Source organism: Clarias gariepinus, chromosome 16 (assembly GCF_024256425.1).
Source record: "Clarias gariepinus isolate MV-2021 ecotype Netherlands chromosome 16, CGAR_prim_01v2, whole genome shotgun sequence".
In the NCBI taxonomy this organism is placed as follows: domain Eukaryota; kingdom Metazoa; phylum Chordata; class Actinopteri; order Siluriformes; family Clariidae; genus Clarias; species Clarias gariepinus.
Genome location: NC_071115.1, coordinates 25,395,625 through 25,539,803, shown reverse-complemented (window position 1 = coordinate 25,539,803; position 144,179 = coordinate 25,395,625). Strand labels below are relative to the sequence as shown.

At 37.6% G+C, this 144,179-nt stretch overlaps 5 protein-coding genes and 1 long non-coding RNA gene across 10 annotated transcripts; 3 read left to right on the top strand and 3 right to left on the bottom strand.

Annotated features, from left to right (window-relative positions):
• Positions 1–10,691: 10,691 nt before the first annotated feature.
• Positions 10,692–12,920, bottom strand: LOC128544472 (uncharacterized). Its single transcript, XR_008365798.1, has 3 exons — positions 12,679–12,920; positions 11,893–12,006; positions 10,692–10,996 (listed from the first exon to the last, which is right to left on the bottom strand). It is a non-coding gene; the product is annotated as an uncharacterized LOC128544472 (long non-coding RNA).
• Positions 12,921–35,062: 22,142 nt separating this feature from the next.
• Positions 35,063–89,262, bottom strand: LOC128544471 (uncharacterized). 3 transcript variants are annotated; one of them, XR_008365796.1, is made up of 9 exons: positions 89,074–89,262; positions 70,815–71,150; positions 69,132–69,368; positions 56,474–56,536; positions 55,189–55,512; positions 54,334–54,570; positions 53,251–53,370; positions 52,723–52,800; positions 49,384–49,753 (listed from the first exon to the last, which is right to left on the bottom strand). XR_008365796.1 is itself a non-coding variant. In XM_053514605.1 (8 exons), the coding sequence occupies exons 1-8, from the start codon at positions 89,120–89,122 to the stop codon at positions 36,177–36,179; spliced, it is 1,410 nt and encodes a 469-aa protein (XP_053370580.1). In that variant the 5' UTR covers positions 89,123–89,262; the 3' UTR covers positions 35,063–36,176. The 3 variants fall into 3 exon arrangements, 1 of the variants encoding a protein (XP_053370580.1); XR_008365797.1 differs by having other exon boundaries at positions 52,723–52,789; XM_053514605.1 differs by lacking the exons at positions 49,384–49,753; positions 52,723–52,800; positions 53,251–53,370; positions 54,334–54,570 and adding exons at positions 35,063–36,379; positions 37,987–38,070; positions 41,781–41,894.
• A 5,061-nt stretch (positions 89,263–94,323) lies between these two features.
• On the top strand, positions 94,324–106,253 carry srp72 (signal recognition particle 72). The gene is made up of 18 exons (XM_053515389.1): positions 94,324–94,475; positions 97,183–97,303; positions 98,474–98,597; positions 98,788–98,931; positions 99,952–100,063; positions 100,484–100,515; positions 100,646–100,770; positions 101,059–101,116; positions 102,462–102,593; positions 102,868–102,996; positions 103,401–103,473; positions 103,563–103,627; positions 103,722–103,817; positions 104,064–104,245; positions 104,440–104,577; positions 104,663–104,700; positions 104,787–104,946; positions 105,405–106,253. The coding sequence occupies exons 1-18, from the start codon at positions 94,376–94,378 to the stop codon at positions 105,583–105,585; spliced, it is 2,010 nt and encodes a 669-aa protein (XP_053371364.1). The 5' UTR covers positions 94,324–94,375; the 3' UTR covers positions 105,586–106,253.
• A 1,014-nt stretch (positions 106,254–107,267) lies between these two features.
• arl9 (ADP-ribosylation factor-like 9) lies at positions 107,268–111,675 on the top strand. Of its 3 annotated transcripts, none has more exons than XM_053514216.1 (4): positions 107,268–107,597; positions 109,455–109,623; positions 110,146–110,321; positions 111,063–111,675. In XM_053514216.1, the coding sequence occupies exons 1-4, from the start codon at positions 107,385–107,387 to the stop codon at positions 111,231–111,233; spliced, it is 729 nt and encodes a 242-aa protein (XP_053370191.1). In that variant the 5' UTR covers positions 107,268–107,384; the 3' UTR covers positions 111,234–111,675. The 3 variants fall into 3 exon arrangements, with proteins under 3 accessions (XP_053370191.1, XP_053370190.1, XP_053370192.1); XM_053514215.1 differs by having other exon boundaries at positions 109,452–109,623; XM_053514217.1 differs by lacking the exon at positions 107,268–107,597 and adding an exon at positions 108,853–109,135 and having other exon boundaries at positions 109,452–109,623.
• Positions 111,676–112,662: 987 nt separating this feature from the next.
• On the top strand, positions 112,663–118,098 carry LOC128545109 (uncharacterized). Its single transcript, XM_053515473.1, has 8 exons — positions 112,663–112,673; positions 112,771–112,798; positions 112,883–112,939; positions 113,146–113,280; positions 115,220–115,348; positions 115,696–115,837; positions 115,951–116,085; positions 117,732–118,098. The coding sequence occupies exons 4-8, from the start codon at positions 113,273–113,275 to the stop codon at positions 117,810–117,812; spliced, it is 495 nt and encodes a 164-aa protein (XP_053371448.1). The 5' UTR covers positions 112,663–112,673; positions 112,771–112,798; positions 112,883–112,939; positions 113,146–113,272; the 3' UTR covers positions 117,813–118,098.
• An 8,346-nt stretch (positions 118,099–126,444) lies between these two features.
• On the bottom strand, positions 126,445–134,906 carry hopx (HOP homeobox). Its single transcript, XM_053515008.1, has 2 exons — positions 134,626–134,906; positions 126,445–126,761 (listed from the first exon to the last, which is right to left on the bottom strand). Exons 1-2 carry the CDS (start codon positions 134,785–134,787, stop codon positions 126,684–126,686), a joined length of 240 nt encoding a protein of 79 aa, XP_053370983.1. The 5' UTR covers positions 134,788–134,906; the 3' UTR covers positions 126,445–126,683.
• Between the last annotated feature and the right edge of the window lie 9,273 nt (positions 134,907–144,179).

The window sequence follows — 144,179 nt, the reverse complement described above, 5'->3', positions numbered from 1 at the left end:
CAGTTACCTACGGAAGAAATGGCAACGGGTGCATTTTGCGACCAACCAAAAATAGCTGACTTTGAAGTAGAGCCATGACATGCAATGCCAAAATTGTTCAGTTGTTCAACTTTGTGCACCACACAGTCTGTGTTTTTTCACCATGTTAAGACCTCCAAAAAGCCATCGCTGCCCAACTTGAGCACTGTTTACTTGGCTTATCTTTGTATGTTAAGAATAGTTTGATCTCAATTATTTAAGCCCCAGATGTGTGTGTGTGTGTGTTTGTGATGTATGAATGTGTTTGTGCATGCATGTGTATATGTGTGATCTATAAGTATCTATGAGTGTGTGTGCGCATGCGTGTCTGTGTATGTGTGTGCCAGGCGTGTCTGTGTATGTGTGTAATGACCTAAAAGAGATGTGTGGTTCACCCGGGTAGCAATGGTGCAGAGTGCTTGGGCCTGCTCATAGTTACTTGCAGCTATATTTACATTTTTTTTACGATTCTGGGCTCAATATCAACAGTACTCAATGTCATGTCACTGAACATGTGACTGAATATAATGTCACACAGAAACTTATTAAAGTTATTTAAGTTTGAGGCATCGTCACGACTGACCAGTCTGAGATATCAATAATCCCTCTACAATTTTGCATCCGCTATGTCTTTAGATCACACAGGCCTGGTTTGGTGGTGATCGTATAAATTCCCTAGGAGAAGTATATCAAAATCCATCGGCTGCGTTTTGCGAACAACCCAAAATAACTGGAGCCCAGGACATGCAGTACATGAAGTGTACCAGGTTTCGCATGCAAACGTGTAAGTGTGTATGAGCTTTGCAGCAAAATCCCATGTGAGGGCCCCTGACAGATTCTCAGACATCCTAATTGCAGCAGATTCCAACCTGTCTGCCACTTTTTATGAGTTTTTGAGCATGTTAAGACTATGAGCGGGCCCAAGCACTCTGCACCATTTCTACTCGGGGAGGACGTTATAGGACTGATCTCAGCTTGGGCTATCTCTATGATGACATATGCCCGATGTCATAGTGCTTGGGCCCTAACAATAATAGCACTTAATAATTTTAATAATTAAGTTATTACGTTTGAGGCATGACTGTCAAACCATTAAAACACACATGTAAAATAGAAGATGTGTAAAATAAGGTGTGGTTTCTCTAGTCAAGCTGAAAAAAGTTTAAAGTAAACACATGAGCATCTAATTTGCCAGAAGCTAAACCTTGTACCTTTATAACCTAGGATATAGTATGGGGTAAGGTAGCTGTCAAAAAAGATGTGAGTGAACTAATAAACATTCATACATATTGGTTTAAGGTTATGCATAAATGTGGTGTTGTAAACTCTCATATAAGTCAAATCATACATAATATATGTAATTTATGTTCTTTAAACTTACGATTAAATAATAATTATGTGAAGGGCGATATTATGCTTGGGGTTTCTCCATTATTAATACGAATAGATAACCGTGACTTTATTGTCAAAAAAACGTCACAAACTGCTCATATGTTTGTAATATAGTAAGAAATTTATATTACATAGAAGATATTATATATCCACAGAAGTGCCACTTACGCCAACCCCAGACTTAAACCCCTGTATCTGGAGGGGAGCCAATACTGCTAAACACTAAACTACTCTGCCACACTTATTCAGCCGCCTTGTCTCGTATTTAGCCAATGTTATATTATAACCATTTATACTACCAAACCAATGACAAATAGAAAATTGGCTTTTAAAAAGAGATAATAAGAGACACATTCACATGTTGAAATATTTACATTTTATGTATTTTCAGTGCTCAACTCTAGTATATTAAATGTATCAGAAACACAAACACAAATAAACTTAACAAAACCTATGACAGTGTAAGTAACAGATAACAATGTTTACTCAATTATGGCATTATGTGGAACAGACCAGTAAGAGTAAACAGTAAGTAATTAGCACTACTAGTACACCAGTAGGCGGCGCAGTAGCTCACTGCTTTCTGCCATCTTGTCAATTATGTCATCTTTATCAAGTTCCATAAGAATCTCCTTCTCAGTTGCCATCAAAAGGAATGCTTCAAGGTTATCTTGACTCAGGGAGGTTCTCAGACGGCTCTTCACTAACTTCAGGGTAGAGAAGGTCCTCTCACAGGCAACTTGAGTAATAGATAGTGTGAGGAGGAACTGGTAGCCCAAACCAATGATGTGATAAGCATCAGTAAGCAGATTGTACTGAGACAGGAGGAGATAGCAGCATATTGGACAGTTTTTGCATGTGGAAAAACTTCTGCTTACAAACTCCACACTTTCATTAGGAACCTCAGAGCCTTCCCCTGCTTCATCATTAGAGGCAGCACCCCTAATGTTGTAGTTCTCCATTAGTGATTGTTTCAATCTTTCCCAGTGCTGTGCAAGGCTGATTGCAGTAGGCATTTGCTGAGCTCCTTCATGGCTGTCCCTGGAAGGCCTTTTTCTCTGATTTCAGGGAAGTTCCTAGGATCCATGCAGGAGACATCTGAACACAGCACTGCATTTTCTGCATAACGGCTATGAAAGCTTTCAATAACAGTATCTAAGATCACATTGTGGATGTTGATTTTGTAGTCAGTGTCTGCATTAGCAATAGGCTCATTTTGTGCCAGCTCACCTGGTTGCCTCTTGTGTTTTCTAATTCTCTTCTCTGGAAGAGAAGTCTGAACTTCAGCCTCACTGTCCTCAAGCTTCTCCAGAATGCCATTGGCCCATTCAACAAAGTCATCTGCTGCCCTCATTACACCCTGAAAGTCCCGAGCACACTTTCTCAAGCTCTCCTCTGTTCCTGTCACCAAGTGCTGTGCTGAAGCAATATCCATGCCACTTGTTTGTAAATATTTAGAGAGAGGGGTTGTCTGCTCAAAAATCCTAAGGAAAATCTCAGCTGTCAGTATGGTTTCATACTTTAGGAGAGCAGCCTTGTACCCTTGGGCCTTGTTTCGGATGACAGGTTTCATGGTCACATCCCTTTCAATTTTTTCCATAGTGATGACCAGATCTGTGTAAAGTGCATTGTCAGGCTTTGCAAATCTTCCAAATACTTTCCGTAAGGCCTCATCTTTGGCCCACCAGCGCGTTTCACCAATTACACCAAGCCATCTGTGTCTCTTGTCCTCACTGTTTTCCTCCCATAGCTTCATGCGCTTGTAGGAATCACGAATGAACACTGCAATGTCATTCAGTAGTGAGAAAAGGGACTCACTTGCCACAACAACCCCTGTAGTGTCAGCTAGAACAAGGTTGAGGACATGTGAGTTACACCATATGTGTACTTGGTTAGGTGATGCTCCTGTGAGCAATGCAGAGAAACCTTTGTATTGTCCCTGCATGTTTGCAGCTCCGTCTGTTGCATTACCAATGCACTTTTTGATGTCTATGTCCATCTTCTCTAGGGTCTGTTTCACAACCTCCACAAAGTACTGTCCAGTTGATGACTCACAGTCAATGACTGCAATGAGTTTCTCGTGGACAACATCAGTAACATATCGCAGAACTACTGCACACTGGTCTTTGGATGTTAAATCCTGTGTTGTGTCAATTTGTATTGAGAACATCCCTGCCTTTTTCACTTCAACAGCAATTGTCTGTTGAATCATATTTTTTATTAATTCAACTACTTTATTTACTGTTGTTTTGGACATTAAAGTTACCATGGACCCTCTTCCTTTAGTTCTCACCTGCTTCTTTTTCTTCTCAATACAATCACTAACATGTTCCTGTAGGCAGACATCATACTTGCTCAGCAAAAGTATGAGCTCAAGAAAGTTACCATGATTGATAGCCGTGTTTTTAAGGTCATTTATAGCTTCATGACTGTGCCCTCTGTAGCTTAGCCCACATTTACCAATAACTTTCACTACATCAATCACACGTTCCAAGACCTGCCTTCTCTTTCTAACCTGGTCTCAATGGACGGTCATTTGCTTATCAGTCAGAAGGGTATGGATATCTGCTTTGTTGACTTTAAGAAAAAAGGCTTCAGCACTTTCTCTATGGATACTGCTTCTCTCATGTTCTTGTACTCTCTGATGGGCATGTTTCCAGGCCTGCATACCTCCTTTGACAAATGCACTGTCACTGCCTAAAGGTTTTGCAAATGCAAGACATACTGGTCAGAATAGGGAGTGATTACTTTCATTCTATGTCAGCCATTTTCTGTTTGTGCCATCTTTTGAATGGAATACATCAGGAATGGCTTTTTCAGATGTTTGAATTGGGTGATACTTAAAAAAAAATCTAAATCCTTAGACTGTGGACAGGCAAAATAATCAAAAGAGATATCAATGCTTTCACTGTCTCCTTCATCTTTCCCTGAATCCTTCTCTCTCTCACTCTGCACATGTAGTTGCTCTGCAATATGAAATAAGCGTGTTCAATAATCTGTATTTATAATTGTGCAGCCATCAGTTGTATGTCCCCAAAATCACAGTCCTACTACTGATCTTATAAATCATAAAAAGCACATGTTTATAAAAAGTATAGCCTGCTGCCTGCATGTTTAGTTTTGCTTATCTTTAACTTTACCTGAAGGTCCCTGCTCTGACTCAAACGCTGAACTGTCCACCACCTCTAGCTCAACAGCAGGAGCATTTACAGCACTAGTGCTACTGCTGCTGCTTCCTTCGTCACCTTTTCAAAATAAATAAATAAACAAACAAACATTGTAGGCTACATATTGTAGACTAGAAATGAAAAATTAAAATAACTAATACTGTATTCTTTTCCATACCATCCACTTGATTTATTTATAATTTAAAACAATTTGACCCACTAACACTATTCTGTCTACTTTTTATTCATTTTTATTTATTATATAAAAAATATGCTATACGACGAAACGAGACTTGACACAGCACAGCAGCACTTACATATTGTTGCTCGTTTGTTGGTTTAATTTTATCTATTGTGATTATCTAAGTGATTTGGATGAAAGTGTTCGTCTGCCAAATTATTATAAATATAATGTAGATGTAATCTTGACCGACCTGTTCCCTTACTGGCAAACATGGCTGGGATTTTGCAGCAGCTTGCTGCGTCTGCGGCCAGGGCTTTTTTCCTTTTTATACGCTCCCTTTCTGCTCCTCCTTTGCGTTTACGCTCCATTTTTTGAACAATTTAGTCAGATATACCCTGTCTCTGGATATAGCCAGATATTAGGCAGTGCGTCGGTGACGTTGGGTCATGTGATGTGGGAGTCCCTTTCCTTCCCTTTCCATTGCCTGATTCGTAGATTGAGAGATCCGTCAATTAATTCGTAGTTGCACACCAGCCTATCACATGCCAGGCTGATCGTCTGCACAGCGGCAGCCGGCAGGCCAGAACGACCGTCAGGCCACCGGGAAATGTCCCGGTGCTCCCGATGGCCAGTCCGCCCCTGGTATGGATGCCACATTTTGGAGATTGAATTTGTAGGTCTGACAGGTTGATGCAATGGCGCCATCTTGTGCATATATTACATATGTGACCTAATTATTTAAGTGTGGAACAATCTTCTTTCTTCTTTGTCTTTCAGCTAATCCCTTTCAGGGGTCGCCACAGCAAATCATCTGCCTCCACTTAACCCTGTCCTCTGCATCCTCTTCTCTCACCCCATCTAACTTCATGTCCTCTCTCACTGCATCCATAAATCTCCTCTTTGGTCTTCCTCTAGACCTCCTGTCTGGCAGTTCCAACCTCAGCATCCTTCTACCAATATGCTTACAATCTCTCCTCTGAACATGCCCAAACCACCTCAATCTGGCCTCTCTGACTTTATCTCCAAAACATCTAACATGGGTTGTCCCTCAGATGAACTCACTCTTGATCCTATCCATCCTTGTCACTCCCAAAGAGAACTTCAACATCTTCATTTCTGCTACCTCCAACTCTGGTACTGTCTTTTCTTCGGTGCCACTGTCTCTAAGCCGTAGAGCATCGCTCACACAAATGACAAGTTCTCAGTAAAGAGATGTTATACTGTCTTGAACACCTTTCCTTTCACTCTCACTAATACTCTTTTGTCACATAACACTCCTGACACTTTTCTGGCTCTCCCTTTTTAGTTATGCTGTCATAGTTAGTCTTGCCGGAGTCCCTGCTTGCACTCTGCACTAAATATACATTCACCTTATACATTGTTCGACTGTGACCATACCTAACTGCCATCTTTCCATCTCTTCTGCTCTCTCCACTCTCTCTCTCCATCTCTCCTTTCTTCTCTACCTATCTCTCTGTCGAGCTATACATGTCCAGACCTCCTCTGCCCTCTGGACCTGTCTAACTCATCCTGGAGTCCTGCTTCTGGTTGGAAATCTCATCACATGGATGTCCCGTGTGGTCTGCCTGGGATGCGTGTGGTGACTGGGGATGGCTCCACTTTTCCATGAGGGTGGTCCTGTCCATGACCGATGCAGACAGCTGTTCTCTGAGGACCTGTGACTTTAGTCGCTAAATAGTTCAGGACTGGAATTTCTTACAGTCTACCTGAGCCTCCAGGAACAAACTGGACTTTAATCTTACACATCTCCTCTTTTACTGAACTTTCAGTCTTGCATAATATTATGCACATCAATCCCTGCTATCTGTTTTCACCCAGATGAGGATGGGTTCCCTGTTGAGTCTGGTTCCTCTCAAGGTTTCTTCCTATTACCATCTCAGGGAGTTTTTCCTTGCCACTGTCGCCGTCGTCCTTGGCTTGCTCATCAGAAACAATCATATCATTTTGATTCATACACATTCACATTTCATATAAACTTAATTCTTTTGATTGTGTAAAGCTGCTTTGTGACAATGTAAATTGTTAAAGGCGCTATAAAAATAGAATTGAATTGAATTAAATTAAATTTTCTCCACCCTTTCCAACCTGCCTATACCCGCCTCTTTACCTCCCTTTCACATTCTCCATTACTCCCTGTATAGCCTTACTGTTCCACTTAGGTTCCTCTCATTTACACACATGTATTCTGTCTTGCTACGGCTAACTTTCATTCCTCTTTCCAGAGCGTACCTCCACCTCCACCGCAATATTGCACAATATTGCACAATATTCATTACTTTTTGCACAAATCTCAATTTTTGCTGCTATGTTTTACTACCTTAACCCCATATTTTATGTTCTGATATGTCGTTGTTGTCGCACTGTCACTTTGTTGTTGCTCGTTTGCACATTTGCACGTGCACTTTATGTTGACTGTTGTCTGTAAAACCTAGTCTTTAGTTAGTTTTTGTTAACTTATGTTGTAATTTATGTTAGGACTATCTGTCTTGTCTCTGCAAGCCAGCTAACTAGGCCTTTTAGTTAGCTAGTTTAGCTTCTCTGTTAATTTATGTTGTAAGTTTATGTTGCATGTAGCACCTTGGTCCTGGAGGAACCTTGTTTCGTTTCACTGTGTACTAACTGTATATGGTTGAAGTGACAATAAAGCCGACTTGAACTTGAACTTGAACCTCTCCAAATTTTCTTACACCTGTTCCCTGCTCTCACCACAAAGCATAATGTCATCTGCAAACATCATTGTCCATGAAACTCATGTCTTACCTCATCAGTCATCCTGTCCATCACCATAGCAAACAAGAAGGGACTCAGAGTCGATCCTTGAGGCAGACCCACCTTCACCTTGAACTCTTCTGTCACACCTACAGCACATCTGACCAATGTCTTACGGCTCTCATACATGACCTGCACCACTCTAACATACTTCTCTGCCATTGCAAAATTCCTCATACAATACCACAGCTCCTCTCTCGGCACCCTGTCATACGCTTTCTCAAAATCTACAAAGACAGAATGCAACTCACTGTTACCTTTTCTGTACAGTACTTCTCCATCAGCATCCTCAAAGCAAATACTGCATCCATTGTTCCCTTTCTAGGCATGAAACCATATTGCTGCTTATAAACGGTCAGCTCTGCCCTTAACCTAACTTTCACTACTCTTTCCCAAAGTTTCATTGTATGGCCCATCAACTTTATTCCTCAGTAGCTGCCACAGGAATACATTGTAAAGTTTGAAAAGTTGTTTAAAAATTTATTGATAATACACTTTATAGAAAATGCTACGTGAATAGTTAGCTACTCAAGTAACGCATCAGACCTGCATGGACATCCCTGCCCTCCTCCTCTACAGCCTGTGGCACTGCCACCACAGCCTCTGCTGCTGGGGGTAAACTCAAGCATTCTCATAGGCCTCACCATGACTCTCACAAAGGTTATGTGAGCAAAACATGTCAGCACCATGGACTTCACAAGGTTGACAGCACAGTCAATTTCTTTTCATAATGCATCGCCTTCTTCCTTTTAATCGACCAAAGGCATTTTCAACAACTACACGTGCTCTGCAGATTTTCATGTTGTAGACCTGCTGTTCTGCTGTCAGGTGTCCAGTGTCAATGAATGGTTTTAAGAGTCAGTTCTGCAAGGGATAGGCAGAGTCTCCTAGAATGTAGTAGCCAGCAGTCACCCCACCTATGTTTCTGGTGTTAGCTGGTACAGTATATGGTTTCCACGGCTTGCCAACTTCCACAGTGTTGACAGTCTCAAAACCCGAGCATCATGCAGGCTTCCACGCAGTCCTGTGAAAACATTCCAGAAAAGTCCCTTTCTATCCACAACACCTTGAAGGATGATGGAGTGCCAGCCTTTACAGTTGAAATAGTCACAGTGATATTCTTCTGGTGCTATGATGGGGATGTGTGATCCATCAATAGCACCAATACAGTGTGGGAGCCCCCACCTGGTCTCAATGTAGGCAGCCATTTTTTTAACCTTTTCCCTGATCTGGATAACAAATTAGCTCTGTCACCAAAAGGGTTTCTGCTGCTGCACAGAACTCCTGAACACACCGACACACAGTTGTTATGCTTACACCAAAAAGATGTCCTGTACTCGGTACTCAGCACCGGTTGCAAGCTTCCACAGTGCGATGGCTATTATTTTCTTTAAAGGTACACACACGCAGAAGTTTGTGTCCCGTCTCTCCATCGCTGGACACTTATGCACTTGTTGCATAAGTGGATAAATGTTTCTTCAGACATTCTAAAGTTCTTCAGCCACTGAGTGTTTGTAAAACCGGGAACAATCACATCCCACCACACTGTTAAATGTCCAAACAGATGGTCTGTTGCGGCGACTTTTTTGCAAAATGTGGAAGATCTGTAACATACAGAACCTGCATTTTAATGTTACACTGGCAGTTAAGTTCATTATATGCTTTGCAACAGTGATAAAAGTTAGCTAGTGATGTGCTTTTTTTTTTAGATGCTTACCCTTGCGCGTCGTCGAGCTAAAAAGTTGTCGTTGTTTGCGTGTTGTTGTAAAAGTTCCCAAACTCTCTTGTCTTTTTTAGCTGTGTTTTCTTTGGCTGCCATCAGCCTCTTTTGAAACAAACTCCTTCGTCTTGCTGTTAAAAACATCCACATGCCGAGAATGAAGAACACCATTCCGTCGATATGCTCCATTGTTGTGTGTTTGTTGTGGCGCGTTTAGATGATGTCACGGCAGTAGAGGCGGCGCAACTATAACGACACGTGAATAATCCCCGCCACTCTAAAGCGGTACTAAACTGCAGTGGAAACGCAAACCGAGTCGAACTGAGCCGTACGGTGCCGTGCCGTGCCGTGCCGAGCCGTGCCGGGCCGAGTCGTACCCCGCAGTGGAAAAGCGCCATTAGAGAACTGCATCAAAGAGTGGCACCTTGGGGTCACAAAGTCTCCATAACAACCATCAGCTGCTATCTTCATGCCAACAAGCTGTTTGGGAGACATACAAGAAAAAAGCCTTTTCTTATCTACAATCACAAAAATTAACATCTGGAGTTTGCTTGGCCTTCAACTGGGACTGTGTGCTGTAACATCCTTAGATATATGAGAAAAGCCTTGCGGTACATTGTCCTGGAGCACATCTGAATCTGGTGTTTGTGCTCTGATTTCATTCTGCTCAACTGTGAGATGAGGTGAAAGCCTTTTAAAAAATAACAAATTTCTCGTAATGCATCTTACTGGGTGACTTTCTGTCACCATCGAGCCTTTGACTTTGACCGCTTTGTACAGTTTTACTTTTTATAGTAATAGTCCCTAGTTTACTGTACATACATCCACCATTGCACAAAATATCCTTATAAACAAAGCTGACGTCAAATCAAGGAGACTAGCACACAGATAATTACATTATCGGCACAAGGTGACGTTACAACAAGCCAAAATATCTGTTTCCCCTGTCCACACAACACCACTGAAAACGGAGTTTTGGAAAATCTTCACTTTGGACAAAGTTTTCCAGAAATTTAATTTTCAATGACCAAAACTGCGAAAATCTGATGGCTATGCTTTGGTCATGCTTTGCTCAAAACTTGGGAGTTTAACCCTTATAAAATACATTTTTATACTGCAGCGTATTTCGAATTTAACATTTTGTTATAGGCAATATCGTGCCACAGAATAATAATTTGCTAAAATAAGTAAAAGCCAAAAAATGACTCAATTTATCACATTTCATTTTATTATCATCATACATCCATTTAGCACATTTTGCTCTCAAATTGTTCATTTATTATAAAAAAAAAGGCTAGAAAAAAAAATTCAAACAAATAAGCTGCATGTACACACTGCAGTATTATACAATATTAAATAGGCTTATCCAAAAAAGAAATATAACAAATCTGAAGGAATCGTGAAGCTTTGTTTAGTTTCTGAAAACTTGTTTTTCGAAACATTCATAGTTTTTGAAAAATTAATAAGGCGCTGAAAAATTAATAAGGCGCTGCAGCTTATTTTATCATTTGGGCCGACGTACTTTCGCCTTATAAAAGTGCCCTTTATGTGGCAGTGCTACAAACTAGATGTGGATTGACAAATAAAACTGGATTTCTCTGTAACCCATCAGTTATTGATGGTTATACATTATCTGGTGGTTAAGGGTCGTTTAGTTGCTGTATGAAGGAGATCAACCATGGACTGATTCTTCTGATCCTACTTCGGGTTTACAAAGTTCCTGATCTGTGGGAAGAAATTAAGCTCATCACTGCACTTCAAATCACAATGGATGCTTTATACATTACATTTTTAACTTAAATACAGCAAAACCTCGGATTTTAAATGTGCACGCATGTAAAGCAAAAGCAAGTGTCATTATAGAGGTTAAAGATCTATTTTCTCTTTCTCACTCTCTGTGAGCCTACACTGTGTGTGTGTGTGTGTGTGTGTGTGTGTGTGTGTGTGTGTGTGTGTGTGTGTGTGTGTGTCATTAGACCCTGTGCCCCTCCCCTCCTCTTCTCGGATGGATCTTCAACCTCTCTAACTCTCACACACACATACACAGCAGAATCACTGCTGTAAAGTACAAATAAAACAAATTAACCTGCACTTTACCTTTGAAAAGAATCGTGGCAGAGCCTTGTTTTCTTTAGTGTGTGTGTGTGTGTGTGTGTGTGTGTGTGTGTGAGAGAGAGAGTGAAGACGAGAGGAGGAGGAGAGGGGCACAGTGTCTAATGACATGCGCACACACACAAAAAAAAAACAGTGCAGGCTGAGCGAGAGAGAGAAAATGGATTTTTAACCTCTAATAGACACACATACACAGCACATGCGTGCACAAACACAAACTGAAACACTTATCTATCAGGATTTATTTGTACTTTTAGGTAAAGGTAAAATGCTGGTTAATTTGTTTTATTTTTACTTTATAATTTTGTATATATTTTTTTATATATTATTTTTTTGGGGTTGTGGAATGAATAATCTGAGTTTTCATTATTTCTTATGCGGAATTCACTTTAATTCACAAGTGTTTTTATGAACGAACCCGCTTCCGGAACAATTATGCTCATAATCCAAGGTTCCACTGTATTGCATAATATTTGCATTTTCCATGATATTAAGGATTAAACTCTTACTCTGTGTTACTGTCAGTTTCTTGTAGAGTCTAGTGTAGATATAAAATGCTCCCACAATTAGTGATAGAAGAATGATGACTTCAAAAAGCCACACAGACAAAAACACTGTGAAAGCTGAGAGAGAGAGAGAGAGAGAGAGAGAGAGAAGAATTGTAACAGTATTTACAGTAATGTGAAACAGTAAAAGTTCTGTTTCTAATGTCTGTTTAAGTTTTCTCATTTCATGTCAGCTGATACCATAAGTAGAATTGTTCTCTGGTTTTAATGTATCTAAATGCATGTTAGGAATTTGGGCCAAAATAACAAGCTTTGTATATACTATCTAATCTAGTATCCTACATTAAAGTACAGTAACCCTGACCAGACAGGTACCAGACAGGTAACAAGGAGGTAACAAGGAGTTGTGTTGTATGTGTGTTAAATGATCATGTTAATTCTGTAGCTATAGCTTCATATTGGACCACTCCCTACTTGCACACATCAAAGTAAAAAGCATCCCTCTGGACACCAGTCCTAATGTGTATATGCTGTCTCAAACAAATACCAGGTAAATATTTCTGAGAAGCTAACCAACCACACATCTTATTGGGTTCTGTTTTAAATAATCATTCAAATAATGTTGGATTGTTTGTGAATAAATCTTTTAGTCCAGGAGACTCAATATACATTATCTGCCATAACACCTTACTGCATTCTTTATGTGTGTATAATTTTTACAACTTTTTGTTTCTAACAGGATTTTTAGCCCATAAAAAAACATAGAGAGTTAAAAACATAGAGAGTTACCTGGACATGGGAGTAGCTCAATAGTGTTGCGTGCATAGCTGACATGGTTTTCTACATGGCAGGTAATGTTTCCATAAGGGTTTTTATCCATCAGTAAAGTCCTGTTCACATCCTCTAGCTGAGTACGTGAATTTAAATTAGTTTTCCAGATAAAAAGGAGGTTTTCTCCTTCAGCAGTACAGTATGCCTTTGTGACATCAAAAGACGAACAGCTGCACCACACTTTCACTGAGGACACCACAACTGCAGCTTGGAAATAAACATATCACAATAAACTACTGGTGTAAAACACATGAACAAATCAAAAACACAATGGCACATCAGAAACGGAAAACCAGAAACAGCAGGTTCAGGTCTCAGAAAACAAAGGTCTTATTAAGCATCACATGCTTATTGTTGATTAGACACGGTTTATTACTAGTACAGTTAAACATTGGATTGCGAGCATAATTTGTTCCAGAAGTGGGCTTATATAATCAAAGCACTTGTATATCAAAGTGTATTTTCCCATAAGAAATAATGGGAACTTTGATGGATCATTCCACAATCCGAAAATATTCATATAAAAATGATTAATACGAAATATAAAGTAAAAATAAAAAAATTTACCTGCACGTTATCTTTAACGTGAAAAGAATCGTAGCTGTAGTGATTGAGACCAAAGAGAGGAGAGGAGAGGGGTTACTGTGTAGGATGACTTTCATGCACACACACCCATACACACTAAAGGAATCACTGCTTTATGAGACAGAGTCAAAGACTCTGGAAACTGGAATCTTCATCAAGGAACCTCTCTAATGACACTTGTTTTTCCTCTTATTGGGGATTTCCCGGAAATGTGACATTGCATTGTCGTTAACCAGATTCATCTTTCACAGTGCTACAGCCTTTTTAACCTTTTTTTTTCACGGAGTCTATTGTTGCAGTACAGTTGCTAAATAACAGTCACTACACTTGGACACAAAATAATAACAAAAAATAAAAATGCCTTGCGTGCACACACATGTGATCACAATGTTATCATAAACAATACACATGCACACGGATGTTGACTATTTTTGTCATGCACGCAGACTAAGACTGCATGTGTGTGATCACGTGATGCTCAGTAGACAAAGTAGATACATACTACAGTACTCATATTTCAAGACCTTGCTCGTTTATCAAGTTAAACTTTATTAAAAAATTTTGCTGATCTGGCAAAACGCTCGCAGACCAAGTTCCTTGCAATCCATGGTTTCACTGTATTATGAAAGTGTATATGAAGAGTGTAAGGATTTCTTGAATTTTTGGTAAAACACCATTTGTCTACTCAATGCTCAGCCTGTATTCTGCTTTTCCTGCCTGGATCCAGGGAACCCCTCAATGAAACACACAAGTCAGTGCTCAGTGAGATGTTCAAAGTTTATTGTGGGAGACAGGAGTATATATAGGCGCACACACACAAAGAACCAAAAAGGTGGCTGCAGGAGTGTTTACATCTGTTCTGGAGTGTTTATAAAAGATAAGGTGAAGAAAAACAGAAACTAAAAGTAGTTCTGCATTTACGAGCGTTCAACAGTTTTACGACCCTTAACATATACTACTATAGAATGTGTTTATTGATAGTGCAGTGTGTAGAAGTAAAAGAAAGAAAACACTCTGTTTTCACGCACACAGAATATCATGAAACACACAAAAAATTAAATATTCCCTACAAGAAAATATATTACAGTTTTTCAGTCTGTCATCTAGTGGGCTCAGTAAAGATGATTTAATAAGAAGTTGTGTATGCTAAAGTGAGGAAAATTTTTTTAAAAAAATGAAAATCAGAGAATGTATTAAATAATATTGTATAAATGGCTTTGATAAAACCAATAAAGGCATTAGTAGATTTATTTAGGCTCATATTTTAGCTTCTTGAGACTTAAATGACCTGTATGAATAAATTTTCTCCAAACTACTTCACAGTATATCCTTCTAGATTCCTCATATGAAGGTCACTAAATATAATTATTTTGCCAAACGTCTTTCTGATTGAAAACATTGATGAGGTTCATAGTCATCTAGCACTAATGAAGAAGAACAAGAGGAATTGCAATGTACACATCAATAGAGTCTGGATCTCAGGCGGTTAGTGATAACATTCTTAAGCCATACACTACAGTTAAAATAAACAATTTTAGTCAGATAAGTTATTTTTAATAACTGCATCTATAACATCTTTTAAACTGCAGTATTAAAAATATAAAATATATTTGCTTTTTTTCAGCTAACAACCACAAAATTATCTGAAAATTTGCACCACAAACTCATCATATAGCCCTGATATGTGTTAAGGTATGTTTTTAAATGTGTTTATTTGCCCTATGTGCATGTGCAAATACAGTAATGTGCATGTAAAGTGATAAAGCTTAACTGTAATATTTAGGGTGTTTTGGTTTTGTGCTTTTGTTTGTTTGTTTGTTTGTTTGTTTGTTTATTCATAGTTTGTTATTTACCACTAGTTTGTTGTTTACCCCTAGCTTGATACCCTAGTTTGATTGCACCCCTTCGACACATTAAATTATGTTGAAACTCCACCCTAATAAAAAACGGTCTGCTCTTGCCTCTGCCTCCCCCCAAATGTGACAGGCCTTAACATAAATGTTTCAGTATACAAGTGAATATATGTTTAAACAAGGAAATTATTTGAATGTTGTAGTGTGCTGTGTGATGTGATTAGAGGGTGTGTGGTCCTACCTTCCATGTTCAGCTGGAGAGAATAACTTCCTGTATTAGTCCCGGTTGCATCAAAGGTCTCTAACCTGTATGTTCCAGAGTCGCTCCTCTCTGCACTGGTTAGTATCAGAGTTTTATTATAATTAACAAACTGCCATCCTGGGATATTTGGTGTTGGTGGGTTACTTTGGGTTTTTCTATATTTTAAAATGATACGGTCAGCAAATGTCTTGTCTGTGGTCTTTAGGTCAAACCCATCCACCAGGGGCATTTGCAGGTGCAGTTGTTGTCCCAGAGCTACATAACACTGATTACTCTCAGTAAATCTACAGACAACATGATTATGCAAACCTGCAAATAAACAAAAACAATATGTTGTCTTATTATACTACCTTATTAAAACAGAGTCTACAAAGGTTCAAAACAGTACTGTAAGTTAATTGTGCGAGCTGCAGAGCTTTTTCCACCAATTTTAGCAAACTAATCTAATAAAACATTATACGAAATGTCAATAGTTCACATTTGTTCATTAATTATACAATGATTAAACAATGAAATAAGACAAGACAAGACTGGTCACTATTATTTCTGTGAGATTAGTGTAACTCTCTACTGGTTGAACTTTTTGTGGATTGAAGCAATGAAATAAAACGAAAGTTTCTGTACAAAGTTCAGGAAGAACTAATCAATTTATTTTAAAAATGAGTATCAGTTTCATTAAAAAAAAGGTGTTGCTATAAAAATTTTTTATATTATATTATTTTTACTGATTATACTTGCTTAGTTGCTTCAAAGAACAAATTTTTGGTTGTCAAAATGTTCTTGGAATGTTAATTTGCCAACAGTATGAGCATTGGAAGTATGATAGGTTGGTTTTAAAAGTTGTTATTACTAAAAGGAAATTGGAAATAATTATGAAAAGCCTAAGCAGGACTCCGGTGATGAGAGCACAGAGCTTTTAGGTCTGTGTGCTTGATTCCCAATGGATTCTCATTTGGAAGTGAGAAGTAATATCTGAAAATGAGCTGGTTAGCAGCTTCACAGCTGCTCTTTAAAAATAAGGGGGAAAATGGGAAAAATGTAGGGTTGTAGGGCATTTCCTAGTCGCATTTGTAGCTGAGACCAATCAATTATGAACTGTGAACTGAGTGATGTAGCTGAGATCATTGTTCTTTTTATTTGTCTACTTACTAGGACATGGGTGGAGTTCAGTGGTAACGTGATCACGGCTGACATGATTTTCTAAATGGCAGGTGACGTTTCCATGATAGTTTTTATCCAGTATGAGAGTGCTGTTTCCATCCTCCAGTTGAGGGAGTGTGTTTAAATCAGAAGTCCAGTTGAAGCGGAGGTTGTCTCCATCAGCAGAACAGGACACTTTCATGACTTCAGGGGACGAGCAGCTATAAGACACTTTCACTGAGGACACCTGAGCTGTGGATTAGAGATAAATACCTCAGGATTAATTACTACTGAGACCCTTACCCTTAAAACCCAAGTTATTATTACTTTTATAAAGGGTCAATTTTACCACTACCAGAATATGGGAATGAAGTTGCAAAAATGTATAACTCACAATATAAGTATATTATTATTATTTTTGGGTCATAGAAACAACCAAAAACAACCATAGAAACATGTAGATAACTGATAATGGTTGTGGTTGTGTGTGTGTGTGTCACAATGACATGTATTTTATGTTATTTTAAAAACACTAGAAACTACATCATATAGATGAAACACATTAATCTACATCTTTAAAACTGTTTCAAGATCATCAAAATGGGCACATATCTGCCAAACATCTCAGCTTGCAGAGGATAGGCATTTATTCATAAATTTAGGCATTTAAGATAGGCATTTATTCATAAATTTCATATGTTCACTCCTTCCCATAATTAGAAAACAATATTGTAAAGGGTTTTCCCAAAATTTTCTTTTTCTTTATTCTTATGTTTACATAAGATTTTACATGGAAATATGACTTAATTTTATAAATAGAAAGTTATTGTTAATAAAAGTTTGTAGTGATATAATTTGGCAAGGTAATGAACATTGGGACACTGCTGGCATTAAGTTTAGGCTTAAATTACTTTGATCAAATGCCTACAGAACAACATTGACGACATGACATTGTGATAATGTTGAGCGAACAAACCCCAACACAATGTTGCAAACATAATTTCAAAGCAATATTAATTAACAGCTTTTTTTATTCCATCACTCATGTGTAATGCTCATCCTGCTAATATTAGAGTTTTTTTATGTCTGCATCATTACAAAAAGATAACCTGAGTAAATACAAAATGCAGTTGTTGTTTGTTTGTTTTTTTCATTTATTAAGGGGAAAAGGCTGTGTAGCTGCCATTAGATGCAACTCATTTATTTAATTCATAATGTTAAAAGGTTCAGTAGACTAATCATTAGAATAAATAAGTAATATATTTTATTTAATAATACATGTTAATTATTTTCATATTGTTCTACTAAATTTTTTATAAAGAGGTGGAAAGTTTTTTCTTTCTTTTTTTTGTTTCGCTTGGGAATTGTTTAATTATGACAATCAAGAGCTTCCGGGGCACTGCAGGCGATGTAGCCACACGAGGTGCTGCGTTAGTTAAAACATCATTAAGAGAGTTAAGTTAAAAGGTGTAAGAAGTAAGAAGAATTGAAGAAACTATATCCAAGTTTAAGTTTATTCCTCTTGAGTCAGAGAGGCCAATGAGGTATGTGTTAACGTGTTTGTTGTATGTATTTTTCATTTATTATGTGTACCTTTAGAAGGTTTATTTAAGTTATTTATTTCTTTCGTAGTTCTGACGGCATTGTTGGGACTTGAATGTAAAAGACGTTGTCCGAATAAATGTCAGTGAATCCAAGAACGACCTGAGCCTTTGTTTAAACCTCGAGGGGAGTAATAGGCTGTTCAAACCTCACAGGCCCTATGTAAAAAAGTAATTGCTCCTAAACCCAAACTGTTAAAAACAAAGCCACCTCAATGTAAAAGGTTTAGTAACAAGTTGCACAGCTTTTTTAAGTTTACTTAACTTTTTGAGAAATTTACTGGTCTATATCTAAATCTAACTAAATATTTCACATTGCTGTTTAGTTGACACAACATGTACCCAGTTCATAATCTTAAGTTGACTCCAATTCGAATATTTAAGTCAGCTTAAGTAGTATTGGTTGTGGGCTCAATTAATTATATTTCTTGACTTTCTTGACCAAATTTTCATCTACTCAAAAAGGTAAGTTGAAGTTGTTGAAAACAATACCCTAATAGATAAAACACACAAACATTACTTAAAAAAAAAAAAAACTGTATTCTTCCAAAACTAGTCAAAGTTAAAACAGTGATCTGCATTATTATTTTTTTTTTTTTTAAACTAGCAAAGATGATTTTTTTCCCCCCTATTGTGTGAGACACAAAAAGAGAGTCTATGGCAGCAAAAGTTTCTCAGCATGTGAATCATGTCTCTCCAAGTCCAATAGAAATCGTTATTAATCTGTTACCCTTAGGACTACAGTCCCCATTAACACCACAGCAACTTTATCAGCTTGTTCATCCTCCTTCAGTATATCCAAAAGGCCATCCATCACTTCATATCTAATTATAATTAAAATAAAATATTTATAAGTATTTATACCTCCAGAGAGAGTAAAACACTATTTCTGGAATTCTAATGATGGGTTAAAGCTAAAGGTATGAGCATTAACAACTCTGAAGCCAAACTAACATGGACATTTTTATATCCCTTAACTCACAAAGTACTAAAGCATCCAGATTTTTTATAGAACTCTAGTTAGCAGCTGTGTGTCCTGGGGAGGAGCAGGACGCTGTTGCTGTGCAAAAGTCAGGGCAAAGTCAGGAAAAAGATAGATATGGTTAGCTCACTGCTGTACAGTACAGTAATTGTGAGCCTAACGTTAACTAAGCCCACCTTAATGATAATTGTCTAAAATACCTCTAAGCTAACTGAAACGTAACTGAAACGTATAGAATAAAGAATAAAGATTTCAAACAACAGCTATCTTCACCTCTTTAGTGAAATTTAAAAGCGTCAGTCATGTGTTTGCGTCCTACGAAAGGTAAATTGCTGGCTCAACTTCAGTTTTTTTGTTTATTCAGTCTGTGTCTCCAAAGTTTTCAGGAAAACAATTTTACCTGTCGTCTCAACAAATACCACTGCAAGATGTTGGGCCAACAATACAATATTAATTCCTTCAACATTGATCTAAATGGACTTTTTACAATAACTAGTTTTTCCTACCCTTGGCAGCAACAACTGCAATAAAGAGTGATCAGGAATCTCTTTCTAGGTTTCTCATCATAATGTGGAGACTAAAGTTAATGTATTGTAGCATTTACTATACCTTTACATAAACACTTCAAACAGTGGTGATGAGTTTATCAAAAGAAAACTATCAAACATTAGTTTATCATTAAATTAGTAAATCAGTAAATTATCATTAAACAGAGTTTTTACCAAAATTCTTTTGGCCTGCACTCAGCAAAGAAAATGCAAAAAATACCGGAATTGGGTTAAGAAATGTCCAGTGTATTACTAAGGCCTGAAAAGCAACTGTCAACGTCAAAGAGACAAAGAGAATTAATTCTAAAAGTATAGTAAATATATATTATTTAGTGTGTAAATAAGAGCTTAACAAATGAAACATGGAGCTGAACCTAAACAAAGACAAGACAAACTAGGAACAAGGCAGACGAGAAACCAGAGACAAGACATACCAGGGATGAGACATACTAGGAACAAGACTAATGACTGATCAGGTCGGTGATGACTGATCAGGTAATAGTAGTTAGTTTGGGTTAGTAGTTAAACTGGTAATTGTCAGGATGGATGATGACCTAAATGGGTTAGTATCTATGCGGGTTAGTAACTGAACCTACAACGAGACTTACATACAAGAGGCTAAGCACACAAGAGGCTAATCCATACTAGAGGCTAAAGCCACTAGCGGCCAATCCTACTAGAGGCTAACCCTACTAGCGGCTAAGCACTCAAGGGGCTAAACATATCAATAACTAAACATAGGAGGAACTAAACATACAAGATACTACATATGCAAGTAACTAAACATACAAGGAACCAAACAAGAAGCAAACAAACACTGGAGACACACAGAGCAGTATTTACACATTACCTTGAAACAAACTAACCACACATACTTAAACAGAACAGCTCCACAAATTAAATGCATAATAAACATAAACATAACAAAACTAGAGCCTCCTTAAACAGATGTTACACCACATAACTCAAGCTAAATACAAAATAAAACAAAACAAATGCCCTAACTTTGTTGTAGTGTATTGTGATTGGAAGTTGTGTGATCTTACCTTCAGTGTTCAGCTGGAGATGATATCTGTGTTTATTAATCCCATTTACATCAAAGGTGTCGAAAGAGTATGTTCCAGAGTCACTCCTGTCTACGTTTAGTTTTATAGTTCCACTTTTATCAAACTGCCATCTTCGGAGGTATGGTGTTGTTTGGTTACATTGGGTTTTTCCATCTGTTAAAAGTAAATGAAGTGAAAACGTCTTGTCTATGAAGTTTAGGTTAAACCCATCCTCTAGAGGGATTTGCAGGTGCAGTTGTTGTCCCAGAGCTACATAACACTGATTACTCTCAGTAAATCTACAGACAACAGCATCCTGGAACAGTGAACCTGCAAAGGAATAAAATATAAGAAACATCCTTAATATTATTAAACACAGATTTTATACACACCTTTTAATTCTCTAATAAATAAGTCCATTATTACAGGAAAGCTGGATTTAGTACTGTGCTATAGCTTTCTCTTACAAAGGAGAAAAAAAAGTAGAAATGAGTGCACATATTTGGTAAAACCACTAGGCAGCAGTCTGTACTGCTTTGTGTGTGTGTGTGTGTGTGTGCGTGTGTGTGTGTGCAGAACTGCACTTTAGAATCAATGGGTGCACCAGTGGATCCAAGAGCTTAAGGACACCTGAGCTGGTTTATCTTCCAATTGAAAATGATAAGGACAAATTTAATGTTACATCAAATTAAGTTTTTTTATTATTATTTGCTCTGATATTTGCATTATAGTTCCTAATGGTTCTAAATAGTGTCTCCTCGTAGGCCAGATGTCTGTTATGCTTTCTGACAACCAGAGCTTAATTATTTAGTTACAGTATAATGCCCACTGTGGCTGATGTCTCTGTGTACTTCTCTGACAACCATTTTTATTTGTTAGTTTTTCTAGCTCTTTTTTAGATCACATATTTACATTTACATTTGGGCATTTGGCAGACGCTCTTATCCAGAGCGACTTACATTTTTTTCGGATCTTCCGAACCGTAGTCCAATGCCTTAACCACTGAGCTACCCCTGGCCCCATATAACAAAGAAACATTACTGAACAAGTTTGTGTTATTACCCTCAAGTTTTTGGGTGTGAATTTTCCATCTGCTGGGACTTTTGCAGGGGATCTGAGTTAACCACGCAGCTGAATAAAGCATCGATTAAGGACAGGTGGGCCACATGTTAGGCTAAAGGCTAGGGCATCTGTTAACATCTGTTTGTTAACATCTGATCTCTCAAAAATAAGAAGTATTAGAAATGTATTAGAAGATGGATGACCTCAGAACTAAGATTGTCTGAAGTTACCCGCCTGCACAGTGGTAACAAGGCATGATGGATCCATGTTCTCATTCTGTTTACGCCAAATTCTGACTCATGTCTCATGAATGTCTCAACAGAAATCGAGACTCATCAGACCAGGCAACATTTTTCCAGTCTTCAACTGTCCAATTTTGGTGAGCTCGTGCAAATTGTAGCCTCTTTTTCCTATTTGTAGTGGAGATGAGTAGTACCCGGTGGGGTCTTCTGCTGTTGTAGCCCATCTCCCTCAAGGTTGTGTGTGTTGTGGCTTCACAAATGCTTTGCTGCATACCTCGGTTGTAACGAGTGGTTATTTCAGTCAAAGTTACTCTTCTATCAGCTTGTATCAGTCGGCCCATTCTCCTCTGACCTCTAGCATCAACAAGGCATTTTCGCCCACAGGACTGCCGCATACTGGATGTTTTTCCCTTTTCACACCATTCTTTGTAAACCCTAGGAATGGTTGTGCGTGAAAATCCCAGTAACTGAGCAGATTGTGAGATACTCAGACCGGCCCGTCTGGCACCAACAACCATGCCACGCTTAAAATTGCTTAAATAACCTTTCTTTCCCATTCTGACATTCAGTTTGGAGTTCAGGAGATTGTCTTGACCAGGACCACACCCCTAAATGCATTGAAGCAACTGCCATGTGATTGGTTGATTAGATAATTGCATTAATGAGAAATTGAACAGGTGTTCCTAATAATCCTTTAGGTGAGTGTATGTATATACCAGTATGTATTGTGTATGATATTTCTCTCAATTCACCCACCTACCTAGAAAACTTTTGCTTTGGACACCTTGAAAGCTACATGTTTACAGTAATGATAGTAAAGTGACTATAAATTGAAAACCAGTAGGTCAGCTGTACAAAAACATGTAGTTTGAATTAATCCATTAGGTTTTATGCAAAAAACATTCGTATATTTTTTAAAACAATTGCAGGAATTGTTTATAAAAAAATATAAATTCACTAACATCTGATGTTTTTTTTTCTATAATATAATAAAATAAATTATCATGCATTCCAATAGAAGAAAAAACTATCCAAAGCAGTTTGTGTGAAAATCCACAGGATTTCAAAGATGACGTGTATTCTCTTTTTACTTGCTATAGATCCTGGTCACAAGTAACAAGAAACGAGATGAAGCCCCTTTTTACAGCACTAATAACAGCTTTACTGAGAAATAGCGGAAGTTTTATGGTTACTATCCCAGGAAGCTTAGGGCATGAGGCAGGGTACACCCTGGACAGGGTGCCAATCCATCGCAGGGCACACACACATACACACGCTCACACACTCATTCACACACTAAGGGCAATTTGAGAACGCCAATTAGCCTACCCTGCATGTCTTTGGACTGTGGGAGGAAACCGGAGTACCCAGAGGAAACCCACCAAGCACGGGGAGAACATGCACTCCATGCACACAGAGACGGGAATTGAGCCTGGCCTGGAATCGAACCCGAACCCTGGTGGTGCAAGGCAATTTTGCTTTTTGCTGCAGGCTCTCTCAATGATGCCTGTACATAAGAAGCTAATATGAGGGTTGGTTACCAATCAAGTACATAAATAACATTGAAAGAACTGTATATCCAACTCAGTGGATACTGCTGTTGGCCAAAATGTTGGTCCATCGATGTTGCCTTTGCTGCTTTTATTTTCCGTGATAAGCTACAACGCTTCTCTAAATTTGCTCTGTTGGCTGACCAATGCTGTGAGTGTGTGTGCGCATGTCAGGAAATATCACCACATTCCATGTTTGAAAAAAGTATACAAAGACAGACATTGCTTTTTTTGGCTAGTTATTTGTGAGTATAATTCTGTTTCCTAAACTGCGCCTATAGAACTATGAATATTTATTGATCAATGATGACTAAATAATTTGTATAGAGAATGAGACAGAGAAACAACAAATTGTCTATTGTCACTCATGCATGCTAGTATGTGCTGAACACAAACACTTTGTATGCTGCCAAAAGACACTCTAGAACGTCACACAGAATTTTTTTCTTATGTATTCTAAATGATAAACGTTAATTCATTGTGCTTTGCGCTTAACTGTGAACACTGTCTAACAGGTCACTAGATGGCGCTTATCGCTGGAGGAACCTAAAACCCCACTGAGACTAGGTCTTGTTGATTATGTCTTAAAGCCAATGCTAAGCTAAAGTTTTGTGTCTCTTTGCTCCTAAGTACAGGTGCGTTAATATTTCTCCAAATGACAAGTAAATACCCTTGAGTAGGATATAAGAGTGTTGAGGATCCGTGGTGGAAACATGAAACCATGAATGCAATTAATAGTTTTGCTGTAATGTGGTGAGAAAGATGTTTAGCACTATAATGCTAGGCTAATCGACCTCTTGCCAGTGAATACAGTACAGGTAGCATACAGAGCCATAGTGAGGGTAGAACCATAGTGATTGTTGCCATATAAGTGCCAGAAATGTTACATTTGTTTTCCTATTATTGGCAATGATGAAAAGAATTTAAGTTTGCCATTATCTACATAACCAATGTTGGGCCAACCTTGTGATTATCCACTGAACAAACATTGCACCGAGCTTGTGATTATCTACTGAACCAACGTTGTGCCGATATTTGCCCACCTTGCCATTATCTACTGAACCAACATTTGGCTAATGTTGGGCCAACCTATGTTTGGGCTTGGCAATGAGCCAACATTGGGACAATGGACAAAAGGACATTGGGCCAACCACTGATGCCAACACTGTATGCACTTCCCAATGTATACACTGCTGTTGTACACTGGACCTTTAGCAGTGTGTTATCTGGGTCTCCCTGCATTTTGGCCTGTGAGAGAAAGACAAAAAGAAAGTCCATCAAGCACAGGGAGAACATGCAAACTCCACACACACAGAGCCAAGAACGGACTCAAACCCCTGTATCTGGAGGTGCATGCCATTACTGCCAAACACTAGACCACTGTGCCTCCTATTCAGCCACTGTCTCCTATTTAGCCAATTTATTGTTACACAAAAAAATTCTCATTTTTCAAACTCTCATATTAACTTACAAAATATACATGTGAATATCAGTTAAGTAACAGAGTATGAATGCCGCATTTCGGAGATTGAATTTGTAGTTCTGACAGGTGGATGCAATGGCACTATCTTTTGCATATATTATATGTAATCTAATTGGGGTATGTAGTACAGTAATCTCCCTAGCAGACATGCACTTTTTTCCGATATTCTTATGGCAATTTAACATGTTAGTCGCTCCAGCAGGTTTTTAAGGTCAGACTTCACATTTACATAATTTATATTAACATTGATATAACCTTAATGGATCATTTTCAACATGGAACAAGTGTTATACCATTTATGGTCAGGCATACACAAGATTACAACATACTGACTGATATAAGCCCTAGTTATGGGTAGTGGGCCTACCAATCATGACAGTGTAGGAAATACCTTAAAAGCTGCAAGGAAAGTTGCCAGATTGGTTGTATTTCTGCCTAATAGGGCTATTTTTATCATATTGGCATGGAAAAAAAAAACATGTTTTGGGATGTAGTAGTGAACATAAGGATCATCTTAACAGTTTCTAAGCCTTATGTTGTGCTAGTTTGTGGGTCACACTCATTATGTTCCCGGTCACTTTTAACAGGATGATTTTATTTCATTATCAATAATACATATATCATTACCTAATGTTGTATTAGATTTTTTATCAACTTTAGCTCTTGTAAACATGCTTTGAACTTGTATTTGGCGTGTTTGTCCTGCAGGCCTTATTTACCTGAGCTCATGCCACTCATTTTTTAGGGAAACTAACATTATATAGATATTATTTTGACTATAACAAATTCTTAGGAAAAACCTATTGTACTATTTATCACATTTTATCACAGAATTTAACAAGATACATTTTTTTAAACTGTGCAACAAAATAACTTTTGTGTTCCCGGTCAAAATTGACCGGTATGATATATTGCAAACACCCACCCGACATACCATTTTTATATTTTATACAAATATTTCTACTTTATTGTATGTGTTCAAATGCCATGTGTTAACAAAGTCATTAAACCTCAAGAGAAATTAATACAATTTACTGGACTTTTTTTAAAGAGGAAACTTGTAAATCGGTCAGATTTGACCGGAACACAGCATGAGGGTTAAGCATTCTTGGCCAAAAAAACTTGACAAATCCCACTATGACACTGTGTTTAAAGATGGAACAAATTTATTCCAGAACAACAAAAAAAGTTATTTTGTATACCAAAGGACAGTATTTCATGTTGTAATGGTTACAAAGTTATATAAACTATTTTAACAGGTTGAGATCATTTTTTCCCCTTTAACGTTCAATAAAAATATATACTCATTATGCCTGGTATGTTTTCATGTCTTAGGTAAAATAGGACATATTTCACATTGTGTGACAGTACATGTGATCCAAAAATGGATGGTGTAAAACCTAAAAAAATATACTCTCCCTGCTCTCTGAGACATTTATTAATGGCTAATCATCCATTTATTGATGTGAGATAGGCTATTTAGACATTTTTAGACATAAATATTTAGACATAAAAAGATCCTACACTACAAACCCAATAGAGCTGCACGTTTCTCATCTAAGATTAAGGAAGGCTCAACACACTTCCTGATTCATGAGTGAAGCTTCATACTGTAAATCATCTGTGACACCCTTCTCTCTTCTTGATACAAACTGTGCCATGGGGCATCACTGGAAATTAGGTCACATTCTCCAAACTCTTGGTATCAGGCATAACATCACTTTATATGACCAACAACCATATGATGGAATACACAGAATCCTGCATAGCACTCCAGAAAGAGACTGATAGATGGAAGGAAGTGGTAGTAGGTAGAAGAGGTTCCCCATACCAACTGCAAGTAAGGGACAAAGTTAATTTGTTTTAACTTGATATTATTGCTTCCTGATTGCCATGGTATGCTTCCTGATAACCAGAGCTTCATCATCTAGTGATCACTGTAGTTCATCATACAGTGCTCACTGTAGTTGATGTCTCTGTGTACCCCTTTTGCAACCATGATTTTGTGTTTGTTTTCCTAGCTGTTTCTAGACATGCAATCCTTATCCATATTGGTCATGTATGACAGGGAAACCATACTAGAGATTGATAAACAATTTTGTGTTTTTACCCTTTTTGGAATTTAATTTTTCCATCTACTAGAACTTTTTGCCACCAGTGGACTTGAAGAAAGGAGCAATTGAAGAGAGGTGGGCTACATGCTAGGCTAAAGGGCAGGGCTAACAGACCCCAAAATCTTCTGCTTGCCAATGTCTGATCTTTCAAAAATAATTTGTATTAAAATAAAGATGGATGAACTCAGAACTAGGATAACGTCTCAGCAAGATGTTGGAGCCTGGCTATTGGACAATTCCCTGGAATCAGTTGTCACTACACATAACCTCCTCTCATTGCATCCAGCAAACTCAAAGCTGGGGGAACCTTCATTTACATTAGTAATCGATGGTGCTCAGATGTGTAGACTGTTAGGAAATGCCATTTCAATAATGCAGAGCACCCAATAATGAAATGTAGACCCTTTAATTAATCAATAGATTTTACCACTGTTTATACTGTCTGTTTACATTCCTCTGGGGCAGAACTTGGGAAATTATACTGTAAATTATACTGCTATACTGTAAATGCACAAGAAACCCTCACGCACCATCATTATTCTTTTCACAATTAAAAATACAGTACCATTATTCCATTGGATAAGAGGGCAAAGCCAATTGACTGAATGGCTGCCTGAATGTAGAATTGATTTTTATACTGATACAATGCTTCAAGAGCATCATTTTCACTTTCAGAGTGTCTCAACCATAAATCAGTGCTTCCTTCATTACATGATAAATCAATTATATTCCACCAAACTGGTTATGTCTTTCTCTAAGCATTTTCCCCAATAATATTTGAAAAACTATATTTTTAATAATTTCTTTAGTATGCAAAATGACATTTAAAGTAAAATAAAACACTATTTGCTAAATAAATGGTCATTTTATTCTTGATGCGTTTTACATATTGTCTAATCATAATATGGTGACTTTTTTTTTTTCAAGTATTGTTATATGATATTTCTCTCAATACAACCATCCCTACATTAAAACAGCTTTTGCTTTAGCCTATTTTAAAGCTACATGTTAACAGTGATAATGGTAAAGTGAAGTCTGCACAAGGATAACCAGTAGGTCAGCTCTACAATAATGTTTTAATTAAATCATTTAGTGACATTTATATTTTAAAAAAAGATATTGCAGAAAGTGTATAATATAACATAATAAATTAAAGAATCATGCATTCCAAGAGGAGAAAAACCTACCCAAAGCAGTTTGTGTAAAAATCCACATGATTTCAAAGATGACCTGAATTCTCATTTTGTCCAGAAAACAGTTTTCTATCTGTACTTGCTATAGATTCTGGTCATGATAAAAAACTACAAACGCAAGATGAAGCCCTTTTTACAGCTCTATCAATAGCTTTACTGAGAAATAGGGGAAATTCTATGGTTACTATTGCACTGTTCCTGTATGTACTAACCAACTGCCAGATAAACTGAATAACATTGATTGTTAACTATACAGCAGAAAACTGGTGACAAAATCATGGGCACTCAAGGCTTATCCATGCAAGCAGGGACCAAAGCACAACCTATCCAGACTGATGTGAAAAGCCAATACTGCACAAATGAGGAAAAAAGTTTTTGCTGGCCATAATAGAAAGGCACCAGAATACTTAGTGCATCACAGTCCACAACAAGAAGAACTCAGTAGGCAAAGAGTTCAAGTCGACCAAATGAGCCTGATCTACGAAGGCCCCCACCATTGCACCCAAAGCATCCGCTGGCAACATCCTTGTGCCAGACACCGCAGCACACCCCAGAGGCCCTCATGCGCCCGAAACACCTCTCAATCTCAAAATCTATATGGTTTTAAGGTTATGGGTGATTCATATAAATTTACTGGACAGAAAGAAAAATAGGGACAGAATGCAACAATAAGAATTTTCTGGAGCTAGACAGTAAACAGCTATCTGTTTCCTTGAACAAGGTCCTTCACCCCCAAGTGCTCAGATACAATCAGACGTCAAGCTGGTAAGTGAGAATTTGTCACTTTGTCACTTTGTTTTGTCACCGCATTTAGCAACACTGTGGTTTGAATGTTCTTAACATTCAAAGGAAATATTTTTTGACACACACTTTCATCTCACAGCCAGGACATGTTGTTCATCACAGTCACCAATGATAGATCATTTTAGACAACAATATCCTTTGTGTCCAATATCATGACTTTAAGTCTTAGTACACTTAATATGTTTTAATGGGAATTCATTTTTGTTTGTTTGTTTTCTTTAGTTTTTCCAACCTGAGGTTTAAAACTCATTTCTTTGGGTTAATTTTTTTATTATTATTTCTAGACATATTTCACATCACTACAGCACTGACTCTTAAAAGCTGTTTTTTTAGGCTAAACAATGATTTATTTTTAGCATCTGAAAAGCCACAGCTTCCTTGAAATAAAACTACAGTAGAAGCACAGCAGACCATCTACTTGCATCATTGTAACATGGCCTCTTCTTCATCCATGAAACTCTTTAATGAAAGACGAAATGCCGAAATTTATTTTTACTTTATTAATATATTTCTGTCTAAAAACTTATGCAGTGTTCACATCTTATTTCCAGCCATGTGTAAACTAACCAGTCAAACAATTAATATAACTTGTGTCGAATATGTTAAATAAATCGGCATAAAACATTCTATTGCTTGTAATACATACTGTAAAAGGTTTCATGACCTTGTAAAGCACCTGAACCCAGCCAATTAATTGTACAATAATTTATTCCTTATTAATTTATACTTTCATTCCGGTAAAAAATACAAACATTTAAGATTTCTGCAGAACTTGGGTTGCGTTTAATACTTTGTTGTTGGTCGTCACAACGGACCATCCGATCCACACACAAGTTTGGCACAGGTTTTTACGCTAGATGGCCTTCTCTTGTAACCTTCCCATTTTATCCGGGCCGGGGACCGACACTATCTATACTTCCTACTGACAAATCAAACTGAGATGTCTATGTATACCATATATGACTATGCATAACATCTCTTGACTTGTAAGTGAGAGCTTGTCATCTGTCTGGTCAGCAACACAGTGGTTTAAATGTGGTTTATAAAACATTTTTTATTAAACAATATTTTTTTAATGGTAGTAAAAGTACAACATTACGAATTAGCAAAATTTACTTAACCCCAGTCCCCGTATTTTTTTTACCAATAGACTATAACAGAATATAGACTATAACACAGCACGAATGATTCAGAAGCTACAGTTAAACTTATAGGAAAAATTGTAGTTGAAAGACAAAAAGATCTTTAGACATGACATGCTGACAGATCATAAAATTTGAGGGGTTAAAAAATATTTGTGTTTCTAGTTAGTATAATCAGAGCTATGTTTTAAAGCAAAATAAAACTGACCTCCAAGTTGAGCATGAGGCCTATCATGTTTAGTCATCTTAAAATCAGCAAAATTGTGTAGTAATAGTAGTAGTAGTTGCAGTAGTTACTGTATCAGCATCAATAGTAATAGTGAATGCCCCGTGTGGTCAGCTTGGGACGCATGTGGTATATAGGGACGGTTTCACTTTTCCACAAAGATGGTCCTCGGCTGATGCAGACGGCTGTTCTCTAAGGACTCGTGACTGCAGTCACTCGATAGTTCAGGACTGGAATTTAATACATTCTACCTGAGCCTCCAATAACTGGACTCTATAACTTAAACACATCTCCTGTTGGACTTCCAGTCTGACTGCAGATCAATCCCTGCACTCTGTTTTACCCACATGAGGATGGGTTCCCTGTTAAGTCTGGTTCCTCTTAAGGTTTCTTCCAACTGCCATCTCAGGGAGTTTGTCCTTGCCACTGTCGCGATCGTTCTCAGCTTGCTCATTATGGACAATCTTATCATTTTGATTCATACACATTCACATTTCATACAAACTTAAATAATTCTTTTGATTGTGTAAAGCTGTTTTGCGACAATGTCAATTGTTAAAAGCGGTATACAAATAAAATTGAATTGAATTGAATAGTGATCTACAATCTAAAGGTACATCTACAGTAGTAGGGGAAAGGGGGGGGGGGGAGAACCCTTGTGGTGAGAATATAGGAAGAAGATTTCTGTGTGGAGTAATCACTTTTTATGCATGTGAATTGTTGATTCCAGGAAAACAGCTTCTTTGCATGTCTGCATAATTTCTGCTGCAGTGGGCCAAATGCGTTATTTTTAATACCTCTAAAGTTGCTTCAGTGCAGCAAGGAAAAACAGTTAGTGCTTACAATTTACAGCTTTATCTAGTTAATTTATACGTTACAGGAAAGGGAAATATATAGAACATGCCCAGTATAAGTATTATTAACATTTAACACAATTCTACACATAACAGATGATTTTAACACCCTTTTTCAGATAGTTCGAATTACGTCTGTAAAAGTGACTGAACTTCATACCCAAAGGAGGCTTTTGCTGCAGCATATCAGATAATAATAATGACACAACAGTTGCAGTTGCAGACTGGTTGTACATCTGACAGTGTTGTCTATTTTGCATAGTAGAAGTGTAAAATAAATGCAGTTGGTTGGCACAAAGATTTTCTCCTTGAATATCTCCCCAGCATATTACACAGCAAAATCATTTTGTAACTGGTATTGTAGATTATTTATAAAAGTCATGTTTGAGCATAATAAATTTGATCTACAGCCTTAATGCAGGACTTCAAAATGTTACGTTTGGGCCAACCTGCCCCCTTTCCTTTACCTATAATATGTCCTACATTACCTCCAATAAAAAAATATATTACTTATACAGTATATCAAATTAAACCTTTCCTTTTAATGTTCTTTTTGGCGCTGTCATTGCTATATCTGTCCTGATTACCAGGGCAAGCAGTGAGCCTCATCACTTCCTTTTTCTCTGTCTGAGAAAAACCTTCTGTGTCACTGTCTATCCTTTCAACTGACAAATCAAACTGTGCTGTCAGCACTACATACAACACATGCAGACATTTGAGGACAGGAAAAATGGAGAAATGAGGATCACATTCATAATTACAAGTGACTTTAATCTGACGCTAATGTGGACAGTCAGTCCTCTGTAACAGCATGTACAGTATGCACACATGGATACGTCTCTGGCATCACAAGTACATGTAACCGAACAATGGCTAATATTTCAGAAAAAAAAAATTGGGATTTTGCTCTGGATATAATGCAGCATTGGGAAATTTTTTGTAGTTATACAATAAACAGCTCTATTCTGACTGTTTAGTCAGATTAACTTTAGGCATTTTAATGTGCACAGCATAGTTCTCTTGATTTGTAAGTGAGAACTTGGCACTTTTGAGGTCAGCAAACACTGTGGTTTAAATGTCTTTTAAAGAAATATTTCTCTCACACCCACTTACATGGTTATTTAAATCTACATATCTCACAGCAGTCAGGACATTTTGGTCTGTTAAGCTTTTTTCCCGCAACTGTCATTAAAATTCTGATGCTGACTCATGCCTACTTCTGAAAACACTTACAATGGACATGTGAAGATCAGAACTGGACCATGGAGCAATGGAAGAAGCTTGTCTGATCTGATGAATCATGAATTTCTTTTGCACCATGTGGACAGCCCATGTGTGCATGTCACTTACCTAAGGAAGAAATGGCACTATGGAAGGTAGACAAGATGACAAAGGCAGTTTGATGTTCTGTGCAATGTTTCACTGGGAAACCTTGGGTCGTGCCATTCACGTGGATGTTACCTTCACCCGTACCACCTACCAAAACATTGCTGCAGACCAAGTACCCTCCATTCATGGAAATGAAATTCCGTAATAGCTGTGACATCTTTCAGTATGATAATTCTCTCTTACACTAACCCTAACCATAATCCTAGATCTAAATCCGAAGAACAAACCAGTTTGAAATCCACCTCACAATTTATGGGAGTTATAATGTAATGGCTATTTTGGTAAGACAAGTGTTTGCTCGTTTTTTTTTGTTTGTTTGTATTTAATTAGCGTGTTGTGTCTTGCCTTGATGCTTGTCTTTTGAAACCAATCCCAGCAATCACTTTCCACTAACCGTACAAGTTGACTTATGAAAACAGATGAATAATCTGCACTGGCATGTGTGCACATTCAGTTGAGCGTGTGTGTTTTTTTTTTACAAAAGATAATAAAACCACAATAAAATTCTTCTCCATACTGCAGTATTGTAAAACAACACTGCTTTATTCAAGAGCAAATATTAAAATTCAGGCACTGCAGAATTACAGTAACATGTTCAAATAATTATTACAATATATAACTATTGAAATCGCTAATACAAACAATACTATCCATCTATCTGCAGATATTTTTTTTGAGGGGGAAAAGTGTTTGACTTTGATCACTGCAACAGAAAGGGAAAAAAAATCTGCCCATGTATTTAGCAGAAGTTTAAACCTCAGGCATTATATTTCACAAACTGAACGTCATCATAAGCTGAAAATTCACTTATAAAAGAACAATATTGAGCATTCTGATCATTTACCCTACAGTATAAATGTATTACATGCTAGCAATAAACTATAGAAAACACATGTACAGAGCACAATGATCACAGTGAAAATGTTTTTTCCCTTGAAAAAAGTAAAAAAAAAAAAAACAGGATAGTTTTGAAATATGGAGCAACTCAAACCGTAGGGTGTGTATGTGTGTGTGTGTGAGAGAGAGAGAGAGAGAGAGAGAGAGAGAGAGCTGGACAGGAAGCCACAACTTTGTCTCAAGTTCAACACTTAAAACTACAGTAAATAAGCTTCCTCTTAATCAGTGAAACATTACGTTTCTAAAAATAATAATAATAATAATAATAATAATAATATATAGATTCCCAACGTAATAAGTGTAGGCCAGAAAAAAAAAAACTTGAAAATATTTAAAGCGCAATTATAGGCATTTTTTGTTTGTTTTGGTGACAGGTTCCATTGTTTCTATAGCAATAGTTGTTATTATGCTGGTTTGACAGACTGACACCCAAACTTCCTCCTTTCTCTTCTGTGTGACGGGAAACTGCAGAGTGATGGCCAAACAGTAGAAACATGGTAGTGGTTGGGCCTGAAACCCAGATTCTCTAATCACAACCCAGAGCCTCAACTGCCTGAGCCACAACCGCCTCCTAGGCATATTGACTTCAATATTGGCATTTATTGCAACTTGAACTTGGCATTCAGTACTTGGTTTCAACTTGAACTTAACTATTAGCAGAACTGCCAACTTTTCAGAAAAGAGTGGGATTCTGAAAATAAAGGCACGTGTACACATTTTGTCTAACATTAACAATACATTTTATCCTGCATGGCTCAGGTTCTGTATATTTTAGTGTTGCAGTGGTAAAGTGAAAAATCAAATGCATGTGAGGTATTTATTCCAGCTGATACAACTGACATTTGAATTATTAATCTAAAGAAATAAACCAAATTTGACTGATCTTACCCACCAGCCAAATCACCTACATGCTCTCCAGCAGATCCATGTAGGACACCAGGGGGCGTAGCATAGAACTCCGAGCCCTATACATAAGTTGACTTAATAAGCCCATTTCTTTCTTGTATCTTTTACCAACATGTATCACTATTTATGTTCATGAGAACACTCAGTGGCTAACAAACCTGAGTAAGATAGATGACAACAAATCACATGCAATATTACGAGAAATTGTGAGGTCATGCAGGAGCCATGTAATAAAAGAGAATGTATCAGGCATGCGAGGAAACTCACAAAGAAACAGATGGAAAAAAAAGAAAATTAAGATAAATTATAGAACAGAAAGTTCCACCAAAGTGAACCAAGTGCAAAGTGGGATTGTGCTGCATGTATGATTGTGAATCTCTCTCTTAGTCAAGTTTGTTGGCCTTTTAGTGTTCTTATGAATACAAAAGTGCTATATGATTAAACTTGATGCAATGTCACATGTAAATGTCATTGTAACTGTCACTGCCCTCACTTACTCTTTTAATGCTCCTGTTTTTAACTTTCATGCATTAAATGATTTTATTAGATTGTTGATCTGTTCAGTACTATTATAGCTGTTGCAATTATTATCCCTTCGTTCACGTGTGAATGATGCCTTTGCAGCTGTAAATGTGTGTTAATTTGTCTTCGATTATTTCGCTCCACTTGGAGAGAAAAAAGTGGCAGTGCATTATTCTGACCGTGATAAACCTGTGTAGCGATTTGTCTTAAATAAAAGCTATTTATAGCTTACTCATCAGAAAGTGCCTGAAACTTTAGTGATTTTGCATCTTTCACTGACAACAGCTTTGAATATGAAAGTGTGAGAAACTGGCAGTGTGGTATGAGAGCGTGTGAAGATTCCGCACATTCAATGCGGGCGCGTTGGCAGTTTTGTATTAGTTATATCATCTTAATAGAATCGTCATAAAATGGCACCTAAAAAAAAATGCTTCCCAGCCCAAGTCCTGGAGGATCCCCTGCACTGCACATTTTAGTGTTTCCTCTACTCCCAGAACATCTGATGTATCTAATCATCTACTGTAATTAACAGCTTTTTAAAAATAGAAGTGGATAGGGCAGAGCCGGTTAAATACCTGTTAAATAGGGGACCAGGGTTGGGAACCACTGGACTAAAGCATTATATTAAAAATCAAAGGTCAGGGTTTGAGGTTTGTCCCAGTATATTGCAGTGCATCCTGCAGGGACGTCAAAGGTAACCAGAAAAACCCCATATGGATGCAGGGATACGGCTCCACACAGACAGAAACCTGAGCTCAAAACAGTATTAGTAACCACTGTACTGCTACTAAAAAGATTCAGTAATTGCATCATTTCACATTTTAGGAAGTTTTGTTTTGAACAAGAGATAAGTGTGTACATGTACATTGTCACCAACAGCTACTTTGTCTACCATTATAATATAGCAACAAAGCAATGCATTAAATGAAAATTAAAACAGAGACATTTAGATACTCAGCCTTCACTTACACTCACTGACTCAGCCTTTACTGACACAATAAAAGCAAAACAATGTTACTGATATGTGTTGAGACAGCCTGAGATGGTGTCCCTCACTAACCATGCTGGATCTGTGAGTACACACTCTCCTCTTGCACTTTGGGCATCTCCTTCTCTTTTTTGTCTGGAGTGTTAAACACCAGCTCACCATACTGCACGTCACACTCTTTTTTCATTTTCTTTTTCTTTTTCTTCTTCTTCCTCTGGCTGGGAGGAGTGACCACCATGGCATGTTCTACGGCATCATCCTGAGCTTGGACTGACAAAAAGACAGAAACCACACAGGAATATAAGCGATGATCTTGATTTAGATTTTAAATACATTATGTTTATCTACATAGTATTAAGCAGGCTTTTACCTTATTAAAAAAAAAGCTACTGGATGAGTAATTGTTGTGCTCTTGGAGTAATATTGTAGGCCAGCCACTCCTGAGAAGGTTTACCACTGTTCCAAGCTTTTTCTATTTGGGGATAGGGGCTCTCACCATGATTTGCTGGAGTCCCAAAGCCTTATAAATGATTTGGTGACTCTTTTCAGGCTAATGCATGTCAATTACAGTGGGTATGGAAAGTAATCAGACTCCCTTAAATTTTTTCACTCTTTGTTATATTGCAGCCATTTGCTAAAATCATTTAAGTAAATGTACACACAGCACCCCATATTGACTCAATTGGGTTTAAGTCAGGGCTCTGGCTGGGCCATTCAAGAACAGTCACAGAGTTGTTGTGAAGCCACTCCTTCGTTATTTTAGCTGTGTGCTTATGGTCATTGTATTGTTGGAAGGTAAACTTTCTGAAAAAGCTGAGAAACACCCCCACAGCATGATGCTGCCACCACCATGCTTCACTGTTGGGACTGTATTGGACAGGTGATGAGCAGTGCCCAATTTTCTTCACACATAACACTTAGAATTAAGGCTAAAAAGTTCTATCTTGGTCTCATCAGACCAGAGAATCTTATTTCTCACCATCTTAGCAAACTTTTCAAAGGAGAGGCTTTTTTTCAAAGGAGAGGCTTCTGTCGGGCCACTCTGCCATAAAGCCCTGACTGGTGGAGGGCCGCAGTGATGGCTGACTTTTTACAACTTTCTCCCATCTCCCAACTGCATCTCTGGAGCTCAATTCTGTCTCTGAGCTCTTCAGGCAGTTCATTTGACCTCATGATTCCCATTTGCTCTGACATGCATTGTGAGCTGTAGGTCTGTAGGGTCTAGACAGGTGTGTGGCTTTCCTAATCAAGTCAAATCAGTATAATCAAACACAGCTGGACTCAAATGAAGGTGTAGAACCATCTCAAGGATGATCAGAAGAAATGAACAGCACCTGAGTTAAATATATGAGTGTCACAGCAAAGAGTCTAAATAATTAGAACCATGTGATATTTCAGTTTTTCTTTTTTAATAAATAAATTTTAACAACTCTGTGTTTCTCTGTCAATGTGGGGTGCTGTAATTAATGAGGAAAAAAATAAGCTTAAATAATTTTAGCAAATGGCTGCAATATAAAAAAAAAAAAGAGGGGGTCTGAATATGTTCCATACCCACTGTACCTTGTTTCTCATCTGTTCTTGAATTTCTTTAGATTGTGTTGCTTTTTGAGAACTTTTAGCATGCTTCGTTTTGTCAGGATATCTATTTAAGTGATATCTTGACTCAACAGTTCCGGTAGTAATCAGGCCTGGGTGTGGCAAGTGAAATTTAACTCAGCTTTCCAAAAATCACAGTTCATTCATGACTTTATCTTTGTGAAATATTTAAATTTTTTTGATGATCTAACTTATTTATTGGAACCATTTAAAGTACCACCAGGTACAGGCTTAACAACCTGCTTTAGCAAAGTTATAGTTAAATTAAAACACCAGCTTACCGTACTGCACATCACCCTCTTTCTTCTCCTGACTGGGAGGAGTGACCACCATGGCATTCTCTACGGCATCATTCTGAACTTGGACTGACAAGAACACAGAAATCACACAGAGAAATAAATGATCATTTGAACATGAACATTGAACAGAAGAAGAACCAATAACTTTGGTTGCATTGACTGAGGCATGGCTTCTGGTGCCAGCAGATGGGATTCTTAAGTATTTCAAAAGATGCAAGAGACTCTTGAAGCTCTTTATACTTAATGAATATATATTGCAGTGACTGTCAAACCCATGAGCCTCCTGTCAAAATAAATGTCAAGCAAGCTTTTAATAAAAACTGACTAATGGTGATTGTTTTCATAATGTCAAACTTGGATGATCAAGATGAGCAAGTAATATATATGTATATATAAACCTTTATCTTTGTCACATCTAAAGCTGTGGGATCTGTTTAACTTTATAGCAGAGGAAAAGCAACGATTAATCAACTACTCAACTAATAAAAAAAAATGGCAAAACTTGGTCACTTTCATGTTTATATATTTATATAAAACCATAATTTTATTATGTTTTGTTTATTTTCTATTAGAAAAAAAAATTATTATATATATATATATACACACACACTTTTTTATACAATTATACACAGTACAGTACATTTCCTTATATTTAATTACATTAAATGATGGTACTGTAAATGAAAAGGGATCAAATGTTTTACTGTGACAGACTGCAACATCTCTACCATCTGTTCTTACCACTTAGCATTTAGATTTTAAGACAATATTAAGAGTTTTAAAAAGCAAATAAGCCAGTTACCTAAAACCAGTCATGAGAGATCATGTTTTATAGTTTTAACAACTCTCTGATATTCTTTTTAAATGATCCATTAAAATGTCTAGTTACACCTGAAATCCGTCCTTATTTCATTTGTGTTCTGCCCACCGACATTATTGCCTGATGGCATAAATAGGACTCTGGCCATGGTTTTATGGGTTTATAATTATAAGGAGCAACAGAACCCATTACACTATATTGATAAGGACTGAATTAAAGAGAACGACATTAAACAGTATTTAACACTGTAATAAGGGGGGAAAGAGTTGCAGAATTCATTACTGTAGGAGGCTTCCATACTTATAATGCTGTGGGATTCTGTTCAGGCAGGCACACATCCACACTGACAAAATCACTTTCTCATGCCTCTTTATATGCCCGCTCAATGGCTTCACTGTGCCAGGTATGGCAGTAAGTTTACGCTACTTCAGCATAAGAAAAGGCCCCTTTTTTTTTTATGAAACGATATCCAAAAATAAACAAGAAAATATTTACCCTTTCTATAAAGAAAAGAGAAGAGATATCTTTAAGAAAAGATATGTTAGTTATGTTATATGTGATATTTGATACTTTATAATACAAAAGCAAAAAGAAAATTTAACTTCGAAAAAGAAAAGATGTCTGATAAAAAAAAAGAAAAATATTGTAAAATAAAAAAAATTCCTTAGCGCATGGTGAAGTGAAGATTTGAGTTTCTTTCACACAAGTGTAAACAGGACCTTAACCTCTCTGTCCTCATGTCAGGAGAGCAATTGCACCTTAATAATGTGGCAATTCAAGCCCAGTTACAGCATGTGGTGTGAAAAACTATTTGCCCCCTTTCTGATTTCTTATTCTTTTGCATGTTTGTCACACTTAAATGTTTCTGTTGCCATTAAAAACCGTTAACTATTAGTCAAAGATAACATAATTGAACACAAAATGCAGTTTTTAAATGATGGTTTTTATTATTTAGGGAGAAAAAAAATTCAAACCTACATGGCCCTGTGTGAAAAAGTGATTGCCCCCCTTGTTAAAAAATAACTTAACTGTGGTTTATCACACCTGAGTTCAATTTCTGTAGTCACCACCAGGCCTGATTACTGCCACACCTGTTTCAATCAAGAAATCATTTAAATAGGAGCTACCTGACACAGAGAAGTAGACCAAAAGCACCTCAAAAGCTAGACATTATGCCAAGATCCAAAGAAATTCAGAAACAAATGAGAACAAAAGTAATTGAGATCTATCAGTCTGGTAAAGGTTATAAAGCCATTTCTAAAGCTTTGGGACTCCAGCGAACCACAGTAAGAGCCATTATCCACAAATGGCAAAAACATGGAACAGTGGTGAACCTTCCCAGGAGTGGCCGGCCGACCAAAATTACCCCAAGAGCGCAGAGACAACTCACCTGAGAGGCCACAAAAGACCCCAGGACAACATCTAAAGAACTGTAGGCCTCACTTGCCTCAATTAAGGTCAGTGTTCACGACTCCACCATAAGAAAGAGACTGGGCAAAAACGGCCTGCATGGCAGATTTCCAAGGCGCAAACCACTTTTAAGCAAAAAGAACATTAAGGCACGTCTCAATTTTGCTAAAAAACATCTCAATGATTGCCAAGACTTTTGGGAAAATACCTTGTGGGCCGATGAGACAAAAGTTGAACTTTTTGGAAGGTGCATGTCCCGTTAGATCTGTCGTAAAAGTAACACAGCATTTCAGAAAAAGAACATCATACCAACAGTAAAATATGGTGGTGGTAGTGTGATGGTCTGGGGTTGTTTTGCTGCTTCAGGACCTGGAAGGCTTGCTGTGATAGATGGAACCATGAATTCTACTGTCTACCAAAAAATCCTGAAGGAGAATGTCCGGCCATTTGTTCGTCAACTCAAGCTGAAGCGATCTTGGGTGCCGCAGCAGAACAATGACCCAAAACACACCAGCAAATCCACCTCTGAATGGCTAAAGAAAAACAAAATGAAGACTTTGGAGTGGCCTAGTCAAAGTCCTGACCTGAATCCTATTGAGATGTTGTGGCATGACCTTAAAAAGGTGGTTCATGCTAGAAAACCCTCAAATAAAGCTGAATTACAACAATCATCTGCAAAGATGAGTGGGCCAAAATTCCTCCAGAGCGCTGTAAAAGACTCGTTGCAAGTTATCGCAAACGCTTGATTGCAGTTATTGCTGCTAAGGGTGGCCCAACCAGTTATTAGGTTCAGGGGGCAATTACTTTTTCACACAGGGTTTGGATTTTTTTTTTCTCCCTAAATAATAAAAACCATCATTTAAAAACTGCATTTTGTGTTTACTTGTGTTATCTTTGACTAATCGTTAAATGTGTTTGATGATCAGAAACATTTTGTGTGACAAACATGCAAAAGAATAAGAAATCAGGAAGGGGGCAAATAGTTTTTCACACCACTGTACCTCATTGTCCACTAAACAGCTCCCTATCTACTGTATTACAAAGGAGCATTTGATTACAACAGCTTTTCATGTCCATTTTAGATAGACTGTAATCAGGCCTTGATCTGCATTTATCAACATTTACTTTCTGAAATATGATCTTAAAAACCATGACCAAGGCATGTTTTTGAGTGTCAGAAAGGCTGATTAGAATATTTGACACCATTATGTGTTGACTCTAAAAATAGCTGTGTGTAAAAAACCCCAGGACACCAGTTTTTAATAACCAAATTAGCACCAATAACAATGCCACAGTCCTGCACAGATCAATATTTTCCCCCCATAGTTTGATAATTCATTTTCAAACATTAACTGAAATGCTTGTCCTGTATCACAATTAGTGTTTGTATTCACTGCAGGGCCGTGATTGGCTGATTGGACAGCTGTATGCATGTGGTGTATAAATGTGGCATTCCTAATAAAATGGACAGTAAGGAAACATTTATATCATTGATCATCTAGCATCTATGTAGAAAGTTAAAACAAAAGAAGTGTAATCTTCTAACCTTCTTTGTTCTTTAATCCTTGTTTCTTTTTGTATGTGAAGTAGCCCAAGACAGATATTACAATGAGAAGCACACAAACCAAGCCCAGGATGAGCGGTTTATGCTCAGGGTAGCCTGCAAGATTGGAAAACAAAAACATTTCAGTCACTTAAAAAAAAAAAGAGTAAATTACGCTTAAAAAGAGAAAAAAGAAATTTGGGGTATGGCATTTACAACAATGGTGCTGAAAGTGATAATGAAAGCAGAATTTTAGCTTACAGCTAAACCAAACATACACTTAAAAAAAAAAAAAAAATACATGGCCCATTAATGTATAAAAGATTATTCATCTTGTTCAAGTATAATGTTTGTTTCGTCATCCTGGAATAAGCCCATGCCATCAGAAAAAAAAACAGTCCATAGGTGTGATAACCTGGCCATTCAGTGTATTCAGGTCATCATTTGACTTTATTTTATTGCACAGACAGTAACATTGCTGAGCCTAAACCTGACCAGCTGAAGCAACCTAAATTCGTAATACTGTCTCCAGAGGGTTTTACAGTGAGCACTATGCATGACGGATACATCGCTTCATGCTCTTCCTTTCTTACCCTGAAGCATCCCTCTGGAATAGACTCAATCTAAACTCATCAGACCATAAGACTTCTCCTATGGCTTCAAAGTCTAATCTTTATGCTTGTTAGCAAAGTCTGTCTCACAGGTGGTTTTCACAAAGATAAATTCATAAATAACTGCATTTATTTTTCTAGATTTTAGATGAAAAAGTATTTTAAAACTATAAAAGCTTCATGTGATTAGAGGGAGTGTGGTCCTACCTTTAATGTTCAGCTGGAAAGTATAATTTCCTATATTAGTCCCATTTGCATTAAAGATGTCTAACCTGTATGTTCCAGAGTCGTTTCTCTTTGCACTGGTTAGTATCAGAGTTTTATTATCATTAACAAAATGCCATCCTGGGATATTTGGTGTTGGTGTGTTATTTTGGGTTTTTCTATATTTTATAATGATACGGTCGGTAAATGTCTTGATCTTTAGGTCAAACCCATCCTCCAGGGGCATTTGCAGGTGCAGTTGTTGTCCCAGAGCTACATTACACTGATTACTCTCAGTAAATCTACAGACAACAGGATCCTGAAACAGCAAACCTGCAGAGGAAGGGAAAAAAAGCAGCATTTTGTTAATATTACACATTTAAAACACAGCTTTCAAATTAACTTTACTGGATTATCACACAAAATCTGGAATACAGTGCTATTTTTCAACACAGAAATAACATTTCCTTGTGCATTCATAGTCTGTAATTTACTTAAATGAAAACCTAATTTGATTAAATGTCAACTTAAATAAAACAAAATGATGCATTTACACAAACAGTGAAGTCAGTCTAAAGTTATTAGTAAAACTAAGTCTACAAGCTTTACCAAAATAAAAGACAAGTGTTTAAATACTATGTGTAAACATAAAATAACTAAAATTGCATCTATTCATGATGTTAATCAAATTGTAAAGTTTTGTATTTTAAGGATTAGCCTGAAAAGACTGAACTAAAGTTTGCAACTGGATGTGATTAATTAAATACTTCATCTTTAGTTGATGAGCAAAGAATCATTAGCAGCATGCAAAATAGTGCTGTCCAACCTGGCAAACAATATTTCCTGGAGGTTAATTTAATTTTTTTATTTTATTTTATCTTTTAATTCACAGTTTAAAGGTCAAAATATATTTGTGTCTCTGGTGAATGTACAGCATGACATATGAGATTTTTCTTCATGAAACCTACCTGGGACAAATCCCATGATCATCAGCAGGATCCCAACGATGTCCTGCATGTTTTTCCCCTCGCTAAGTCTGGAGTTCCCAAGTGAGAGGAAATTTTGCAACAAAGTTCTCTCAGAGTCTCTCTCTCTTGCACACACACCCTTTTAGCTCTGTGAAGCACCATAGACAAAGTAAAAAATGAAAATAGTTTATGTGACAAATTTCTTGTGCGGGAGAAAAGAGGAAGTGATACATTTCTGTAATGCCTCACATCCTCTTTTTATACCTAAAGAAATGGACAGAATGTTACAATAGGTTTCAGTACTTTTAAAATAATTCTAATTTCATGCCCTTTTTTTTTTAAATTCAGTTCCTTGATGGCTTAGTACAAATTAGATATTGTTTATTTTATAAAAAAATAATACTAATAATAATAGGGCATGCTGTTAAAGGAAAATAATCAATGACCCAGTGGTTTGATGAAGCAGCGTTACAGTTACTGAGCCAAATTAGATTGTTTTCATACAACAGCATGTTTTAGTGCATCATTCTTTTCACACCATTGCATTTTTTTCAGTGATTGTGTTATTGATGAAATGACACTTAATGCTTTTTATCTAAAGATAGCAGAGATAGCCTGGTCCCGGTCATCACTCGTGTTATAGCAGATATAAACAGTAGTTCCTTTTGCAGTCTTTCTTTTTAAAAGCAAAGTGCTAAATCATTTAAACATTTCGATTCTGCAACAGATCATACTTGGATGCTTGCTGCTTTATAGAAATATACAATCATTAGTAGTAAATATAAGTATATATCTATCTGTCTTCTTCTATTTATAAAGTTTCCAGACAGGAATACACATTTGGATAATCAAATATCATAGTTGACCACATGGTGGCAGTGTTTACTGTTATTTTTATCTTCTTGTCTAACTTTGTTACAAAACAACATTGTAGCTTCCACAGCGCTGCTTTAGAACTTTGAAGTTGTTTAATGTTAAGACATCATACAGCACATAAATTAATATAAATAACATTTAGCAACTATATATTCAGGTGAAACTTTATCAAGCTTATATGTGAAGGAAGGTTTCCCACCCACAATAATCAGCAGTGTCAGAAAATCTGAAATTTTGAGAAGAAAACACTCTTCACAATCACCAGTAAACATTAATGGAAAGGAGATTGAGAGAGTGGACTCTTATAAATACCTGAGTGTTCATCTAAACAATAAACTGGACTAGACAGACAACACGATGCAATTTATAGAAGAGGACAGAGCAGACTTTTTCTGCTAAGGAGACTAAGGTCTTTTGGAGTGCAGGGACGACTACTGAAGACCTTTTTTGAGTCTGTGTTGGTCTTAGCCATCTTCTATGGAGTTGTTTACTGGTGCAGCAGCATCTCTACTAGACAGGAAGAAACTAGACAAGATGATTAAATAGACCAGCTCAGTACTGGGAATCCCCCTGGACACTGTACAGCAGGTGGGAGAAAGGAGGATGGAAGCCAAGTTATCATCACTGCTGGAGAATGACACATACTGAACCTGTATGAAACAGTTTCATTTCTAAGCAGCTCCTTCAGCGAATGACTGCTACTGTACATCCCAAGTGTCTAAAGAAGTAATATCAAAGTGATATCGAAGGTCTTTTCTCCCTGCTGCTATTAGACTGTATAATCAGAGCTGCTCCCAGTGAACCACTCACTGCATAAACACTGCATACTGTCATTATTACTGTGATATACAATACACTGGCAATTTTTTTTACAATATAGTTACAATATCCTAAATAATAGCTATATTATCTCATGATATCTGTGCAATATTATATAATCTAGTGCAATCTAATTTGATTGAAAGTGTAAATAATGTCTTGTATTGCTTTTTACCCTTTGTATTTATACACTGTACTGTGTATAAATTATTTATTATGTCTATTTTTCTCTTTACACATGGAACTGTCACTACTTTATGCTTGCACATTGTGTTCCTTGCTGCTGTTACGTTGAAATTGCCCCACTGTGGGACCAATAAAGGTATCTCTTATCTTATTTTATATTATAAACCAGGTCTGCCTCAGTAGTATGTAATTTTTTTTAAATATAATGATCCATTAAACAAAGCCTGACTTTATTATATAGTATAGTTAAAATATTGACAAAAGAGGGAAATGAATAAGATTGTTAGTTTTTATAATCCCTGTAACAAGATCTCTTTTGAGTTATTGTTTAATATTTAAAAGCAAAAGTGGTAGTGACATTTTACTGGCACTGGGGGAGGGTGAAGTTGCCACAAAGCAGGAAAGAATTAGTTCTACCCATACTCAAACCTGAGAAAGATTATACAAAGGCAGGAAATTACAGACCAAAATTGCTTTAACATCTAATTACTGCAAAATAATGGAGAAATATATGAAATATGAACATTTTATATAGTAAGCAGAACATTATGATAAGACAGCAGAGTGGAGATGGAAGGGAGGTATACTACAAATCCACCTTTATGCTTAAAGCATGAAATAAGGAAAGTTAACAAGGAAAGTGTCGTAGTTGCCTTTTTGATATTAAAAAGTAGCATGATGTGATAGGAAGGATCATTAATTAAGCTGTATACATGTGTATATAAAAGACCAGATGCATCAGTGCATCAAGGCCTGTTTTTGGGGGGGAGAACTATAGAAGAAGTGAGGATTTTTATTTTGTAGTAGGAAACAGAATACCCGAGCTGGTTTAAGAAAACATTGTACATTTTATAAGATAATTTAAAATAAAACCTTGAAAGAGTGCCAGTACTCCAGCCAATCAGTACTAGACATTCCCACTTTGTTGTAATTGGTTACCAGACACAGGCACTGACCCTCTCTCATCATGGGCTAGCTCAGTATTGGGGACTCCCCTGGAGTGTTTGGAGTTGGTGGTGGAGAGAAGGATGCTACACAAACTGTTACCCATCATAGAGAACACCTCACATTACTTCCACAACCTACTGGCTAAACAGTGGCACACGCTCAGCAGAAGAATGCTTTAGTTCGGCTGTAACAATGAGACTTTACAATAACTCTGCTTGTTAGAGAACATTAGTGAAAGAACAGCATCATGTACAACATGTGCAACATTTCACATAAACTTCTAAAAGGTAAATTTAGAACAATAATGACTACATTACGACGATATTTTTAGAAAAATCAGACCTTATGACTCATTTTTGTCCATGTCTGCACTATAGCGCGTGTCTCCCTGCTCCCTTCATACATATATAAAAGTGATATTTTGTGTCTAATAGAATACTCATGTAACTTTACAATAAATAATATTAATGTCTTTTGGCAAATATTATTTTATTATGATAATACTGTACGGCTCTACATCTAAATATCAAAGAAAAAACTAGTCACATTTACAGATGTAACTGATTGCACCTGAAGCCCTGAATAAATCTGAAATTGTGCAACATTTCGCTGCCTCTTCTAAAAGTGCTTTCTTCTTGTGTGCCTTTTTTCTTTCCGCTCCATCCTAACATGCCTGTTAAAACGTTTGCCGCTTTCAATGATAGCTGCACATTGATGACTCCAGAGTATATCCAATTTTCATTTCTATAGTATTGTCCCTTGGGAACATATTATGAAGTGGTTGCTGAAATGTGAGTGGTGTACTTACTTTTGTGAGATATTGTACATTAACCTTTTCCAATTGTGATTATGCAAATATAAAGGAACCTGCTTACATTTTAAACATTGGAACGTAGGAGAAGAGACATACTGTACAGTAGAGAGAAGTCCAAGTATGACGTGCAATTTAAGACTACTTTTTAAAAGTCTTTCAACCTTGAACCTTGGATAATTTTTGAGTCCAGTTTTTTACTAGGATAAAAAAATTTCCAATTTTGAGTGGATACACAAAAGTACAAAATGGATATACAATGTAGGCTACTGTATGTCGAAGTAAACTGTTTTGTTCTCATAAAGAAAAAAATATAACGGCCCTAGTTGAAAAATCCATAAGTTTCCCTTTAACAAAGTATTAAATATGTTTTTGAGTAATTTGAAGATCTATTCAAAGCATAGTTGTTAATCTGTATCTCATTTGAATTATTTTTTCTTTTCTCTCCCAATCCACAGAGATGAAATCTCAGGCCACGCCCTGCGTCCCTCCTGGCCAGCCTCATCTCCCCTTGACAAAATCTGTTATTTAGAGTTCGACCGGAGTTTAAGATGAGTCTGTCTATAACAATGGATAAACCAGAAAAAGAGAGAAAAGAGCAAGGGGGGTGCAGAGAAGCTGCGGGATAAAAAACGCAAAAACCTACAAGTGGAAGCAGCAAAACGTGTCAAAATCACAGAAATGTTTGCCACCACCACACGTTCAATTGCAGCTGCTGGTGTAGGGCCATCAACATCCACAGTAACAACAGTGCAGAGGCAGTGTAGAGTGCTCAGGCTGCCGGAGCGGCACAAGGGAATGTACAACAGAGTAACGTCAACGTTAGTTACCTAGCTGCTACTTGCAAATGAATTGTCTGCCAATTGGGTACATTGCCATCCAAATCAAATTAACGAGTGGTCTTACATCTGTCACGATTGATCAAAATTGTTGTCAATCTTCACTCAGTACAACAAATAAACCCCAGAGCTATATAAATGACATGGCTGACTATCGGATTTCTAGGTAGACACACGTAGGCCTACACACATGCAGAATGATGATGGCCCATGGAATTAACAATGAAAATGTTAAGTGTAGCCTACATCTTCACTAAACAGTAAGCTATCTGGAGGATTTGTAGGCTAACACTGTGCAAATGGTCAAATTATTGCAGTCAGACTTAAAAACATTTAATAGTAGACTATGAGTTTTGTGCAGAACTTCATCCTTGCTAGGTCAGTGACGTGTGAGAGAGAGACAGAGAGAGAAAGAGAATTGCTAATAAAAGACTGTATAACAACAATAATAATAATAATTAAGAATAATTTTTTACCAAGGTTATTCGCTTCCATGCAGGTTACTGTGGTTTAATGTTTAAACCAAAACAGTGAGCGCATATGTCCTTTGATGTGTCATATGCCTCAGCATATTCTTTAAATAATCATGGTGGGCCGCTATAGCCAAAAATGCCAGGGCTGTTTTTTGCTCCCAGTCCAGCCCTGATCAAGGCTGCAGTTCTTTACTGCCCATTTAGAAGAGGATCCACTTGAATACACTGGACTCAGTATTTTGATGCAAATTTTAAAAATACTGTATAAAAAATATTTAAAAGATTTTAAAAAATAGACCATTATTTGTAATAAACTTTTTAATAATCTTTATTTTAATTTTCAAACCACCTTTAATTGGAACACTGGAAATTATGTTTGAAATTGTTTATTTCTTTATATGTTTTGGTCAAGGTTATTTCACAGTAATATTAAAGTTTGTGAGAGAGACTATTCCACTGTTACAACACTAAATATTGTGATTTTTGTTTTAAGATTGTACTGTGATACCATAAAAAAGAATTAATTGAATTTTGTAATCATACTTTTACTATACTGTCTCACATTTCGTTGTTTTATCATTGTTTTATCATTTCAAAATAAAAATATTATTACAAAAATGTGTAAAATAACAGTTTTTCTCTCCTAAATGTCTAGTACTATGGCTTTATGGAAGGTGTTTGATTTCAATATTTTAGCGAAAAAAGTGCTGTTACAGTAATGAATGTGTTTAATCGTATATGTTTAGAGAAAAAATGTTTCTTTGCCAAAGATTAAATAATTTTTGTAAATGTTATATTTTTTCACATAATATGAATTAGAGTATTTTACATAAATGTTTACAGTTTGTCATTTAAACAATTTTTTTTTTTTTTTTTTACAGATTACTTTTTCTATTGTAATAGTCATGCAACGAAGCAATGGATAAAAACCATTATTTTTTTAAAAGGTATTCCAATATTTAGACTTAACTTCTACTCATGTTGATCTAATAAAAGAAAAATAAATAAATAAAACAATGTTAATGACATTCTGAGAAGGCTTAGTGTGTCCTTGACCGGCCATGTTTGACTTCTGAGTGCACACATTCCTCTTGCACTTTGGGCATTTTGCTCTCTTTTTCAGCTGGATTGCTAAACACCAAGCACGCTGTACTGCACCTCGTCTTCTTTCTTCTTCCGATTCCTCTGGCTGGGATTCGCGACCACCGCGGCGTGCTCCAATGCATCGCCCTGAGCTTGGGCTAGATGACAAGGAGACAAGAAGCACACAAAGAAATAAGCGATGATCTTGGTTTTGCCCTTTGACATTTTATTTATCTACATAGCATTTATTAAGCTTTTATGGAAACAAATTTACCATCAGTTTATGTATTTAAGTTCCAGGTTTCTGTCATTTTGTCTTGTCATTTTTTATCATTTCCTGTAGCTGCTCTCATGCACTGATGAGCCTTTTAGGTTTTTAGATCAAGTTTGTTTTTCTGGCATTACAACTGTTTGTTTGTTTACTTCATTACTAACCCAGAAAACCTGCAATGTATTTAAAATGACTTAACCAAAATATCTGGTAGTAAGTTCTTTACTTTATTTGAGTTTATTATTTCATCTGGGTCAAGTCCCAGCATTGTTACTAGTCTCATGTCACAGGTCCATTGTAAAACTATATTTACTAGAATTTATTAGGCTCCCTCTATACCATATGTTATGAAGTAATTGTTTTTATTCTGGCCACATTTATATTTGCAGTGGTTGTTAAACTGTCGAATGTTGCTACTGTCCAAATAATAGTTAGGTTTTCAAGCTTCTCTAATCAATGCTGATTAATGGTGATTGTTTTTTATTGTAGCTTTTGTTATCATAATCTCAAACTTGGATGAACAAGAAGTAAATGCACATGAAAGCATGAAAAAAGAAAGCACATTTTTGCCAAAAGTTTATTTACTAGTTGAGTAGAAACACTTTCTGCAACTTGCATTGTAATGGTAAATAAACAGAACAGAAAATGGGAGAGTTCCGATAAGTTAAGATAAAAGTATGTATTGTATTTCTGCCAGACATCATTTGGGTGTTAAATTAGAGGGCCAGGGGTAGCTCAGTGGTTAAGGCATTGGACTACGGTTCGGAAGATCCCAGGTTCAAACCCCACAACCACCAAGTTGCCACTGTTGGGCCCTTGAGCAAGGCCCTTAACCCTCAACTGCTCAGATGTGTAATGAGATAAAAATGTAAGTTGCTCTGGATAAGAGCGTCTGCCAAATGCCTAAATGTAAATTAAATTTTAGTCTCATAACGTGCATTTTTGCAAAAGCTCAGTTGTGACTGCATGTGGGTTTTTTTAGGGAGTGGGTTTTTTTTTCCTGCAACCCTCCTATACAAGACCCATTTGTGGAGGATTTGTCACATGCCATTCGTCACATACCATTTTTGTCTAAAATTTTTGCAACTGCTTCAGAGTTGCTGTAGGCCCCTTGAGTATCCCCTTTGACCAGTCTCCTTGTGGCTATTTCACATTTGGAGCGATGTACTGATCGAGGAAACATCTGTTTTACCAATTACCTTCCTCTTAATTATAATTCATTGTAGACTTCATGGTGCTTCTAGGCAGTGAAAAAGCCTTTGAATGTTTCTGTATCCATCTCCTGACTTGTATATGTGCACAACTTTATCCTGGAGATCTTTTGGCATTGTCTTGCCATTCATTGTTTCCTTCAGTTTTACTACCAGGGACTGAAATGCTCCAGCTTTTCATGCTAAGCTAATCGAAATAACCAGAGCTGATCACAGTTAACAGTCAAATGGCTTTATGTGCCATTAATAAGGTGATTAGCTTTACCTGATTAAGTTTATAAGTCATTTTAAGATCCTTTTCCAAATCAGTGATTCATATCATTCGTTAGCTTCCGGTGTTGTGATTCATTACTGATTCAGATTTCACATTTTATTTTACTAACAAAGACAATTAATAAATGTTTATTTATTTACTTAGGCCATGCACTTTCCTGTCTATTTTTATGTAAAACACTTCTGCAGTTTTTCACACAACATCATCTTACCATAATTATGTAGACTAATAAAATGACAGATGAATATTAATAAAAAAACAGGCTATGTGCGTCTGACAGTTAGTGCAGATGAAGTATGTTCTGGAACAGCTAAAAAAAAATAGAAAATCTGCTGCACCTCCTCACGTTTCTTCATTAAGCCTCTCAATAGTTTCTCTCCACATGCTTAAGGACGTCTTCATTTATTTATTGTCTATAATGTGATTCTGTATAGGATCACAGGGAGCTTGAAGCCTATCCCAGGAGACAACAGGCAATTCATCATACATGCACACTCATTCACATGCTACAGGCAATTTTGGAATGCCAATTTGCCTCATTTGTCTTTGGACTGTGGAAGAAAACCAGAGTACCTGAAGGGAAACCCCCAGACACAGGGGGAACATGCAAATGCCATGCACACAGACTCGAGGTAAGAACCAAACCCTGACCTGGAGGTTTGAGGTCACAGTGCTAACTAATCACTACGCCACTGAAGAGATAAAAAGATATGTAAAAAGAAATAAAATATATTTAAAAAAGAGAAAATATGTATTTTCAAAAAGAAAAGAGAATAAAGATACCTGAAAAAAGAAAGGAAAAGATAACCTTACTTACAAATAAAGAAAGAAAAGATAGGGTAAGCATTAGTAAAGTGTTCATTTTATTCAGAGTTCTGTTACTTTCCAAGACACCTTCATAAAATGCATAAAATCTCCTACACAATGGTCAAATGTAAAAAGAAATTAAGAAATCACTAATTAATATACAGTTTAAAATATACAGGATCAATTTTAAGTGTCCCATAAAGTGTGTTAACTCTCCCGTGCCCCGTCTTTCTCTTGGATCCAACATGCTAACTCCCCAACCTTGTTCATGACACCAGGCGTTAGTCTTTTGCTTTTAATAAACAGAGAACTTTTTGAGACCCAACAGGTGTGACTGTTGCTCTCCCAACGTCGGTAAGCTTTAACCAGATATACAGTACACAATACCTTCCCACCCATTTACTAACAAGCATTTGATTCCAATAGCATTCCACTTCCATTTACATATAAATCATCACCCAGTGATAACACTGGTAAGCTAATGAACATCATCTACATGTCATCCAACATTGTGGGTACAAACCTGTATTAAAATCCATGACGTGTTAAAACCTTTAGACATACCTGGTGTTGTCTCTGTATTGCTTGAGGGTAAATGAGTGACCTGACCATTCGCAATCTCCTCGTCATCCTGTGATTGGGCTGCCAATAAAACACACCCACTATTAAACTTCAAAGAAATATAGAAAATACCAAATGATTGAAATACATTAATTGTTAACTTTTTCAGCAATACCTTCACAACAGCACAATTCATAACATCATGAAGATACAGGTCAAGACCTTTGGTTCATGTTCACACCACAAAATATTAAATATAAATTTTTTACTAGCTGGACTGGGATAAATTTTGCTTAAACATGCTTATTTCCCATAACATGATCTCATAAAGCATGCCCACAGCATGTTTGTGAATGTAAAATAAACTGGTTGGGGTATCATGGACCAAGTGTCCTGGAGATCACAAGTTCTCCCCACAGTTTGATTGGGTAGCTGCATGAATGTGATACAAAATGCTCAGTAAAAATACATTATATCATTAATCATCTTGCAACTAAAAAGTAAAAAAAAAAGTAAGTGTAACTTTCTGACCTTCTTTGTTCATAAGAGCTCATTTCTTCTTCTTGTGTATGTAGACCATTATGGCGTTGAATAGTAGGAATGGCATCACGAGAAGCACACAAACATATCCCAGGATATTCAGAGTGTAATCTACAATAAGGTTGAAAAAAGAACATTTCAGACAAGTAAACTTTCAAAGAGGGGCCCGTATTTATCATAGCATAGTTTGAATAATTATATGCAATGTCAGAACATTTATTTCAGTCCACAGATGAATTTACCTTTGACCAAGTATCTTGAATTAATGATGTGGAGAGTCAACCTACATCACAACCCATCTCCAGTGTGTCATAAAGACTTTTAATGGGGTTTGATTTCATGTATATAAATTATTAAAAGTCCTATTTAAGTTGTGCCTAAAGAATCTTTGCACTGTCATCCTGGAATATGACTGTGCCATCAGGGAAGAAAAAAATGCATTGATGTGATGCAGTACATTCAGGTCATCAGCTGACCCTAATTGTTTTGCCATATAATGTTGCTGAGCCTTGACCTGAGAAACTGAAGCAACCCCAGATCATAACAATGCCTCCAGAGGCTTGTACAGTAGTCACTATCCTTGGATGGCGTTCTCACAACAACCTCTTCAGGCTTGAGCTATGACCATAGTAGGTCCATAACACCTTGTAGGATTAAGTTTATATTACATTTTTGTGGAGCTTAACACGTTTACTGCATGCATGCAGCAGATTATGAATACGTTGATAACATTTAAAGAATTTAGTACTAAAACTGGATATAATATCTCACACTATCACTTTGTGATAAAAAGCACGTGTTTGCGATGGTATTTACACAAACCCGCTGAACTCAATGAAGTCCCTGGTAAGGGCGTGGTTTGATCTGATCAGACATAGTAATAACTTGGTTCGATCTTATTGGGCCTGGTGAGAGTGTGACCATGTGTGGGATCGGAAATTAGTGACAACATGACAGATACACAGAGAACCTGGAAGGGATGGGGCTAGGAAGTTGTATGAACTTGATAAATGCTTTTTGTTTTTCATTTTGACCCAGTTATTTGATAGTTATTATTTAAATAGACGGACTTACCAAGACATTTCTGGAGAGCAACAAAATCGCTGTCATGGCTGACATGGTTTTGTACATGGCAGGTTACATTTTCCTTGTGGATTTTATCCAGTACCAGAGTGCTACTCCCGTTCTCAAACCAAGTGACGAATCCAGATGACCAGTTGAAGGAAAGGTTGTCTCCATCAGCCGAACAGTACACTCTCCAGACCATATGAGACAAGCAGCTGTATGACACTTTCACAGACGTCACCTCAGCTGCAGATTACAGACAGTACAAATAAAATAACTGTCCTTAATAATTCCCACCCTTATGTTTCCATCAACTTGTTGCTTAAAACAGATAATCTTGAAACTTGACACATACAGCAACTTCATTTTTTTTTTTGAGATTTATTTTTAAACATACATGCTGCACTTTTTTAAATCTAATTATAAGGTGCAACATCTGCAAAACAAATTAAAGATGCCATCAGTTATGTTCTAGAAGTTATAAACAGTTATTCCCTAACTTTTTTACATCCTTTAAATGTGTTGTACAATAAAAGTGCTGAGGCTGGAGACTGCATCAACAATTATTACACTTTATTTTTCTATTATTGTTTTAACCATCCTGTCAATTAGTTGTTAATATTAAAATCTCAATACATTAGAACAAGTGCATTGATATAAACCTGTGACGTAATTAATACCCAGAACCGCTGTCAGAGCTGCTGTTATAGAAAACATCTTCAGATGAATCAGATTTGAGAACTCAGCAGACTCTATTCATTTGTACCACAGCTTTAGTTATAGAATAAATTTATATCGGTGAAATGTTGAAGTGCATTTTAAAACTATAAAGGGTTCATGTGATTAGACAATGTGTGGTCTTACCTTCAATGTTCACCTGGAGAGTATAACTGCCTGTACTCTTCCCATTTACATCAAAGGTCTGTAAAGTGTACGTTCCATTATCGCTTCTCTCCACACTGGTTAGTATCAGAGTTTTATTATCATAAACAAACTGCCATCTTTTATTATGTGGTGTTTGTGGGATCCAATGGCGATATACAATATGCTTGGTAGATGTCCCGTCTGTGATCGTTAGGTTAAACCCAGCCACCCGGGGCATTTGCAGGTTTAGTTTTTGCCCTAGAGCTGCATAACACTGATTACTCTCAGTAAATCTACAGACAACAGGATCTTGAATCAGCAAACCTGAAGAGGAAGGGATTTTTGTTAATTACCATTTAAACACACCTTTCATGTAAACCTCATTGTATTATGACACAAAATCTGGAATTCAGTGCTTTGATACAATGTCTAAATACAGAAAGAAAACTTCCTGCCGTATTTATAGTTTGTCATTTGTTTAAATGAAAACATAATTTAAAGTAAAAAAAAAAAGGATTCAATTACACAAACTGAGAACTCTATAACAGATAAACCTTTACCAAAAAATGAAAATAGTACTTAAATACCATGTGTAGATATAAATAAATGTAGTCATATATTTATTTTCAATGATTAAAAAATGTAAAATTTTAATGCTAAAAATTATAAACAATTAAAATGTGACAATTTTAAAGATTATCCCTCAATGTCAAAAGACAGAACCATACATAACTCGACTATAATAAGATGATGTAAAATCATCATGAGAGTGTACGACACTAAAGTTTGAAACTGGACATGATTCATTAAATACACAGTGGGTAAGCAAATAATCATTAGCAGTGAGCTAAACAATGCTGTCCAAACTGGCAAACTGAATATTATCTAATGGTTAATTGTCTATAATTTTATCTTTTTATTCACAGATAAAATGTCAGGCAAATATACAGTATATCTTTGTTTTTGTAGTGGATGTACAGAATGACATACAAGATTTTCTTTCTTTTAACTATAGGACAATATTCTTTCTCAGGAAAAATATAACTATATTTTTGTAAAATATTAATCCATTTCTTTAATGTCCTGAAACATCTTTACTTTATATATTTTTTTTTAATTTGAATAATCCTAGTAGGCACACTGAGTGTTGGGATTAGGGATTATGGATTTTAGGACAAACTATTTTTTTAGTTGAACCATACAAAAATTAAATAATGCAGCAAACTCCCATTAAAAGAAATAACTTTTTTATACTAAGTGAATCATGTTTCTTTATCAAACCTACCTGAGGCAGCTCCCATGAACATTAGCAGGATCCCAATGATGTCCTGCATTTTATTTCTCAAGTCTGGAGAAGAGAGGCAAAAACATCTAGAAACCCACAAACTATTTAAGGGAATGTTTTGCAATAAAGTGCTACCTAAAATCTTTTTCACATGCACAAACCACAACGTGGTAAATCTCATCCCTACCTACTGTACATACCCATCAAATGGCAGCAGCCTGTGCGCACAACTGAGGTAAGAAGGTGGACACAGAAAGCTAATGAGACTCTGCAGGGCTGGAACCCCCTCTGTGAGGCCCATGGTGATGACATAATAATCGACTCCACAACAGTGATCAAATCCTTTTTGACATCACTATGTTTTAATGATTATATCTCATTATATAAGGCTTAGGGATTGTGCAATAGTGAGTGTCATCTTTTTACAGCACAACCTAGGCAATATAATTTAATTCATTTCATTTTAACCAGCTATACACAGACTGAACAAAAAGTATCTTTTTAAAAAATCTGATAGATTAAAAAAAAATTGTTGTAAAAAAAAAACACAGATTAAACCTTATATAGATTGAAAACACAAATACAATAGATTTTTTAAAATCCCATATTTTAAATATATTTTCCTAGGCAGATAAATTTATGATCAAACTAATTATTGTAAAACACACAAACACTAAATCTTGTTTACAAATTACAGTTATAAACATTTATTCCTAAATTCCTATTTTTTTTATATTAACATTAACAAAAGAAAAAAATCTCCTAAATTTCTTTTGGATTTTTCATTTATTATTAGACCTTTTAAATGAAGTCATCACACACATTAAGCGTTTACCTTATTAACTCTTACCTTAAACTGAAACAGAGAAATAAAATCTAATTGCAAGTTGTTTGCAGTATTTGCCAGGCTTTATGACGCGCACTGCCTGTTCCGTTTTACGCACGTAGGTAACAAAGGCAAAAGAAAAAAACACGTGTTTTATGGATGTTTTTCTTGCTATGAAGCTGAAGCGCCGAAGCTTGTCTAGAGCACAAGGGGCGTGTCCAAATAAAGCCGCTTATCGAGGCTCGTGTCCGGTCCCTGATAGTCATGTGACCAATGAAAAACGCGGCTTCGCGTTTGCCGGAATCACATGACACTTCTACTTGTTTAAGTAAAGGCTCGCGCGCCTGGAGTATCCCCGTTGTGAATGATTATATTGGAGAGTTCCTTTATTCCCAAATTACCATTTAGGATTAAACATTTCTTTGCAATTTACAACGAACTATATCTAATAATTGAAGAAGGAAATGCACAAAAAACATTTGGTCTATATTAACGACCTCAATCTATCTAATAAACTCCAGTGTTATTGTATCTAGGTTTTTTGCTCTCTTTTTTACCTTCCTCAGGTAACTTTCTTTATTGTGGGTTTTAATCATTTAATTGTGTATTGAATCCTCATCACTGGTGAATTAATATATTTGTGTCTATTTGTTAAACAGCATTTGCCCACTAGATGTCAGTATAGTGAGCCCTTAAATGAAGCTTCATGAAATTAATCTTTTGGTGAAATAACTGGCTGGGAAACCTCGACACCTAAATGAGCAGAGCCGGACAGTAACGGAGTACATTTACTTGAGTACAGTACTTAAGTACAATTTTGAGGGATCTGTACTTTACCCGAGTATCATTTTTGGGGAGTACTCATGACTTTACTCAAGTACATTTGAGAGGCAAATATTGTACTCTTTACTCCGCTACATTTCTCAAATTCAAATTAAAATTTTATTTGTCACATACACAGTCATACACAGTACGAAATGTAGTGAAATGCTTATACGACCGCCATTGACCCTAAAAGAGAATTAAAGTTTACAAATAAGAAATAAATATGAATAAAAGAAATACGATAGAAAAATTAAATTAAACTAGGAAAAATAGAACTAAAAATAAAAATAGAAATATGCTAGGAAAAATAGAACTAAAAATAAAAATATAAATATGATGTACATAAAAATAGAAATATACTGTACAAATTGAAATATACTGTACTGGGTGTGCAAATATGCATAGAACAAAGTGTCTTTGTGCAAAGGTTATTAAAGTGTCTTTGTGCACTGGTCCAGGATGTAAACGTAAACATGTAGTGTAGTTGTGAAGGTAGGTGTGCGTGTAATTGTCCATAGTGGTCATGGATGTAAAAAGATTGATTGATTGATCAATTATAAAAAGATTGTGTTAGTTCTGCATAGTGGTGTGGTTGTGGTTGAGAGACCTTATCGCCTGCGGGAAGAAGCTCCTCCTCAGTCTCTCTGTGTTGGCCTTCAGGGAGCAGAATCGCTTCCCAGACCGCAACAGAGTAAACAGTCCGTTGTTGGGGTGGCTGAGGTCCTTCACGATCTTCCTGGCCTTGGTCAAGCACCGCTTGCTGTAGATCGAGTGCAGGTCAGGAAGCTCGGTGTGGATGATGCGCTCAGCTGATCGCACCACCCTCTGTAGAGCTCGTCTGTCCTGCATGGTGCTGTTCCCGAACCAGGTCGTGATATTTCCCGTCAGGATGCTCTCTATGGTGCAGGAGTAGAAATTCCTGAGCACCTTGGAGGGCAGTCTAAAGTCTCTCAAGCGTCTGAGGTGGTAGAGACGCTGCCGGGCCTTTTTTACCACGGTGTTGATGTGACAGGACCATGCCAGGTCCTGCGTGATGTGAACACCAAGGTATCTGAAGCTGTCCACTCTCTCCACTGGGCTCCTGTTGATGACGGGGGTCTGGTAGTTCCTCACTTGCTTTGTACTGAAGTCCACTATCAGCTCCTTTGTCTTACTGACGTTTAGGAGGAGATTGTTCCTCTGGCACCAGTTCTCTAGATTTCCAACCTTCTCCAGGTAGGCCGTCTCATCGTTGTTCGTGATCAGGCCCACCACAACAGTGTCGTCAGCAAACTTAATGATGGTGGCCACGCAGTCGTGGGTGTACAGAGAGTACAGCAGGGGGCTTAGAACACAACCCTGGGGGGCTCCAGTGCTGAGAGTGAGGGAGGCTGAGACATGTCCGCCCATCCTTACTGCCTGTGGTCTGCCAGTCGGAAAATTGGAGATCCACTGACACATTGATGAGCTGAGTCCCAGGTGATCCAGCTTGGTGGTAAGTGTGGAGGGAATTATGGTATTAAATGCAGAACTGTAGTCGATGAAGAGCATTTTCACATAATTCCCCCTCCGAGTGTCCAGGTGAGTAAGAGATGTATGGAGGAGATGAGAGATTGCATCGTCCGTGGAACGGTTTGGACGAAAAGCGAACTGTAGTGGGTCCAGTGTGTCTGGTAGTGAAGAGATGATGAAGTCTCTGACCAGGCGTTCAAAGCACTTCATCACTACTGAAGTGAGGGCTACAGGGCGATAGTCATTGAGGGAAGCAGGATGAGGTTTATTTGGGACAGGAACAATGATGGACTCTTTGAAGCATGTGGGGATCACCGACTGAGATAAAGAGATGTTGAATATCTCTGTGAACACAGGTGCTAGCTGGTCTGCGCAGGCTCTCGGAATACGGCCTGAGATGCCGTCTGGTCCTGCTGCTTTCCTGGTGTTCACTCTCTTGAAGGCTCTCCTCACGTCATGCTCTGTGATGATGAACGCGCTTCCGGTGCTGGCAGTGACTTCCTGTCTGCAGCCGTTAGCGCCGCTAGCATTAGCATCGCTAGCGTCTTTAGCTGCAGCCTCGAAGCGAGCATAGAAAGTTCATCATACCGGATGTTGGTGCTTTATAATCCGTAATTGTCCTTAATCCCTGCCACAGGCTCCTAGAGTCACTCTGTTGGAGCTGTGACTCTAGTTTTCTCCCGTAGCGCTGCTTCGCCTCTTTCACCGCCTTCCGGACGCTGTATGACGCAGCCTTGTATGGTTCCATGTCCCCCGACGCGAGTCCCGTGTTGTAGGCAGCAGTGCGAGATCTCAGAGCGTCGCGGATGGTTTTATCCACCCACGGTTTCTGGTTGGGAAACGTTTTAATAGTCTTTTTTTCCACGGTATCATCCGCTAGTTTCCCAATGAATCCCACAACCGCTTCCGTAAACACGCTGACGTCATCGGAGCTGTTTCTGAACATGTCCCAGTATGCGTCATCGAGTGCGTCCTGGCATGAGGAAGATGGCGGCGTGGTCGGATTTACCAAACGGTGGACAAGATTGTGCCTTGTAGCCGTCCTTGACAGTTGTATAGCAGTGGTCCAGTGTCCTTTCGCCCCTGGTGGGGCAGGTGATGTGCTGATAAAAGTTCGGCGCTGCGCGTTTGAGGTTGGCACTATTAAAGTCCCCCGCCACAATAAGCGCAGCATCCCGGTGTTGTGTTTGTTGCTGTGTGAGTGCCTCATGCAGCTCGCATAAGGCAGTGTCCGTGTCCGCTTGTGGTGGAATATAAACGGCACTGATTATGACCGTTGTAAACTCCTGAGGTAGATAAAAAGGACGACACATGATGGACAGTAGTTCCAGATTTGGTGTGCAGGAGCGTGTGAGAGGAACAACGCTTGCGCTGTTGCAGCAGCGACTGTTCACCATTAAACACACGCCGCCTCCCCTTGACTTCCCGAGTCCTGTGTCCTGTCCATGCGGTGAACCGAGAAGAACTCGGCCAGCTGGATGGTGTGGTCCGGCACTGCTGGGTTCAGCCATGTCTCGGTGAAGCAGAGGAGATTGCAGTCCCGAAAGTCTCTCTGGAACTTTATCCTGGCCCTGAGGTCGTCGAGCTTGTTTTCCAGTGACTGGACGTTGGCGAGCAGGATGCTAGGCAGAGGTGTGCGGTGTGCACGGGCTTTCAGCCTGTTCCTGACGCCGGCTCGTTTCCCTCGAGGCCGCCGCTTCGCGTCGCGTCCTTTGTTCTCCCTCAGGATCTCACTCGACCAGCTCGGATCCGGAGTTAAAAACGTTGAATTGTGAGTACATTGTACACCAATAGAAACAAGAGTGTCTCTATCATAACTAATGTACTCCATGGTGGTAATTTTGCCGGTTTTAAAACACTGTAAACTAACTTAAAGAACAAAAACAAAGAAAAGGTGGTTGGAGCAGTCGTGACGGCAGCTGACCTCACCGTCGCCATCTTGGAAAAACGATTGGAAAAACGACTCAAGCTTATTCTATCCATAAGCTTGAGTACCAGTTACTACTTCTAAAAAAAAAAAAGGGAAAAAAAAAGGAAAAAATAAAAATCTCAGAAACCCTCAATTTGATTTTTTCCTCTCAAACGCGATTGGATTGTGCAGGCGCCACTGATGGTGACAGCCTATCAGCAATCACCTTCAGCGTTCCGCCAAAGTCAACTCCATGGTCAGATAATGATTTAGATAAGAGACGAAACAATGGACGAAACAATGGATGAAGACGCAGCAGATCCATCCCGGTGCTGTGTCGAAGTTGGTTCCCCCATCAGGATACTTTTTTTAGACCCACCCCTGTGAAAACAGCACAGGGAACGCGCATTTAGGAGAAGGCTCGCCCGCGGAGGGTTATGCGCGAACCAGTGAAGTTCTACGGAGCGCGATAAAGGCCAAAAAGACATTGTTAACGCTTTTTAATCCCTGAAACGGAAAAGACGGCGAATTTCACGTGCCTTAAAAAACGAAATTTATCATAACATGCGTTGTATTTTTTCTGGTATATTTTACCAAGAGAATGAATATATATATATATATATATATATATATATATATATATATAAAATAAATAAATTTAATAAATTTAATAAATAAAATAAATGGACCACTACCAGTGCTGATTCCTTTAACATACAGTTTGAGTTTATTCAGATTGATGTGACCTAGTGAGTTGATATCACGTGGATAAAATGCTAATTATATCGCATTATTATTATTATCATTATTATCATTATTATTATTATTATTATTATTATTAATGTCTTGAGACTGTATCTGACGGGTCTCTATTCTGGCATTATGGTTTTGCTGAAAAGACGTCTGAGAAGAAATATCAGACAAAATATCACCAGTGTTACTGCTGACTTGTTTCCCGACCACAGGGAAAGTCTGTACATTGTGCTTTGTCACTGTCAGATACTGTTTCCCTTATATTTTGGAGTTCTCATACATATCAGACTGATGCTACTGATTTGTTTCCACACCACAGGTGAATTAGCAGAGTTTTATCCTTCTAAATGTGTTCATTGTCAATGTCAGATAATGATTCGACACTGTTTTCTATATAAATAACTTCCCTTATGTGTCAGACTGTTACTGCAGTTCTCAGAGTTTCATTGTTCTAAAACTAAGTACAGTATGTTCATATGTCCATGTTCTAAGTAAATAGTAGAATTTCTGTTATTGCTCACCTGTTTACACAGCAAAAGTAAATCTGGTGATTTAGTGAAGTTTGAGCATTCTAAATATGTCCTTTATAGCAGTAGAAACACATTCTGATGGCTAGAGCTCGTGCTATCAGATAAGGTTCCCCCTCTACTTTTCACATACAGATGTGTCCACAGCTGTTGAAATGGTACTACTTACGTGTTTACAGCCTCCAAGTGACTCAGCTAAGGTTCATCATTCTAAATATGTCCATGATAGCAAGGGAAACACATCCTGATGGCTACAGTTCTTATCAGATAAGGTTCCCCCTCTATTTTTCACATACAGATGTGTCCACAGCTGATGAAATGGTACTACTCACATGTTTACGGACTACAAGTGTCTCAGCTGGGGTTCAGCATTCCAAATATGTCCATGATAGCAAGGGAAACACATCCTGATGGCTAGAGTTCATGTTATTGGATAATGTGTCCACAGCTGTCTAAATGGTACTACTGGCATGTTTACAGCTACAACTACAACATGTGAGACGTGCCATGTTTTTGAATCGTAAAACATTTGCAAAACCTGGACAATTATTTTTTTGATGATTTCTATTAAACACGGCATAACACACCCCTGGTTTATTTATTTTCAAGATGAGGTGATGTGAAGTAAAACCCTTATTCTTTTGAGTAACATATATACATGCAGACCTTGGGTTCTGGGGGGTCGAAAAGCGGTACCCCCAAAAAATGTTTTTTTAGAAATATCTCCATAACCACAAGAGATAGACAAATTCTGATTACAGAATCTGAATCTACAATTACATAATTGTAGACAATTACAAAAATTACATAAATATACCCAGTTTCATCTCCATATGACATATAGCAAGTGAGTTATCAAGGAAAAGAGGATTTCAAAAAGGGGCGTGGCACATCTTGAAGTGCGTCAAGGCCAAAAATCAAGATGGCTGCCATTTTTTAACAAGTGGGAGTTGGGACAAACAAATTGGGTTTTTTTTTTTTATTTTCATGCCAATACCAACAATTGGTAAAAAAAATCACCAAAATCTGAGAAGTGATGGTGGAAAATTTCTCTTCCACTGGTTGATTTGAGATGGAATTACTCATATGAAAGGAATCAGCACTGGTAGTGGTCCATTTATTTTATTTATTAAATTTAAAATATATATATATTCCCTTGGTAAAATAGCATAAATAAATCATAGGTAGCGTATATCAGAAAAAAATACAACACATACAAAGCGTTAACAATGTCTTTTTGGCCTTTATCGCGCTGCGTAGAACTTGCGATAATGCAGTTTTTTACATTCTCGGTTACGTTTGGGTAGTCGAAGCCACATACACCTGCCAATTTGCCAGCTGTAGCTTGCCACTCAGATGGCTTATATGTTACATGTTACATGCAAGTTTGGCCTAACAATAATTAACATAAGCCAAGGCAAGCTAATTGTGTAAGATAGATAATCAACTGAAGTCCTTTCAGATTTATGTTTTGACATGCTCCAGACAAAGAGAGAGAGCATATAGTACAATGTATCTTTTCTAGTCTGAGTTCGAGTACGAAACGTCTTTTTCACAAAAAATGTAAAAGCCTAATTAGTTTAGTCGGAGGCTATGCTAGTTGCAAGTAGGGCATTTCAGCTCACTTATTTCACCAGAGCTAGTCCTACAGGACTATATATAAATATATCGTTCAGCTGGCCTAGACGGGATTACAATAGTGTTTGTTAAACTGTAAGGCTTAAATTCCTGTTCAAGTGGGGGAATGCTCTTAAGTGTACTTATACCTGTCCTGTTATACCATAAAAAATTGCTGTAGCCTACAATTGTATTTAAATACATGAGAGATATGCTACCCAAAGTCTTGTATTTGCCTGACCTAATATTGCAGCACTTGTTAGAATGTCAGAAGCATCTAAATACTTTGCTGGTTCGCGTAAATTAAAGTTAGTTGCACCAGTAAATTAAAAAAGTTAGTCTGGAGTCATTGAAAAATTATGAACAACCAGCACTTCATAATTAATAATACTGCTATGTAGATCACATGATGAGTATCTTTTCTAATATTTATTAGTTTATTTTAGTGTAAACTAAAAACTCAAATGTGGGTGCAAAAAATCCATTAAAACTCTAGCAGAGGTTTGTCAGAGCGTTGCCATTTTTGTGCTATTGCCTTGTGGGCAAGTGAGAAATGTTAAATAAAGCAACATGGTAAAAAGATGAAAATGACTTGATTTTACTTCGTAGGCCGTTTCTATACATAAATGTAAGCACTGTGGCATTAATGCAATATTAATAAAATGTACTCTTGTACTCTTGATATACTCTTGATTAATGCGTTTCAAGGGTATTTACGCACATTTAATGCACATTATTGTGGAATATGGCTCGATTAAGTTGATTTTATTTCTATACAATAATAATATAAGTATTTTTGTAGGTTAAACCATTTTTATGAGGCCATTCTTATATTTTGGTAGCATTAAAATCTACACATTTTAAAAATAAGTATACATTTTGTTTTACATGACATATCCTGAAGCCCAGCTGCAGTGTGTGCATTATGTCTCCTCTGTCATCACACATTACTCTTGTACTGTATCTTCTTTGTCTTTCGGCTGTTCCCTTTCAGGGGTCGCCACAGCGAATCATCTGCCTCCATCTAACCCTATCCTCTGCATCCTCTTCTCTCACACCAACTAACTTCATGTCCTCTCTCACTGCATCCATAAATCTCCTCTTTGGTCTTCCTCTAGACCTCCTGCCTGGCAGTTCCAACCTCAGCATCCTTCTACCGATATATTCACCATCTCTTCTCTGAACATATCCAAACCACCTCAATCTGGCCTCTCTGACTTTATCTCCAAAACATCTAACGTGGGTTGTCCCTCTGATAAACTCATTCTTAATCCTATCCATCCTTGTCACTCCCAAAGAGAACCTCAACATCTTCAGCTCTGCTACCTCCAACTCTGCCTCCTGTCTTTTCTTCAGCGCCACTGTCTCTAAGCCGTAGAGCATCGCTGGTCTCACCACTGTCCTGTACACCTTTCCTTTCATTCTCGCTGATACTCTTTTATCGCACAACACACCTGACACTTTTCTCCACCCATTCCAACCTGCCTGTACCCGCCTCTTCACCTCCTTTCCACACTCTCCGTTGCTCTGGACCGTTGACCCCAAGTACTTAAAATCCTGCACCTTCTTTACCTCTGCTCCCTGTAGCCTCACCGATCCTGCTGGGTCCCTCTCATTCACACACATGTATTCCGTCTTGCTGCGGCTAACCTTCATTCCTCTGCTTTCCAGAGCATACCGCCACCTCTCCAAATTTTCCTCCACCTGTTCCCTGCTCTCGCTACAGAGCACAATGTCATCTGCAAACATCATAGTCCATGGGGACTCCTGTCTTACCTCATCTGTCATCCTGTCCATCACCAGAGCAAACAAAAAGGGGCTTAGAGCCGATCCTTGATGCAGACCCACCTCCACCTTAAACTCTTCTGTCACACCTACAGCACATCTTACCACTGTCTTACAGCTCTCATACATGTCCTGCACCACTCTAACATACTTCTCTGCCACTCCAGACTTCCTCATACAATACCACAGCTCCTCTCTTGGCACCCTGTCATACGCTTTCTCCAAATCTAAGAAGACACAATGCAACTCCCTGTTACCTTCTCTGTACTACTCCGCCAGCATCCTCAAAGCAAATACTGCATCTGATGTACTCTTTCTAGGCATAAAACCATATTGCTGCTCACAAATGCTCACCTCTACCCTTAACCTAGCTTCCACTACTCTTTCCCACAGCTTCATTGTCTGTCAAAAACTCTACTGCCACCTCTCCTAAGCACTTCCATACCTCCACAGGTATGTCATCAGGACCAACAGCCTTTCCACTCTTCATCCTCTTCAACGCCCTTCTCACCTCACTTCTACCAATATTTGCTACTTCCTGTTCCACAACAGTCACCTCTTCTATTCTTTGTTCTCTTTCGTTTTCCTCATTCATCAACTCCTTAAAGTACTCCTTCCATCTTCCCATCACCCTTCTGGCATCTGTCAGTACATTTCCATCTCTATCTTTAATCACTCTAACCTGCTGCACATCCTTCCCATCTCTATCTCTCTGCCTTGCCAACCTGTACAGATCCCCCTCTCCCTCCTTACTGTCTAGCCTAGCATACAAGTCCTCATATGCTCTTTGTTTGGCCTTTGCCACCTCTACCTTCACCTTACTCTGCATCTCCCTGTACTCCTGTCTACTCTCTTCAGTCCTCTCAGTGTCCCACTTCTTCTTAGCTAGCCTCTTTCCCTGTATACACTCCTGGACTTCCTCATTCCACCACCAAGTCTCCTTGTCCACTTTCCCCTTACCTGATGATACACCAAGTACCCTCCTACAGCCAATGTGATCAGGGAGACAGGTAGTTGTCCAGTCAACTGAAAGCACCTCCTGACCACCCATAGCCTGTCTCAACTCCTCCCTAAAGACTTCACAACATTCTTCCTTTCTCAGCTTCCACCACTTTGTCCTCTGCTCTGCCTTTGTCCTCTTCGCCTTCCTTACCACCAGGGTTATTTTACACACCACCATTCTGTGTTGTCTGGCTACACTCTCCCCTACCAACACTTTGCAGTCACTGATCTCTTTCAGGTTACAACGTCGACACAAGATGTAGTCGACCTGAGTGCTTCTGCCTCCACTCTTATATGTCACCCTATGTTCCTGCCTCTTCTGGAAGAAAGTATTTACTACTGCCATTTCCATCCTCTTTGCAAAGTCCACCACCATCTGTCCTTCTACATTCCTGTCCTGAAGACCAAACCTGCCCATCACATTTTCATCACCTCTGTTCCCTTCCCCAACATGTCCATTGAAGTCTGCACCAATCACCACTCTTTCACCTCTGGGGATGCTCTGCATCACTTCATCTAACTCACTCCAGAATATCTCCTTCTCTTTTAACTCACATCCTACCTGTGGGGCATAACCACTAACAACATTGAACATTATCCCTTCAATTTCCAGCTTCAGACTCATCACCCTATCTGATACTCTCTTCACCTCTAGAACATTCCTTACAAACTCCTCTTTTAGAATAACTCCTACTCCATTTCTTTTCCTATTCACACCATGGTAAAACAATTTGAACCCTGATCCTAAGCTTCTAGCCTTGCTACCTTTCCACCTGGTCTCCTGGACACACAGTATATCCACCTTCCTTCTCTGCATCATATCAACTAACTCTCTTCCCTTCCCTGTCATGGTCCCAACATTCAAAGTCCCTACTATCACTCCTAAACTCTTGCCTTTCCTCTTCTCTCTCTGCTTTCGAACACGCCTTCCTCCTCTCCTTCTTCGACCAACAGTAGCCCAATTTCCACCAGAACCCTGTAGGTCAACAGCACCAGTGGCGGTCGTTGTTAAACCGGGCCACGACCGATCCGGTATGGGAATTATATTCTTGATTCGCATCATTGATTTGGCAAATGTTTTACGTCGGATGCCCTTCCTGACACAACCCTCTGCATTTATCCAGACTTGGGACTGGCACAAGAAGACACTGGATTGCGCCCCCTCGTGGTTGCATTACTCTTGTACTGTATATTAGGATTTTTTTAATCGGTCATTTATCATTGTTCCAGCGTTGTGCCGAAGTTGGTTCCCCATCAAGACGCGTTTTTCTTAGACCGACCCCGTGAAAACAGTGCAGGATGCGCGTGATTTGTGTGTCTGTGTGTGAGAGAGAGAGATAGAGAGAGAGCGCGAGAGACTGGTGCATAGTCATATAAAATTAAATTAAGTACTATTAAATTATCTGGGCACTGGTGCCCAAACCCCAGCCACTGGATGCAGTGCCGGTCCCAAGCCCGGACAAAATGGGAGGGTCGTGTCAGGAAGGGCATCCGGTGTAAAACCTGTGCCAAGTTGTAGTGCGGACTGGATATTCCACTGTGGTGACCCCTTGCCGGGAGCAGCCGAAAGACCAACAACAACTATTAAATTAAATTAAATTATTTCATTACTAATGTTTATGTGGATTTTTCTTCTACTCTCATAATTCTCCCCAGATGAATGGCATGAAAAGGATCAAATAATAGTTTTGATACTTGTGCCTGTTTAAATGGAATGTTTAAATGGAATGCAACTTCCTTAGTTCTGCTTTGAGCTAAACACGACAGCAGCAGCACCAAACCGGGGTGGTGGGTGTGGGCATTGTAACATGCCACAGTGCACGGCTCAAGCCTGATGCAGGGGACTAGTTTGTGTTTCTTGCTAAAACATGTGCAATGCTTTATTATTATTTTAAACATTATTATTTAAATAGACGGACTTACCAGGACATTTGTGGAGTCTAACAAAATCGCTGTCATGGCTGACATGGTTTTGTACATGGCAGGTTACATTTTCCTTGTGGATTTTATCCAGTACCAGAGTGCTACTCCCGTTCTCAAACCAAGTGACGAATCCAGATGACCAGTTGAAGAAAAGGTTGTCTCCATCAGCCGAACAGTACACTCTCCAGACCGCAGGAGACAAGCAGCTGTATGACACTTTCACTGAGGTCACCTCAGCTGCAGATTACAGAAAGTACAAATAAAAATATTGTTGCAAGCGGGCCCAAGCACCCTGCGCCATCGCCACCCCGGGCACACCGCACAACCTGTTTGTCTTTTGAGCGTGTTAAGACCTAAAAAAAAAAAAGCCATAGAACAACTTGGACACTTTACACAATATGACGACGTAATAGGGGTGATTTCAACTTGGGCCCTAAATACTTGTCATGTCAACTGTGTGTGTGTGTGTGTGTGTGTTAACATTTGTGATGTAAGTGTGTATAAGTGTGATGTACTGTATGAGTGTGTTTATGCGTGTGGGTCTGTGTGTGAGAGAGAGAGAGAAATGTGAGTGTGTATATGTGTGATATTAGTGTATTTGTGCATGTGTGTTTGTGTTTATGAGAGTATGGGTGTGTGCGTGAGTGTTAACATTTGTGATGTGTATGTGTGTACAATAGGCTGTTTAGATCACATCGGCCCGGTTTGTTGGCGATTGTATAAATTCCCTAGGAGTAGTATATTAAAATCCATCGGGTGCGTTTTGGCAAATGACCCAAAATAACCAGCCTCCTTTTGAGTTGAGCCCAGGACATGCAAAGCAAAAGTTGTTGGGCTCAATGAGCTCTAAATGTGTACAGAGTTTCGTGTGCATATGTGCAAGTGTGTATGAGCTATGCTGCAAAATCTCATGTGGGGGCCCTTGAGGGCCCCGGGCCACCCAAATCTCAGGCATCCTAATGGCAGCAGATTTCAACCTGTCTGAAAATTTTCATGAGTTATTGAGCATGTTTAGACCCTTAAAAAGCCCAAAAGTGTGGGGAAAAAAAATCCGTAGGAAAACAAGATGGTCCTGCGCACCCTATAGTACTTGGGCCCTAATAACTGCCATTAATAATTCCCACCCTTATGTTTCCTTCAACTTGTTGCGTAACACAGATAATTTTGAAACTTGACACATACAGCAACTTGTCAAAAACTTTGATTTTAAAACATACATCCTGCACTTTTTTCAATCTCATTATAAGTTGCAACATCTGCAAAACAAATTAAAGATGCCATCAGTTATGTTCTAGAAGTTATAAACAGTTATTCCCTAACTTTTTTACGTCCTTTAAATGTGTTGTACAATAAAAGTGCTGACACTGGAGACTGCATCAACAATTATTACACTTTCTTTTTTATTATTGATTTAAGGATCCTGTCAATAAGTTGTTACTATTAAAATGGCAACACATTTGAACAAGTGCATTAATATAAACTTTTGACCTGAATAATAGCCAGAACCACTGTCAGAGCTGCTGTTATAGAAAACATCTTCAGATGAATCAGATTTGAGAACTCAGCAGACTCTATTCATTTGTACCACAGCTTTAGTTATAGAATAAATTTATGTAGGTCAAATGTTGAAGTGCATTTTAAAACTATAAAGGGTTCATGTGATTAGACAATGTGTGGTCTTACCTTCAATGTTGAGCTGGAGAGTATATATGCCTTTATTATTTCCCTTTGCATCAAAGGTCTGTAAAGTGTACGTTCCATTATCACTCCTTTGTGCACTGGTTAGTATCAGAGTTTTATTATTATTAACAAATTGCCATCTTTTGATATACACTGTTAGTGGGATACCACGGTGAGGCCTATATTTTAAAATGATATGATCAGTAGATGTCTTGTCTGTGATCTTTAGTTGAAACATATCCACCCGGGGCATTTGCAGGTTTAGTTGTTGCCCCAGAGCTACATAACACTGATTACTCTGAGTAAATCTACAGACAACAGGATCCTGAAACAGCAAACCTGAAGAGGAAGAAAAAAATGGGTAGGATGAAAAAAAATTCTTTTTCAAAATTTTAATTCGAAAACTGTAAAATCAGTTTAAAGTTATTAGCAAAATAAGGTCTACAAGCTTTACCAAAAAAAGAAGAGAGACGTAGCCATATATTCATTATGTTAACAATGGTTAAACAATGTTAATTTTTAACGCTGAAAATTGTAAACTTCTGTATTTTAAGGATTATCCCTCAATGTCAAAAAACATAACCATACATAACTTGACTATAATAAGATGATGTGAAATCATCATGAGAGTGTACGACACTAAAGTTTGAAACTGGACATGATTCATTAAACACACATTGGGAAAGCAAAGAATCATTAGCAATGCTGTCCAACCTGGCCAACTGAATATTTTCTGGTGGTTAATTGTCTATTTTTATCCTTTAATTCACAGATTAAAGGTCAGGCAAATATACAGTACATCTTTGTTTTTGTAGTGGATGTACATAATGGCATTCAAGATTTTCTTTCCCTAAACTATAGAGCAATATTCATTCTCAGGAAAAAAAAAAAAACTATATTAAGTTCAAGTTGGCTTTATTGTCATTACAACCATATACAGTTAGTACACAGTGAAACGAAACAACGTTCCTCCAGGACCAAGGTGCTACATGCAACATAAATTTACAACATAAATTAACATAGACACTAAACTAGCCAACCAAGAGGCCTAGTTAGCTGGCTAGCAGAGACAGGACAGAGAGACCTAACATAAATTACAACATAAATTAACAAAAACTAACTAGCTATTATTTTTGTATAATATTAATAGATTTCTTTAATGTCCTGAAACAGCTTTACTTTATATATTTTTTATTTAAAATCATTGAGTTAAACCATACACGAATTAAATGAAAAGAAATAACTTTTTCATTCTCATAAACCTACCTGAGGCCGTTCCCATGAACATTAGCAGGATCCCAACGATGTCCTGCATTTTATTTCTCGACAAGGCTGGAGAAGAGAGGCAAAAACATCTAGAAACCCACAAACTAATTAAGGGAAGGTTTTGCAATAATGTTCTCCCTGAAATCTCTCACACTCACCACAACGCAGTAAATTTCATCCCTACCTACTGTACATACCCATCAAATGGCAGCACCCTGTGCGCACAACTGAGGTACGAAGGTGGACACAAAGATAATGAGACTCTGCAGGGCCGCTTTGAAGCAACAGACTGGAACGCCCTCTGTGATCCCTGTGGTGATGACATAATAACCAACTCCATAACTAGACTTTTTTAAATAAAATGTCAAAACACACACAGAGATTAAACCTTATTTACAGGATAAAAACACTAATGTTTAAACAAATACAATAGATTTTTTTAAAAACAAAAATCCCATATAAAAAAAATATTGTCTAGGCAGATAAATTTTAATCTATAATCAATGAAATTATTGTAAACATTTAGCAAATTACAATTATAAACATTAATTTCTAAACATGTGTACCTTTGATTTCAACATAAAAACATTAACAAAAAAAATCTTTTAAAAAGAACTTTGTCTAGGCAGATTTTTCATTTATGATTAGACCTTTAAATTAATTGTTGTCTCTCACACACACACACACACACACACCAAACCTTATTTACCTTATTAACTCTTACCTTACACAGAAACAAAGAAATAAAATCTAATCCTAAGTTGTTTGCAGTATTTGCCAGGCTTTATGACGCGCACTGCCTGTTCCGTTTTACGCACGTAGGTAACAAAAGCAAAAGAAAACCCGTATTTTTATGAGCGTTTTAGTTACTATGACGATGAGGCGCTGAAGCTTGTATAAAGCAGCTTGGTTCGTCCAAATAAACCCGCTATTCGAGGCGCGTGTCGGTTCCCTGGAGTCTCGTTATTAATGAAAATCGCGTTTGCCGGAATCACGTGACTGGCTCGTTTGGCTTTAGTTCTGAAAGGCTCGCGCACCTGGAGTACCACTGTCAGTGGCGCCGGTGTTATGCGCTAAAATGCGAGCTTACACTCGGTGCTTTTCCAGCACTTCTTATGGCTATTTACATTTTATTTTATTTTGTTTGCGCCCCCCCAAAAAAATTATTGTGCACCAGCCGCCACTGATCACTGTTGTGAATCATTATATTGGAGATTTATTTTAATTCACAAATCCCGATTCAGGAAAACTGAACTTTTTTTTGCATTTCACAATGAACTTTATCTAATATCTGAAGAAGGAAAATGAACACAAAAACCTTTGGTCTATATTAATGTCCTCAATCCATCTCATAAACTCTAGTGTTGTTGTATCTATTTTTTATTTTATTTTTTTGCTCTTTATTTCAGTTTTTTTTTTCTTTTTTTTTTTCTTGAGTTTATTTTCTTTATTGTGTGCTTTAATAATTTGATTTGTGTATTAAATCCTTATCAGTGGCTTGTTAGTTGTATTCATGTTCATGTTTAAAATTAAGGAAGAGAAGGACTCGTTGTTTCCTTTTCACTTCTGTTCTAAATCTTCTTTTAATTGTCAAAGATTTAGAGATGGTGATTATAATAGGTGACTATAACTGATACACACTAGTCAGTGATGATGAACTTTATTTGCAGATACATGTTAATTGTGCTGCTTGCAATGTTTTTTCTATTTGTCCACTAGATGTCAGTTTAATGACCCCTTAAATAAAACTTCATAAAATGAACCTTTTGGCGTCTATAAAACAATAATAATAATAATAATAATAATAATAATAATAGAGTAATTATTATTTTAAATACTTTTAAAAGTATTTTTGTGAGTTTAACCATTTTTGTGACACCATTCTTATATTCTAACATATCTAACATTACTTAATATAATTTGTAACGTATTACTACTGGTGTTTTCAACAAAGAAACACTGACAAAACAACAAAGAAAAAAACACAGAATTTTCTTTAAGTATTTTAATTTTAATTTAACTTTTCCTCTTGGAAAAGCAAAAGAAATACTAAAACACATGGACGAAAAATGAATTGACATGTTCATTAAAAATAATGCTGTTGGCCAAAATGGTTTAACATGCTATTACAGATGTTTCAATGTGTTCTTGTATAAAAAAACAAAACAAAAAAAAAAACAGAGCACAACAATTTAACATGAGCTGCTTAACAGTGATCTTACATCCAACACTGTGATAAAACAAATAAACCTCTGGTTCTGTTTTCTTTAGCAGCACTGCACTACTTACATAATGCTACATTACAATGATTCTGTGAACCAGTACAGTATAGTACAAACTTTGCTCTAATTTACAATAACAGCCCTTTAAAGAGCATTCTCACTTGCTAAACAAATACAAGTGTCAAACAAGTTGGCCAACTGGCAGACTTACTTTAGTAGCTTTCTATGTAAAGAGCTAACCTATGGAAGAAATTTCAAAAGGCATCTAAGCAAGTAAGATTTTCTGAAAGACTTTAAAGGTTTTTCTTAGCTTTGAGGGATAGCTTAAGTTCAGGGAGTAAATGAAGCCCATTATCAGAAGGCACGCTAGTCGTGAGATTCTTACATCTCAACAGCACCTCAGTTCCCTCAATGACGATGATGAAGTCAGCTGTGTTGGCATCTTCCTCTCCTTTAGTGCTGCTCAGTACAATGATCTTCATTACATGATTGGTTAAGCTATTCTTAATCGTGTCTCTGCTGACAACCTGTCAAATACACAAATAAGTGCAAAGTGGTATAAGGTACTGTACAGTAAATAGCATGTTCTCTTTTAATGTTATGTCATAAATGCCCCACACAGAGATTTGGTCTCATTATTAAATCTCTTTTTACATGAAGAAAGAGTGAAAAAATAAATACAGACTAAATATAGAATAACTGCAAAAACTTAAAAAACTACCTGCAAAGCTGGTACTGTAAAAAGTTTTAGGCACTTGTGTAAAAATTCAGTAAAATGGGGATGGCTTTAAAATGCTTTCATAAATTGATTCACCTTCTGACTAAATCAATATTTTCAATTACTATTTGCAATTAAAGCAGTTGTTGTTCTTACTTAATATATTTTTTTAATTTTTCAGGTTGCTTTAAATGAAGTTTTTTTAAGAAAGCATTTTGCAGACATTGCAACAGTTTTTCTTAATTTAGGCAGTCTCAGTTTTATCTCTTCCTTCACGTTATAATAGAAAGTCTCAATGATTGTGAGACCAGATCTTCTTTGGAGCACCAGACTCCCTGTGCATACAAAAATCTCACTGGATTATTACAAATAATGGCAAAATGAATGTTTAGGAATGTGTACTGATATTTCATAATTAAAAACTATTTTTTAATAGTTTAACATTTTTGGGGATGAAAATAGTAATGTGCCTTAAACTCTTTCAGTACTGTACATTTTCAAAGCCAAAGCAGATCACAGCATCTCACTTATCTTCAAATTGCTGTTAAAAACAAAAATAAATTGCAGTAAACATTAACACTGTACACTTACATCTATAGAGTCAGGAAGAAGCAGGGTTTTAGATGTGTGATACATACTGTACATTCACCTGGCTGAGTCAATCTAGCACACTTTAAATTTGTATGCCTGCATCCCCACCCTTCATTTTAAACAAATCCAGGAGCGTTGGAGAGTTGAGGTGTAATTTTTGCAGAAAGGTTGGCTCCAGTAAAATTGTGGTTATCCTTCTAAACTCATTTTTGATCTAAGGCAAAGAAAATCAAAGTAACACTTTTTTTGTAGTTAAAATTTGTTTGCCAACCACACACATGCACGCACACATGCGCACACACACCATGTTATACTAATGAATATTTAATTGCTTTAATGAATGAAATATGCGTTCAAAATTTTCCCAGATAGCACAGGTACGTCGCGGAGACATCTGCTAAAGAGCGTATCATCATCTTAACATTACGTTAGTTTTTTTATAGTCGTATTTTGATCGTCTGTAGATTGCCTGTTTAAGCTGTTAAATGATACATCGTCTTTACATCTATACGATGTCTATACGAGATATTTTTATCATCCGAAATTTGCTGGTATGTGGACAGGAAATATTTATAAATAATCTGGAAATAGAGTGGAGAAACACCAAAGGAGAATCAACCAGAAGGTGGCAGTAGTGCAACACTTACGGATGCAAGCCGCCGTTTAACTCCAAAGAAGAAGGAGACAGTTTGTTAAGAAGACAAATACTGTACAAGACATTTGTTTTCAACACAGATGCTATTTGGTAATAACTTGTGTTTGTGCAAATCGGTTCTTTAGCAAACTCAACTCTATCAACGCCATAACTTACAGTCTATGGTTAACTCTTTAACCACCAGGGCAGCTTGATAGCTCTATTACTTCACTGCAAACATAAATAAATTGACCAATAAACAAATATTTTATTATTTACTTATAACTTATATTTGTATAAATCAGATCAGTTGTCGAGAAAATATTAATTGGTTTCCTCTGCTTCTGTGCGACACTTCTGAACCAAGAGAGCATGTGCATAGATTGCCTGGATTCGTGGAGTAGACGTTACTTGAGTTTGTCAGTTTTTACATTAGTTCATTATATGACAAATAATACTTTGGAAGTTCTATTTAAACTCACTTATGTATTCAAGTACAATAAATTACAATGAACCCTCAAGTAGCTTATTGAATTAAACGTGACATTTTGGAGTAGAAAGACAAAATAGAATTTGTTTGTAAAATGTACTTAAATTATGCTATCTTTATTTACAAGCACAAAAAAATCTTTTTTTACAGTGTACTTTGATTATATCTGTGAGGATAACTCTTGAACATATGATAATGCATGCTTGGACAAAGTCAGACCACATATCATAATGTTTGTCATCAATTAATACCTTTAAACAAAAAAAAACTTAAATCATCTGGTAAACACTCTGCATTTCATCACTGCATTATCATATGTATGTGCCATTCCTAATAACTAAAGCTATTTGGTCAACAGTCATTAAATCTAATGGCAGCATTAGCTGTAACTCAAGCATCCATATAGGCCATCCATTTGAACAGACTATATATATCTGAATATTTTGTGCGAATTAAGTCAAACATTCATAACTGCTTTTATATATCAATTTGCTTGCCATCAAAGATTTTACTTTATAAAATAAATTCAATAGCTTACCTAAGGGCAAATCCCAGACAGCATTTTCCACTTCTGATGAAAGGCTTTCATCACGTGCACAATCTTATAACTCAATGTTTATTTTTACTCGTGAGTTGTCTTGGGTTGTAGCATCTTTGATCCATAACGAAAAAGAAAAATTTTTTGGTAAAGATAAAAATTGGCATGTGAAACAATAGCGTTGCAAAACCGCCGGACTTTTTCCTTCTCAATCGATCGACGAACGACCTTAAGTGCCTTTTCATGATGACAGGTAACATACAGTACAGTATGTATGTCCCCCAGAACAATTCATTGACAGAGGTGTGCGGGGTGTTGTGAAAAGCATTGAATGGGTCCACCTTGTTTAAGAGTTTGTAAGTGTAGAAATTCATCTATTTATTAAGTTCAGTACATCTGTGGGTGTTTTTAGGGGTTAACGTATAAAATGCTCATTTATTGCAGTTTTGTTTGAGGGAATATAGTGAAGATCAACCAGTTCTCATTTCAAAGTAATCTTATCAGAGAATGACAAAGTGACACAGTACAGTGGCATAGAAACCTCACCGCCTACAAGCAGACACACCAGCACACAAGTATAAATGATAGCAAAGCAGAAGGATGACTGAACAGCACTTGGCATGTTAGAGAACGCAGAATAAACAAAGTATATGCAACTACACACTTCCTCAGAATTAATGGAGCAGTCAAGAAATAAAAACCCCACAAATTTTCAAAAACTCCCAGCACTGATGATGCAAGAATGGTCAACACTGCAGATATTGTCTCTTTGCATAAAGGTTATATAATTGTCAATAAAAGCCTTTAACTCTTGTGAAATGCTTGTAGTTATACTACAGTGTATCACAGTAAAATTTGATCTTAAGATCTAAAAACACTAAAGCAACAGAATTTGCAACTGAAACTTAATTTTTGTGCCAATGTCAATAATGTTAGCCATGGCTACAGGTGGGGCTAACCAAGCTACCAAGTTAGCTTAAAAATAACATATTAGAGATGTGGTAGCTATAGATATAAGATTTATATTGTAGATTTTTTTAAAACCTAAAGTTATTTTGTAAAAGTTACACTGAAAATAAATGTTAAACTGAAATAATCAGTTATGCATTTAATTTTTACCAAAACAGATAGCTGGTGTATGTGGTGCCAGTATTCTATTGTAAATTGTAAAAAAAAAAAAAATACAGAAATATACAGTTTTATGTTTACGGTAATAAACTGTAAAGTTATTTAACAGTATGAGTTCTGTAAAATTACATTAGATTGCTGGCGTCACTGAAATTTTTTTACAGTGCAGAGCTTTTTGTCTAAGTATTGCGATAGGATTTTTTTCCACATGACCCATCCCTAAAGTCCATTGTGAAAACCTACACTTACTTTAGACTATTTTAACACTGCTTTATGTTAACAGTGAATATGGAAAGAAACGCATGTAAATGGTCAAGCAGTAGGCAAATTCTGCATGTTAACATGTAGTTTTAAAAATATGGTAGACTGTTTAGTGCCAGGACTCAAAAGATGGCCTGTATTCTTATTTTGTCCATTGAACAGTTCTCGCTCTGTACTTTCTAGAGATCTTGGTCAAGATAAACAACTAATACAAGTGCTTTTTTTACACCACCAATAATAGGTTTACTGAGAAACAAAAGTTTTATACGTACTAATTTAACCTCTCACTTCCTTTAAATTATACAGGGATCTTTTGTAAGTCGCTCTGGATAAAAGCGTCAGCCAAATGCCTAAATGTAAATGTAAATGATTAGCCATAACATGACAATGCAGCATTTTGCCCAATATTGTGTAGGTTCCACTTGCGCCATTGGCGTGGCTCTGGCCCTTTGGAGAATGACTCCACATGACTCCTGGTGGACTGTTGTGGTGTCTAGCACCAGGACATTGGCAATAGATTCTTTGGGTGCTGTGTGTTGCAGGGTCCATTTCCATGAATCCCATGGGTGCTCAGTCAGATTGGCAGCCTTGGGGTCTTTGCCTGATGGGCCCCATGCATGGAGGCCTGTGGGGGACTGGATGTTCTGGTGCCTTCCTATCGTGGCCAACTTTTTGTTGGTGATTTGTGATGCACTGGCTTTTCTGTGGGATTGACCCAGACAGGCTTGTCTTTTTTCACCCCCAGGGGTAAAAGAGTCTTAGGTGCCTATGAGTCGGTCACCAGTTTACTAGTATATACAATTGCACTCAAAATTATTCAACCCCCATTAAAAGTAGTTTTTTTGGCCAAAATTACAAACTTGCAGGTGTTAATAAATCAGTGAAACAAGAGCAAATTAAATACCTCACCACAACTTATATTACAAGTGGTTTCTCCTAAGTCTCCCCGGAGACTTAGAGCATGAGACAGGGTGCCAATCCATCATGCATGTACACACACACATACACACACGCACACAGTGGGCAATTTGGGAAGGCTAATAAGTTTAATCTGCATAATATAATAATATAATATTAATATAATATTAATAATATAATAATATGTATATTCCTTAAATGTGTATAAATTTTTTAGCTGATTAATAACTAGGGCCCTGGGGGTGCATAAATCATGCAAAAGTCATTGTGCATCTAAGCTTGCTGTGTATGTGGTTGTGTAACTGAAGATTGGTCAGAGTGTCCATGCTGACACATGTCCATGACCAAAAGCACCTAAAGATCAGAAGTATGCAAAGATCAGAACTTGACCATGGAGCAATGGAAGAAGCTTGCATAGTCTAATGAATTATGAATTTCTTTTACACCATGTGGATGGCCTGTGTGTACGCCACTTACCTAGGAAATGAAACGGTACTATGGACAGTTTAATCTTTAACTTATCTTTGTCTTTAAGGAGGATAATGCTCTCTAACCCAAACCCTAGATCTGAATCCGAAGAACAAACAAGTTTAAACCCCACCTCACAACTTGAATCTGCTGCTAACGTTGTGTTCCCAGATACATTCAGAGGGCTTATGCTTTGATGGGTTATAATGTTATGGGCCAATTTATTTTTTTTTATTTTTTTTTTTAATGGCTTCTTGTGTCTTGCTTTGATTTGTGTGTCTTTTGCAATCACTGCACAAGTATGAAGACAGATGAATGGTCAGCATGTGCTCCTGCTATATTCTCCTTTTTCCCCCAAGTGATGTAAATCAAAACGAACTTTGTACTGCAATACTGTGAAACAACACTGCTTTAATCAAGAACAAATATAATAACTAAGGCAGAGTTACAGAAACATGTTTCAGTTTAATATTTACAATATAATATAAAACTATTGAAATGTACAATATAATCTCTGATCAGAGCAACAGAAACGAAACGATTCTGTCCATGTGTAAACATCAGGCATCAAATCTTAAGGCAGCTGAAAATCCATTTATAGCAGAACAAAATTATACATTTTGATCATTTACTGTATTTTATCAATATGTTAAATGGTAGTATTAAAAAGTAGAAAACAACCACATAAAATGATTTTCACAGGTCTTATGCACAGAGCTTGATCACAGTGACGGGGCAGATTTGTTTCTTCAAAAGACAAAAAAAGGAAGCGGAAATGTTAGTTTTGAAATATTGAGCAACTCAAACAGCAGTGTGTGTGTGTGGCTCAAGTTCAACAGTGCAGTAAATAAGCTTCCACTTAATCAGTGAAACAATACAAATTGTGAAAAACAAAGATTGATTCCAAAGAGTCTTACTTACGATTAAGAAGCATCCTGATAGCATGTGTTCACAGTTAAGAAGGGTAACCCAGATAATAAAAAGAATAAAAACAGAGCAAAAATTTATAAAGCACAATTTTACAATTCTGTGTGACAGAAACCATTGTTTCTATAGCAGTAGTGGTTTTTATGGGGCTTTGTCTACGTCTTTGTCTGCCTAACAACCAGACTTTCTCATCTTCGGGACGGGCAACAGGGAAGTGATTTCGCATGGGCAGAATGTTCTGAGCCTTGCCCAAGGGCCCAAAATGGAAACCTAGCCGTTGGGGGGCTTGAAGCCTCGATTCTCCAACCACACCACGGAGCTATAACTACCTGAGCCACCACTGCCTTCAAATATTATAATATGTATTTAGTAGTGTTGTGACAGAAGCAATGATGTTTCTAACGATTAATACTTTTTTCAATTAAAATAACTAAGCTAATTAACTATGAATTCAGCACTTAATACTTGGTTTAAATCTGGACAGAGCTATTAGTTATTTACTATTAATAGAATGGTCATAAAATGGCAACTAATAAAAAATCCATGTCCTGGAGAACCCCCTGTTCTGCACATTTTAGTGTTTTCTCTGCTTCCAGCAATTTATCCAACCAGAAACTTTAACAACTTTTTCTGAACAGAAGTGGGTGTGGTAGCCGAGAATGAATACTAAAATGTCCAGGGCAGGGGTACTCCAGGACCAGGGTTGGAAACCACTGGACTAAAACATTATATTCAAATAGAAACTAAATATATCATCAAATTCATTCATCTTTTCTCATCACTTTATGGTGGTCAGTATTGAGGTCTGTTCCATCCCACAGGGAGGTCAGAGGTAACCTCAATAACCTGAACATGTACAGCTCAACACAGACAGAAACCTCTAACCTCAAGACTGACTTTAGTTCTGCTTTCCTACAGCATGAAATGATTCAGTAATTCCAGAAATAGCTTTCACAATCAGTGAAGTTTTGTTTTGAGCCAGTCACCAACAACTATTTCGTCTACCATTATACTCTTGCAACACAGCAATGGATAAAAAAAAACATACAATTTTATAAAGAAGGTTTTCAGATGCTCAGACTCAACGTCTACTTATATTGATCGAACAGAAGAAAAATAAATAAATAAAACAATATTAATGATATGTGCTGAGACTGTGTGAGACATGGACGTGTGAGACATGTCTGAGAGTGTGTCCCTCACTGGCCATGCTTGACTTCTGAGTACAGACACTCCTCTCGCACTTTGGGCATTTGACTCTTTGGATTGTTAAACACCAGCTCGCCATACTGCACCTCATCTTTCTTCTTCTGATTCCGCTGGCTGGGATTAGTGACCACTGTGGCATACTCCACGACATCGCCCTGAACCTGGACTGGATGACAAGGAGACAGAAAGCACACAAAAAAGACGTAGGCTTTTATGGAAACAAGTTTACCATGGATCAGTTAAGTCACTGTGTCTTGTGTCATTTGAATGTCATGAATTCATTTCCTGTCGTTCCTCTTATGTCTTGGTCTTTTTGGTTTCTAGTTAAAGTTCCTTCTTCTAGCATTGAAACTGATTGATTATTTCATTGCTAATTGCCTTCAAATTCACATACATGTCAAATCCATGTATCTGAGAGTATTTCCTCTGGGTCAATTTATAACATCGCTATTATTCTCAATGTCACACGTCCAATGTAAACCGATATTTACCAGAAGTTATTAGGCTCCTTTTAAACCGCATCAGGTTATAAAGTAATTTTGCTTTCTTGAGGAGTGGGTTTTTACCTGCAACCCTCCCATACAAGGCAAATTTGTAGAGAATTTGTGATATTTATGTCGCATGCACACAATGACCATGTCTGTCATGGTTCAGAGTTGCTGTAGGCCTCTTGGCGTGCCTATCTCACTAGTTTCCTCCTGGTTCATATACTTTGGAGCAACATCCTGATCCAGGGAGGGTCTGTGTTACAAACTGGACAAACAAAAGATTGCACTGTTTTAATCAGTAGAATCTTCTCACTGACATAATAGCATGATAAATACGACATACTGCATGTTTAGTGTTTAAAAAAAGAAATTTACATAATGTAATTTCAACCCCTGTCCCAAACTGTTGTTTAATAAAAAGTGTCACACTTTGACACTATGGGTGTCCCACTATTCTCTTTAGTTAATTTGTAGATTTGAAGTTTGGTCAATAGAGTTTTAAAGAGGGATTATTCAATCTTCTTTTTTTTTTTTTTTTTATTGTGTAGAAGACAACCTAAGGACATAGAAATCATTTGATCAAAAGTTTGGCGTCACTTTCTACTTCCATGAACGTTCCTAAATTTTATTTCTTTCTACATTGTAAAGGAATGCTAAAGGCGTCCAAAAAAATGCCTTAATCTCCTTTGAACAGTTGATATTGAGATGTTTCTGCTATATATGCTCTGTAAAGACTTCATAACGCCTCTAATCTGAGGTGCTGTTAATTGGTCATTTTTCAGGCTGATAACTCTAAATGAACTTCTCGTCTGTGGCAGAGGTAGGTTTTGGTCTCGCCCTCCTGGGATGGCCTTCATGAGAGCCAGTTTCATTATGGTGCTTGACGGATTTTGCAAATGCACTTGACAATACTGTTTTTGCAAGAACTATTACAGAAAGGCTGACCTCTGTGTCTTAAAATAACAACTAACTGTTGTTTTTCTTGTTGTTACGTAATTACCTAATTCCATATGTGTTATTTTATAGTTTTTAAATCCCCAGTATTGTTGTAGAATGTAGAAAATAAATCACTAAACAAAAACAAAGAAATTTGCAAGTGACCCCAAACTTTTGAACTGTAGTGTAAGTCATTACGATTATGGTAAAAAGTGACAGAGAACATGAGAATTCCAAAACTGTTCCTCTCTACCTATGCTCTGACCTCTCCATATTATAAATATGTCCAACATTGTTCCACACAAACTTAATTTGGATTAAAGGCAAGGTTGTTTAGTTTCTAAAGAATTAGCTTACAAATTTATGGGTACAGGACTGTGATAACAGTCATTTGAACAAAGGTAGGCTATGTATAGTCAAACCCGTATCAATTTGCATGTGTCTATAGCATCTGTTTTTACAGTCTAGTTCAGCAAAGCTACATACTGTACACTAATGTGCAAATATGTTCTTCATATAATTTAGATAAACAAATAGCGAATGACAGATCAATGCTCCTCTAAGATCAGCATGTGTGTTACATGTAAATAAGTTCCTAATGTGGAAAGCTCCACATTTTATTTTACTAACAAAGTAGTTAACTTATACATTTATTTATTTATTTATTTATTTTTTTCGGGTCAGGCATTCTCCTGTCTATTTTTTTTTTTTACCATTACGGTCCTGTGAAGCGCTGTCACACAATAACATCTTACCATATTTATGTATACAAATAAAAAGACAAATTAATAATTATAACGGGGGGGCAAGAGGGGGCAGCGCCCCCTCAAATCGTCGTTCGTCGAGTCGTTCGTTCTTTTGTCACGTGACTCCCATAGACGCTATGCAGTGCAATAGATTCTATGCAGTGCAAACTAGTTCAAAAGAACTAGACTCAGACTAAACGATATAATGGTAAGTTACTCATTCTGTTTATTATAATATGTCCTTAGCTCCATTGTAATGTTTTCATTACTGGAACTAGAGCCAAAATTTGTGATGTAGACGTATGACGATGTAGAGAGGGTCTTTTTTTATTAAAAATGCAACATTTTCATTTATTTCTGATCAAAAGAATGAAATGAACTGAATGATTTAAAAAAGATTTGTTCATTTTGATGAACAAGATTCAAAGAAGTGATTCAAGCTTTCCATCACTAGTGTATTTATTCACAGGCTGCAGCACACACACACACACACACACACTTACATTCTTCCCTGAGCCCTCAACAAACATGCAATCACCGTCCATATGCAAACTTAGTCGATCTGCTTTAGTTTTTTATTATTATTCATAAGACAACCTTTTAGTTTTGTAAATATTCTAGTTATAGTGTGTTAAGTCTTACTTTAGGTTAAACGTTTTTAAGAATTAGACCATCCAGCTAAACGTTATGTCATTAATTGATAAAATCTGGATTAAGCATATTTTATTTTATTTTGTTTTATTTATTTAATTAAAACATTTCAGTTTCCCCCCTGAGGGATTGCCACCTTATTGTGGTCAGGGGGGTTTGCATGCCTCAGTGACCTTAAGAGCTATACCACCAAAAGCTTAGTCTTCAAGTGGGACACCCAAGTTGGACAGGTCTAAAGGTAGAGGCCTCACAAAGTGCATTCCACTTCTCCAGGCTTTGGATGCAGCTTACAACTCATAATACTGTACTGCGATATTCTGATCAGGCAGGCACATGGACAACTACAGATCAGGTCACTTAGTGACAACATTGTTCAGGCAATCAAAGAAAATGTGCTGCAGCTGCTTGCATCTCTTATTAAACCCCTCAGTGGCTTCACAGGGAGCATGAAGCTTATCCCAGGATACATCAGGCACAAGGTGAGGTACATCCTTGACAGGGTGGCAATCCATCACACATGCACACTTATTCACATTCTACAGGCAATTTGGGGAAGGCAGTTCGCCTTTGGACTGTGGGAGGAAACCAGAATACCCGGAGGAAACCCACCAAGGGAGAACATGCAAACTCCGCCAACACACATGAGGTGGAAATCAAACCCTGACCCTGGAGGTGCAACCCACCGGCTAACCACTATCCCATTGTGCTATGATTTGAGGAAGAGTGAAAAAAGATATCTGAAAAAAATATATTTAAAAAATATATAGAAAATAAATATTTAAAAAAGAAAATTTTAAAAAGTAAGAAAAAGATAACCTTACTGAAAAGAACAACGAGAAATGATGGTTAATCATTGGACACTTTCATAAAATGATTAAAATCTCCTTTACAATGGTCAAGTGGAGAAAATGCAATCACTGATGAACATACAGGATCAATATTAGGTGTCACACTATTCACCCTCTCTGAAAAGAGAAGAAAGATAGAGAGAAGATATCTGTTGCGTTGCATTTTTTTATATAAAATTTGTTAGGTCTCCGGTGCTCCCTGCTTTCTCATGGATCTTATGCTAACTCCCCAACATTCTCATTCTCTCTCACTCTCTCTGTCTCTGTCTCGCCCTTGAGTTATCACTTTCTGGTTCATTTCAGGACAGGTATCAATTCACTACTTCCTCTCTTTGTTCTCAGGGATTTCACCGGGACATGTTAAAACAGGGAAATGTTCTTTAAAATAACAGTTGTACATGATGCCAGGGATTTGTCTTTTGCTGTTAATAAACAATCCAACATGTTAGCTTGTTTGACTGTGGCTCTCCTAAAGTCGATATTCCTAACTAGATCACTGTCTGCCATTTGAGGAAAAGTAAAAAAAAAAAAAAAAAGATAGGGAAAAAAAGATAGCAATACCTCCCCACCCATTCACAAACAAGCATTTGATTCCAATAGCATTCCACAGTAGCCCTTTTACTCACTTTTGTATTGTCTTCTTTTACATATTCATAACTGCATTCATCAAGAGCATTTGTAATAATACTGGAAAGCTATAAAAAGTCACCCCAACATTGTAGGTACAAACCTGTATTAAAATCCATGAAAAAGGTTTAGAGTAATACTGTGCAAGTGTTAAACCTTTAGACATACCTGGTGTTTTCGCTGTACTGCTCGAGGGTAAATGAGTGACCTGCTCATACACAATCTCCTTGCCATCCTGAGATTGGGCTGTCACTAAAACACACACACAAATAAATATATATAAAATACCAAAGGATTCTGGAATTTTATCAGAAATATCACATTACAACAGCACAATTCATAAGATCATGAAAATACAGTTCGAGACTTTTGGTAAATGTTCATACTACAAAATATACTAAAGATTGCTGTGTCCGAAAACCCCAGGAGATTAGTTTTTTTTTAAAACTAGCCATAAATAACCAACTGCTATCCCCCAGTCCTAAGGATCACAATTTTCCCCCAGAGTCTGATGTAGGTTGATTTCTATACATTAAGTGAAATGCCTCTATTGTATTTGGATGAGACTATGTATTGCTCTGCATCCATTTGTATCACTGATTGCCCAATGAAGGTATATTTATATCAGTAATCTCCATCTTCCATTTTGAAAGTAAAAAAAAGATAAGTGTAACTTTCTGACCTTCTTTGTTCATTAGACCTTGTTTCTTCTTGTATATGTAGAACGCTATGACGATTAGTATGACGAGAAGCACACTAACAAAGCCCAGAGTGTACTCTAACGTGTGCTCTAGAATAAGAATAAAAAAAAAAAAAATCAGTCATTTAAACAAAAGTAAAGAAAGATTTAAAAGAGAAATTCAGGCTCTGGGTGTTTACAACAACAATGCTGTAGGTGATAATAAAAACTAATAGAATTTTAGCTCAGAGGTATACCAAACATACACATTTTTTATATGGGCCTGTATTTGTCATGGTATAATTTGAATAACCTTGTGCAATGTCACAACATTTATTTTATACTTTTCTAACCTTAGGAACCAAGCAGCTGTCTTACACTTACACTAAGCTCACATCAACTGCACATAATAGAATGTTCAAATAACATAACTGTCATTAATGAATTCCATATACCTGTTTCCTTCTATTCGTTGCTTAACACTTGACACATACAATACAGGAATTTGCCAACAACTGCTTTTTCTTTTACAGATTACTTTAAAAAAAAATACATGTTGCACTTGTTTTCTTTTTATAGTCACATTATGAGTTGCAACATCTGCAAAACAACTTGAATATTTAATATATATATCACTTATGTTATAGCAACTATAAACAATGGTTCCTTCACTTTTCTTTGCTGAACAAAAAAAGTGCTGACACTGGAGACTCCTTCCAAAAAATGTTAAAGAAGTGTTCACCATATGAACAATTATACCTTAAAATAGATTTGAGAATCCTGTCAGTAAGTTGTTACTATAGAAATGCTAATACACTAAAACAAGTGCATTAATATAAACCTGTGACCTGATTAATAACCCAAATCACTGTCAGAACTGCTGTTATAGAAAAGAATAAAAATAAAATAAATAAAATTTCTGAATTTAACAGAATTTATTCAGTTGTATCACAGCTAGACTCATTTAAATATGCTAACATTAAAATGCATCTTAAAACTATAAGAGATTTATGTGACTTCTGAGAGTCCTACCTGTGATCTCAGGTTCAATCTTCAGCTGGAGAGTATAATTGCCTTTATGAGTCCCACCTGCATCAAAGGTGTCTAACTTGTATGTTCCAGAGTCTCTCCTCTCTGCACTGGTTAGTATCAGAGTTTTATTATCATTAACAAACTGCCATCTATTTGGTGTTGGTGGGTTACTTTGGGTTTTTCTATATTTTATAATGATACGGTCAGTAAATGTCTTGTCTGTGTGCTTTAGGTCTAACCGATCCTCCAGGGGCATTTGCAGGTGCAGTTGTTGTCCCAGAGCTACATAACACTGATTACTCTCAGTAAATGTACAGACAACAGGATCCTGAAACAGCAAACCTGCAGAGAAAAAGATTAGCTGATTTTTAATTTTTAATATTATTACACACTTAAACACAATTATGTAAAATGTATGCAATATTACACAAAACCTGTAATGTAGTGCTTTTTACAATGTCTAAATACAGAAATAACATTTCCTGGTGTATTTGTAGTTTGTAATTTGCCTAAATAAAAAAACTAATTTGATTAAATGTTTTGTTAAAGATGAAAATTACACAAAGTGTTGGATGTACATAATGACATACAAGATTTTCTTTCTTTTAACTATAGGACAATATTCTTTCTCAGGAAAAATATAACTATATTTTTGTAAAATATTAATACATTTCTTTAATGTCCTGAAACATCTTTACTTTATATATTTTTTACATTTGAATAATCCTAGTAGGCACACTGAGTGTTGGGATTAGGGATTATGGATTTTAGGACAAACTATTTTTTTTTAGTTAAACCCTACAAAAATTAAATAATGCAGCAAACTCCTATTAAAAGAAATAACATTTTTATACTAAATGAATCATGTTTCTTTATTAAACCTACCTGAGGCAGCTCCCATGAACATTAGCAGGATCCCAACAATGACCTTCATTGTTTTTCTCCTCGCTAGATCTGATGTAGAAAGATTAAAAACATCCAGAAACCTTAAACCCACTCCAAATGCATGAGACGTCTCTCTCACACACTCACACCTTTAGTTCTGGGAAGCACCACAGAGTGAAGCAATGAAAATATTTTACATGACAAAATTCTTGCGAGGAGGAAAAGGGGAAGTGACACGTTTCTGTAATAGCTCACTTCCTGTTTTCATACCTAATGAAATAGACAGAATGTTACAATTGGTTTCAGTACTTTCAAAAAAAAATTGGTTTCATGTTTAATTTATTTCTAAAAATTCACCTCCCTGCCTTAAGGTAAATTGAAGGCTTAGTACAGTAAGTTGTCATGAAGTAGATATTGTTTATTGAAGAAAAAATAAAACATAACAGGGCATGTTGTCAAAAGAGCGAACCAATGACCTCGTTTAATGGAGCAGAATTATTATTACTGAACCAAAGTGGTTTGTTTACTTATAACAGTATGTTTCAGCACATCATGCTTTTCACACCACTGCGTTTCAGCAGGTTCTATTTTTATGGCTCTAACCACACACACACACGAACTCTATACTGTAAGCTGCTTAGCTCTCACCTCTCTCATCTTCAATCACCAGAACAATCATTAGACAGATTTCTGACAGGTTTGGCTATTTTACTACCAGGGATGTAATGGTTTAAAAAAAAAAGGTGGGTAAGATATGAATTACGTGATCAATTATATTCTACCAATTATTTGACAAATTATATGCAAAAGTGAATAATGTATACACATTATTAGTAACTTTCCCCTCTTAGCACAATGCGGTACAGTATTTCTCATCCCCACCTATATACATATCATTCAGCAGCTGCCTGTTACTACAACAAAGGTACAAACATGGACACAGAAAGCTAACAAGACTGCTTTAAAGCAACAGACTGGAATGCTCTTTGTGAGCTTCAAAGAGATATCATATATATCAATAGACTCCATAACAGAGGATATTAACATCTGTGTAGACAACACCATCCATGCCAGGACAATAAGGTGTTTCCTTAATAACTCACTCATTCACTCGAGTGCCAATCCATCACAGGGCACACACACACTGTAAATCAACCTAACCTACATGTCTTTCAACTGTGGGAGGAAACCCACCAAGCAGGGGAGAACATGCAAACTCCATGCACACAGATCCGAGAATAGAGTCTGGCCAGGAATCGAACCCGGACCCTGGAGGTGCAAGGCGACAGTGCTAACCACCACACCACCGTGCCACCCTTTCCTTACTAACAAGCAATGGATTGTCAGTTATCTGAAGGAGCTGCTGTACAGGAAGAAGTAAGCTTTCAGAGATGGGCATAAGGACTAAAGAGGGTACAGAAGCAACAGTAAATGAGACTGGGGTGTTCAAAGATGCATACAGGAGAAAGCTGGAAAATAAGCTCCAGAAAAACAACATAAGGGATGTTTGATCTGGTGTGAAGAATATTACCAGTTTTAAGGCCCATTGACTAACAATAGCACATACACAAGTCAATTCATGCCAACTAGTCAAGTAGACTTTCTATTGTCATTTCCACCATATACTGTACAGTTTACAGTGAAAAGAAACAACGTTCCTTCAGGATCAAGGTGCTACATACAACGTAAATTAACAAAACTGACTAACTAACTAAGACACCTAATTAGCTGACTAGCTCAGAATAAATTAACACTATAAATTAACAAAACTATCTAAGAACTATACAAAAGACAAAAAGACAGCAAAAGACAACATAAAGTGCAAACAAGCAACAAAACACAATGCAATACTCTGTGACTATGAGTTGAGGTAGTGCAAGTAAATTGCAATAAAAGCAACCCTCCCATTTTTATCCAGGCTTGGGACCGGCACTGCATCCAGTGGCTGGGGTTTGGACATTGACTGGGAATCAAACCCAGGCCCTCCGCATGGCAGTCGAGAAACCTACCACTGTTGAAGTGAAATGTAGAATAATGTCCAGTTATGGGCAATACAATGTGCAGAACGCGCAGAATAATGTGTGAAGGACGCAGTTCACAGTTATATGGTGTGCAAAATGTGCAAGTGTGCCATGTGTAGTATGTGATTGTTTGTAAGAAATCAGATCAGAGTGTTAAGTCCTATGTGGTGTTCTGGTTGAGAGTCCATATAGCCTGTGGAAAGAAGCTCCTTCTCAGTCTCTCTGCGTTTGGCCTCCAGGGAGCGGAAGCACTTTCCTGACCGCAACAAAGAGAACAGTCCATTGTTGGGTTGGCTGAGGTCTTTCACGATCTTCCTGGCCTTTGTCCAGGACCGTTTGTTGTCGATTGAGTTCAGTTCAGGGTGCTTGGTGCAGATGATGCACTCAGCTGATCACACCCGTCAGAATGCTATTTATGGTGTAGGAGTAGAGGTTCCTAAGCACCTTAGAGGGCAGTCTAAAGTTTCTCTAGCGTCTGAGGTGGAAGAGACGCTGCCGGACCTTTTTCACCACGGTGTTGATGTGACAGGACCATGACTAATAGTTGTTGTGCACTCCACAAATCTGCCCTTTATGAAAGAGTAGCAAGAAGAAAGCCATTGTTGAGAAAAAGTTATGAGTCACATTTGCAGCTTGCAACAAGCCATGTGGTGGATACCACAAACATGTAGAAGAAGCTGCTCTGGTCAGACAAAACCAGAATTTTACTTTTTGATCTAAATGCAATTAACACTCATCACTACATCACCCTGAATTCACTGTGAAACATGGGTCCAGCATCATTTTGTGGGGATACTTTACGGAAGCAGGGATAGGGAGTGTGGTTAGAGTTGATGGGAAGATAGATAAAGCCAAATACAGGCTTAAAACAAGGTGTTAGAGACTGCAAAACACATGAAACTGGGTCACAGGTTCCTTTGTGGTGGCTTCAGCCATCATCTATGAAATGGATTGCTGGTGCCGCAGCATCTCTACTGCAGACAGGAAAAGACTGGACAAGCTAATAAAGAAGGACAGCTCAGTTCTAGGAAATTCCCCTGGACACTGTACAGGAGGTGGGAGAAAGGAGGGTGGTTGCTAAGCTATACTCATTGCTGCAGTATGACTCTCACCCCTTGTATGAAACAGATTTTAATCACTGAGTAGCTCCTTCAGACACAGACTGTTAAACCCTAAGCTGACTGAGTGAGTCACTCACTGCACACTGTCATTACTGTTATATACTGTTGGTGCAATAAACTGTTGTTACAATACCTTAATTTTTTTTTATACTTTCTAGACATTTTCATTTATTTTCATTTTTATTTCCATTTAAATTTGCTACTTTGTCTTTTGTACGGATGGGTTTTATATTTCTTATTTGTTTTTTTAATTTTTTATATTTTGTTCTTCTTTCTTATAGTTTCAGTTCTTTATCTCTCTTTCTTATTTCTTGTTAATTGTTTTTGAATTTTTAAGGTCAAAGGCGGTCGTATAAGCAGTTCACTGCATATCGTACTGTGTATGACTGTGTATGTGATAAATAAAATTTAAATTTGAATAAAGGTATAGCTTATTTTATATTATTGCCCACACTGCCACCAGGAGGTTTACCCCAAGCAAACTAAAAGTTTTAAGACGAAGCAGTCTGCTGTGTTTTTGATCCATTTGGTTAGTTAAAAGGAAATTAGCACATTTAAACACTTAGAACAATATAGAAACTGAGAGACATATCATTATCACCGGGCATCACATTACTACCTGGTTCTCAAAACCTTTATTCTTGTGAAAAATAAAATGAAAAATGTAATTAGACGCCTGATATGCTTTTTTCATAAATGGAGCAATACCATGTTATATGGTTATAGATATATTCCCTAAGAAGGTTTGTCTTAGGTTTTGATGTGTGCTTTATGTGTTCAGTGTTTTATGATTGATTGCAAGAATCTTTTTACCATCATGAATCTCAGCATCTTACAAGTAGAAATTTATACACCTTAAAATCAACTTACACTAAGCAAGAATCTTTCTTAGCCACAGCACTTTTCATTCATAACACAATGAACTCTTACTAAGTTTAGACAAAAAAGGATCCTAAATCAGGAAACATTCCAAGGAATACATTAGATAATCAATGGCAAAAAACATAGTGTTTTTTTGGGTTTACTGAAAAGTAAAACAGATTCCATCAAATCAGTTTACAATTTGTTTTTACAATATTATGTTCATTTAATTTCTTTTAAAAGACTAGATTATTTTTTATGCAAATTTACACAATGAATTATATTTGCATGAAATGGCACACTAATTGAAAAAAAGAAATGCCGATAAATACTCAAAACAAATATACAATAATCAGAATCCAAATTCTTTTTTTTTTATTGTATCACTTTCAACTATAATAACTTGTCACTCTTAAGGACAGTCGATCTACTGATGTAAGAGTATTCTTGGTGATACTATAGTTTCTTGTAAAATGTTAGCTGTACTTAAAATGTAGTAAACTATTAACCTAGGCATTTTGACAAACTTTAATTTTAAGATTAAAGTGAGAGGAATTACCATAGTTATTGTGATGACCATTCATGGTTCTGTTTGTACTGTATAGGCCTTTTTTTTTACGTCCTCTTCTTCTTGTCCCAATGACTATGCCAAGCATTAACATTGCTTCCAGGGAATTAGTTCACATGAAAGCAGTGGATACACATTGGAACTTGTATGTCTTTAACGGAAATATAATACTGCACATTGCTACCCTAACTCAACTACAGTTTATAAAAAAGGGCATAAAAGGGCCTAACCCTAGAAAACAACTGTTGAAGAATCTTTACATTTTTGGGCCACTTTGTATGTGTGTGGGGTGCCATTAATCTAAAACCAACATTTTACAGATCTTATTTATGGTGTTATATATATTTTAAACATTTTTAAATATTACCCTGTGTATGAGCCCAAGGCTATTACAATCTCAGAGTGGATGTATTATAAATGTTTGCTCCTTTTCACACATTTTTACAAAGGGTGCCAATAATTGTGCTTTTGCGCATACTGATCACTCAAAGCGCATCACTTTTATTATAGAAATTATGTCATTTCCTGTACGTCTCTCGCTCTCCATTCGAGCGTATTGTAACAAATCCCGCCTCCTTTGTTCGGATTGGCCAGAACCGATTCTCAGCCAATCACACCGCAGGAAACGCAGCAAGGAGCTCAAAGTAGTGTGGTGTACCCTAAAACAGGTAGGGGGAGTGTTAAAGAGAAAGAGAAAACCCACAGGAGTTGGTTCGTTCAGGTTGGTGAAGATGGCGAGTGGTGCGGGGTCTGTAGCGTCGCTGTGGACTGAAATTAACCGCTGCGGACAGAATGGCGACTTCACGAGAGCCCTCAAGGCTATCAATAAGAGTAAGTATTTATAATATCCATTTGTCTTTTTAATCTTCTTAGTAAAACGTGGCTTCCTGACAGCTGTTAGCTTGTTAGCATATCAGCGGAATGTAGCGGGCTAAGCTAATGTGACTCGGCGTGTAGCGGGTGGACGTTATATCACAAGTCAGCTATTTATTTTTCTTCTTAACTTAGAAAAATATATAGTTTTAAACAACGGTGTGGGCATTTTTAAACGTCAGTGTCTTCCCGCAGTGTGTGAGAGACAGCTGTGTGTGTTGTGTGTAACTGGAGTGTAATGTAAAGGGGAATGAATGATTACGTGTCCATATTTTTCAGTCAGCAGGTTAGCACTGCCTCATATAGCACTGGTTTAAAGGGAAAAGTTCATCATGACAGAGATTAAACATATTTGTGATAGACATTGCGTGTTGTGCTCAGTGGTTCAGGTTGTGTTATGTTGCTTGGTCCAGTATTTTCGTTATTCTCAGGAGAACTTAGCCGTGGGGTCCCGTGGTGACGTCACAGAGGAAGGGGTCTTTAGAGGAAGGTACATTTACAATGGCGTTTAATAGGAGAGAAACATCTCAAACACAGACAGAGAACTCTGTAAACGTATTAACAAGTAGCCCTCGAGTCCTGGTTTAACTTTAACACCCCCTGTACAATATATTATTTTCTCATTGTATAGTATAATGCAGTATTTATTTTCCTTTGTTTTACCAGGGTAGTCACATTGAGACAGTAGTCTCTTTTGCAAGTGAGCCCTGGCCAAGGAAAGGCAGCACATCATTAGCAATATACACTAAAACAACATAACACAATTTTTCCTGATTTTGTTAAAATTTTAAACCTTTAAAAAAAGTCTAATGAATAATTAAATATAGCCTCTTTCTTATACAATTAGTTTTCTTAATTAATAAAAACCTTCATAAGAAGGTTTGTCCTAGGTTTTGATGTTTGCTTTATGAAGTGTGTACAATGTTTTACAATTGTTGCAAAAATCTTCTTACCATCATAAATCTCAGCATCTTACATCCAAAATGTACATACCTTAAAATTAACTTGCACTAAACAACGATCTTTCTTAGCAAGAGCATTTTTCATTCATAACACAATGACTACTTTCAGTAAGTTTAGACACAAAAGGATCCTGAAACAGAAATCATTCCAAGGAATAAATTAGTAAATCAATGGCATAAAAACAGTTTTTACTTAATTTACTGATAAGTAAAAGAGATTTCATCAAATCAGCTTACAATTTGTTTATACAATATTTTAATTTAATTCTATGTAAAAGACTAGATTATTGGTTTTATAATATATGCAAGTTTACACATTAGTACATGAAAATGTCTAATTTGGAACATTTGTAAATTTTTTTTGGAAAAAAAGGAATACAGAAAAATACTTGTACAATAATAAGAATACAAATTTACAAAATTTGATATTAGTTTTTTTAATTGTATAATTTTCAACTATAATAACTTCATACTTGGTGGTAGTACATTTTCTTGTAAACTGTTAACTGTACCTGAAATGTAGTTATCTATTAACCTAGGCATTAGTTTTCTCAATTAATAAAAAAGTGCAGCATTTAAACAATACAAACGAACCTTAAATGCAAGTGTAGCACTCAACTCTGTTGTCGTTCATAATTATTATTTCTAATCAAACTTAGCAAATAATTCATTTCTGCCACATGTGATGGAAATGTCTAAATAATGTAGTCCTGACCCCCAAGTCTCAAAACTTGACAGTGAGTGTGCGTTTGACAGCAGGTATGCGAGTGTGTGTGACTTCTAATGCGGGCACGCAGGGCTTCTAACGGACATGGTTTTCAACTAATTCAGCGGATTGGAGGCTTTTAATGCACACATTTTTTAATAGTGTAACACCATAAAATGCGCCGCTCGAAAGCTTCTGTGCTTGGGACAGGATTGTTCATCTGAGGCTGATCACCAGTTATAGCCAATCAAACTGAAAACCAGCAAATTCTGGTCACTGACCAATCAACCAGTACTTCTCTAATATAAACTTTAATATATATATTAAAAAAAAGGTTTTGTCGCCACACAAATAAATGAGGGTGAAAAAACAACTTAGGAAATAAACCCTATAGGACAGTATTTTACAAAGTGTGGGCCATGGCTTTCTATTGTGCCATCAGGGTGAGGCATGAGGGCAGCATGAGATCACTTATAACAAATAAATATAGTTTTAATTTTATATTGGTAGATTGGCTTAAAATCCATGAAAAATATTTGTGGTGTCTCCTTCGAAATGTCATCTCATCCTCTACTCTACACAGCCATGGCTAATAGTCAGAAGGCATGCGAGGGCATCACTCGTAATGTTTTTTTTTCTGGTTTTGCATTTTCTTTCTTTCGAAGTCTTAGTAATATTAGACATAGTCCTTGTTCTCTTATTTTATTTTGTTGATGGCGGCTTGCAAACCAACTGGGTGCATATTGCCACCTGATGTGTCAGAGGGTAAAATATGCATGTGTACCCGAGGATAAAGGAAATTAATAATGTGAACGCAGGCCAGTTGGGGAAGGGGTGCAGTCATTTCTAAACATAGGGTAAAAGCTCCCTAATATTCCAAGTTTTGGGTGCGCCACAGAAAATTTTTATTTTTCAAATTGGACTGCAGCCTTGTTAAATTTAGGAATGGCTGATTTAACTTTTTTTTGTCTGTATTGTGCCCTTGTTCTTTCTCCAGTTCTCCATGAGAATAAGGACGACGTGACGGCGCTGTGCTGTAAAATCGTGTGTCTCATCCAGACTGGTGGCTTCAAGGAGGCTCTTAATGTTATCAACACCCACACCAAGTCGCTTACCAGGTAAACCCTGTACCAGGACCATCATTCTCATCATTCTGCTGTGACAAATTATTTATTGCATATCACAAAAGTATAATGTGATGTCATCAGTGCTGTCTGTCTCCTCTGAAATCTCTGTGTAGTATTAGTTAGTGAATTGTTATTTACTGAAACCTATTTAAGTGTTCTATAATAGTATTAGCTGGTTGAACTGTTGCAAAATAATTTTTTAAAGACATATTGTAGTTTTTTTAGAGGTTGCACTGTCCAGATATAAAAAGTTGTACACTCTAAGATTTGATTGACCATTTTGAGTGCACAGTATGGTGGCAAATTCATAGTGAAAATTTTCTAATTTTCCCAGAATGAAAAATTCAGAATTTGAATATGCCTGTTCTATCATGGAAGAAAAACTCCACTGATGTAATAACCTGATCAATCAGTATATTCAGTTTGTACAGTGGGCACTAAACATTGATGGTTGCATCGCTTCTTGTGCTTCCCTTCCTACCCTTACGCACCCATTGCTCTGAACTCATCAGACCACATGACCTTTTATCAATTGCTCCAGAGTCCAGTGTTTATGCTCTCTAGTCTTCTTTTCTGTGACTAGTCTCACTAACTTTCTTATGGCCACACAGCTGTTTAGTCCCAATCCTGTGAGTTCTCAACACATTGTACATGTGGAAATGCTCTTATTTTTACTATTAAATGTGGCTCTGATTTCTACTAACCATTTACCACATTTCTTCCACAAAGAAGGCCTTATTGGATTTTAATAATGGGTTGGACAATTCTTAGCCCAATTAAAGGGATCTCCTTAATTGTTTTCTGTACTCAAGACAGGTCAATTATTTAACCCTTTTAAAGTGCTGATTTATTTTTGGCTGGGCAGTGTGGATTAATTGATTTATTTATTTTTTTAAATATCAAAATATTTTTTGAATATATAAAATAAAAAAATAATTTTAGCAGCCCTAATGAGGACATAGCACTCTCTCTCTCTCTCCCTGTTGTCAAGTTTAATAACCGTTTCTGACGTTTGTGCCCTCATTCCAGTTCTAGTTAGATCTAGTGTAATATAAAGACTCTTATGACCCTAAATTGATCCAAGACCAGGAAGTGACACATCTGTTCATAAAATCAATAGCAGTGCAAGGTTTGAATGATATCTGTGCTGTCTGTCCACAGTGACATGATCGGGTTTGAGAAGGCATACTGTGAGTACCGGCTGAACAGAGTAGAGAGCGCACTGAAGACCATTGAGGGAATCTCTGAACAAACTGACAAACTCAAAGAGCTCTACGGCCAAGTGGTAAGAATGCTCACCGTATTGCACAAGATAAAATGGCGGCCTTTAACAGGGTGGTTTTTAGATAGTTGTTGCATAGTAAGTTAAGATGATATATTTTGTACAGAAATGTTGGGACTGAGTGCATGGACCTCAAACTAGTTAATTAAATAATCTAAGAAACTATAGACATCGAAATTGTGTGTTTGTCTAGCTGTACAGACTGGAGCGGTACACAGAGTGTGAAGCGGTGTATAAAGACCTGATCAGAAACTCACAAGATGAATACGAGGAGGAGAGAAAGACGAACCTTGCCGCAGTGCAGGCTGCACGGAGTACCTGGGAGAAAGCAATACCTGTGAGTCAAAACACAAGGACGATTACACACACAGTTAGAATGCTACACATTAGTTAACACACCACACCAGATGATTAAGGGAAAATCAGGAAGAATGTAGGACTTCACTATTTCTTTTTTTTATAATAAATATAAACATTATTGTTATTTTCGAATGTATATATATTTTTTTTCCTATTTAACTACCGTATACAGTAATTTGATTTACTGCAGTAAAGAATATAACCTATAGATGGCAGCAACGTGCTCTCTAAATGAATGGCTATGTGCAATTTTAATATGCAGAAACAGAAAATCAGTGAGAAAAACAAAAAAGAAGCCATGGCACAGCATCTACAGAAGGTGGAATATAAAAGCCACCGTTAAAAATTTTTAGCAATGCATTTACTTTAAGTAAATTATTAGGATCAGTAATCATCATAAAATAGCACATGATGGCCAGGGGTAGCTTAGTGGTTAAGGCATTGGACTACGGTTCGGAAGATCCCAGGTTCAAACCCCACAACCACCAAGTTGCCACTGTTGGGCCCTTAAGCAAGGCCCTTAACCCTCAACTGCTCAGATGTGTAATGAGATAAAAAAATGTAAGTCGCTCTGGATAAGAGCGTCTTCCAAATACCCAAATGTAAATGTAAACGTGACCTAGGCCGTATGAGGGTTTTCTTGAAGCTTCTCAGCATTTGAGGGAATCCCAGATATGTTAGTTTGAATATACAGTGCACTACAGATGGTACAGAAAGTATTTTGTTGCCTGCATAGTGCATTTGTATAGAAGGAGAAAAGTAAAGATGAAGCTACTATATGTATAGAGATAAATCCCAATAACAAATGAAGAAAATGCTAGAGCATTCAGATTATTCTGCAGCATTAACAGACTGGCTGTTAACTTTAATTTATGCATTGGGTAATTAAATGGTTATTAATATTCTTATATGCCTTAGCAATAACCAGACACATTTAAAATTTGTAGTTGTACTTTAACAGAGTGCACTTGTTCATTTGCACCCTCACTATGTGTAGGAGGACCTGGGACTGCCTGAGTCAACGTACGAGCTTTGCTACAATTCAGCCTGCAAGTTGATCGGCAGAGGCCATCTCTCTCAGGCCATGAAGAAACTCCAGAAAGCTGAAGGTCAGGGGTCATGTGACGTTTATTTAGAACAGCATGTCTGACTCGATTGCCAAAGGGCTGCAGATTTCAGACTTTCACACTACATTTAACACCACAGCTAATTACTGAGGCATTTAAAAGACGAATCTGAAGTGAAACTTCAACACTTTGATTTACAGGAATTAGAAGGGAATCTTACATGGTAGTACTTTATGATTTTGGATGAATATTAAAATTGTTAGTTATATATTCATACCACAACATACTTTTCTGTGTATTGTCTTTTATAATGGCATTGGTACTACAACCCTAAGCAGGTGACTGGGATTATTACTGTAATTTTCATGTCCTTATTATGTGAATTGTTGTTATGCTAATATAACATAAGACACGACAATGTAGAACGACCTGATGTAATCTGATCCTGTCTTTATATTACAGAGCTCTGTAGGATATCTCTGTCAGAAGACTCTGTAAGTATTCCTTTCCCTAAATTTTTCCATTTCCTTTTACATTTATTCATGTAAAATGTCATTCTTTCATCCAAGATAATTTATTATAATTTAAGGCAACTGTGCAGTTTAAAGCAACTGTCTTGTGTAGGACATGACTGAGGAGGATATTGACGCTGAGCTGGCAGTGATCCACTCTCAGATGGCCTACATCATGCAGCTTCAAGGCAGGACAGAGGACGCGCTGCAGCTTTATAACCAAGTCGTCAAACTAAAGTGAGCGCACATAGTTACTTATAGTTTACTTATAAAGGCACTTCCATATGGTTGTTGTGTTTTAAGATGCTTATAAATGATTGATCATTGTATATTGTAAATAAAGACTAAAACATGACCAGCGATGCTGCTGTGACGTGGCATGTCTTCAAGTGTTTTATGCCAAGGGTATAAATCAATAACTTGTGACCAATCAGAATTCAGGAGTGCTCTGGAATTAAAAAAAAAAGCATGTTATATAAACAGTTAAAAGCCAGTTTCATGACTGTTAATAACTCTCCTTCTCAGGCCATCTGATGTGGGTCTGCTAGCAGTCACTGCCAATAACATCATCACCATCAACAAGGTAATGCCATGTCTTAACTGTTTAATTGTACAGTTCTGCCGCTGAATAATAGAATACTATTTACAATGGGTTTTGTTTACACGTTATGAAAGAAGCACATTGGCACAGCTCATTGATAGTGTAACACATCATCTGCTTGTGGGTGGAGAGGTGTTGTTTTAGTTCATGAAGGCAGTATGTCTTTAGAAGAACAAAGCTGTTTTTCTACTGCTTTAAGAAATGGATTTAATTCAAGATTCAAAGAACTTTATAATTCCAGAGGGAAATTGCTTATGCTAGGTTACAGTTGCTTACAGTTGTTATGTAAGGAAAGGTAATAAATAATAATAATAATCCCCCTCCCCCCCAAAAAAACAGTAAGTACCAAAATATGACTCAAAAGCATTTGTAAGTATTGCACAGTAATTTAGTATTCCCCATGCGGTTTTATAAAATATTAAATATGCAGAGTTATAAACTCTGACTTTAAGTGAATACACTGTCAAAAGTGAAAAATAATTAAGCACAAACAAGTCATAGTTAAAATGCTGTTAACGTAAGTTAATTATGTCAATGCAGTATTCTCAGGACATTGTATCACAACCAATTACAGGTAGTCCCCGACTAACGAACAATTCCGCAGATAAGAACGTCCCCGGGGTTCTACTTCCTGTTCAGGAGAAATGAGTCGGCTTCACTGGTTTCAATGAATCAGTCCCGAAGCTTCATTATAGAAAACGGCTGCCCTATAAAATTTTTAATAATAGTTATTAAATTATTTGTCACATGCACTTCACAGCACAGTGAAAAAAAAAAAATTCCGCATATCCCAGCTAGGGAGCTGGGGTCAGAGCACAGGGTCAGCCAAGTTACACACCTGGAGCAGAGCCCTGCTTAAGGGCTCAACAGTTGCAACTTGGCGGTGCTAAGGCTCAAACCCCCAACCTTAGATCAGTAACCCACAGCCTTAACCGTTTGAGCCACCACAGGTTCCAAGGTTCCATTTAAAGCTGCCCTGATGGTGAATAATCTTAATTTTGTAAAATCCTTAACAAAACAGAGTTCACAGTCCAATAAACTGTTACATTTCACTGTGAGATTTATTTCCTTAGCAGCGATTACAGTTTTCGGCCATATGATGGCAGTGTGGGGAAAGGGGACCAATTTAGTCGAGTAGATGGGTATGCTTTACATTGTATATTTGTGTGGTATGAGACTCATTTTGTCGGCCTTACCGACATACTCCTGGAACAGAATTAGTTTGTAAATCAGGCATTACCTGTATTGTGTCATTCCTATAACGTCTCTTAATATCACCCAGTTCTAGTAACAAACATGGCTTTGTGTCTGATCTGTGGTCTTGCAGGACCAAAACGTGTTCGACTCCAAGAAGAAGGTGAAGCTGATGAGCGCAGAGGGTGTGGAGTACAAGCTGTCTAAGAAGCAGCTGCAAGCCATCGAATTTAACAAAGCTCTGCTAGCAATGTATACAAACCAGGTACACACACTGTGCTAATGCAGGTCACATTAACATTTTAGAGAAATTAATAAATACGTGTATTGAAGTTGTATCTGAACAACAAGCAAGATCGAAACAACCTCCTTAGTGCTGGAGCCGATAAATTACATCCTGTAAAATATGATGTAAAAAGTTACTCTAGTTATTTCACAGGAACTATGCCTCCAGTGTTCTGTCGAATTAACAATAATTCTATAGAATTAACAGTAACTTGTAATTGTTAAACTGTTCTGACTGTTGTGTGCTCTGACAGGCTGATCAGTGCAGAAAGTTTTTGACTAATCTGCAGTCACACAACCCCGGACACCCACAGCCAGTTCTCATCCAGGTGGCTCAGCTGTGTCGAGAGAAACAGCACAGCAAGGCTGTGGAGCTGCTGCAGGTACGAATACATGTGACCTCACTACAGCTCTGTGCATCTAAACATAATATATTTTACATACTGTATATTTCAACTCAAAGTGCATGTTGCACAGTTAAAAGGGAAGTATAAAAAAAGAGTATTAGGTTCTGGTGGCCCATCCTCATTTTAATTAGCAGACAAGAACTATCCTGTGATCATCTGGCATTGCAACAAATACATTTATTTTTATTTTTCCATCATGTAAGCTGTTTTAATAATATAAATACAACAAATTCCTAAAAGATTCCAGTGATGTATATTGTACTTAACCATTCGAGACCAACAATGAATTTAGCTTTTAAACCTTGACAGTAAGTTTTACAGTGGATAAAAGTGTCTCTCTCCCTCTCTCCCTCTATCTATCTATCTATCTATCTATCTAGTCTTTTTCAGAAAAGCATCCAGAAAGTGCATCCAGAATCAAACTGACCATGGCACAACTCTACCTGACTCAAGGTTTCATTTTGTTGTGTTGTAACACACACACACATGATGCACTTCTATCACTTTCTGGAGTTTTCAGACGTTTTCTTGTCTTCTTGTAGGTCATGTGACTAAAGCCTGCGACATCCTAAGGTCAATAGAGGATTTTAAGCACAAACAAGGAATGGTACGATTTGCTATATCTACTACTGCAGTCCTCTCGTAGTAAAAAGTAGGCAAACATTTTATGTGAAGTTAAACATATTGTGTTTCTGATGCAGGTTTCTGCCCTGGTGACAATGTACACACACGAGGAGGACATTGACAGTGCTATCGATGTCTTCACCCAAGCCATCCAGTATTATCAATCAAAACAAGTAAGATTGAGTATCTGTTTTCATACCCACTCCGCTATTAAGAATTTTACTCTCAGCACTAATTCAGGTCTTGAAAAATGACATTGGTTGAAAAAGTCTTCTATTTGATATAAAAATAAAATTATGTTCTGTATAGCTAGCAAGCTATTCTTTCATGCATAACACATTCTTGGGTAACAATCAAGCGAAATTGGAAGTAATTTAAAAAACAGTTTTGATATTAAGAAAATAATTTAATTCCCTCAGCCTGGCTCTCGGGTGCACCTCTCACTGGTCCGTGAAGCAGCAAATTTTAAGCTCCGTTACGGCAGAAAGAAGGAGTGCATCAGTGACCTGGAGCAGCTGTGGAAGCAGAACCCTAAAGATGTCCACACGTTGGCACAGCTCATCTCCGCATGCTCACTGGTGGATCAAGACAAGGCCAAAGCGTATCCTTGGGCACTTCGTTCTTCTCCAATGTTTATTGCCACAAGTGCTGTTGGAAAAACAGTCATTTGAATTTAGGATATGTATTTGTAATCTAGGGTTTTTTGTTTGTTGTTGTTGTCCTTGTATGGTTGCTGTTGTGTAGATTTGAGTCTCTTTGTCATCCAAAGTTTTCCTGAGCTGCTGTCTCTCTCAGGCTTAGTAAGCATCTCCCCTCTCCTGACACCATGTCCTTTAACATCAATGTGGACGAGCTGGAGAACTCGCATGGAGCCACAAACGTCAGAAAGAAGGCGGCCAAAGTCGTCGGGGAAAACCCCCCTAAGCAGCAAGGGTACATAATGTTTTTTTTTGTTTTTTTTCTTTCAGATATTGCTGCGCATAATAGTTGTGAAATAAATCTTCATATTTAATTTCAGCCAAGTGGACATTAAAAAGAAAAAGAAAAAGAAGAAAGGTTGGATTGCATTTTGCATATCAGAATTATTCTGTGTAGTTAAAAGGGTTTGTTTGATATTAATGTGTGTTTTTTTTTTATTATAGGTAAACTACCCAAGAACTGTGACCCTAAATCGACCCCTGACCCTGAGCGTTGGCTGCCTATGCGAGAGCGATCATATTACCGAGGCAGGAAGAAGGGCAAGAAGAAGGAGCAGGTGGGAAGAGGAACTCAGGGAGCAACAGCAGGAGCTGCGGCAGAACTGTGAGTTTAAACACAGCCAGTACAAAGTGCACCCTTTTTACTAGTCACTTGTCCATAGTAGGGTTGCAAATTCATATATATATTTTTTTTTACATACACAATTTCTTTGCTGATAGTTAAACATGTTTACAAGCAATCGTTGATTAACAAGTCAAAAGATGCAAATTTTTTCCCCTCTGTTTCACAGTTATTCTAATTCTAGTGGCACAATAACCAACAAGTTAGTAACTTAAGTCAACATTGAAGCCCAACTGGTTAAAATAAACAAATAATAAAATAATAGGACAGTCGAAAATACTTTATAACATAAAAAAAAACATTTATCTGTTTATTCGAAAACGAGGTCAATGTCAGCTGTTTCTTACTTACTATTCATTTTTAATTATATAAGTTCTGTTATACTTTCTTCAGTCTTTGTGTATTATGCATTTTCTCATTGTGTATTTTCTGCGATGCAGAGATGCCAGCAAAACAGCAAGCAGCCCTCCTACGTCCCCTCGTCCTGGCTCTGGCACCGGCACCAACCTAAGCCCCAACCCCAACATCGTCCCGCCACGGCAACAAAAACCTGCCACTGCTGGAGCAGCACGCAAAAAAGCCCCACAGAAGAAGAAGAAGGGAGGTAAAGGAGGATGGTAGATGAGAAGCTGAAGTTCAGAGTCGTTCCACAGCTCCTTCCTCATGTGTCCATCTTCGGAGATTCGAAACGCTGGCTAAGGGATCAAGGAGTGATTTGGGATTAGACAAGTGGAGACATGTAGTAACAGAAATCTGTCCCAGGGATTTTTTTTTACTTGTTTTTCACCATCACATCCACTGTTTAAAATTTACACCTCTTTTTAAAATGAATAATTAAGTGAGGAAAGTATCATGATCAGATGTGTGTATAAAACAGTCTGCGTTTTCGTTTTGTATAACCAAGAGAAGATTCATACTTGTTATCTAAGGACATTGGTTTTATTCTTTGTTTCATGACCATGTATCCAAGAAAGAAAGGGGGAAGAAAAAACTGCCTGACCATGATTCATTAATTCATATTTCATAACCGTTTCATTTTACAGACTCAACTGCAAAATCCGTATGCAGAGACAGTGATTTTGTGTCAAACAACAAAAAGAGAGGCTGTTATGCAAATTCAAATATATTTATTTTTCAAACTCCTTGATAACTATCACTTGTAATTATAATTTCAAAAAAAGTGTTTCCTTCAGCCGTTTTTCCGTTGTAGGGGAGGCTGAAAGTGTAAATCTAACAGAATGACCAGCTCCCATGTAAAGTCTTAATAAAATTTCCTTGAGAACAGAAAATTTTTTTGTATAGATTGATGTATCAACTGTGTCAGTGTCTATTAATGTGACTCAGTCTTCCATATATACAGACATCACTCAGCACGGCAGTGACTCTGATACAATGGTGGTTTATGTGAATCAGGTACACAGCACTTATCATGGGGATGCTGGGGTCAAGTCACAGAACACCATCCATCTACACATTTACTACCTTAATAATTTTAAGGGAAAATCCACTGACTGTTATGTTTTTGGAAGTGAAACTTCATGTCCTCAGTACCCCAAGCTCAAAATTAAACCAGGATCATGAATCTGTGAAGCAGGACTTGTTCCATCTTGTACCACAGTGCAGTAGGGAGTACAGGATCTTGGGGGGGGAAATAATAAATCTTTGGGTTTTTCTTGGTAAAGTGGGTTTTGCAGTTTATACAAGTATAATAAGTTCATATTAGTATTCATTAAGGAATGGGTTTGCTTGGCAAAATTGTATACAGGGAGAAAATTACAACTTTGATTGAATTGCTGATTCTTTGGTAATATGGAATTTGAAATTGGTAATATTGATAACTTGTTCCAGCCACACAAAAATATTAGCTGCATGTACATTATTTACTATTTTCTATGGATTGAATGTGTATGCTGAGCTACTGCTGTATAGCTGTTGTTACCTCAGATAGGTGTATGTTTTATTTATCTCTCTCTCTCTCTCTATATATATATATATATAGAGAGAGAGAGATAAATAAAACATATACACCTATCTGAGGTAACAACAGCTATACAGCAGTAGCTCAGCATACACATTCAATTCATAGAATATATATATATATATATATATATATATAGAGAGAGAGAGAGAGAGATAAATAAAAAATATACATATATATATATATATATATATATATATATATATATAGAGGGAGAGAGAGAGAGATCTGCTTTGGGAATTTTTTTAATAATGGATAGATGTAATTAAATCAATCTGGCAACCCGAGGAATGGAGGAAATCGCTTTAATCTGGCAGCCCAGGATTCTGCGCTACCTGTCCTGAAGGCGGCTCGTCATGGCTGAGACTCGGATAAAGTTATTTTTTTTATAAATAAATACAGTATATTAAATATATTTATTTTTTCAGAGTCTTAACCAAACATGCCCGGTTTGAGAGAAGCTGGGTTAGCTGCCGCTGCCCTGGCACTAACCGGAGGTGTCGCGTATGCTATCTGGAATTTACGAAGCAACAAGAAAAACGAAGCAGAAACGCCGACTTTAGAGCAGAATGTAAACGCGGAGAAACGGGAAAAGTTAGTCGAGGCTAAAGTACGGAGTGAGAGCGCGCACGAAGCTCCCGCCCCTGTCTCTCAGGTCTGAGATATTTCACTATAACACACTAATTTCACTCGGTTATACAGTGCTAGTGCTAGCTAACAGCTTAGCTAACCTGCTTATGTATAAAGACTACAGGTTTACACCTTAACCAATCAGCAGTCATCACCCTGACCTTTAACCCCGTTGCTATGGAGCGTTGTGATATTAGATTTGTGATATCTGATTTATCTCAAGCAGGTTTTTTTTTTATTTTTTTTTTAAATAGGTTTTTAACTAGTGTTCCAACTAACTATTTTTTTTTTAGAATCGACTCATCTATCTATCGATTACTGAAACTATTCATTGATTAGTCATATCGTAAATGTCACATTTACTTAGCAGCTCATCTTTATCAAGTGATTAGCTTTTAAATTTAGCTTGCGGTTGTTTTGAGCATGGTGTAATGGTTAAGGTTAGCACTGTCGCCCTGCACCTGCTGGGTCTGGGTTTAATTCCCGGCGAGGTTCGATTCCTGCCTCTTTGTGTATGGAGTTTGCATGTTACCGTGCTTGGAGGGTTCCCTCAGGGTACACCGGTTTCATCCCACTGTCCAAAAACATGCAGATTAGACCAATTGGCGTTAACTAACTGTCCTTAGTGTGTGAATGTGTGTTTGTGTGTGTGTGTGTTTGTGTGTTTGTGTGTGTCCTGCGATGGATTGGCACCCTGTTAAGGATGTACTGTACTCCACCCCGTGCACTAAGTCCCCTGGGATAGGCTCCAGCCCTCCTTCTCCACAATTGACACTGTGCTGCCTCCCAAATACAAAAATATTTTTAAAAATAATAATTTTCCAAAAATATGAATTTTATAGTTAGCGTGGACATCTGTGAATTGCTACATAAAAGAATCGTGATACGTAACTGACTCGATCTCTAGTCATCTCAAAGCATTATACAGTGCAAACTCAACAAAGCTTTGGTAGTCTAATGAATCTGGGTTTGGCACGTACCAACAGAACTATACCAACTGGAATACATAATAATAGTGCTGACAGGGTTCCAGCGTTGTGCCCTTTGTTTCCAGTGAAGCGTAACAGTGATGTTTTAGGAAAAGATATATGCTTCCTGCTTTGTTTTGGCAACAGGTTGGGGACGGGCCTTTTGTTTTCCAGCATGATTGTGCCCACTGGATATCACAATAAGTACTGTAACTGGCAATCAGTGGAGAATTGCAATTGTGCAAGCGTTTCTAAAAACAAGAAGATAATCTAAGCTTCTTTGATTCTGTGACTGAAGTCAGTCAGACACCATGGCGATGGAACTTTGTCAAGACATTTTATTTCCTACAATTGTTCTTTTGTCCTTGTTGTAAGTTGCTATTAGATATGAGCACAAGTACCTAAGATCAACATGGAGGTTTTATTAGGGCTATGTTGATAGATGTCTTGACTAGACTACACTGCCCTAAGTGAGAATAAGTGTGTAAATGTGAATGTGTGTGTACTGTACATGGAGCCCTGTGATGGAATGCCGTCCCAAACCCAGTGTTTACATGATGGACTGTAACAGCAGTGACTGGTCATGGTTTTTATGGTTAGTATGGTTTTGGTGGGAACTGCTCTCTTACTTGGGTACAGTGGTGTTAGGGGAGGAAACTGTCTTCTAGCTACTTGTTGGACATCATTTAAAAAATTTACTTACCCTTTATTAACATTATGATTGTTAAACAACAGATCACCAGTGTTTAGTCCAGATCATTTTCAACACATAATATTTGGTTGCAAATCCTTTGCTTGCAATAAGTGCATCAAGGTCTTGAATGTGTAGTGGAAAAAAATTACTGTTCCAATACTTTTCGAGAGAACCATCAGTTCCTTCTTAATGTTTTTGTGTGTGTGTGTGCGTGCAGCAGGAACAAGCAAGAGGTTCTCAGGTGCTGGTGTTGGGTTTGGATGGCGCAGGCAAGACGAGTCTTCTTCAGTGCTTTGCGACAGGCACCGCTGAGACGGAAGTGTCACCCACTATGGGGTTTAATGCCGTCTCTATCAACAGAGAGGAGCTGCGCATCGACTTTTTAGAGAGTATGCACACAAAGTATATACCCTGTGTGCTCATTGACATTGTCACTTAATGTCTTGGTAGCGCAAGTTAAATATAAGGATGAAGTTGTAAAAAAAGTAAAACAGGAATGTAGAAACAGTTAGGAATGTCCTGTTTTAGGAAAATAATTAATGACAGGGTGGAGCGAAGCTTTTACAGCCCCGAGGTCGATTGCTTTCCCATTCCTCTCACACCACAACAGTTAATGCTATTAAAAACCATTTTTAATTTATGGATGGAACGTCTGTGAAGTTAATTTTTATTCATTCTCTTAACTTTCCATTTGTTTGTTGTATATTAGCTTGTCATGGCACCAAGAAACCAGAAAACACAACATTTTAAATATTTTTTCACCAAAAGCTGTCACATTTTGGATACTTACGTTTTTCATTAGTCTTTGATCATATTTAAAATCTCTATTTGAACTCCTAAGCATGTCAAGGTAATGTCTACTTTTTATATCTGCACATGTCTGCTCTTTACTCTTCCTGTATGGTGTGTAGTCGGAGGCGAGGAGAAGCTCCGAGAGTTCTGGCCCAAGTATATGAAAAAGGCTCGGCTGTTGGTGTTCGTGCTGGACGCGGCCGACTCCGCACGTTTTCCTCTGGCTAAAACCAGCCTGCACCAGCTTCTGGCGTTCGACCCGTGCCTGCCGCTTGTTCTGCTGGCTAACAAACAGGTAAAGGTTTACTAGGTCCAATAGAGCAACAGTGCAAGTGTCAGGCTGGTAAATCTGAAATGTATTAAATAAGAAAATATTCAGTGATACAATGTTTTTGTAAAGTGTAGTTTTGCTTTTAAAAAGTCAAGCCGGGACCTTATTTCTCTATATAATCCTTCTTTAATAATGGTGAATGATTGTGTGTACAGTAAAGTTCACACAGACAGGTGTGTCTCTTCCACAAGTTAGCAACAAGTTATCCATCATCGTTAAAAGCTTGGGCATTCCACTTGCTGAATGTTCACCAGATCCTGAGAGAGACTGAGAGTCTCATTGCCGTACTGTGCTTTAACTTTTCTGTAAATGCCAATCACTTTAATGTCTTCATTCACAAGAAATTCCCTCACAGGGAATGTACGGCAATGAGACTCTCAGTCACAGTAAAACATTTAAAAGGTGCAAACATTTTAAAGCAGGCTGTAAGTCTGTGAACAAGGATCTTGTGAACATTCTAAGGTTTGACTTGAACTTCATATAGTATTACCGTAAACGTGTATTATCAGTCTCCAAGCTCCATAGTTTATGAAACCATATAAAAAGACAATATAGTCTTCCTGTTCTGCTTGTTGTTGTTGTTCTTAGTGATATAGTAATGAAAAGACCTTTAGAATGCACTGCTATTGCAAACACACAAGTAAGATCTGTGTTTTGTCCTGAATAACATCCTGAGCTCTATTTCTCTCTGTCTATTCCACTCAGGACCTCCCGGGTGCGTCTGGGGTGACCGAGCTGTACGAGTCAATGGCATTGGGTTCAGATTGCGACGGTCGTAAGCTATGTGTTTTGGGCACACAAGTTCTAAAAGGCTCGGCCGATATCAGCGTACAGGACGCTTATGCACTCATCCTCGAGATGATGAACAGTAACTGACTCTCAGAGTATCAGCGCTGCATCTGACTGGCTAATATCAGCCTCAACAATGGTGCTTAATGGTTACATGTATTTAACTAAGATTAAGATATCAGGGCTTGTACTGCTAAACCAAAGGCATTCCCTAAGCAAAAAGCACTAAGCATGGTTGTTCAAGGTTACGGGTTACTGATCGTTACATCAGTATTTAAATAACACTTAAGGAACACTTATTCAAGTGTTTTTATTTTAGTTGGTTTTGCTTTCATGCAGTGTAGCTTGGATAACCACTGCACGTTTCTGATCACCGTGTTTAATACTGTAAAGACTGTTATGGATGTGTCTGTGGTTAACATGGATGCGGTTGTTATATTGTTATATGTTTTATAGATGTTTGGTACTTTGTGTTAAACTTTTAAATCAATAAATTTGTTTTAAAACTATGCAAGTATCCAATAAAAATGTTCACATGGATGATGATGCTTTTTATTGTCATTACCAAAATTCCACTTTTTAATCATAAGTTAAAAATATTATCATGGATCATAGAGATGTACAAGATAGATAAAATGTAGTCGACCAGCTGAGAAAAGTTGATGTAGTGGCATTAAGTCTGCAGTTTTTTCGAAAATTTAAACCCCCCAGTTTAGCGTCAAGCAAACCATGTGGTTACATCACATCACACACTCATTTAAATAAATGTTTTATTAATCATAAAACATAAGCAGGGAACAGGGAAACATAATCAAGAATGCAGAGCTGTAACACAGCCAAAAATGAACCAGATAAAGCAGAGAGTCGTTACGTCTTTCCTTCTTATAGCAGTTTATCTTTCAAAATTAGCACGTCCTGTTTTTTAAATGTTTTATTCTTATTTCACAATCAACATTTACATTAGTAATGCCTTTCTGTACCTGAGTGCACTTGCATATCCACAGTCCCTGCTACAGTAGGTGGCAGTATGCACCTAGTTGGATTGCATGCCACCAGTAAAAACAAAGAACAGTACAACCTACTATTATTGATATTTTTCGAGCAAACCTCTGTTCTGATTTCCTAGAAAGAATGATTCTTAGAAAGAAATACACATGCTGCAACTGGAAAATAATGAACTTTGGAGTAAGGCTGATGTTTATGACACATTACACCACATTGTCACAGGTTTATTTTTCTACTGTCTTCTATTGCTTGCAATGTTTAATATCTTACATACTTTTTTTCCTTTGGGATGAAACCGTGTTCTGATTTTATTGCAACCCTTCCTGATTGATCATCAAGCTCAGCTTTCCCCTGCATCACAGGAACGCAAATGATACCACGGCCCGCTTTTGTAATTCCATGCTACTTTATCTGTGCTAAGCCATGTGAGACCTGTCGCTCAGGTAACGAGTGCCGTGGAAACGGCTGAGAGTTTTGCTCGGTGATTCAGCCACCTAAGCAACATGGCGTCTCCAAACACAAGTAACGTTTCTGTTTATTTGATAACTAATATATTCTTAATGTCCAGAAATATTTAATTGTTATACTTTTTATATATTTATTGTTTTTTTTCCTCCAGGGCATTTCAGGTCAAATCCATCACCCAGGTAAAGAAGGGGACATGCTCATAGTTCCTAAGCATGTACTGTAACACTGTTGTCTGTTGTTGGACGTTGATTTAATTTTTTCAGAATCCTGCAGCTTGCTCGGCCCCGAGAATCTAAAACGGTTTGGCTCACGACACCCGTGTAAGTATTTTAAAGCTTCATACAGATGTTGACCTTGATATTACTTGTATGTAGGTAGGTAAGACAAATAATACTCTTCTGTTTTTATTTCCTGCATATAGGTGTCAGGATAAAAAAAAATGCATAACTTTTCTAGTTTTCTAGTTTATTTAGGGCAGGTCTTCCAGCATTATGTTATGCTTAGTAAATTGTCATGCACACTACAGAAAGGTGAATTGGGGAAACCAGGAGACAATATGGTCGCCGTCCTGGTCCGCATTACAAGCTGTACCGACATCAAGGATTCTAGCTCTGTCGCAACCCAAAAAGGATTTCTCTGCCCTCCATGAAGAAATGCTCAGGTAGGTGCAAAATTATTCCGTAAGGACGTACATCATACAACTTAACCTTAGGTACGATTTGATCTAAAGGTGCATAAAGCTAAAATGTACTTACTGTGATGTGCAGTGATAAATCAGTGTTTCGCTAATGTATAAAACACAATCAAGCATGACATACATGACTTATATGGTTTTTGGCAATTTTTTTTTTTTTTTTTTATAAATTAATTAAAGCTATTGCTTTATAAAGATCCATTCTTTTTAGCAACATTCTCCCAGTTTAGCTCCAAACAAATGCCTTTCTTCCAGTGCCCAAACAGCGAGAGAGTATATATAGTACCAGTCAAACATTTGGACACATCTTCTAATTAAATGGTTTTTGTTTAGTGATTTATTTACTGCCTTTTAGAACAATACTGGAGATTTCAAAACTATAAAATAACACATACAGAATTAGAAAATTAAGCAACAACAACAACAATCAAGTTGTTATTTTAACACTTGAAGGTCAGCCATTCTGGAACAGTTCTTGCAAGAACAGCACCGTCGAGTGCATTTGCAAAACCCATCAAGCTCCATGATGAAACTGGCTCTCATAAGAACCATTCTCGGAAAGCAAGACCAAAACTTACCAACGCAGAGGAGTTCATTTATAGTTAGTTACCAGACTCAAAAATCACCAACTTACAAACAGCACATCAGCTTAGAGCCGTTGTGAAGTAGCAGACACATCTCAATATCAACTGTTTAAAGGAAATCTTTGCATATTTTGGACGCCTTCAGCATTGTTTTACAGTTTAGAAAGAAATAAAAAATTAGGAAAGACCATGGAATTAGAAGGTGTGTCTAAACTTTTAACTAGTATTATGTGTTTTTATATATTTTTTACTTTATCCAAGAATTTGTCATAAGATATTATTGTCGTTGAGCTTTCGGCTGCTCTCATCATGGGGTCGCCACAGAGGACCATCCAATCCGCACAGAACTTGGCACAGGTTTTATGCCAGATGCCCTTCCTGAAGCAACCTCTCCTTCTCTTCAGGGCTTGAAACCAGCACTGCATCCAATGCATTCAACCTTGGGTTTGGGTATTGTGTGGGAACTTCCGCATGGCAGACGAGAAACCTACTACTAAGCCAACAGTGCCCTCATAACATATTATTGTTCACTCACTCATTCATCATCAATACCGCTTTATCAGGAATACAGGGTTGCAAGTGGCCTGGAGCCTATCCAAGGAGACTTGGGGACGATGTGCGGTACACACTGAAAGTGGTGCCAATCCATTGCAGGACACACGCACACACACACTCATTCACACACTACGGGTAATTGGGGACCGCCATTTGGCCTAATCTGCCTGTCTTTGGACTTTGGGAGGAAAACAGTGCATCTGGAGGAAACCCATCAAGTACGGGGAAAGCATGCAAACTCCTTACACACAGACCCCAAGGTGGGAATTGAACACTGAACCCTGGAGGTACAAGGCGACAGTGCTAACCACTAAGCCACTGCGCTGCTGATATTATTGTTATCTTACCAAAATACTGTAACTGCTTGGACAAGTCAAACATGGGCAATGAGTGCATTTTATAACAAAACTGCGGCTTTTACTGGTGTCCACCAACAGTGCTAATGGTTCTATAAGTGTATACTGTTTTTTTTTCTCCCAGTTGTGGTCATTGCCATTAGTATGTTATCATTCTTAGTTTTCTCCCATTACTTTAGAGATTTAAAAATTCTTTTAAACAGCTTACAATAACAACTACTTAAATACAATTTCCAGTGTGACAATGGTCAAAAATAATAAATAATAAAAAAAACCGTTTATTTACGCTGTAATAAAAGTAAAAAATTGTTTTATGGCCAAATCTGGCCCTGTTGGCGTTCCATAATGATTAGCTTCCCGCTTAGCGATGACTTCGCGCCCTCACGCGCGTTTGTATTTCATTCTGTTTAGGAAAAGGCGCGTGGAGGTTGAGGAAGAAAAGAAGAAGGGGGCGTGGCTTCCTTCCAGTACAGCTCAGTATGAACATGTCACGCGCTTGGCAGCCCCAAATTATCGTCACAGGAGCTTCAGGGCAGTCAGGTATGAGGTCACAGAGGAAGCACGTGACTTGTGGGGGAGTCTGTGTGTGATACAGAGGAGCCATGATGGCTCATGATTATTTTTTATTTTTATGAATCTAACTTGAGATATGATTCACCAGTCTATGGGAGTGTTTACAGTAATTTACACACATGGCAGTCAGAATTATGCAACTATAAAAATTAATAGTCATTAATAAATGACTAATTTATAAGTGTTAGATAATTATAAATGACCAAAAGTGTCAGATTTTAAATCGATTCAGTTTAGTAATGATTTAATTAGATTTACTTAAAGTGTGATAATTGTTAATCTTTGTGTGTGTGTGTGTGTGCGCGCATGAGTAGCCCCCCTCACACAAACCGATGTGAGCACAGCTGTCCTGTGTGGCACATCAGCCCTGCAGTCCGCACAGCTGTCGCCTCTCCTCGAATTCTTCAGCTTGCTCAGCCCAGACACACACACCCCGAGTTCAAGAGCAACCGCCAGGTCTCACAAACACACACTCACACACACACAAAACCTATCATGATGAATAAATTACAAAAGCCATAAAACTGTGTGTGTGTGTGTGTGTGTGTGTGTGTGTGTGTGCACTGTAGAACACAGAAACATGCATTTCATGTGCAGCAAAATCAGCTCGGGCGAGTCCGAGACTCGAGCAGTTGTGTGTGCCCAGACTGCGAGAGAGCAAACTCTTCTACCAGCTTGGATGTCCTGAGAGCTCCATCAGGCCAGTAAGTGTGTGTGAGCGAAAGAGAGCCATTACTACAATAAAAAAAATTATTGCTCCAAGTCTAACCTTAGTTGTTGAATCATGTCAGTTTAGTGTTTTATTATGTTTTTATTTTTTGCCACATGTATTGTAAATTAAGGCATGTATGCGTGTAAGTTCTCTATTCAGAAATGGGTTTTGCATTTTTGAGAAAGAGAAAGAGAGAGAGGAATTTGTGGTTACATTACCAACAAACAGTGGTGTGGGTCTGATTGCTGTGGATCCCACAAAACCCTCCGGAAAATCAAATGTAATCAGAGGTCAGTTTTACTTAATTGGTGGAAAGTTGGATAAAACTCCAAAAATCTTGGCTTTGGTAAGACATTCCATCATATTTATCTCATTCCAAGACCTTTAATTTTTCAAGTTGATGGGTTTTATATATATATATATATATATATATATATATATATATATATATATATAGTACCAGTCAAACATTTGGACAAATCTTCAAATTAAGTGGTTTTTGCTTAGTGATTTATTTTCTACATAAAACAATACTAGAGATTTCAAAACTATAAAATAACACATCTGGAATTAGAAAATTAAGCAACAACACCAATCAGTGATGAAACTCGCTCTCATGAAGACTTACCTCTGCAGAGGAGAAGTTCATTTAGAGTTACCAGCCTCAGAAATCACCAATTAGCAAACAGCACCTCAGATTAGAGCCGTTATGAAGTAGCAGACACATCTCAGTATCAACTGTTTAAAGTAGATCATTAGAGCATATTTTGGACGCCTTCAGCATTGTTTTACAGGGTAGAAAGAAATAAAAATGAAGTAAGAATTAGAATGTGTGTCCAAATTTTTGACTGGTATTCTGTGATTTTATATATTTTTTGCAGGACAGAGAAACATGTACAAATGATTGTCCGTGGTAATCAGATATACGTTTCAGATACATTAGCACTTGGCAGGGTTTATTTAGTGAGATCAATCATTTAAAGTAGTTGTGTTCACAGTATATGTAGGCCTAACCTAACACTAATAATAATAATAAAAATAATAATAATGTTTATCATCTCTTAAGGTTGTTTAAGGCTCAGTTGATTTGCATGTAGTACTAGCAAAAAAAAAAAAATCCAGAAAAGGCTAAAAGCTTAAAACGGCAAAAATTTGAACAAACTGGTGAAAAGGTTCCTCTTAATAGTGTGCGATGTGATCTATGTAATCCTCCAACAACACAGCTCAGCCACTGCAGCTCACTATAGACACACAACACACACTGACCCTTCCTTTTATTTTATAGGGTGCCAGTACTTTATCCTTTTTGAAATGTTTTTTTTTTTTGTTGTATTATGTTGTATTACTTTCTGTTCAATATTTACTATACATTTGAAATGTCATAAAACATGTGATTTAAACTTTATAATGTAATCAGCATAACACTAACGTTAAGAATTAAAGCAGATCTGGTAAAACACTGCCATGAACGTTAGACACGAATATTTTTTCTTTTTGTCTTTATACCAGCTGGATTTACCATATTCTCAAATTTCTTTCAGAAATCAAATGATTTGTTCTGTATCTAGTTTAAAAAATAAGCCAAATGTTAGCATTAATATTAATGTATTCATAACGGACTTTTTTTTTTACAACCAGGTGTCTAAAGGAGCGAGGAAAGCCACAGCAAGCACTCGTGTGAGAGAGCTCTCCGTCCCAAAGAGCTACTTGCCTCCCTGAAATAAGCTATAAAGAGACAGAGACCTCATAATCACATACCCGGATATGATTATTATATATCATGGATCAAGAACACACAACAGAGAGGAAGGAAAAATAAACAAGTATAACACATGGACTGATTAAATGACCACACTAAGAAACATGTAAAAAAGTTTCCATGTTTTTTTTTTTTCTTTCTGTTTTTCTGTTTTTGCTATCTGCAAACCTCAGACTTTACCTTGGAACGGTTCGATTTGAAATTGGAAAGGTTGTGTTGTTTTAAGTGAAATGCCAGAACAGTAAACTCCAGCCAGCCAAACACAGAAAACAGGAGAATTTTCGCTTTTTTCTGTATCAGAGTCTGTTTTGTGTGTTTTTCATATCAGTTCATACCGCTATCGTTCTGGTCACACAAAAAGAAACAAGTGTGGGAAAATCGTTAAAACACAATCACAGATCATCTGTACAGTAATACATTTACAGAGTAGACAGCTTTCCGTAGGTGTATACTGAATATTATACAACAGTTAGTTCCGACCGAGTAACCTGATTAGATGAGAGGCATTCTATGAGTGATGATATAGAGCATAACATCACTGGGATGTTTCAGTATCTGTATCACTCCACATTAAATGTGTTCTAATAACCGTTAATTGCACAAACTGTTGTAGGTGAAAATAGGTCTGTATGGTCGTCAGTCCTGATTAAAGGGCAGCTGCCTGCCCAAAACCCACATTTAAAACCAGTAATGGAAGCACTTTCCATAAAAAAACACATCTTATAACATTACATTTAAATTTTACATTTACATTTAAAACTACTTTCACCCCTGTTGATTACTTTTTTTTTTTTTTTTTTTTTTTTTCCTCTTGCTCTTGACGAAGGCGGTCGCATCTGCTCTCCCTCCCTTATCCTTCCCCGCTTGCTTCTCTTGTCTGTCTTGTGAATACTATTCAGAGACTCTCCTCGTCTTGCTCTTGAAAATAAAAAAGGAATATGGATTTGATCAACTGGTCTCTGAATGCAATTGACACGATCTTCTCGACGAGAAATGTGGGTTCTGGGGAACCTACTTGTCCTGCTGGGACGTTTGCTGCTGGATACACGATGGACAGTTGGGAGAAGTGGCGCATTGTGTGCCTGGCCGCACTGTCTCTGGAGGATGTTGAAGATATTTACCTATTCGGAACTCTGATAACTGGGATTCTGCTGATTGGACTAGGTGGAATACTTGGATATCGAAAAATCTTAAAAGCAGTCAGTCTCAACCCCAAGAGACTGGCCGGCTGGGAAATAGTGGTGACGAGAGCTGTCGGTAATCAGACTGTGGTTCTGGACCGCAAATTGGATAACATCTTGGAGAGACTAGCAGCTATGCAACATGTTTTGGACAGACCTGCAGACCAGTGATGGACACTAAATATCTGTGAAATTGGCAGATATTGTTCGAAACCTGGAAAATATGATTTTCTTTTTCGGCTGCCCCTTTTTTTTCTTCTAGCTACTGCATTCAAGGCCGTGGCTGGAGTCATAACAAACTCCCCGAAGACCAAGATAACGAGACGCTCTGGAATTCTAATCCCTCCCCCTTCAAGGACACCTGGCGCAGACTATTACGGGATGTTACAGGCTTATAAACTGAAATGCATGCACTCACACACACACATAACAGCTACAGATAGACACTCTACCTTCCCCATATCCAACGCCTTCGTGTGCTTATTCCCTTCAGTGTGGGCAGGCGGAATCGGGACCAGCGCTCTCTAGCTGCAGGGACTGGAGCTGTTTGCCTACACTGGACATTTCCTATCCCCTGTACCCTTATCGTTGCAATGTTTATGTCTTGTGATTACATGTTTTTTTTTTTTTTTTTTGTGTGTGCTTTGCTGAGGTATTTTTTTGTACCCCTGATCTCACACTGCCCTTTTCGAAGGACAGTCTGGGAGGGGATTTTTTACCCTCGTTATCCTAATGTATCTTATTCCTTATTTTCTATGATGGCGCCCTAGTGGCTGACGTCGCGACTCTGTGGTCGCAAAATATTTTCGCTGCATATTGTACTTGTATGATTGTGCATGTGACAGAAAATAAATCCTTAAATCCTTAAATCCTTAAATCCTTACTAACTAACAATTGGTTGCCAACTGTTGGTCACGAGCTCTGCCATGTTATGTTAGCGGAGTAAAATAACTGGTTAAATAAATGTTCATGGTATATCGTGTAAATGTTTACATTTACATATAGGGATTTGCCAAACGGTCTTATCCAAAGCAACCTACAAAAAGTGCTTTGAAGTTTCCATCATTTAATAGATACTTACACTGGGTTAATAGGTTACTAAGTGCCATCACTTAAACATAGTTGGGAAGTTTTTTTTGTTGTTGTTTTTTAAAGGGGTGCGGTTAGTCCAAGTATTGAAGAAATAGATACGTCTCAAGTCGGCATTAAAGGTTGTCAGAGCAAGTGTGTTACACCCCCTAGGTGCCAGAACAGAAAAGAGTCTGGATGAATGTCTTCCCTGGTCCCTGATGAGAGATGGTGGGACCAGGCGGGCAGTGCTGAAGGGTCGGAGGGCACATGGTACAGTGCATGGTGTGATTAGAGCTGAGAGATAAGTGGGTACTGGGCTATTTTTAGCTTTGTAGGCATGCATAAGGTGCAGGCTGCTACAGGAAGCAAGTGCCGGGAGCGGAGAAGTGGGGTGGTGTGGGAGAACTTGGGAAGGCTAAAAACAAGATGTGCAGCTGCAATCTGGATCAGCTGCAGAGGACGAATGGTGGACAGAGGCAGACCTTCCAGGTGTGATTTGTTTGTTGTGAAAAGCAATATCACAATCAGGGTTGTGCTGTTGTGCTGGAAATCCATAGCTAAAGATATAACAGCCGTGCACTCCCTCTTGTGTGATATTGCATACATGTAGTCCCCGACTTATGAACATCTGAGTAATGAATTTCCGCAGATACGAAAGGACAGCAGTTCTACTTCCCTTTGAATTACAGAAGTTACTCATGTTTATTGTACAACAAATAGACACTGCAGTGCACCAGATACCAATCATTATAATTCCATACAATATTTGCAGTGTGTAAGTGAAGGTATAAAATGTAAATTCGGTATAATGTATGTGTGTATGGGAGTGCGGGAGAAATGAGTCAGCCTCACCGGTGAATAATTCTAATTTTAGAAAATCCTCAACAAAACAAAGTTCACAGTCCAATACAGTGGAAAACAGCTCTGAGACAAAATGGCATCTGGGATTTAAAGGCACATAACAACGTAGTTATATTTGACATGTGAGATTAATTTCCTTAGGCGCGTTTTTGGCCCATGATGGCAGTGTGAGGAAAGGGGTCAAGCGGTTGGTAGATTGGTATGCTTTGCATTGTAAACTTATGTCAAAGGTATATAATACTCACAAGAACAAATCAGACTTACATGCTCCCGGAACGGAACTAGTTTGTAAGTTGGAGACTACCTGTATTTGAAATGATAATTCAACCAAAGCGAAGCGTTTTATTCCTCTCAGAAATTTAGTCTAATAGCAATTTGTCAGGACTAACATTTATTTTAATAAATTGCAAAATTATTTATAAAATTACATTCTTGTCCTCTTTATAGCTACATTTAATATAAATCACTGACACTGGTGGCTCTTTTCAAAAATGCTTGGAAAATCAACAGTTACACACTTATGTTAAAATAATCCGTTTATGGAAAATCCACTATGCAAATAGTGTCAGAGCTGCTATTGTAGAAAATTAATAATCACTTTTTTCCCACCGAAATAATTTTTCTTTTTTTTTCAGTTCTAATACTGTTTGTTTTAGATTATATTGAAAATTCCTGAAACAGTATTTTTTTTCCAAATAATTTTGTGATTTACTTCATTTATTACATTTTTACCCTGTTTTAATTTAATGAAGTTTGAAGTACAGTAACTTGTGTAGATTTTATATAGGAGGCATGGTGGCATAGTGGTTTTCATTGTAGCCCCGTTCCTCCACGCTCCTGGCTCAATTCCCTCCTCGGGGTCTGTGTGTGTGTGTGTGTGTGTGTGTGTGTGTGTGGAGTTTGCATGTTCTCCCTGTGCTTGGTGTGTTTCCTCCCACAGTCCAAAAACATGCAGATTAGGTTAATTGGTGCTCCCAAATTAGCCTCCACTGTCCCTAGTTGGACTACAGAGGTTCCTAGATGGATGAATGAAGACTGTCTGTAGACTTTCTAAACATTTCAACAAAAATCTCTTTAGTAACAGGTTTTCATTAAACACAATGCACTCTAAATAAACATAGATTTCAGTTTTGTAGATGCATTTTTTTCCATGCAAAAAGGGTGTACAAACTTTTGCAAAACCTAATAACAACGCACTTGCCGTTTATTTTTCAAACACTAGGGGGCAGCATGATGTTAAATCACTTCCAGAGCTTCTTTTGCATTTTTTTTTTAAAATGCTTACAAAACTTTAATTTTACATCTGTGTGATTGGCAATGATTTTTAAAACAACTATACACCAAGCATACGGGCAAATAAAATAAAAGAGCATGCAGCCAGAAATAAGTTATTTTAATAGGTGCTGAGGTGAGACTGGGTAATTACCTGCCAAACTGTTAATTAACAACCAACAGTGGGATGGCGGTCAATTTTAACAGCTTAAAAGCAACAATTATATTAATATAGGACAAAATTACAGCCTGTAGCTCATGGGAACTGACATGCCATGAAAACAAGCACAAGACAAAATGGAAATGTAGAAACACAAGATATGTTCGAAAAGAGTGGAGTATAATGCAAAGAATAACTACGTATATATGATTTCTCACTGGATTTACTAAAGAAATTATTTTAATGCATTTATAAAAGTTGGTACTGAGCCATTTGGAAGTGAAACAAGCCATAATTTCTGTAATCACTGATACACTGTGTGTGGGTGTGGGCGTATGGGTGTGTGATCACATAGTGGCACGTAGCTTCATAGCTACATTGTGATATCATTCTCTTAGCGATTGTGACACCAGGAAATAAAAATGTGACACAACTCAGTAAAAACAAAGATCAGGAAACATTACACTCATCACAGATGATTGTAAATAATTGTACAGTAGTTCTTTGGTGCACACGATGGGCAAAGTACACAAATGCTTTACTCGAGTAAAAGTATAGGTACCCTAGAAAAAAGATTATTTAAGTAAATGTAGAAGTCCTCCATTCAAAATTCGATTTGAGTAAAAGTACATACGTATCCAGCTTCGAATGTACTCAAGTATCAAATGTAGAGAACTTGTAGTACTGTAGCATACAGTAGCCTTTAAGTCGTAGAAAAAGTGGTCTGTCTCTCTCTTTCTCTCTGTTGTGGACATGCGGTTTATTCTGTCTGTAATTCTGATTTTTAAACACCTGCTACATGATTAAGCATTTTATGGCGGGAAGGTAAATCGCACAATTACGCAGATGTTCCCACTTCAAATACTACAAACCACTTTGCCGATGTACCACGATGCAATGTTGAGATATAGTAAACTAGAAAATAAAGTACAGATACATGAAATACAGTATGTACTTACATACATATTTAAGTAAAAGTTACATGTCACCTCTGGGTAAAAGGATTTTTAAAAATCTATATGTGCAGGACTTGCAGCCTATCCCAGTGAACTCAGGGCAGGGTACACCTTGAATCTTTTGAGTGAATTATACACTGCGAGCAATTTTTGGGAGAAAAACCAAGAGAACCCCCAACCCTGGAGGTGCGAATCAACAGTGATAACAACTAAGCCAATGCACTGCTTTCATTTTATGAGCCAGACTCAAGCAAAAACCAGGCAAATGATTGATGGCAGTGATCAGCTTAGTTTAGCATAAGTATTTTTAATGAAGCCAGGACCTTAAAATCCATTATTTACCAAAAGTTGAATGGAAAGAATATAGTAGTACAGTGGCGGAACCACCTAGCAAAAGTTAGTGGTCGGAGTACTGTAGAAAACAAGGGGCCATTGGTAATGATCAATGTGATGCTACCACTACCATGTTTCATAGCACTCATGGTGTTCTTAGGATGATATTTAGCATTAGGTTTGCAGTAGATGTTTTTGTTTTTGTTGTTGTTGTTGTTTTTTTTTTTTTTTTTACAAACTCCCAGCTTTATGCTCCTAACACAAGGCTGACATCCAAATCAATCTCTAACCCCTGCTCAAAGGCATTACTTGGTGTGTGGAACAAGGTATTTTAACTTGCTCCCACATGGCATAGCAGAGGAGTTTACAACAAGCGGCAGACCTCATGGTACTTCTGTGCTTTGTTGTTTATTAATAGGAACACAGCGACAGAGTTATAATGAATAAATTAGTCCACATCAAAGCCAGACTCAAGCAACTGACTGCAAATACAGACCAAATGCTATCATCTGCTGACTACAGACATTCAAACAAAGACACACTGTGCAGACTGAACTGGTCCGAGTTACACCACTGATCAGCTTTCAGATCACTAAGACGAGACGGGTCTCCTCCTGGAACTGAGACAGAGAGAGAGAGAGAGAGAGAGAGAGAAAGGAAGGGATCTGCATCCAGCTGGCTCTCTGACATCCGGATCTCTCTGTCTCTCATTCATCCTCGCTGATAGGTTCCACATGTATTTGTCTAGTCGTTGTGGCAACACTCAAGTCTGACAGTGTGTATAGTGCCCAGTCGAGTTCTGGATGGAGATCCAATCTGTTCTCACACACTCCACACACTCCTTTATCACCCACTAGAGGCTCTAATTTACATCCTAATATTAAAGACAAGTGTGAGGGATAGACTCATTGTTTATTTATGCTGTTGGCTTAGAAGTGCTGAACTGTTGTATTTTCTGTCTGTGTGTGTGTGTGCGCATACTGGTTTTGAGTGCCAGGTTTTAGATAGTGCAGCATTTGCTTTCAGCTCAACATGTTTATTTTTCAATGTGGGCGTGTGACCATTCTGACAGCCATTAAGTCTAATCAAAACACACATAAACACACCCAATTAGTTTGCTGTTTGTGAAAGACTTGACTACTTTTAGGTGAACATTGAGAACTGGCTCTCGTATATGAGCCGAGAGTAGTTGTTTTTGTTCCCAGTTACCACTTACTGATTACAATTGCTTGTCACATCCATGCACCAGCATGTGCTCATCAATCTAGCAACTCTTCTCTCATCTTATCAGCTGGTTATGGGGTTGAGCAAGCAGGTTTGACTCATTACCTTTAAAGATCACTCAACTATAAAGCCAGTTTTAAATTGTTTAAGTCAATAATCCAAACTGCTAATCAATGATCACTAGTATTTGCAAAGACCAATCACTACTGTTCCAAATGACCAAACCCTGATTTCCGTTGTTCCTAATGACCAATTAATGATCACCATTGTTAATGACCATTCCCTGATTTCTATTGTTCCCAATGACAAATTGATGATATGACCATTGTTTCAAATGACCAATCCCTCATCATCCAATTCCTGCTCATTTTTATTCCCAATCAATTCCTGGTCTTTGATCTTCTCATTGATCAATTACTAATTACTATTGTTCTTAATGACCTATCCCCCCCTTACCATTGTTTCCAATTATCAGTGATCTCCATTGTTCTCAGTTACAATGACTAATCTCTATTGTTGCCAATGACTATTTATTTGCCCACCCATAAATTCCATATAATAATAATAATAATAATAATAATAATAATGTATTTTATTGTAAATATAATTAAATTCTTAAGCTAAATGAACAGAATAGAAATAAACCACCTATATTTGGTTATAGGACAGTCGAGAAGAGATGGAAGTAACATCACTGATACACATGGTCCTCTCCTCACAGTTTCAGTTTTTTTAGTTTCACATCATTTTTAAGCAAGATGAAAACATTTGACAGTCAGTAAGCCCTTGCTGTAAACAGGAAATGCTATTTACAGTAGATGCAGAGATGAATATATAAAACTATAAGGACTTGACTCTTTCTTTCTTCCCTTCTTTATATTCAACCATTGTTTGCAGATCCATCAGAAGAACTTACTGAAACTGATTCATACGGGATCTGACAGAGCCTCTTTGCATTATGTTCTTTCATGACAGACACTCATTCATCACAGCGGAAACACATCAGCTTAAAGACCTATTCAAGCAAAATACTGATTTGCATATTCGGGTCATTCTTTTCAAATTGTCTAGAATTCAGCATTTCATATACGACGAAAGTCTCATGACAGTAAAATGCTGTATATCCTACATCATCACAGCTCGCTTATCTTCTTAATTGTTACCTTTGGACCATATAACTTTTCTTACCTTTGTAACCTTTGATAATATGGAAACTTTACAGTATGTAAAGCGTGTTTCTTTATCTTATCGATCTGAGCAGGGAAGACAAGAGAGCCCGGTAAGGTGACTACTGTTTATAGCTGCTATAACATAAGTAATGACAGAAACTCTTTACCCAAACATTCCATGAGATTGAAATTATATGGTTCAATAAGGAATAAAACACTTTGGCATACAGTATTAAAAAAACTAGTAAGCAGTGGAGCGATAACAGAGATCATCAATCAAGATTATGCTCCTATAGCTGCATATCTGCAAAGTGTTTAATTCCTTACAATATATATTAAACGTAACATTAACAGACAGAATAACATTCACTCATAGCCATATATACAGTTTATTTATTGTAAACCTGACATTTGTCTCTGTAATATACTTTTCCTTTAAATACATCCAACAAATATAGCATAACTTCAACAATAAAGACGGTAAGGGTAAACAAGCAGGAGACCTGACACATACACGGCAGATGGAAAGAACAGAGAAGGACGATGGATAGAGAGGATCAGCGGCATGATGTGTGAATAGAGATGGACACGGTCTTCCTTGTCTTCAGTCTTTGACTGATCCCGGTTGAGGAGGCAGCCCCTCTGATTCTCTCCACTGAGCAGTACGCATCCTGAACCATTTCTATCGGAGAGAGAGAGAGTGAGAGAGAGAGAGTGAGAGAAAGGAGGCAAAAAAAGCATATGTTAGTATTATGATGGACAGATCCATGAGACATGCATTTACACTTGTGAGATTTGTCTCTGGTTAGCCAGATACACAAATTAGCTCATTTCTCGTCACCCCTAATTTCTCATGTTCGGTTATTTTATGCAAAAAAATAAAAAAAAATAATAATAATGCATCAAATCTTTATTTGGCAAAAATTTTTATTCCTGGTCGAATGAAAAAACATTATCCAACATGGATGATCCTATAGTGTTTAATGTGCTTATTAATGGAGCTGTGATATTAGCTAGACTGTTGATTCAATTTGATTAAACTTTTTGCATTTGATGTCTGATTTGACTCCAGTCAATATGAAATGTTTATTGTGTGGTGGCCAAAAATATTAAGACTACATATGCATTGTATTATGATTCTTTCTGTGCAAAAAACAGATGGTGTCAATAATAGACTTAAAAGAAGAAGAAGTGATAATCTTGCAAAACGCAAATATTTGCATAAGATGTGTGCGGTTTCTATTTCCTGCAAAAACTGGTGGGATTAGTAAGCTTTTTGACCATTTAACCATATACACTTTGTAATTTACAAGTGTTAATTAATTTCGAATTAAAAAACCGATCCATCGATCCATTAAAATAAAATGATCAACAGAAGATTGATTAAATTGCATAAGCAATTATATCACACAGCTCTTGTTATAATATTTCAGAATTTTTGGATCAATAGTTTGGGATGCCAGTCAGCTAGAAGAGACCATGCACATAAACCAGAGAACCCAGAGGAATCCCATGCAGAAAGACACCTTAACCTGGAGCTCAGGATGATGTAATAACCCACTGCACCAACATTAGGCCCATCGATCCATCCATCTAGAACCTCTGTAGTCCCACTAGGGACTGTGAAGGCCAATGGGGACCATAGTATTTATTTCCATTTGTACAATCATGGTAGGAACATTCGGTCAACATTCACTCACTCATTCACACACTACGGGCAATTCGCAAAAAACGCCAATTAGCCTAATCCGCATGTTTTTGGATCGTGGGAGAAACCGGAGAACCCGGAGGAAAACTCCATGCACAGAGACCTGACAAGGAAATCGAACGCAGGACCTAGAGGTTCAAGGCGACAGTGCTAACCACTAAGCCACCATGACGCTTAACACTTTCTCTATTCATAGGTCTACTTGTGATTTAATCAAAGTGTGACTCAATCTGTCTCAATATTCAGGGGATTTTTTTAAAGGCTAAACATGTATTTTAACATTGCCATGTACTGTATATATCATAAGCAGTGGGTATTTGCTGATTGCATCACCTATGAGTTTGCATGCTATTACACCAGGTCTAATTTGAGTTGCCACAGATTTCTCTTTAATTTCAACACCACTTTGTTTTGTGTTAAAATTTGTGGAAACACACTAAACCGCCTTAAATAACTGAACCTCAGTGTGACTATATCAAAGATATCAAAGATCTGCTATTCATCTGTTTAAGGGGGAGCCTCTACAGGGAGGATTTGAATGGCAGCAGGAGAGGTTTCGGTTGTGTTGGATGATCATCTAAAGACGAGGTCAAGCTTGGGATAAGAAGAAGAAAGAAGCTGGCCCAAGAGCTTATATTTTATGGTGCTGTTTTTAAGTTGTTGGATCAGGACAAAGAAACCATGAAACACTGATGTCAGGGGTTGGGAGGGCACGTCACTTAAGTCGTCATGACAACGAGCCGATCAACACAAGTTATTCACATGGCTGTGTGGTGTTTATAGCTGCTGGGAGATTCAAATTTTAATGGAAAGAAAAGTCAAGAGTACAACTTATAATATACTCCAGAAGTCTTATTTATATAATGTTTAGTAGTGCATGCCTACATCATGTACATGTTGTATCTCTGAAAGCATTCCATGTACAAAACTCTATAAGCGCTATCATGATGTCATAGCAGCTCTGAGCCAAACTCCTAAGGCCCACCCACCCTTAGATACACACACACACCCACACACAAACATGCATACACACAGTACATGCAGGTTGAACTGGTTGGACCAGGATGGCAAATAAGCAAAAAAAAAGACAAATGACAGGTGCAGAACATTGAGCGCATCCGTATTTACGCTTTTAGTTCCCAATATTCAAATAGAACACTCAGTGACGGGCTTTCCTAGAGTCGGGGAACATTTGCAATGGAAATCACCAGCGCAGGTTATATCCTCAGATTACTCTGGAGACTTCGGTGCTTCTAAAAGAATCGTGCTGTTGAATTTTTGATTCTGATTGGTCCGTAGATGTTTATTTCCTCTAACAGCAGCTGTGAAAGTAGTTCTGGCTGCATGGCACAGGTTTATAAGAACTTACACTTGTATGGTGGACGATCCATGTAAAGCAAATAATATTAAAATACAATATAGAAAAATGTGTTGTTGGTTAACAAAGAATAAAAAGTACAGTTTACGGAAGGAGTCTCCAGTGTCAAGCTGTTTTGTGAAACAAATTTAGTAACTATAGAAAAAAAGACAAAAATAGAAATAAAAATAGAGTATATCAATACACAGTATATCAATAAAAATTATGATGTGTCGCTTGTCGATAAAAAAAGTTGATAATTATTGGCAAGTTTTTAAAATTAGTATGAAAAGGAAAAACACTTAAGGATTTGCTGTTAAAAGAAATGAATCCACCTTACAGTGGTAAAACTAACCTATCTTCAGTACCGTATCCGGTAGGAACTGTTGATTGTCGAATGGTTGCGGTTACATTAAATTGGCCATGTTATGTAAATTGGGACAACGTTGGCATTCAGTGGTTTTTGAAAGTTATATTGACCTGAAATGATGAAATGATACCAGAACAAATTTGACTTCATGATGAGGTGATAACACTGAATGTCGCAAATACGACTTTAGAACAATATTAGTACCAAAGTGATGGCCTGAGCAGGCCTAAACCATCATTGCAATGCTGAAAGCTCTGAGTGCTTACACTGTAAACCGGATAAGTTGGCAAAACTAAAAAAATTGTGATAATCAGTTACATAATTTTTTTTTAAGTAATGATGTTTCCAGTTTTAAGTAAACAGAACTGTGAGTTTTTTAGTTTTTTGTACTTATTCATATTAACCGTTCTTTACTTGCATTATTGAGTAGCCTAACTCATGTTTTTTTAGTTGTTGCAAATCAAATGAATCGTTGTTGGTCTTTCGGCTGCTCCTGGCAATGGGTCGCTACAGCAGACAATCCGGTCCGCACAGAGGCTTGGCACAGGTTTTACGCCAGATGCCCTTCTTGACACATTGTCAGACACAAAATCGCTAGTCTGAAGATTTCAAGTTGGTGAAACTTTACGGTGACAGTTACTGTTACTTAAGTACTTACAGATACTTAAAATATCCAATTCGTTGAGCTAACTTAAAAAAAGGCCATTTCTACAAAGTCATAAATACCAAAAAGTTCTAAATACTCATCAAGGTATATTAATTAAAACTAATTGTAATTATTTAAGCTAACAGTATTCAATATGTTTAATTACTTTGCGCATTAGGGTTTACAGTGTACCACTAGACCACTAGGGAAGATGATATTGGACGTTGTAAATGGGTGTACATAACATAAATGTGAAAAATACCAGACAACAACAATGTACAGAAATAGTAAATTAAAAACAGTTAAAAGGTCTCTTCTGTGATGCAGTTTGGTCGCTGTGCAAACACCATATTTTAGCAAAGTAAGTTGAGATAAGATCCACCTTACGCTAATATTTCTGATGTCAGAGATGTAACATTACAGATGTGTGGTAGGAGATATGCACACTGTGTGCGGGAAGCTGTTGTGTCCGTCCCAATCTCTTATCAGAACTCACTACCTTGTTAGAAACTCAAGGTACCATGGACGCTGTCAAACGTTGTGTGAATGGATGTCAATCAGCATTAATGCTCCAAGTGAGGCTTAAAATGTCATTGTTTTGAGGATATATTTGCAACATTGTGTTTGGATCATTCAATCCATGTTATCTCAGTGTCATTTTATCAAAGCCACTATAACTTTCAAAAACAGAGTTGTCCCGACAGTGGACTTCATTGCAATGTCATTACAACTATATTACATTGTCATCCAATGTTAGCGCCCCTGCTGGGTATTGTTGATTATTTTCCTATTTTCTTCAAGATTTTTATTCCTATACAACTAACATCCAAAATATTAACATCTGCTATGCATTTCGTATACTTTTCTTTCCGAGAAGCACGATGTGATTAAGTAAACTTGTATCATTTGATTGGCAGTGGGTTCATTAAGCAGGCCTGCTTAGCATCACACGTCAGCACAGTTTATCTCTCTCACACCAGATAGAGATGTGGAAACAGAGCAGGGATGTCCATGCCTCGCCCGGCAGCGGTTTCGTGTACTGAACTAGAGCATAAAAAACTCAAACTCTATGCAAAACATGGGATCGTTTAACCAAGAGCGAGTACCATTTCCTCATTCCTTAGTATTTTGGATGTGGAAGATGAAGTTAGAAGGTGCAGTTTCTCCAGTTAACACGAATGTAGTCAATCAGACAAAACAGGTTTTGTGTTATACTGACTGTTATATCAAAGCGTAGCTCGTTAACAAACCAGTCATGTAGGGTGTCTGGTGTGTTAAAGCATATTTCAAAAATATGTGCGATCAACTCGTACTATCGACTACTGAGGAATGGGGCAGTGATGTTTATTTCAAAGTTCTGGAAAATCTGCACCTCTTTCACTTAAATCGAAGGTTACAGTTCAGCCTAGACAAGTGTAGCATGCTCTTTATTTTGGGGTTTATTTGATTTGATTTTATCCTTGAATCACAAATGATCATTATGCTAACTGCTCCAATGCTAACGCTATTTCCATTGTCTTTTCTAATTTATATTTTTTTTCTACATTGTAAAACAATGCTGCAGGACATCCAAATTACACAATAATCCCTGCTACTAAAAGTCTGCTATGTAAACTCTGTAAAGCCTTCATAACGCCTCTAATCTGAGGTGCTGGTTGTCTGTTTGTCTTGCTTTCCTGGGAAGGTCTTCATGAGCAACAGTTTTATCACGGTGCTTGATGGGTTTTGCAAACGCACTTGACACAATACTGTTCTTGCAGGAACTGTTCCAGAACAGCTGACCTGAATGTCTTAAAATAACAGCTGACTGTAGTTGTTGTTACTTAATACCCCAATGCCATATGTTATTTCATAGTTTTTAAAAAACGCAGTATCGTTCTAGACGGTAGGAAATACACCCAACCTTGCGTCCAAACTTTTTATGCTGCCCAAATTGGATCATGGAAAAATCATGGTGTGTTATAGCAAGAAAAACAAAGCTGTAATGCAAAATATTTGCTAACCTTGCTAGAAATTATGACCAATATTGAATAAATTAAGTAAATTTTAATAATTTCATCTGTGATAAATGATTTTGCTAAATTGGTTTTACACTTTTGCCCAGCGCAGATATTCCCCTACTGGCCTAACAGGAGTTAAGAAGCATGCAATGTTGTGAAGAAATAAAAATATTACAGTGTAATTTACTCATTTAATTAACTGCTTCCACGGAATCCTCTTTCTAACATGCTCGTTAGGCTCGTGACTCATGAGGCGTGGCTTTGATAGGAAGAATCCAACACAACAATGCTTATTTAAAACAAAAGTGATCAATTAGTCAATAGAAATAGAAAGTTATTGTGACATTGTAACATTAACAACGAGATAAATATTGCATTTTTTAACGCATATTCACAGTTGATTTTATGATTACTTGAATATATAAAATTCAATATAATGCAGCGTAATTATTATATTAACTAGAACTTAGAATATATGAAACAGAGTTAAGACGCACAATCTGATTCATTACAAAGTGCAAGAACTGTCAGTACTAAGGGCTGCACGATTTGGACAAAAAATCAGATTGCAATTATTTTGACACACATTTAAATTGTGATTTTAAAGTAACTGTATGTAAAGATATGCGTGTACCTATTAAATGGATCACATTATGTTTAGACATATTATCAAATGATTCTTAAATTCAAAACATATTAACAAAATGATCTCATTAAGGGAATGTTTGCCAATATTTATTCTATTTGTCAAAAATAAACAAATACTTCAATCAAACTCATTAATTTATGACTATTCGTATATTACCTGTAATAAACTGCAGGCTTTGGTTGTGATTAAATTATTGTACGCTTTTATACCGCAATTTTTATTTTTGATTAATTATGCAGCAATACTTGTTCTTAGCTCAGATGTTTCATTCTTCAAAACTGTCCCTGGATACACACAATCCATACTCTTCATTTAAAAGTAACTGCCTTGGTGTCTCCATTGGTGTCATCATTTCATAACGCTTAAAGGTAGCACAGAAAGAGGGCTTTTCTCAGAAACATGACAAGCTGCAGTTCTGGTCTTATACATAGAAACAAACAAAGAGAAGCTGATTATTTATAGGCTCTTATGAGTAATAACAGTGTCTAAATCTCTTGCTGATGTTCCACAACATGAACTGTAACCATAAACTGATGAAAGTAAACAGTGTTATTTTTCACACACCAGAAAATTATAATCAGCAGCTGAATTCTGTGTCAAACGGTCTATTTCAAAATGGTGTGTCTTCTCAACGTTATCAGACTTGGCATCTTTTCCCTATAGATGCATTTAACACTGTTAAGGTATTACGTTCACAGATATCGAAAGTGAAGACAGGACATGAAATGTCATCAAGATGTTTCGCATAACTTGGCAGCAGAACCTTTGAGAGCTTTGTTTCAGCGCTTCTTATGAGGATATGAGTGTCAGCACACTCAGTACTCAGAGAGGATATCAGGATACCGTGCATCAGTACCTCGGTGATGAAACAGAAAAGCCTTTCCCCCTATCGTGACGATGACGCAGCCATCTGAGGTTGGGGAAGCAACACTGACCGTGCTTTAAATCATTAGTTAATCATGGGAATCTGCACGGTTAGGGACGCAGGAGTGATAGAATATAGCGCTGTCCTGCATGAGAACCGGCTTCACATGTCGCAGAGCTCACCCGTGTCCCAGAAGAAGCTGTCATACTAAAAGTGTAATTGCTGTATGACATGGGAGACCTAAAGTGTTAAGGTGTCACCACATGGTCCCATCCAGTCCACACATTTGATTTCTCTGGTAAGGAGACAATCCTTACATTTTGATCTGAAAATGGCAATGGCACTAGGGGTGTCCTGCATCCAAAGTGCCTAAGTGTGGGGGTACCGACTGTGAATCAAGTCTGGGACTCTTTCCAAGGGCTGGTCCATCTGAGCGCCCTAACAGGGGGGGTGATAATTGACCAAGACTAAATTAGGTAGAAAATCAGGAGAGGGAATATAAAACAGATAAAAGTGGGATTATGTAAAGATAGCCTAAATAATAAAAAACGTTGGCGTTCCCAAGTTTGGCGTTCCCGTAGTGTGTAAATAAGCGAGCAAATGTTTGTACGTGTGTGTGCCCTGCGATGGATGGCACCATTCAGGGTGTCTCCTGGGATAGGCTCCAGGCCCCCTGTGGCCCTGTATACAGGGTAAAGTACTGTAGTATAGATGATGGCGATCACATCCCTAATATTCCAACTAAAGCATATTGTAAAAAGTTCAGCAAAAATAAAATATTCTATGGCTCCTATAGATAGATAGATAGATATCCCAGATATTGTTGTGCATTTAAAACTTATTTCATATGTAAGTAGTTTTATACTTATTTAAAGTTTGGTGTTAATAAGTGAAGCCTGAGAATTAATTTCTGATATGTGTGTGTGTGTGTGTGTGTGTGTGTGCACTCACGCGCGTCTCCTCCTCACTCAGTCCACACTCGGCGGCGATGAGCAGGAGCGTTGTCCCGTCCGGGTTCTTGCCGACGCGCGTGAAATTATCCTCCAGCACGCGCAGCTGATCCTCCGCCAGGCGCGTGCCCAGCGCCTCCGTCCCGCTGTCTTTAGACGCCATTGGCGCTGGTCAGGACCCGGACGCAGTAACGATAATCACCGAGTTTCTCAGCGCTGGAGGATGAACACAGGAGCGCGAGCGAGCGAGCGCGAGAAGAATATGAAAAGCAGGAGGAGAAGTTCGCGCGCGCGCGCCCGCCCCCTGGGACACCCAGCGCACTTCATCATCAGGATCCTTCAGCTTAAAGGCGCAGTCTAACCAAGAACACACACACACACACACACACACACACACGAGAATCAGAGAACACTGGAGTTCTGATCTATTAAACATTAAACACTTTTTTTTTTTTTACTTTTTTTAATGTGTACGTTTGGAATCCAGGCCTTCTTGAGTAAACATTACGTAATGTTTAAACATGACGTCAGAACAACCTTGAACTTTTGTGTCGTTGATGGCTGACAAATCCAGCTGCGAATCCAGCTGTAGCATCGAGCTTCCTTTTCCAACAGCAGGTGTGTTTACCTGTGGACCAGCTGTGGCGGAGAATAAACTACGCACACACACACACACTGTTTATACTTTACACACAGATTCACCTGATTCTAATGACATTTTTAGGAAGTGGGTGATCCTTTTCCAAATCAGTGATTCTGTTTTATTTTATTTTTTATTTTATTTTTTACATGTTTGTGTTATATCTTTCACTCTCTCTCTCTCTCTCTCTCTCTCTCTCTCTCTCTCTCTTTCTATCTATCTCTATCTGTCATATACAGAGAGAGATATCAGGCGTGGGAATCACCAGCCAAAATTATTATTTTATAAATATCCTGATTTGGTATTTGTATATTGTTTTCAGGTTATGTTACAATTCCAAACAAACTTAGCAATTTGATCATACCACACAGGAGGTATTGCCTGTCAATGGGTGAGTAGTTTAGAGCGCTCCACCTGTAGGATTATCAAAGAGGAACTGCAACATTTTAGACACCCCATCTCCCCCGATAGATAGATAGATAGATAGATAGATAGATAGATAGATAGATAGATAGATAGATAGTGTGCATAGTAATCACCATGGACTAACCGATACGATATTATCACGATACCTGGGTGCTGATTGAATTTGGATTGTGATTCTGTAAATATATATTTTTTAAACTATCCTGATTTTACATTACTTTTTTTGTATATTTTTATTTTTACAATTATTAACAAACTTTTGGATGTTGTACTGCATGCCAAAGTATGAGTAGTTTAGAGCACTCCACCTGTAGTATTATAGATGAACTGCAACATTTTATGACCTCAAATACAAACATATAAATAAATAAAAAATTAATTAAAAAAAAAGAAAAGATTTTGAAGTCAGTGTGGCAATGCATGAATTGCCACACAAAAAAGTCATGATACCTCACGGCTTCTTAATTTTTTCCATCTCTAATATATAATAGATTAAAAAAAATAGATACTTTGCCAGGTTAATGCTTAACCTAAAGTGTGATTTTAATGCTTTTTTTTTTTAAATCAATGTGCATCTGAATTAGCTGTTACTATAGAGTTCTAACATATTAGTGTATGAATAGAAACTTTTGATTTGCATTTCCATCCTGATTAGGCAAGAGGAATAAAATTTGTTTAAGGGAAGGGCCCAAACACTCTCAATGGCAGCCTTGTCCCCTTTAAAGGCAATCTGTTTAAAACACATTCATTCATTCATGTTAGAGCAAAAGGTAGTGTTTTTCATACCGTTGGTGTTTTTCTACTGGCAGGCCAGTAGAAACGCCTCTTACCGTGATTGGTTGGATATTGGTTGTTTGTTTTTTCATGCTTTTACTAATCCCTGGATGTCAGAGAAAATGGAGTTAGACCTCTGAACAGATATTTTATTAAAGTGAGGGAACTTTACCAGATATTTTAATATGCCCTTAAACCACCATAAAACACGTCGCTAGATTTTACAGCAACACTGATTTCACAATGATATTAATCAAAGATAAAGGGATATTTATATAAAAAAAAAACATAATTATAGAAATTCACATAGAACCTTGTATGGCTTTGGTTAAATGGTATGTACACTGTGGTTGGTGCACGTGTTACACTACGGGATGGGGGAAAAGTAACTGGGCATAAAAATTGTTAATAAAGTCCATATTTATAATACAAATTTATTGAAATAAATTATACATGTATTTTATTACATAGGAAAATTAAAGCAAATCTTTAAATTTAAACATAGGTGGTGTCAACCAGTATCCTCACATGGCCAAGGATGGAATGCGTAGTATTCTGAAGGAACTTATTTGGGATATTGCCGAGATCCTCCTAAATCCGTGCCTTCAAGTCCCCCAGTGTGCGAGGCTTTGTCCTGCACATCTCGTCCTTTGCGTATACCCACAGGAAAAACATCACATGGAGTGAGATCTGGACTTCTTGGAGGCCATTCATCAGGTCTGCATCGTCCCAGCCAACATCCTGGAAAATGCTGGTCTAACCACGCATGCACAGTAAGAGCAAAATGGGGTGGTGCACCACCCTGCCTGAAAAAATAAGGTCGCCAATGTTATCCCAGCCAGATACATTGCCTAGTTAATTTTCACGCACCCTGTATATACTGTAGGTGAAGGTATGTGAACACCTGACCATCACATCCATATGTGGGTCTTAGCCAAACAAAAGTTGGAAGCAGACAATTGTCTATAACATTTTCTATTACTGAAACTAAAAGTCCCTGTTCCATCATGACTCTTTCCCCTGTGCACAAAGCAAGCTCCAAGAAGACATCATTTGCTAGAAGTCAAGGAACTCAAGTGTCCTCCACAGTGACCTGACCTTAGGCCCTCTGAACAGCACTGGGATAAACTGGAATGCCGATTACGTACCAGGCCACCTCGTCCGACATGAAGAAGAATGGAGGGTCCCAGGAGTCTCATAAACAGTACGATCATACTAGACAACATTTCAGCAATGTTGTTTTATTATTTATAGTAGAAGTGCAATTTATATACCATACTATGCAATGTCAACCAAAACAGGATGTGTTTCTTTTGGTTCTTCTTTCTCATGCAATCTCAGGGAGTTTTTCATTGTCTGCTCATTCAAACTTATGAATCATTTTCAGATAATGGCAGGATTCCTGAAATGAATTTAAAATACACAACAGTCCCAGGAAATCTGAAATGTCAGATCACCATTGTGTCATTGGTTTGCATATCAGTCTAATGACTCACGATGGTGAAATAACTGGCAGTTAGGTTACATCTATATCTGGCAATAGGGAAGGGTGTGTGTGTCAGTGTGTGTGTGTGTATGTGTGTGTCTTTGTGAGTGTCTTTGTGTGTGTGTGTGTGTGTGTGTGTGTGTGTGTGTGTGTGTGTGTGTGTGTGTGTGTGTGTGTGTGCGTGTGTGGGGAGTGGTAGAGATGGACACAGATGACTCTTTCCCACACCCAGTTTGTTGTGCACTCCGAAAATATCCTCCTTACACAATACAAAAGCCCTAAAAGAGCATAAGGTCACAGACATGCACATAACACGAATACATGCACTCCTGTTTAACGGCATTCCAATGAGCATTGCCAAGCAAAGCAGAACAACATGACCTATATTTATATTTACAGTGCAAATGTGATTGTTAAATAAACGCATCCATAAATGGTATTTGACGAAGTTGCACCAGATTCTGAGAGATCAGAAGGCGCTCATCAGCGGCAATAAATTCCCATATTACACGCCTTAAGTAGCCGAGAACTCTTACACACCACACTCACTCAGAAGTCTAACAGTGATGTTCTACTGGGCAGAGATCTGGTCACTGTAAAGTCAACTTCAACAATCATATTACTTATAGAATATTCCTCCTTTGATGGGGACGGAGTCATCCTGGAACTAACCACGCCCACTGGAACAGAAATCCCAGGACAAATCCTAGGACTCAGAAAGCCTTTGGATTAAAGAATGTTGTATTGGTTTTATAAGGACACCTCCTTCTAAAGATCAAGTGGAATCAAATCACAAAAAAAATAATCCAGCAAAAGTACAAAGAAATGCTCCAGTGAAACAAAACCATCAGTTACCCATGTGTACACCTGTGCCAAGATATTGGATTTATTTTTAAATCACATATTGAGGACAGAATTGAGACTGGGAAGCACATGGTCCTTATGTAACATCTCTCTCTCTCTCGCTCCCTTTTACACACACACACACACACACACAAACCTGTCCAGACCAAGGAGACAAAATGAGTCTCTCAATAGACATTGGACATGGCTAGTTTTGGATTAGGATCATGCTAGGTTTATATATGTCTTAGTGGTTAGCACTGTGGTCTCTCACCTCCACGGTCCAGGTTCGATTCCTCCCACGGGTCTTGTGGTCATGGAGTTTGCATTTTCTCCTCGTGCTTGGTGGGTTTCCTCTGAGTACTCTGGTTTCCTCCCACAATTAAAACTGTGATTAACTGTGACTTAAAGGTTAGGCTAATAGGTGTGTTTATTCTATGCTAGTTTAGGTTTTAATTGATTATATGCTAGGCTTTAGTTTATACCTTTGTTAGGTTTATGATGTACTAGTTTCAGTTTAGGATCATGACAAAAAGTAATATTGTGTCATCAAACAAATACAGAGCTGGGAACTTCATTTAGGGTCAGGTTTATTATAGGCTAGTTTTGTTTCGGTTCAGGTTTATTATAGACCTTTATTGGGACAAAGCTTTAAAAAATTATTAAAGAAACTAATGGTTATCATTTTATGTGGTTTTGGAGGTCTCTAGAAAGAATTTCATTAAACTAATACAAAGCTGGGGAACATGATGTTCAGGTTTTCATTATCTGTTATATAGACGAGGGGAACCCAGGACGCTGGAAACATGGGACCCTGAGAACAAATGACCCTAAAACTGGGGATCACGCAGGACTCTTGCTCAAATGGATGACCCCGGTTTATTATATGCTAGATTGTGTTCAGGTTCAGGATAATTTCTCTTGAAGGATCTTGCTACGTTTATGATATGGACAATGCTAGGTTTATTACAGGTTAATTTGTTTTATGGTCATGTCATTTGTATCATATCCAATTTCTTATTTAAGCTTTATTTTTTTTTAGACTAGTTTTTTTTTATGGTCATGCTATGCTTATTGTATGCTAGTACACAAATTAGCATGGACATACCATACAAGTCTGACTACTTTATATATGCTCTTATTGAGAGGTGTGGTGTTCGGCCATGTGTGTTCGTGTGTATTAACAGATTATGTGTGGCGGAAGAATAATGAACCTTGAACACAGGATAAAGTGCTCATCACATCCTGTTTAATCACTCAACAACAGTGATGAGGGTGTGTACACATACAGGGTACTAATAAATAACTGGTGAAAAACTTATAATCACTAATAAAGTAGTCATTTCTAATGAATAAAACCGATAATTATGGTTCAATTGATTTTGTATTAAGTCACTATCGGAATCCGTAACTCTATCCAGATTTAAATCTCAGATGACTCATTTTTTTTAATTGAAATCAATTTAATTGTAAATCATAGAGTCGTTCAAACCACCAAGCGGATACTAAGGATGAATAATAATAATAATAATAATAACAACAATTTTTTTAATTATGTAAAATGATTGTGTATTTTTCAAATACTAATGGCTAATTGAATACAGTTACTCACTCATTTTTTTTTACTGTTACGATGACACCAATTCCAAACACCTTCTAAATCAAAACGTCGCTTATATTTCAAGCCCTTTGAATAATGAATACGTAAATCATAATAAAGTCATAATCAATCAAGCAGTAATGATTATACAAAGAATAATAGCTGATCACAAGATAAGATGTGCGCTGTCGAATGTTGGCGGAGTGCTCTTTAAATTATTTACCGAGCCATATATGTGTGTGTATCCGTACTATCTCACCCCCCTTCCTGCCGAACAATACTCATTGTGTGCAGACAGGAAACGCATGCACCTTAAAGCTCGACAGAATGAGCGATCTGCTAAAGATAATCTACAAAGCCTTCTGTGCTCCTGTTCAGTCATGTCTGTGAAAGCTTTCTTGTTCTGCATGGATATTGAAATGACAAAAAATACATAAGCTCATTTGTGAGCAACTTGTGACATCTATCTAACGAATGGGGTTAAGATGTCGTTTATGCATCTATGTGTAGGGCCCAGGGCAGGTTTTCATTTAAGAAGCATTTAATCAAGATGCATACACAGGATGTCAGTAACACCTCTATCTTTCCGCAGGATTAGAAGTGTATGGGCGTCTGATCATGTAATAAACGACAATGGAAACATAAACTACAGAAGTGCTGTTGCTGGAAGACAAAGTACCAGAAAGGCATGTAGGAGTGACAGAGATCTTCAGGATTTCAGGGTTTATGCGAACATCAAGAATGTAGCTTGGTCTGTTGTTATGTTGTACATCCTTCTAACGACAGCCAGGTATTCATTTAAGACGCAGTCATCAAAATCAGATAAGATTGTGGTTTGTGTATACGCCCAGCCACATCCCCTTTCAGCCACTGTAGCCAAAATGCAACCATGCTTCGGTTATACGAGGGGTGTTTAAGTCAAACCAGAATGTAATGTGATGTAATTTCTCTCGAATGAAGGTGCAAAACTGATCGACATTTAGAGAAGACTTGAAGCTCAGTGCAGTGATGAGACTTTTAGCTGTAGTAAAACACTTGAATGGTGCAAACATTTTAAAGAAGGCTGTTGTGGCATTCAGCGAGTGGAACATCTGGAACATCTGGTCCGTGAAAAATCAACAGATAACATTGACAACTTGCAGAAGAGACACATCTGTCTGTGGGAACTCTACACATTCACCAACACCATTGCATATTATACAGTAGGAACTCGGCTGGGAGTTATTGCTTAATTCCCCTATACAGTCCTGACCTCGCTCCAAGACATTTCCAAATGTTCTGACCATTAAAGGAGTTCCTGGGAGGCCAGCGTTTCAGTTGTAAAGCAGGCGGTCCGATCACGGTTCTGGCATACTGAGAAAACTTGATAATATCAAAGCACTAAAGAAACACTGGGATAAGTGCATTAGTGTAGTAGGGGATTATATCTCTTCTTATTTACTCTCCTTAATCTTAAGTCCCAGTTTGACATGAACGGCAGTCAATATGTTGTTATCTTGATGGGTTGTTAACTGGAACCCAAATGCAGAAATCTTTTAGCAGATTAAATACTGCAGTAACAGTGCAGGCAAGTGTACAAAAATACATGTTTTAATGCACATGCAAAAAAAAAAAAGCCATATGAATGAAAATATGCCTTTAATGATAATAGCATTCACGAAAATAGGATAAAGAAAATTAAAAACATAAAGAAAAATAAACTCAAATAACTTGGGTTCTTTAGTAGTTCCTCTTGTTAGCAGATCCTTGCTTCATCCAATCACGTGAATTATATGAAGGCAAGGGAGAGATTTGCGCAATTTTCGTATCATGTGATTCCAATATAAATACACCTGCTCCTGGAAGGCCTGAGAATTTGCATTTCAAATAAAACAGCATCATGACGAAGAATGAGCTATCAAAACAAGTCTAGGGGAGAAAAGGTCTGAAAAAAGAGTATTAATCAGGATTTTTGGTTTATAAAAATATTCCAATAGGATTGTTGTTAAATTCATGACTGTCCAAAGCGAGTCAGAGAAGCACAAGGCGAATTCCAGAGAGATCTAGAGCTACGACAGGCGGATATTTATAGTCTGGACATTCCACAAAGAAGGGTCTAATGGAAAAGAGGTGAGAAGAAAGTCATTGCTGGATTTAAAAAAATATTAAAAAACAGAATGTTCTCTGGTTTGATTAGACCGAATTTGAACTTGAACTTGAGAAACCCAGCACTGTGAAGCATGGTGGTGGTGGTGGTGGTGGTGGTGGTTTAAGAGGTATGAAAATTCTCATCCCAGGCACTATGATAATAAGACAACAACAGGATATTTGTCAACGAGTTAATCCCCAAAGCAGAGCTTATCTGCTAAACCAGTCAACTATCCGTGGCTCTGTGCAGCTCCAATGTCCCTTATGTCCGACCTCTATAGAAAGCGACCCCAAAAGCAAGTAGTGTTGTCTTCTCAGGGAGTGTAACATACCCATGATCAAAGTTCGCTCTCGCTATTGTGCTTCCTTCATCCTGTAACGTCAAGTTCAGACGGTTCAGAAGACCGAGCACACACGTGCTGAAAAGGGGAACACTGCCTGGAAGGAAGCACTTATCTACAAAGGGTCACTTCAGAACAGCTGGAAGAATAAAAACTCACAGCAGGAGGTGTAACATCGTGCAAACAAATCAGAAACGAGTGTATGGGAGTGCTGGCACCTCAAGAGGAGAAAATATCATCATAAGTGGGCAAGAGGGAAAAGTGTGTGACATCATCCGTGCAGAGTCTGGAATTATAAAGGCAGTGGAACAGTGTGTGTGTGTGTGCGTGTGTGTGCAGAGAGAGAGAGAGCTGGCATCCAGCTGTTATTCCAACGCCAACATTTGACACAGTTAACTGTTAGCTAAAAAATGTTTTACAGCACTCATGAGGATACGAGGGTGTTTCCCAAAAAACCCTCAAATACCCTCTGTGTGCAAAACAGTGTGTGTGTGTGTGTGTGTTAGCATGAAGGAAAACATGATCACAATCAGTCTTGGCGAATCATGACTCCTCCTCAGTGCGGAGTGTAGTGTAGCCTAAGCACATTCGCATGTCTGTCGAGTCTCCTAGAAAGACATTCTGGCTGAAAAATCTCATTGACCAGTTCATATTGATAATTAGCTCACTCTGAATCCTTACTTAACACACACACACACATGATCAGCTGCATTGTGTGTGTTGGTTAAACCACCCACTATAGCACCGTCGCCTTGCAGATCCAGGGGCGAGGGTTCGATTCTCGCCCCGGATCTCTGTGCATGGAGTTTGCATGTTCTCCCCGTGCTTGGTGGGTTTCCTCCGGGTACTCCGGTGTCCTCCCACAGTTCACTTGCCTGTAGTTTGTGAATGAGCGCGTGTATATGTGTGCGCACCCTGCTATGGATTGGCACCCTGTCCAGGGTGTACTCCGCCTTGTGCTTCAAGTCTCCTGGGGTAGGGTTCAGGTCCCCCGCGACCCTGAATACAGGATAAAGAGGTATAGACAATAAGTGAATGAATGAACACTTTAAACCGGGTAAATTCCTCCGGTGATGGTGAGAATAACATTTTGGTAAGAAAATGTAATAACCGGCTCATACGGTACAAGCAGACTTCACTTTATTCTAATTAACATCCAAAGATTTTTAACTAGGTTGTTGGTCTTTTGGCGGCTCTTGTCGAGGGGTCGCCACAGAGGACCATTTGATCTGAACAGCCCTTTCTTATGCAACCCTCCTGTTTTGGGACCGGCACCGCATCCAGTGGCTAGGGTTTGGGCATTGTCTGGAAATCGAAC

Bases quoted from the DNA above. Each gene is read 5' to 3' on its own strand.
- LOC128544471 (XM_053514605.1), bottom strand. From the start codon at position 89,122: ATGAAGGTCATTGTTGGGATCCTGCTAATGTTCATGGGAGCTGCCTCA. The intron at 41,895-55,188 runs GTAAGACCACAC...CCAATCTTGCAG, and splicing joins TCTCCAGGTGAACATTGAAG to GCTACCCTGAGCATAAACCG. The intron at 36,380-37,986 runs GTAAGCTGGTGT...TCTTTTTGTCAG, and splicing joins AGAGGGTGATGTGCAGTACG to TCCAAGCTCAGGATGATGCC.
- srp72 (XM_053515389.1), top strand. From the start codon at position 94,376: ATGGCGAGTGGTGCGGGGTCTGTAGCGTCGCTGTGGACTGAAATTAAC. The intron at 103,818-104,063 runs GTAAGATTGAGT...TAATTCCCTCAG, and splicing joins AGTATTATCAATCAAAACAA to CCTGGCTCTCGGGTGCACCT. The intron at 104,947-105,404 runs GTGAGTTTAAAC...TCTGCGATGCAG, and splicing joins GCAGGAGCTGCGGCAGAACT to AGATGCCAGCAAAACAGCAA.
- arl9 (XM_053514215.1), top strand. From the start codon at position 107,385: ATGCCCGGTTTGAGAGAAGCTGGGTTAGCTGCCGCTGCCCTGGCACTA. The intron at 107,598-109,451 runs GTCTGAGATATT...GTGTGCGTGCAG, and splicing joins CTCCCGCCCCTGTCTCTCAG to CAGGAACAAGCAAGAGGTTC. The intron at 110,322-111,062 runs GTAAAGGTTTAC...TATTCCACTCAG, and splicing joins TTCTGCTGGCTAACAAACAG to GACCTCCCGGGTGCGTCTGG.
- LOC128545109 (XM_053515473.1), top strand. The intron at 115,838-115,950 runs GTCTCACAAACA...TGTGCACTGTAG, and splicing joins AGTTCAAGAGCAACCGCCAG to AACACAGAAACATGCATTTC. The intron at 116,086-117,731 runs GTAAGTGTGTGT...TTTTACAACCAG, and splicing joins CTGAGAGCTCCATCAGGCCA to GTGTCTAAAGGAGCGAGGAA.
- hopx (XM_053515008.1), bottom strand. From the start codon at position 134,787: ATGGCGTCTAAAGACAGCGGGACGGAGGCGCTGGGCACGCGCCTGGCG. The intron at 126,762-134,625 runs GTGAGTGCACAC...TCTCTCCGATAG, and splicing joins TGAGTGAGGAGGAGACGCGC to AAATGGTTCAGGATGCGTAC.